This window comes from Diabrotica virgifera, chromosome 5, assembly GCF_917563875.1.
Source record: "Diabrotica virgifera virgifera chromosome 5, PGI_DIABVI_V3a".
Lineage (NCBI taxonomy): Eukaryota > Metazoa > Arthropoda > Insecta > Coleoptera > Chrysomelidae > Diabrotica > Diabrotica virgifera.
In genome coordinates this window covers 63,246,150-63,390,328 of record NC_065447.1, presented here as the reverse complement: position 1 = coordinate 63,390,328, position 144,179 = coordinate 63,246,150, and the positions used below count along the sequence as shown (strand labels likewise).

Sequence of the window (144,179 nt, the reverse complement as noted above, 5' to 3'; positions counted from 1 at the left end):
TTGGTAAATATGGACCCCCAAACATCCAAGACTGCCCATACATTTATAGAATTAAACATATTAAACAAATTCTTTTAACCAAAGGGATCAATGTACATTTTATCTGGATTAAAGCACACGCAGGATTTGAACATAATGTGTATGTCGACTTATTAGCCAAAGAAAGCGTTTCATCCGATACCAGTAGTCTACATAAAATAACACTGACTGATAGTATAATCTCTTTCAAGTCAACACTGCATCGGGAGTGGAGCTACCAGTGCAAGGAATACTCTTTTGTGAATCAAAATAGATACTCGTTAATTCAGCCCGATATTCCCAAATTTCCTTGGTACAAGTCTTGTAGAGCTTCTAGAAAGTACATAAATTCTATTATTAGAGTAAGATTCGGGCACGCGTGTTATCCAAAGCATTTATTTAAAATACCGGTTTTGGATAATGATAAATGTGAGCATTGTGAAGAAGAAAGTGATTTAGATCATATATTTTTTGGTTGTTCTGAAAATACAATTTACTCATCTAAATTAATAAATGATTTATTAAAATGTAAAGTAGCAACTCCTTGGAATATACAGTCGAACCCGCTTATTAGAATAGCCTTTGTGCTAGGCAAAAATATTCTTATAACCGGGATATTCTAATAACCGGTCATTGGTGGCTAGCCGAAATAAGTGTACCGAATATACGTAATAATAGTATTTACATACTATGCCAATATGTAGTTTTACATAACATGCCAATATGTATATCATATACATAATCAGTATATGTAAATGGTTTTAGGTCTTTTTATGTCAATAATACAGTAGTGTAACTACTACTTATCTATGTGTTAAATACTAAATTACATTATATTATGTATGTGAATGAATACAGTAATTAATATGAAATGTATGCAATATGTAGATATGTAAATATTTTCTTATTAAAATTCATATATAACAAAATTACTTATTTTTTCTTGAGAAATTATCGGTAATTATAGCTTCTTTGTTGTTAATCCGTGTGATCGTCCTTAATCCATTGGTTGAATCTAAGTTGTATTGGCGGCAAGAAATGGATTGTTACATTATTTAATCTCACGTCGCGTCAGGTTATAGTAAGATCTTTTCTGTTCGAATTTAACAGAGCCATAATTCACATCTTGCAAACAAGTAGGTACCCTCTGAATGAATTCTAAATAAACTGCTTCTAAAAATTTTATAACAGGCAACTAAGTGGGTGAAAATATGTACAGAACTTTGTGGACAAATAAAAATTACTTTATGACCCATGCATTTGTCGGCTAAAGATCGAATTGGTACTCGTAACAACAAAGTAATAAATATTTATTACCCTAATAATATATAATCCAGTACTACAGGCCCTTGACGACAAACTGTAATACCAAACATAATTTAAATTTTTAGTAAATTATAAAAAAAATATTTGTTGACCTGAAAAATATTCTAAAAAGCGGTATTATTTAATTAGAACATATTTCAATAAACGGATAAATTTATTAAAGAGTAAATGGAAATGTTTCGGGACCTCGAATTTATATTCCATAAACCGGGATATTCCAATAACAGGGATTCTAATAAGCGGGTTCGACTGTACTATATTTATTATCACTTGGCTCTGTAGATGTATACAACTCTTTAATTAACTTTTTAAAAGACAGCAAATTATCATTATTATCCCCTTAAATATTTTTAGTTAATACCTTTGGTAATTAGTTGTTAAGCTTAGTGTTACTTAATATCTTTTAGTTGTTACCTTTGTGTTAAACCTGTTTTGTATAACTTGTATTCCTTATGTGTCTGGCACTATGACGGTAAGTCTAAGCCAAATAAAAAAAATTAAACCGCGTATAACTCGACAACAATCAATTAAAAAAATCACAAGAGACTTGTTTTGTTCAAAATGACCCAAAGAATCTAAAAAAAATTATCCAAAGTGAAAAAATTGATTTTTTGAATTTGTTTAAAAAAAATTGTTTAAACAATTTTCCGACCGCGGTACCGCCTGGCACCCTGCGGATTCGGTATAAGGACGTCTATTTGAGTAAGTTTGTACAAAAAAATCGAATTCGGAATAATTTACCAAACGGGGGAGCATACAGCCTGGACTATATTATCTAGTAATAAAATACTTCTGATTAAAAGTTCCTTTTAAGTCTTCCCAACAAACTTCGTCAAGTAATGCCTGCAAGTAATATTATCAATTACAGATAAGACAATGTGGGTCGACGTGAATAGAATCCAAAGTATATAATATTCACTACCAAATTATACAAAGCTAGAAAAATAGACATTAAAAACTCATTGCTTAAACCTAAACAAAAACAAAAATGCACTAAGTACTTATTTTTGTATGAGTAAATCACAGTAGGCGCATTCTCACAGCCCGATTTTAGTTGATCAACTTTAGTGGATCAACTAAAATCGGTCAAGTTTTGGTTCACACATTTCAAACAAAATTGAACAATTAGTTTTAATAAAATGGCGCCAAGTATAGTTATACTTAAAAGTATAAATATTATTAGTAGTTTACTAATTCCGCAAGTCACGAAAATTATGTTAAGACGGAATAAAGAACATAAAAACATCGTTTCTGGATACGAAATTGGATTAAAAGGAGAAATGAATGTTGTGTTTCAGAAACTCTACTAAAATAACTTGCATTGCAAGATAGAGAAGGATATAAAAGTCTGAACATAATACTCTCTGACCACTTTAAACTCATTTTGTTCATTTAAAGGATACATTTTTACGCAGACTGACGAGACAATAGTGATTCAAGTCGACCAACAAATGTTCATACGCTTCAAACGTGATTCAACTTGTCTGAAAAATGTCGGTGACACACAACTGGAACGATAAAGTTTGACTCGACCAATATTTTGTCGATTAAAAGTTAACCGATTAAAATTGAAACATATGTTCTCACAGCTATTCTCATTCGATTTTAGTTGATCCACTAAAGTTGATCAACTAAAATCGAACCGTGAGAATGCGACTTTAACTGTAACTAAACTTGGAGATTTTTTTATTGCTTTTAAAACATCTTAATTCCAACTTTTCCCGACTTTACCTCTTTTTCTATATTTTGGGCTCCATTTTTATATTCTTTGCATTTATACATACATATATCTTTCATAAACGTGACATATAAGTTGTTGATTTTCTATTCTTTGGCGTGAGAGTTCTTCTATCTAGTATGCTTTCTGCGTAAATTCTCACTGGATCCGCTGTCCCCATTGTTGTTTAACCTGGAATTAGAATCTGTCAAGCTAAATTTTTAGCCTAAAATCAAACCAAGCATAGATGCTCGGGGAGCAAAAAAATGTTTTCGGCGATGACGTAGGTGCAGTAGAACAATCAACATTAGAGTTAAAATATTTTCTCGAGCTTTGAAAAAACTGCATGAAATATCGGTCTAAAAATAAATAAAGACAAAACGATATACATGGTGATTTCAAAACAAGAACGACGGCGTATAAAGCAAAATATTACTTTAAATAATCTTAAAATCGGGGGGTTAAAAAATTTAAATATCCAAGAACAACAATCACCGATGACAACAAACTATGATGCCTAATTGAAACGCGCAGGAAGCAGGTCTTTCTTTGAAATGCAAGATCTAATGAAGTAAAAACTTCTCTCATAAGGTGCAAAAATCCCGATATACAAACCCATAATACGACCAGCAGTTGCGTATGGAAGCGAAACATGGTAGCTAACAAAAAAAAAGAAGTAAATAATTGCTGGTGTGGGAATTTAAAATCCTTCGAAAAATATATGACTCCTGTAGAGATAGCGCGACAAATGAATTGAGGCCCAAGCACATCAACGAGTTAGAGCCTCTTCGGAAACGCAAATCTAGATAAAGGCCAATAGACAAAGGTGGGCGGAACATGTTGAACGTATTGACGACAATCGAATGACGGGACACTAGTTAGTGGCACTTGAATGAGACACTATTTAGTGGCACAGGATCAACAAACATGGAAGGCATTAGTAAACGTGGCAAAGAATCACGTAGAGTTATAACGCCACTGATGATGATGATTGTATAGTTGTGCTAGCAAATTAAGAGTCATTAATATTCAGCTCAGCGGGGTAGGTACTATTGATGGAAAGGGCAGTGTCTATCTCGGCCCAAGAAACAGGTAGGTCTTTTAAAAATGTCTCAAGTCGGCGCAAAGATTAAAACTGCCCGATATAAAATATACCAGCTCGGCTCATGGGAATTAATTGTTACTATCAAATAATTTTACATCTCAATGGAAAAAAATACATTTATAGTAAATACATATTTACCATGATACGTACATAGAAGCTAAATTAGGTATAATTTCAAGATAAAAACGTAATTGCTTTTGACTAGATGAGCAGTGGCGTAGCAGTCAATAGCAGCAAACAGTCAATATGTCTCAAATATCTAACTAAGCTTTATCATATGTATCAGTAGCGAAATCGATTCCACGGCCAACATTTCCAACGAAGAGAACTGTTTCTTAAATTCGCAAAGAATCCAATATTTTGTCTAATCTATAATTCATTCTGCGAAGCTCTTAGAGCAGCTGAAGATAGAGACCAATAAAAAAAATTGTTAAGAATATTAGAAGACATCACGATCCTCAGCAATGGGGAAACGACAAGAGTGAGAGAGATAACTCTAAGATAAAATTGTTATTATACCTACTAGTGGGGCACTAATACCTACCTGTTAATCCTCGAGCCGACCTAGGGGGTTTTTAAAATGTACCTGGGATATCATAAAGGACTAAAGGATTATATTGAGCCGAGATGGGAATACCCTGGGCAGTGTCTATCTCGGCCCAAGAAACAGGTAGGTCTTTTAAAAATGTCCCAAGTGTAATGTGTAATGTACTTAAATAAACAAGGGATTATTCCATAAAACAGGTAGATCCTTTGTTGATAGACTTTCACACCTTGAAGAATAGCACCCTGCTGAACTGAATAATGACTTTTTATTGAAGTTATACTTCTTTACAACTTAGAGTGAAATTTATTAATTCTGGGGGCATGCGCACACAGACAGTATTTAGTTCGTTGTTACTCTTTCAAGTTATGTATGTATCAGCGCAAATAAGTCAATAGAAGAATATATTAGTGTTTTTAGTAAATATATTATGTATTATAATTTTTGTGTCTTTGGATTTGTCATTTGGAGGTGTCACATGATGTACTTTACCATTTAAACAAATTAAAGTTATGCCTGTCACCTGAAGAGGGATCGCGTAAAGTTCGAAACGTTGATGCTATAATATACTATGGTTAGTGTAAAAATCGACCTATCCGAGCGTTTTGCTTATATTCTTAAAATAAACAAGTTAACAGGGAGGGGGCAACACTTATTCCACCGCACTGTATAGTTCTGCTGAGCAGGGTGCCATTGTCTGAGTTGTGAAATTATATAAACAAAGGTTTAATTTTATAATACAGGTAGATCCATTGATTATGGAATTTCTCAACTCTGACAATAGCACCCCGCTCAGCTGAGTATTAATGAATCTCTTAGATAGTTGGCCAGACTTTATCTGCATCATATATTTTATACAGTGCGTCCATAAAGTAACGCATAAATTCATTATTTCATAAACCGGCGACTTTAAAGAAAAATTCCAAAAGAGGTCGATTTTTATTTTTAATTTCCGATTTTTTTGGCATATATATCATAGTAGTGACGTCATCCATCTGGGCGTGATGACGTAATCGATGATTTTTTTAAATGAGAATAGGGTTCATGTGATAGCTCATTTGAAAACGTATTCAATTCTCTATTCACTAATCTAAAAATTAACATAATTATTTATACAGAGTGTTCAAAAAATATTTTTTTAATTAAAATAATTGAGGCAAAAAGAAGAATGTATGTAATTTATTTAATTCAAAATGCGTTTTCCTACTGTCAGTAAACAGGAAAAAAAAATATTTGACAAATAAACATTGATTTTCGCTTGAACGAAATGTTAAAACTGGCAAGAGGCAGGTGGGTGGCAGCTTTAACATTGAATGTAAGCGAAAAACAATATTTATTTGTCAAATAAACATTTTTTCCTGTTTATTGACAACATTAAAACGTATTTTGAATTAGATAAATTACATACATTCTTTTTTTTGTCTTAATTATTTTAATTAAAAAAATGTTTTTTTGAACACCTTGTATAAATAATTATGTTAATGTTTATATTAGGGAATAGATAATTGAATACCCTTTCAAATGAACTATCATATGACCCCTATTCTTATTTAAAAAAATCAGCTATTACGTCATCACGCCCAGATGGATGACCACTAGTATGATGTATATGCCAAAAAATCGAAAATTAAAAATAAAAGTCGACCTGTTTCGGGATTTTTCTTTAAAGTCGCCGGTTTACGAAATAATGAATTTATGCGTTACTTTATGGACGCACTGTATATATTTTAGTTTGCACTTTATCGATAATTATTTTTTTGCAGACTTTTTCAAAGCATGATTTCTATGTGGCTTATTCTCTTGAGGAATATTCAAAAACTTGTAAAAAACATGAGATGTAAGAGATCAAGTACAAAGAACAAATATATTAGCATAATGCCTTAATAACACTATATGTCTTAATCGACACATTAACTGTAAGATGAAATCAAGAATCTATAAGACCAATTAGAAACAAGGCCGGATACACCCAAACTACAGAGAACTCTGGAAACAACATAAATTATGACAATGCTAAAAGAATTACAGGCAACACGTTGAAAGACTGAATAAGGAGTAATGAGATAATCTACAGGGTATAAACGACATTAAATATAAAAAAGGATGGAATAACCTTATCAGTAGAATGTTGTACACACGACTTGGTAAAATACCAAGTGAAAAATCACCACGTGATGAAAGTATGAGCCAGCCGCACAAGAGTTGGAGTGACAATCTTCCATAGAGGCAATAGCCCACTAATGAACAAGAAAATTGCTTATATTAAGGAAAATGAAGAAGAAGAAAGTGTTTCCATAATATGATGCGAGCCCAATATAAAACTCCTTAATAAAGATGTTTAATCATTTTTATAGCCATAATAACAAACATCTTATTTAGACGCGTTTTTGGCGTAAATAATGAAGACTATCAAAATTGCTCTAATTATTTTTTTTTTCAGAGTCTAATTAGATATAAAGCCGAATTGTTTTTACTTATGTTTCTTATTTAATTTATTATAAAGCTAGGAGTAAAAATTTTGGATTTCATAACTTTCTCTAAATAAGAGTTAATGCTAAATCCAAATTCGTCATCTGTCTTTCTATACCTATACAGAGTTGGGATAAAGTATGGAACCAAGAAAATATCTTTGAAACGAAAAGAACAATATTTATGAAACTTTGCATGCAAGTACAGTGACGCAAAAGGCATCTGATGCCATATTTTTTGTTACTACTCCACTTCGGGTTTCACCGGAAATACCCTTAACTTATTTACTTTAAATGGGACACCCTGTATATTTTTGCAGATTTTAAAAGAACTTGTTATTTTTAATTCATGCATACCAAGTTTGGAAGAAAAAACTATTAAAACAAGAAATAAATCTCTTTAGAGTAAAAAATAGGTTAATTTATTTACGTTAGACCAATGATATTAAAAATAAAAAAAAATTTCAAATGTTGAAAATGTCTGCTGTTTACCTCCTGACTACGTGCAAGTCTATAAATAAATTCGTGAGTCACTTTTTGCAAGATTTCTCCACGTATTCACATTCATCAATTATTCTTTGTCACAAATCCTGCAAGCATGTTGGTCGCCTAACGTAAACATATGATTTTAGTTAACCCCAAAGAAAAAAAATCTGACGGGTTGAGGTCCGGAGAACGAGGTGGCCAATCTATGAATCTTCTACCGTCCAATCCATCGATTTGGAAAATTTACTTCCAAAAAATGAAAATTCACCATAACCGATTATCATTAATATTTCAATACGATATTTTTCACTTAAATGAACCATTTTTAATACAACTTATTTCTGTCAATCAGTTCAGTAACCGTTTTACCTACTATACTAAATTCAAATAAGTCATGCAGTGCATGTAAACAACAATTAGTCTACAGTAAGGCGGGTTGACATTACTAGTGAATAACGAACGTGACTCACGCTTACGTATTTTGCCCGTGCTATTGTTAGATATTTTATTATCTATTTTCAAACTCGAGCAGTACATTTGTATTTATGCAGTGCAAAGATATAAATGTGCTGCTCGAGTTTGAAAATAGATAATTAAATATCTAACACTAGCACCGGTAAAATACGTAAACGTGAGCCACGTTCGTTATTCACTAGTAATGTCAACCCGCCTTTATAGATGGTACTCGTTTATTTCCTACTACGTTGTATTAATACAAAAAATTATATACAGTCACTTTTTAACAAATTTTTCCTACCAAATTTGGTATGTATGAATTAAAAATAACAAGTTCTTTTAAAATCCGCAAAAATATACAGGTTCCATTTAACTTAAATAAGTTAAGGGTATTTCCGGTGAAACCGGAAGTGGAGTAGTAACAAAATATATGGTAACAGATGCCTTTTGCGTCACTGTACTTGCATGCAAAGTTTCATAAATATTGTTATTTTCGTTTCAAAGATATTTGCTTGGTTCCATACTTTATCCCAACCCAGTATATGGTTCAGTTATAACTGAAATAATTTTCTAAATACTTACAATATTTATTAATATTTAATACTTAAATAAATCCTGTTATGCTGAATTTTAAAAAGTACTTTTCTTACAGGATACCTCCTCTTCTAAGGGGTCCTCTTTGGAAATCAAGAAGCCTAAGGAAACACCTAGAGCGATAATATCTACTACAACTGAAGATGCCGTCAGCTTTGCTCCAGGAGAACCAGTTTCCTTGCAAATACCAGATAAAATATTTGGCTCATCGTTTACTTTAATTACCAATCTTTCTACTCGGATTGGAGATTACTTAATGGTAAGAGACTAAAAAATTATTGTAAGCATGAAAAATTAGAGACTTTTATTGTCATATCTTGTCTTACGAGGTTGTGAGAGCTGTGTACCAAATTCCGCCATGTACCTCTGTACTCTTGATAAATCGAGCAACTTTCTTATATATATAACATCGGTTTACAACATTCTTCGACGTCTTCCAATGTCCAATCTCCATCTCGTTGTCATTCCATAGATCGTCCTCGAGTTCTCTGTCCCTGATTTCTCTATCAACTCCTTCTCTCCAACTTCTTCTAGGCCTTCCTGGTCTACGCCTTCCTCTTGGTTGCCATTCGAGGATTTGTCTTGGTATTTTATTCTCCGACATTCTCCTTACGTGTCCGTACCAGCTGAGTTGTTTCGTCCTGATGTCGTCAACAATAGTATGCGTAACCCCCATGATTTCTCGGACTCTCTCGTTTGTTATTCTGTCGCGTCTAGATATTCCCGCCGAACGGCGCCAGAATTCCATTTCTGTTGCTCTAAGCATTTTCTCTGTTCTGTCTTTTAGGGGCCAAACTTCGCATCTATATGTTGTGATGCTTTTTAATATAGTGTTATATATTCTTTTTTATTTTCCTTAGAAATATTTTTATCCCACAGTACGCTGTTCAGTAAGGATATGCCTTTCCTTCCCTGTATATTTCGTTTCTTAATAGCTGCATCTAATTTTCCGTCTTGAGTGATCTTTACTCCCAGGTATTTGTAGTCTTCACATAATTTTATTTCTTTATTTTCCTCTACTCGGAGGCTATGTTGGTCTCCTCCGATACTCATGTATTCAGTTTTTTCCATATTCACTTCTAGACCCCACTCTGTAAACTCTTCTAATAGTTTTCGCATCATGTAACTAAGATCTTCAGAGTCCTGTGCGATGATCACTAGGTCATCCGCAAAGCACAGCGTGTACAAAGTTGAGTCCGTTAGTGGTATGCCCATATTCGTACATTTTTTCTTCTAATTGTTGAGTGCTGCTTCGAGGTATATTTTGAATAGTGTTGATGAGATACAGCATCCTTGCCTTAGTCCTTTAGTTACTGTGAATCCAGGTGTTATGAGATTTCCCGTTTTAATTCTTGTTTGTTGGTAGTACAACCTTTTTACGGCTTCAACCAATTCTATATTTACATTTGTTTTCTGCAGTGCCTCCCATAATTTAACCAGTGGGACACTATCATACGCTTTTCTAAGGTCTACAAACATCAGATGGACCTCTTGGTCACGAGCAACTTTCTTTTCAATTATCTGAGTAATGGAGAAAACATGATCTATTGTAGATCGACCTGCGCGAAAACCAGCCTGTTCTTCGGCTTCCATATTTTGGTATTCTTCTTCCATTCGATTTTTAATAAGTTTTCCATATATTCTGCTGGTACTACTAGTGACTGCAATTCCTCTATAATTTTCAGGTTTTGATTTATCTCCCTTTTTGTGGATAGTGCTCAAATGTGACTCTTTCCATTCTTCAGGTATTTCATGGTTATTCAAGCATGGCTGCAAAAGTTGTCTTAGCCGCTTAATTAGAACCTTAGGTCCATATTTGATGAGTTCCGGAGCTATATTTCTTGGGCCAGGTGATTTGCCATTCTTCAACTGTTTGCATATGGTTTCGACTTCTCTCTCATTTACTCTGATTGGTGATCCTATCAACCTGACGCCTTGTATACCGTTGGATTGTATCTGTTTGAAGGGCTCTCTTGTCTCTGTTAGTAAATCTTCAAAGTATCCTTCCCAAGTTTGTGGTGATATGGACTGAATAATGTCTTTCTTTCTGTCGTTTCTTAAATTTTTTAATAGTTTCCAACTTTCTGAACTTTGGCTTCCACGTATGTATGTATTTAGCATGGTACACTTTTTTGTCCAGGATTCGTTTTTCTTCTGAAGCTCGCTTGCATTCTTTTATAACTTTCTTATGTTTGAGGATATCTCAAGAGTGAAGAAAATAAAGACAGTCGATGGTGACATATGAGTTTGAAGAATCCTATGTCTCCTTTGCAAAATCCTATGTCTTTTGAAAATTTTTAAAAACAGACAGAAAACGTGGCTAGAATTACAAGTAATAATACTAAAGGAGAAAAAGTGGAGCACCTTTAAATATTGTTCTGAATGTTTCTGACATCTTTTTTTTTCTTTGCTGGGTCCGTCTGATCCAAGAAGACCTTAGTTATCACTGAAGCTGAATCACATTGTGTTTGCTGCTTATTGTAGTTTCCTACACTTTTGTATCCTGTAATCCTGTAGAAGTTTGTGCAGTCTAGCTATGTTCTAAATATACCAGGGTCTCTTCTTGGTTTCCCATATAGTTTTTGTCTTTTGTGGTGTCCAGCGACTTACACTCACATAATACATGTTTTACTGTTTCTGGTTTCTTATCACAGAGCCGGCATTAAGGTCTCCGCCTATTTTATTTAGGAATTTTCTTATGGTGCATACCCGGTAAACAATTCTGTTACTGTTCTCAGTTTGTTCTTGTACATATTATTATGGAGCAGTGTTCTTCTGTTCTTTTAGTACATGGCTCACTAATGAATATTTTCCCATATGTTTGATTGTTTTGACTTTCTCAGATCAAGTCGTCTATAGCCCTATGTACTGTCTTTGTATCTAGACAAGCTTAACCTTGTTCCGATCTCCCAGTTCATTCAGTTCTCTGATACAGTCCCACACCAGCCTGGACGTCACTTCCTGACATGGAAGTACCTTCAGTGTTGCTTGACTGTCAGACAGTATATCGATCTGCCCTTTTTCAAGTGCTTTTTAATGATTTTTCTTTGTACATTGCGGTATCGTATAAATCTGCGCTTGAAAAACCCTCCTAGCCAAGACATAGCTTTCGCTAATTCTTGGATTTTTGAAGCATATTTCTACCGTTACATCCTCTATAGCCTTAGATCCGTCTGTATACCAGATCTTACTTTGATGCGTGTGGTACTGTTTGTTTCTCCATATATTCCCGTTTAGTATGAATTCTAAAAATTGTATATTTTGTCATGTGATGTGAAAATTCGGAGGAGATAGAGATGGACAAAACATTTTGAGCAGGAGAACAAATGCAGAAATCAATGAGCTGTACGGAAACCCAGAAGTGAACCGGATTTTTAGATCAAAAAGGCTTAAATGGTTGAGACACATGGCAAGAATGTAAGATGGGGGCAAAGATATCTCTGTTAAGAGTGACGGAAAGAAAATGAGAGGACGACCTCGAAAGAAGTAGCTCCAAGCGTGTAAAGAAGATAAAAAAATGGGGATAAGATACTGCAGAGCGATCAGAATAGTTAGTCATATATACGTTTATTTATAAAGATTTTTTATTTGACGATTATATTTTTTACAATATTTATTGTTACAGAATTCTGCTGTGCGAGCCCAAAGACTTCTTGAGTCGATGAGACCATTCTTTAGAGCTATTGCAGGAGATAAGTCACTAGTGATTGAAGGGCCTTCAGATAAACCTATTTTCTCTGATGGTACGGCTACGTAAATAATCCATAGTTTGCAGTTAGGATTACTGGAACCTATGTTACTTTAAAAAATTGGTGGATTCTATATATTTCTTCTAGAAAATTGTTTCATTTGAATTGCTGTTGTTACTGTAAATATGTAGTTAAAAATAAATTCGTTAAAAAAACTTTATTGCAATTCTTATTTTCATCTAACAAATTTGCTATTTTATTTGCAAAAGAGTTCCTAATTTTTTTTATCTTCCAGGAAATGTACTGATCTGTTTAGTCTCATTTTTTCAAAAACGGTTATTGAAGTGCCTTCAGATAAACCTCCCTAAAGTAGAATCTCGCTAATCCGGTACCATTAAAAAACTGAGAGTGCTGGATTATTAAAATATGCGGACTTATGGACTATACATATACCTATAAAAATTCATAATACATAAGTGAAACGAAGCATTTGATAAACGTACAACGTATTAGTCTAGGCGCCAGAGGGGTCACCGTGTCCTTTTCAATTCTGATGGACAAACTCAACGGTTTCTTATGGATTTTTGGCTGCTGATTACGCATTTCGAGGGTGGATTTCGATCCGGGTCAAAAAATGTTATAAACGATTTAATGGTTTATAAATTGTTTATAAGGCTCTGGCTCATAAACTAAAAGAGATAAAAAAATGTTTCAAATAAAATTTGTTCCTTAATAAAAAACAAAGAAAAAAACGTTTACTAAACTTAAATCCAATAATTAGAACTTAAGATATTGTAAAATTAGTGCACAATGCAAATTGCAAATTGCAAAATAAGTATTTTTCGAAGCTTTATCGATTCTAACTCGGCTTCTACGCATGTAAATGAGCCTTAGAAGGTCTCGTTTTAAAGCTTAATTAATAGGGAAAGCTTAATTAATAACCCAGGAAACTACCCCTTTTTAGTTTAATTAATAGGCTTTCAAACAAAGTTTGTTAAATTACTTTATCTTCATATGTTTTAAAGTTATACCCGTTTGAAGTTAATATTTTCTTAAAAAAATTGTACATTAATTTGTTTATAAGGGTCTCAAGCAAATTTCAGCTATAAACATTTATACTTTAATTAACAATAATGATAGAAGAACTCAAAAGGAACAATTTGAGCTTACAAAAATGTTCGTAAGTTTATTTTTGGCCAAGATATCGATATTTTAATGGCGCGCTATGAGGCGCAAGATCGGCTCACAGTCAAGTATGTATTCTTCGACCCTTTATCGATCGTAACTCGGCTTCTACGCATGCAAATGAGCCAATATGTGATATCAATATAAAAATAGATCGAGTTCTTTTGCAGCATCATAATTGCATATAAAACGAGCATTTATGATGTGGCGGCATACACACAATTGACGGGCCTTGATGATGCTGCAAAAGAACTAGATCCACTTTATATGGATATCATATAGATAATTAGACTTTGAAGCCTCAAAAAGTTTTAGTTTTACTGCCTACAAGAACAGACTTGTACCACCATGTAACTGTTAAAACTTCTCTAAGAACTTATGCAGATGTAAAAAAGCTGATATTCCCTGTATATCTCTATGCAGATGCAAGAAAAAGAAAGTTTGTAAAAATAGTATTAATAAATAATATCAACTTACTTTTTAGTAATACTTCTGAAATATTAGTTTTTAATGTTTTTTCTCATTTAGTGCAAAAAATAAAAGACAAAGTAAATAGAATGAAAGGTGATACGAGGTACAGTCTGATGATTTAATTATAAGAATTATATGATAAAATTTTATTAGGATCTTCAAAACTGAAAAATGATAACGTATGTATACATAGAAACTATAATTGGCATCGAGAAGTTAGCGCGTGAACCTTTACGCGGTGAGCCGATCTTGCGCCTCATAGCGCGCCATTTAAATATCGATATCTTTTATAAACCTACGAACATTTTCTTAAGCTCAAACTGTTCCTTTTGAGTTCTTCTATCATTATTGTCAATTAAAGTATAAATGTTTCTAGCTCAAATTTGTTTGAAACTCTTATAAACAAATTAATGTACAATTTTTTAAAGAAAATTATAACTTCAAACGGGTATAACTTTAAAACAAATGAAGATAAAGTAATTTAACAAACTTTGTTTGAAAGCCTATTAATTAAACTTTAAAATAAGACCTTCTAAGGCGCATTTTTATGCGCAGAAGCCGAGTTACGATAGATAAAGCTTCGAAAAATACTTATTTTACAATTTGTAATTTGCATTGTGCACTAATTTTACAATATCTTGAGTTCTAATTGTTGCATTTAAGTTTAGTAAACGATTTTTTCTTCGCTGTTTATTAAGGAACAAATTTTATTCGAAACATTTTTTTATCTCTTTTAGTCTATGAACCAGAACCATATAAACAATTTATAAGCAATTAAATTGTTTATAACAATTATTTGACCACTCGGGTCGAAATCCACCCTCGAAATTCGTAGTCAGCAGCCAAAAATCCATAAGAAACCGTTGAGTTTGTCCATCAGAATTGAAAAGGACACGGTGACCTCTATTTGGCGCCTAGACTATAATATGTATCTATTACTGTTCACGTTCCATACAGATCACATTTAACCAATTACATAGTTCATAGTTTAAAAAATAATCCTTAATTGAAGTTTGTTTTTGTGCAATTTATGATCCTTGTTAAAATCCATTTCTAACGTGTTTCGAAGCATTAAAATAAGATCTTTATCGGATAGGCCATTATCTTCAGTCCATGTCTTGCAGGTATTGAAACAATAAATGCTCTATCTGGTTTTGGGTCAGTCCATTTCAAATCACTCAATTTTGGAGCAAAAAAATTTTAGACCTCCGATTTGTCTGAAAATTGGTATATAGCTTCTGCGGGACGTACAAATAAGATATTTAAAGTCAAAATATCTTCTTCTTCTTTTTTTCTCAAAATGTTATTTTATGCGATTTTACAGTGATTTGGTGTTTATTTATACAAATTTGCATTTTCTATCGTAAAGTATCAATGGAAAACGTAATATTTTAATAGAAGGGACTTAAAAATGTCATTATATGGCATTATAACAAGTTACTTTGATTCAAAACAAGCTTTTGATCAAATTTTATAGTGTAGAAAACGTTAAAATACCGTTTTTTACATTTTTCTCCATTCCCAAAATACATCATAATCGATTTGGCTGAAAATTTGCACACAGATAGACAAAACATAGGACTTTAAGTGGTGAGAAGGATTTGAATTATAGTGGAGTCAATGAAGGTGGGTATGAGTTATTACCTCAGATTTCGTTGAACCTCCATCGATTTTCATAAAAATTGGTGAGTGGTTAAAGGATACCTCAAGAAACAAAGGTGAAATAGTGCCAACTTGCGCTTTTTGCATTTTAGGGGTGAAATACACCCCTTTTTTAAAAATTATTTTTTAGATTTCTGAAAGTGCAGTCACTGTAAGTTTTCACTTCCTATTTCGTTGAACTTTCATCGATTTTCATGAAAATCGGTAAGTAGTTAGAGAATACCTCAAGCAATAAAAGTTATATAGCATCAACTTGCGGTTTTGCATTTTAGGGGTCCAATACACCCCTACTTTTTAAATTGTAAAAAATGCAGATTCCCGCATTATGGCGCAAGTAATCTTTAATTAAGAAAAATAAATATTTGTTTTATAATTATGTGCATGAATTACATTTTTTTTAATTTTTCAAACCTTATAGTAACCAAAAATCCGAAAATTAACAAGTCGAAAATCACGAAAACCTTAATCTTCTATATTTCTGAAAGTGTAGTCACTGAATGTTTTCACCCACGATTTCTTTGAACCTTCATCGATTTTCATGAAAATTGTTGATTAGTTAGAGGATACCTCAAAAAACAAGAGTGATATGGCACCAAGTTGCGCTTTCTGCATTTTAGGGGTGAAATCCACCTTTTTTTAATGATAAAAATGCAGATTTCAGCATTCTGGCTCAAGCAATCTCGTTTAATTAAGTAAAATAAATATTATTTTACATTTATGTGCATGATTTATATTTTTTATTAATTTTTCAAACCTTATAGCAACCAAAAATCATAAAATTAGCAAATCGACAATCACGAAAAAAATTATTCTTTTATATTTCCAAAAAGGCAGTCACTGAAGGTTTTCACCCCTGATTTCGTTTAACCTCCATCAATTTTCATGAAAATTGGTAAGTAGTTAGAGGATACCTCAAGAAACAAAAATGATGTGGTACCAACTTGCGCTTTTATCCTGGGGGTGGATGTTACCCCTTCTCATGGGTGAACACTATTTTATTAAAAATAACCCCATAATTAGATAGAGGAGTAAATTCTAAGCAAACTTTCTTTTATCAAGTTTATAAATTTTTTATTTAAATAATATTTCATAATTTAATAAAATATTATTGGTACAGTAAAACCTGTCAATAACGGCCACTAAAAATAGAAAACAATTGGCCGTTATAGAAATGTGGCCGCTAATGCTAAGTTTCCTTTTCCACAAATACATAAAATATAATTGAAAATTTATTTATTTTAGTAATTAAAGCAAATCTAATTAAATATAATTCTACAAACAAACGGAACATACTAAAACTAAATTCAATTTACTACAATATAAAACAATACTTATACGAAAAAACAACTACAAGAAAAACAGAATTTTTGTTTGTTTTACATTTTTTTAGATAAACGAAACATACTAAAACTAATTTAATATAGGTAATACATAATATAAAACAACATACTATAGCTACTACGAAAAATACGCTTATCACTAAAGTATCGTCGTGCTTTCATGCTATATTCAACAAAACCAACTTGGTACGGCCTTTAATTAGATATCGCAAATCACTTTGGCTGATTTTGTCTGCATATATATTATGTTTGAAGAATCCTTTTTTTTTTTGTGAGACTGGATATAGGACATTTCTCAAGTATGAATTCACATTCATGGTATATCGTTGCTATACAGGGATAATAATCTGTGCAATGTTATGGTACAGGCTACGTTAAATATGAAGTAAATGTGGAAGATATACACTGGTTATTCATTTCAATTTAATTTGATTGTTTTTTAATCGTTTACAATATTTAAAATAATTAAAGATATAAAGTTAGGGATTTCAAAAATAAATTCAGTTCTCACTGGCAGGGTGGGAAATAATAAAGTGCCATACAATAGCATTTCATTATAATGCTCATTACAGGCATTACAGGCTGCTCCGTTTGAGAAAACTCATACTCTCAAACTTTGAGAAAACACTCATTCAGTTTCGACCAACCTTGTATTAGCTAAAATTAAACGTTTTGCTAGATTAACAATTTTTAACAATAATAGACTATATTAAAAATCACTTTAACATAAATTGATTTTCTGATGTCAAATCACTACAATTATACAGGGGGTGAATATTGCTATGAAATTTGAAAAAAAAAAAACGTAATTATCTTTTAAACTACTTCGTATAACATCACAAAACCTGATATTTTAAGAAATAAAACATAAAGGAGAATCCAAAAAATGTAAAAATATACAGGGTGTTCCATTAAACAAAAGATAATTTTGTTTCACCCTATCAATAAGGGTGGCCCTGTATATTTGGAAATGTATTTAAATTCTGATATTATCTATGCCCCAATCTCACCTAAATAAACTTTTTTCATATCTCCTACAAAAAACGACTAATTGGACTTCCCACAACCTGTATACATACAAAATCTCCGCTATAAAATTTTTTCAAAGTAAATGTTATTGGTTTTTTTAAAATAACTCACTTAATTTTTGAAATATGAGATTTATCCAAAAACCATTACAGAGCTAAGTAAACGGTCTATAACACTGTATTAAACATAATTTTCTGAATCCTTTATTTTTTTTAAATACAAGGTGAAATGGCCCCGGTTACATGGTTCTCGCAGTAAAATTTAGGTTTTAAATGTTTCTATCTCGGTTATTTTTTTTTTTTCGTAAAAAAATATTAAAAAAAGAAAAAGCTTAAATAAAGTTAAAACTAAAATTTTGTTCTCTACCATTTTTCAAGTATATCGAGTATTTTTGGAGTTATTATCAAAAGAATATAAAATTCACGAAAATTTGAAAAATTCTAATTTTTTTTAATCGTATTTTTTTTCAAAAATATGCATTCTAAACCGGTCAAAATTGTTGAAGTTATTACTCATGTTTAAATAAATAAAGTTTTAAATGGGTTACTATAAATTTTAATTTTTGTGGAAATGACGTATGTTTCATTTTTCATTCTTCTCTAAAAAATCTGAAAGGGTCCTCTTATTTCCATCATAACTTGCTTAATTTTGATGCTATCGACTTCTTATATAGCTTTTTGATAGTTAACTTTAAGTACTTTATTAAAATGTTTAGTATCTATATTTAACAAAGTGCATCGTTTTCCTGTTATTTAAGCTTGAATACTAAGATTCGAGTACTCTCGGGAAAAAAATATACATTCAATTGCATATAACTCACTTTGTATATGTAATAAAGGATTTTTCGAATAAGGAGCTTATTTATTTTTATATTATCTTCGATTTTGGTAATAACAACTTTTTTAAAGAAACTTATGATTTTTGAGTTATTTATGAAAAACTGCTTTAAAACATGGATTTTTTTCAGGAAAAATCAAAGCATTTGATCTTTAATAACTCAAAAGCTATTGATTTATTGGAATAACTTTATATAACAAATTTTACTTATAATTTATCCCTCTATCGATTAGTAGTATTATTTTTAATAAAATAATTTCCACCCCCGAGAAGGGGTGGCATCCCCCTCAGGGTAAAAGCGCAAGTTGGCACCATGTCACCTTTGATTCTTGAGGTATCCTCTACATACTTACCAATTTTCATGAAAATCGATGGAGGTTCAACGAAATCGGAGGTGAAAACCTTCATTGACTCCACTATTATATTACAATACCAAAAAAGTTACATGCAATATTATAGTCAAAAATATAGGCGTCTACTGTAAGTACAATTAACTCGAAAATATCGACCTCACGACAAAAATTGTTAAAAAGAAATTGTAATAATTGTAAATACCATTTATTTGGAACAATTTCAGTTCCTACCATTTTTGTCGAAAAGTTAAAAATGGCGGAGATATTGAGCAAAACAGGTTCTCCTTTAAAATCAAGATGGCGGCTAACGTAACGGAGGAATTCATTCGTGATTTTAAATTTAGGCTACTATTGACTCCCCTAAAGATCAGAAAAATAAAATATTGGGCAGCTCAGCATTCAAGGTCAAATGCTATCCCGACTGGACTAATATATGCTTTTGAGTCTGATATTACTGCATGTAACTTTTTTGGTATTGTAATATAATTCAAATCCTTCTAACCACTTAAAGTCCTATCTTTTGGCTATCTGTGGGCAAATTTTCAGCCAAATCGATGATGATGTATTTTGGGAATGGAGGAAAATGGTACTTTAACGTTTTTTACACTATAAAATTTGATCAAAAACTTGTTTTGATTCAAAATAACTTGTTATAATGCCATATAATGATATTTTTGAGTCCTTTCTATTAAAATATTATGTTTTTCATTGATACTTTACGACAGAAAAAGCAAATTTGTTGAAATAAACACCATATCACTGTAAAATCGCATAAAATAATATTTTGAGAAAAAAAGAAGAAGAAGATTTTTTGACCTTAAATATCTTATTTTTACGTCCCGCAGAAGCTATATACCAATTTTCAGACAAATCGGAGATCCAAAATTTTTTGCCTGAGTGATTTGACATGGAATGTACCTTTTATTTTTACACTCGTTGGTGGTTGGTGGAACGACTAGCTAAAAAAACTAGAAGAAATAGAACAGGACGGGTGCAACAACAAATTAAAGCAGCTTTTATAAAAAAATCATTTAATACTAAAGGGACACTCAAAGTAAGAGGGATTAGAGATAATGAAGGAAAAATAGGTAAAATATGTCAAGAACGTTTCAACAAAACACTGAATCAAAGGAACATAAACGACGAGCAACGCAGCAGATGAAGAAAGCGAGAATATAGCGGAGGGGTAAGGGTAGTCCGAGGGAAGATGCCCAAACGCGAAAGAAATACAAAAATAATAGAGCAGGAAATGGTAAAGAAAAAGTGGAGAAGACTAAATAGTAGCAAAATTAATAAAGTATGGTGGTAAGCAGCTGCATGAACAATTACAGGAACTAGTGAAACAAATATGGGGCAAGGAAGACATTCCGGGAGAATGGAAGACAGGGATAATCACGCCAATACACAGAAAAGGGGACAAAGAGAAATGTTCCAACTACAAGGTTATTACATCCTTGATACATCCTACCAGATCGTAGCCAATCTAGTAAACCATCAACTAAAAGCACAGGCAGAGAATATAAAAGGAGATTATCAGAACGGTTTCCGTCCAAGATCAACGGTAAACGCAACGCACACAGTAGAACAGATAATACAGAAATATCGAGAAATAATCTTTGACTCCATAAATATAACCAAAATGGGACGGGCACTAAAGAAGATAGGAATCCCAAACAAACTGATAAAACTACAGCAGATCAGTGGCGACGCGTGACTTTTTCCAAAGTGTTACCAAACCCAGATGTAGAAAATCTTGTTTAAAAGAACCTAGCAAATATAAGTCAGTGGCGGATCTACGGGGAGGGAAAAGGGGAAATTTCCCCCTAACAAGGTCTAAAATTCAGGAAAAAAATTGTTGTAACATAAAAATATATTAGCTGACATAAAACTTAAACCACGGATAGACAAATTCAACCCAATAAACACGCTAGTTAGGAAAATTAAGGGAACTTAATGCATATGAGTTATTATTTATGTCTTTTATGTTGTTTTGGTTTATCTTTATTATGTTTTTTGGTTGGTGTTGCATTGGAAGTTCCCCCCTTAAGGCAAATTTCCGCTCCCAAGAGAAATGTTTAGATTCACCACTGAAGTTTGTGTTTATTTTATCTGGAAATATGTTAATACCAGAATCGTAGAAAGAGGGTTCTGTCATTAATCCATTTAAAAAGAGTTACTCAATGAAAATTAAAGAAAATGACGACATTCGATCTTGCAATTGGGTATTTCTTTGGCATGTTTTAATCCGTTTCATTGCTGAAAAAATTCTTTCAACGGATGTACTTGTAGCCGGAATTATTAAAAATAGTTTTGCCAATTTAAAGGGTTCCTGTAATGCAATATCAAATTCTGAAGACGTTAGATATTAATACAATTATTTTTTTAATTAATACAATTATCAATTTGATACAATATTTTAAATATAATCTGGATCATTATAAAGAACTGTCAATTCTGTTTTACTTTACTGTGTCAAATTTTTGTCCATATAGCTGTACAAATTGATGAAAGGCCCTATCTGAAAATTTTTTCTTTAAATTAGAAAACCTGTTTTTAAGTTGGATAATCATAGTGTCAAAAATTAAAAAAAGAGTCGTCAACGACACTCATCCATGTTTAATTGCGCACAGCGCGCTTGCGCCTTTGCCTTTCAGAATTTTTATATACGAGCCGTCTCCGACCGTCCGACCGATAGCCGATGGACCTTCATTTGTATCCACATTTAAAATTGGTAATATTAACCTGCAACCGGGTCGCATAAATTCGCCAATATTTTCGTGCGTTTAGTTGGCTTTTTAGTGAATTACTATTAACACTCATATTTCTATTGAAAAAAAAAATAAAATGGAATTATTTCACAGTAGTCATAAAATATTTATTTGCAAGATTTTTAACTGTTGCCAATGGTAACAGTGGTTACATGGACAGTGCAGCAGATGTACCTGCAGAACTACAAAGCAAAAATCAAATTTCATGGAACAACATCAGACAAAGTTAATGTCACTAGAGTTGTGAAGCAAGGAGATTCAATCTCTCCTATCCTCTTTAACCTAGTTTTGAAGCATGTCTTGAGAGAAGCCAAATTTAACGGAAAAGTTATAATACTGAATGGGACACAAATTATTATCGCTTATGATTTAACAGTTGTAGCAGAGAAAAGGAAAGATTTATTAAAGCCATAAAAAACTGAATGTAGAAACAAAAATGGAATTAGTAATTAATGAAAATAAAACCAAATATATGAAATTTCACGGGGAAGCTGAAAGGGGACTAATAATAACGGACAAATATAAATTTGAAGAAGTAATCAAGTTCAACTACCTAGGAGTAACAATCGGAAAAATCAGCCAAAACAGAATACAGGAGAGAATCCAGAAGGGTACTCAAACGTTTGGGAGGAATCCCAGCTAACATTGTTCGCATATAAAGCGTCAAACAAACGTCAACATTTTGGGAGAAGTTACGTCAAAAGTTACATCAAATTTTACCTAAAATATACGTATAGAAGTCACAGCGATGTTACCTAACAGTTTTACGTAATTTTTACGTAACCTTTTTACCGTCACAAAAACGTCACTTTCTAGTTGAATTTTAGGTAGGTATAAATAATATATAGGGCTTTTCATCGATGGTCATTTGTTTCGAGCTTCTGTCATGTGTCACATAATATTAATATATCTACGTCATACGTCTTTGGTTTGTATCATTGGTGTATGTCAATAACGTATGACGTAGATATATTAATATTATGTGACACATGACAGAAGCTCGAAACAAATGACTGTGAATGACAAGCCCTATAAGACCTTAAAATTATTGTGTAAATAAAACCACATACATGATGGTAACACATTTATTAAATATTTGAAATAAACATTTATTATATATTTGACTTTTATTTGAGAGGTAGCTACTTTATCTAATACATAAACATACCCTTAAAGTAATCTTCATTCTTAAAGTGTAAACTGCACACTTTCATATAACGACTAGGCTTCTTTCCCATTTTTAGAAGATATTTCCATTTCCATACATTTCTTTTTTCAACTAAACTGCCATTGAATAGAATTCTATCTTGTTTATGCTTTTTAGGGAAAGAATGAAACGACACATTACTATTACGCTTTATCCAAGAATCACATTGAGGCACACACCATTCATAATTCGATTTTTTGCCATAACTCAATAAAAACTAACACGATTTTAAGCACGGAAATGTAAGGTTATGTATTAATGTCTATTTGAAAGGTTCGAAATAAATACGCGATGGCGCTGCAATCTTAAACGAAATTGCCACGGTGGCAATGCCACCAAAAAGCCACGTTTTACGGACGAATAAATTCATACGTGTTAAATACCTACCAAAGAGCCACGTTTCAGAAACGAATAAATACATACGTATAATATACGTGTTAAAATTTCGTATCAGTAACGTCATTTTTGGATAGATGTTACGTAACAATACAACAAAACCTAAATTTAATGTTAAGGTAACGTTGTCTTGCTAGCTAGAATAAGCCATTACTCAGATACAAAAACATCAGCAGACAAACAAAAATCACAATGTATAAGACCCTGATCAGACCAGTTATCACGTATGCCATAAGAACCACGACGCTGACAAAAAAAAAGATGAAGAAGATCTAAAAATAGTAGAAGGAAAAATAATGAGATCAATAGGTATTGGTACCAAAAAGAATAAGCGACGAAGAAACAAAATTGAAGACCAATAAAGAAATTCAACAAGAAATGAGAGATGAGACCATAGCAAGATACATAAAAGCAAAACGTCTAGAATCAGCAGGCCACATATGGAGAAGATCACCCACAGATAAAAAGAATCACGAACTGGACACCCCTGGTCCCAAAAAAAAAGAGGAAGGTCAGGGATAAATGGTGGAACCAGATAGAGGAAGACATAATGATAGTAAAAATAAAATACTGGAAGACAAGATGCAGAAACAGGAAAGATTGGATATACATAGCCAATGCTGCAAAGATACATACAGATCTTTAAGAAATAAACCAAACAGAGATAATCCACCTGAGAAAAAGGATTACTATATACCACGGTATTGTCATAATCCACTAGGATTAAACGGCTGTGCTGATGGTGATAATAAGTAGTTGGTGGTAGTAGTTGTACCTAGTAGTTGGCTCCAATATTTCTTCTAGGCTTTTTTCATCTTCTTGTAAGTACTACTTCACATTTCTTCATCTATCATAAATGAATTTACAAAATGTAAATCTGTAAATTGTATCTTTACAAAAATGTAAATTAAAAATAATAAATGATACTTAATAGAAGGTGACACCCCCTGTCATAGAATAATAGAAAGTCCCATGTCATCAAGCTTTTTTACTATCTGCTAGTGATCCCATTGTAAAAAAGATGCGACCAAAATAAAAAACCGGGCTAATTTTTCGCTATTCGCTGGCGTGTTAGTAGTCCAGGGCGCATCTGTTTTGAGATGGACGTTGAGAGGTGACTTAAATTTGTTTGCAGAAATTCCTTGAAAATAAATCAAATAATAATATTTGAGTTATCCTCCCTCTCAAAAAGGTCCGGAACATTGTTTAAATAATCAAAATGTCAAAAATTGAAGGAAAAATTCGATTTTTTTCTTCGTTTTTTGATTATAACTTTAAAAGTATTCATTTCCGAGAAAAGTTGTACTGACATAAAAGTTGCGTAATTAAATTTGCTACAATATAAAATTGGTTAAAAATTTAAACAATAGTCACCATAGTTGCAAAATAGCAATAATTGCGAAAAAACCATACAAAAACAAGTATTCGCGTTTTATGTTTTTCAACCATTTATGCTACATTTAGGACCTTCATATTTCACCCAGAAAAACTTTATGATACAGTAAAATAATACTGTAAATTTCATTAAGATCGGTTTAATAGATTTTGCAAAATAAATTTTGCAATCCAGCTTTCGCAAAAATAGTTCATTTTTTCAAAATGTTACAGGACTGAAAATAAAGCAGATAGCAAGTTGAATTTTTTTTTTGCTTATAGAAGTGTACTGTACCTTTCATTTGCAATTTTCAAAATTAAAATCGATTAAATACCAAGGCGTCAGAAAATTTTTGAAATAAACAATATGTTTTGGTGCTACGCGCAGGACAACGGTGTTCGATTCACACAAATTGATTTCCACCAAAATTTCTTCCAATCTATATCTAATATATTATTTTCTTACTCTATATTTTGTTATATTTTAATATTTTAATTCCACAAAAATCAAACTAATTTTATTATTGTTTGTGAAATATTGTTTAAACAATTGCATATGTTTAAAAATAATAAACTTTTATTATTTAAGTTAAAATATATGAACAAAGAAAGTTTTTGCTAATAAAAGTGTTATTTCAAAAGATAGAGTATGAGTTTTTATTTTGCAATAAACAAATTTATTTATTTATATCGAAATGTAATAAAAATTAAAATATATCAATCATTATCAAAGGTCATTGGAATGCCCAATCAGAGCAAACTATCCGCTGTCCTGCGCGTAGCACCAATAATTAATGTTTATTTAAAAAAATTCCTAACGCCGTGGTGTTAATCGATTTTAATTTTGCAAAATTGCAAATGAAAGGTACAGTACACTTCTATAAGCAAAAAAATTTTTAACTTGCTATCTGCTTTATTTTCAGTCCTGTAACATTTTGAAAAAACGATTTTTTTTACGAAAGCTGGATTGCAAAATTTATTTTACAAAATCTATTGAACCGATCTTAATGAAATTTACAGTATTGTTTTACTGTATCATAAAGTTTCTCAGGGTGAAATATGAATGTCCTAAGTGTAGCATAAATGGTTGAAAAACGTAAAATGCGAATACTTGTTTTTGTATGTTTTTTTCACAATTATTGCTATTTTGCAACGTGGGTGATTATTTTTTAAATTCTTAACCAATTCTATATTGTAGAAAATTTAATTACGCAACTTTTATGTTAGTACAACTTTTCTCGGAAATGAATACTTTGAAAGTTATAATCAAAAAACGAAGAAAAAAATCGAATTTTTCCTTCAATTTTTGACATTTTGATTATTTAAACAATGTTCCGGACCTTTTTGAGAGGGAGGATAACTCAAATATTATTATTTGATTTCTTTTCAAGCAATTTCTGCAAAAAAATTTGAGTCACCTCTCAACGTCCAAATGTACTAATATTTTTACAGATGAGCCCTGGTCTATAGCTTGTAAGCTGGTTAACTAGCCTTGTGTCATCATGGTTGCTAGTTGACTGCGAATAGAGTGTCTGCGTATTTGTAGCTTTACCAAAAATGTCGACGGAATTAGTTCGCCCGGGCGCAGTTATTTTAGCCAATGTAGTCAAGAATGTTTTACAACAGAAGCTAAAGAAACACTTAAAGCAGAAAAGAAAATGGGTGATATCATGGATAGGAGAACGCGATAAATATGGTGCTTTATATGGTGCTTGCATGATAATAAAGGTTTATTGAGAGAATTAAAGGGCGAACATACTTTGGCTTATAGAAATAATGTTGAGAACAAAAGTTCAACATTTGATGATTTGATTCCATCTCGCTAGCTAGTTAGCTTCTGAGCGAGTATAAAGTTTTGTTTGTTATCGACATTCGTTAACTCACTCACTCGCTAGCTTTTAATCTCACCGACTAGCAGCTTGTAAACTAGCCCCGTGTCATTGACGCTTTACCTAATCCTGTTGAAAATAAAAATGCAAACTAGATTTTTTTAATATTTAGCACAATTTAGCACATTTTTAAATCGGAATTGATACATAAGCCATGGATTAAGGCATAGCAACTGCACATCAATTTTGCGCTCGTCAGGAAACAAATGCAGATCTGGAACTCCCCGAGGTCGGGAACCAGCGGAAGTGGAGGCCGTGTTAGCACGCAATGCAATAAAAAGGTCGCCGGGGAATCACCAAACCGGGTCATCAAGAAATTTCAAGATCTTGAAATTTCTTGAGTCAAGACAAGATATAAGGTGTCAAGAAAACGTCAAGAGAAGATTCTTTAAAATTTCTTGATTCTTTTTCAAGACAAGACAAGACGTTGTTATCAAGACAAGAATTCTTGTCTTGTCGATCCCTAATTGTAGGCCATAGTTTTTTCCATGATTGGATTAAGTTCGGTGAAACAGAGCTCCATGCGCGAGCGAGTGAGAACACAACATCCTTAAAATTAAATTTTTTGAGGCTCTGTGTTATTGCGGCATCCTGATTATAGATATATATAAGGATTTTACTTGTTGGATATTTTAATCCATCGGCTGCAACAAAGGTGTTCAGTTTACAGTTTACAATTTACCGAAATGTTTTTGCAACACATACTACAGACACATACTTATCTTTCCTACAACAAATACATAGCCACAAAAGCTTATTGCAGGGATGCTCTACATCTCCGACACTGTTCGATATTCCTAGAACAAATATTAAAACCATGGAAAAGGAAATGAGAAGGGATGGAAATTCCAATCCGGGGCAACTTCTTGTAATACACTTTAAGTTTTGCAGATGACCAAGTGGTAACGGCTCAAGATGAAGATCTGTCCTATATGCTCCGAAAATTAGAAGAGGAATACGCAAAAAATGAACTGGAAATAAACCTAGAAAAGACCGAATACTTAACAACAGGACAAGAACCAATGAGAAACTTGGAAATGGACGATGATAGCAGTGCCGGATTAAGGGGGGGCTATGGGACTATTAGCCTACGGCGGTAAATTTTGAGAGGCGGTACGTCGCTCCCACACGTTTTAATTCTATATGTGGATATTTCAAATTTATGGGGTTGATTTTTCGAAATAGCATGGTAATAAAACTTCGGCTCGTCACCGATAAGATCCGTGCCACTGTGGTAGCAGGTCGCACAAAAACACGTTTCATGTTTCCGGGAAATCGGCCAGCGCCACTGCGCCTGGCGGCAGCGTCGCAGCGTGTCCGGCTCCAACACGCCATGCCGTCAGTCGTCAGTCGTGTTAGCGCAGTTCTCGAGACTAGTCTTAAATTTTACTTATTTATTAGTGAAGTGTTTTCGTGACGTTTCTAAAAAATGAGAGGAAATGAAGGAGGTGCATTTTGGAAACGACAAAAGTTAGAAAAACAACAAAAATTAAAGGCAGTATTAATAAAAACCGAAGATTCAGCTTTTTTTACCAAATCCAGACAAGATAGTGTACCAACGAGCACTTCTTTTCCAGACGATCCAATTGCAACAGTTTCAGATGTTTTAGAAGGTAGGTTTATTTGACTGTTTTAGTTACTTTTTTAATAAAATAAAATTTGCAGGAGGATCTTCATCACGTCGAGATGTTCATCCACAGCAAATTCAGACCCACATTGTGATATCGAGTTACAACCTGAAAAGAGTTCTCCTGAACGTCAAATTCTAGTCGAAAGTGGTCAGTGGCGTAATTAACGCCAATGCAACCAATGCGGTGCATTGGGGCGCAGGCATTAGGGGGGCGTAAAAAACTGATATTCTGGAAAAATTTTAGCAAAAAATATGTTGAAGCAAAACTCCCTGTAGCTTCCCGAAAATAAAAAATGTAAAAAAATATTCGTGGTATTTTATTCCGTTAGCGTCATAACAGAAGGGCGACTGTGGCCGGGCACTCTGTGGATCCACAAAAATAGTTTCCGATGATTGACCGTGGGTTCTTATGTGGCGTGGACGTTGTATCACAGACGAGCAACTGTGGCCGGCCACAAATACCTCTAGTCTAGTTGACGGTATAGAAAATAACTTATATTTCAATAATAACTTTTAAATTTCATGTTTCAGGGTCTCTATTAGTCCCAATTACTGCAGCAGTGGAGCTATGTTTTTATTTTCACGGTAAAAGTAGATGGCGCATAAATCGTTTAATTTTCGAAATTTTTTTATGAAAATTATTTTACATGTACTTCTTTTTATAATAAATGCTCATGCAAATTTTCAAAACAATTGGTACAGATCTTTTTATTTTAGAAATTAACAAAAAAGTATGTGAATTTCGTACTTTTACACTAGGATAGCCCCTTAATTTTACTTTTAATTAATTTTTTGAATAATAATGTTTTTTAATAATTAACTTTAAAATTACTGTTATATTTCTTGGAATAATTGTTCTCTGATTGGATATTCCATATTCCATACTTCATTGCATACTCCAACAGAATTATCCTCTTACAATTAAATCAGAATAAACCCAAATTAAACATAATACAAGTTTATGCTCCGACTGCGGAAAAACCAGAGAGCGATATTGAAACTTTCTACGAAGACCTAGACAATATTTTAAAATCCATTAAAACGCAGGATGTTACAATTATAATGGGAGATTTTAACGCAAAGGTTGGAGACGAAAAAGTATAAGAATGTATAGGAGGATATGGTCTGGGCAACAGAAACGAAAGAGGTGACAGGCTTATCGAATTTTTCCAAAGCAATAATTTTGTCATAACTAATACATTGTTTAAAATGCCAAAGAGAAGACTATATACTTGGAAGTCACCAGCAGATCAAGAAGGGAGAATTGTAAGAAACCAAATAGATTATGTATTGATTAGACAAAGATACAAGAACGCAATTATATCTTCAAAAACCTATCCAGGTGCCGACATAGGATCAGATCACAACCCAGTAGTGACCAAAATTAGGCTCAAAATGAAAACAATAAAACGCAGAACAACAGATGTAAAAATCGATACAAGTAAACTAAGAAATCCACTCATAAAACAACGCCTGACAGATGAATTAATAACCGTTTAATGAATGTTAAAGAACAAATCCAGCAAAATACTGAAACAGAGACAAAATGGTTATTAATAAAGACAGAAATAGATAAATGTCAAAAAGAAATTCTTACACCAACCAGATACAAAAAGAAACAATGGATGATGGAGGAAATCTTAGATTTAATGGAAGAAAGACGTCAGCATAAAAACAAAGATAATCAGATGTACAAAAATGTGGATAAACAAATAAAATCCAAAATTAAGCAGGCTAAAGAACAGTGGTTAAAAGAACAATGCGCAGAAATAGAAGAACATCAGAAAAGACATGATAATTTTAACACACATAAAAAAATTAAGGAATTAACTCAGAACAACAGAAAAAGAAAACCGGGAATACTAAAAGATACAGATGGGAAACTTGTGTTAATAACTAACGAAAAATTAAAGAGATGGACAAAATAGATAAATGAATTGTTCAAAGACAATAGAACAAAGCAGATGAAAATTGAAGTAGAAGATGATACGATTTTGATGATATTAAAAGAAGAAATTAAATCGGCATTAAAAAACAGCAAAAATGGTAAAGCAGTAGGTCCAGACCAAATCCCAGTAGAAAGCCTAAAATGCATAAATGATGAAACCTTAGACATTATCGTAGACTTGTTTAACACAGTGTACAAAACAGGAAACATACCAAAACAATGGTTACTCTCAACCTTTTGTGCTATCCCTAAAAATACAAACGCTAAAGATTGCAATGAATACAGAACAATATCATTAATAAGTCACATTCTCAAATTATTCTTGAAAATAATACATGGTCGTATAAATAAAAAACTAGAAGAAAGAATAGATGATAGTCAGTTTGGGTTCAGAAACGGACTAGGAACCAGAAAGGCGTTATTTGCTTTTAATGTGTTAGCTCAAAGATGCATGGACATGAATGTGGATGTGCATGTTTGTTACGTTGATTTTGAGAAAGCTTTTGACAAAGTAAGACATGAAAAATTAGTCCAAATTCTAAAGACAAAAAACATAGACAAAAGGGACTTACGAATAATAACAAACCTTTACTGGAATCAAATAGCACAAATTGTAATAGATAACGAACCCAGTCCAGAAATTGAAATCAGGAGAGGAGTTCGGCAGGGATGTATTATGTAGCCATTACTCTTTAATGCATATAGTGAAGCCATTTTTGACGAAGCATTGCTATTTCAAAGTGAAGGAATAATAATTAACAGAAGATCTATGAACAACATAAGATATGCAGACGACACCGTGATTATATCAAGCTCTGCTGAACAACTCCAACTACTACTAAACAAAACAAACAATTTCTGTGAAGAATATGGACTAAAAATTAATATAAAAAAGACCAAATATAATAATGATATAACTAATGATAATAACTAAGAAAACAAACATACAAACAAGCATACATTTGGGAAATGTACCGATAGAATGGGTTGATAAATACAAATACCTAGGAACCTGGATTTCAGAGAAAAATGATCAAACAACAGAAATAAGGACCAGGATAGAAATAGCAAGAAATGCGTTTGTAAAAATGAAAACAGTTCTCTGCAACAAAGACCTTAGCTTAGAACTGAGAGTAAGAGCTTTGAGATGCTACGTGTTCTCGATACTACAATATGGACTTGAAAGCTGGACATTAAAGCAAGAACACATCAATAAGCTACAGTCATTTGAAATGTGGTGTTACAGAAGAATGCTTAGAATAGCATGGACACAGAGGAAAACGAACACGGAAGTACTGCGAGAAATGGGTAAAGAATGCGAAATAATAAACACAATAAAAATAAGAAAGTTACAATATCTGAGACACGTAATGAGGGGACCGCGATATGAAATGCTAAGACTGATAATACAGGGAAAGATAAGAGGCGGAAGGAGTATAGGAAGACAGAGAGTGTCATGGTTAAAGAATTTAAGGGACTGGTTTAGATGCAGTTCTATAGAACTCTTTAGAGCAGCGGTGGATAGAGTAAAGATAATGATGATGATATCCAACCTCCGATTAGGAGACGGCACTTGAAGAAGAAGAAGATTGGATATTGCTTGTACAATGTCGTGTGTACTGAAATAATATCCCCTGAAAGTACGGAGAAATATCGTTAGTGTTGTGTGGGGGGGGGGATAAGTCTGGGAATAGGGGCGCACGAGGAATACTTGCATTGGGGCGCAGGTCAGACTAGTTACGCCACTGAAAGTGGTGTTCATCGAGTTGATTTACAAGATCCAAAATTCTGGCCAAGAAATTGTGTAGATGAAGTGCTGAAAGAATTCAAAACACATGATCTTAATTCTTTAGACTTTGAATCTTCAAAAAGAAAAATAGGAAAACAAAACAGGTACTGCACTAAATCACTATTCTATAAAGTTTTAAAGAATGGTGAAAAAATTCGGCGTGATTGGTTAGTTTATTCCAAAAGCACAGGCTCTTTATTTTGCGTATATTGTCGACTCTTTTCAAGCGAAAATTGCACTTTTTACTTTTGTACTGGATTTGATGACTTGAAAAAGGCTAAAGAAAAATGTGACAGTCATGAAAGGTCAGTCGTTCATTTAGAACATCTTAAAAATTTAATTTCAAGAAATTCATCAAGTATGCGAAAAATCAACTCACAGTGCTATTTTTGTGATGGAGCTTTTGCATAAAAATAATATAATTGCAACCTTCCCAAACGCAGAAATAGCACTAAGAATCTTCTTATCGTTGATGGTTACTAACGCAACTGGTGAAAGATCATTTTCCACTTTAAAACGGGTCAAAAATTATTTGAGAAATACGATGACGGAAGAAACATTAAATTCGTTCGCTGTTTTAAATACATATTAATAATGATCTGCTTACAAAATTAGAGTTTAATAAAATCATCGACCTCTTTGCAAGTAGGAAGTCCAGGAAAATTTGTTTGTAAATAATTATGTTAATTTACTTTCTAAGTTGTGAGTTTGTGTCTTTGTGGCTTTTTTGTATATTTGTAATAAATTACCTAATAATATTAAAATAGTTTTAATGAATTGTTAACCTCAGACGCATCTATACCTACTGTAGAGTGACGGTATATTATGACTTAGCCCCCGGCGGTCCATGAACTAAATCCGGCACTGGATGATAGGGAAATTAACGGCATCGAAAAACTCAAATACTTATGATTCATACTCTCAAAGAATGAAACCACTGAGCAAGAGGTAACCAGCAGATTAGCACAGACAAAAACATGTATTAAATAAATGAAGGGGATATTGTGCGATAGACAGATTACCAGAAATACAAAGCAGAGAATATTATATAACACCTTGGTACGTAGTATAATGACCTATGAAGCAGAGAATTGGATAATAAACAAACAAAACAGGTCCAAAATTACAGCGACTGAAATGGAGTTCATGAGAAGAAGTTGCAGAGTAACATGAACAGATCGCATTAGAAATGAGGAGATAAAACGAAGAATGTCACTAGAACAAGACATCCTCAGCTACATCGAAGAAAAATGTTTAATTTGGTATGGACATGTGAAGAAAGAGCAGATCGTACAAGGTGGATATCCAAGATTTTGGATTGGAGCCCAATAGGAAAGAGAAGAAAAGGTAGTAGTCCAAGTAATGAAGCTTAAAATAGGACAAAACCTCGCAATTTTTACAGAATTGATAGATTTGCTTGAAAATTGAGAATAAGTAGTGGATAGTCCAAGGATCAAAACCTATATCATGCCAAAAGGCGCTTTTACCATGGGGCAGTAGCGTACTGATAGATCAGAAGGCTCTGGTTCCAGTTAGGATGCGGGCCCCCACCCAAAACATTAAATATAATTCATCTTATATCATAAAATATATTATCATAAAAACTCAAGCTAATTTATAGTCCATTTACTCACGGTTTTTGCTGTAAATTTTAAAGAACCGCTCGGATTGAGATGGAATTAGGCATACATTAAGCTAACATGTCAAACAAAAAAAGTGATACCTATTGTGCCGATGTGCCCTTCTGTCAGGGGTGTTTCACCCCTTCTCTGGTGAAAAACATACGTTCAAGATAAATCCGGAATTGGATAAACTGACTAATTCTAAGCAACCTTTAAATTTTGTACAGAGTTTTTTCACTAAGTTAATACTTTTCGAGTTATTTTTGAGTAAATATTATGTTCATTTTCCAAAAAAAAACACGTTTTGAGACGGTTTCTCGCAAATACCTCAAAAAGTAAGTATGTTATCGAAAAAAATATTCTTAGTAAAAATATATCTAGCTTATAAAAAAGTGAAAAATATGGTGTCTATACAAATTTTTTAAACAGAGTAGGTCATGAAATGTAGGTTCTTATTCGTCAAATTTAAATTGAATATTTCAACGTAAAATAACCAAAAATGAAGCACTTTTCGAGAAAAAGTCATCACAACTTTTTCAAAGTTTTTAAAAAAGCTATATTCTTGTTATTTTTTAGTTTCTAGCATCAATATTAACTATGTAACGCTCAAAATAAAATTGGACACTTTTTTGTTGGTAAAAAAATCGTAAAAATCACCCCCTAATTAGCATCCCAAATAAAATAATTAATCGTTACCGCTTCACAAGTTACTTGACTTATATATTGCTTATATGATATGTAAGTTTTACCGCTTCAAAGTGCTCATTTTTGAAAATAATTTGGTTTTAAATTAAAAAAAAATATATAATTTTGAAAAAAAAAATTTCAAAATAACTTATTAATTATTTATTGGTGATACCAAAAATCTCAACTAGTATAAAAAATATAGGTTTTGCTATTGTGAATATTTTGCGGACATTTTGTTTTCCTGAAGACAAAAATTGGTTATAAGATATGTCATATGTCTGTTCAAAATTTGCATACACTCGTGATTAGTGACCCGTTTAAGCCGATTTGACTACAGCCTTTTTAAAAATAAGCACCTTAAAGCAACGAATCTTACATATCTTATAAACGTGAAATATCTTTTAAAGTAATTTGTGAAGCGGTAACGATTAATATTTATCATTTCGGATGCTAATTAGAAGGTAATTTTCACGATTTTTTACCAACCAAAAAAAAGATACCAACATTATTTTGATCGAAAACTTACTTTTGATGTTAGAAATTAAAAAAAAAACAATATACTATTAAAACAGTAAATTAATATTAACCCTATCGTTTTCCATGCTGACATGGCTGATCACTTTACGCCAGCCGTTTTTATAAATAATGAAGCTCAAAAATGTTCTACATCCAAATCTCCAGTCATAATTAAAAACTTTAATATCGGAAAACTAACACAGTTTTTAAAAAATGAAAATTGGAATGAAATTTATATCAACAACATAGATTCTCAAATTGCATATGACACATTTATAAACTAGTTAAATAATTACATACGAACCTCTAGGGAGATAAAACGCTTAACCCGCGAGTAGTCGCGCGGTGAGATAGAATCTCAATTTTTATCCTTTTTCGCGATAACTTGATAAAAAATTTTGCAATTTTGAAAAAATTTCGTAAATACCTCGAGGAAGGGTGTAGTAATGAGTAGGAATATATTTTTTTTCTTCTTCTTTTTTTTGTGGAATTTATGGCTTTGGGGAGAGCCAATTAGCTTTAACCCGCTAGTAGTCGCGCCGTTAGATAGAATCTCACATTTCATCCTTTTTCATAATACAGTAAAACCTGTCAGTAACGGCCACTAAAAATGAAAGAACTATTGGCCGGTATAGAAAGGTGGCCGCTATTGCCAGTTTTTGTAGTCCATATATAATTAGTTTGGGAAATTTTTAAACTGGCCGTTAGGAGAGGTGACCGATGTTGGCAGCTGGCCGTTAACACAGGTTTTACTGTACAGTAAAATTTTTCAGTAACGGCCACTAAAAATGAAAGAACTCTTGGTCGATATAGAAAGGTGGACGGTATTGCCAGTTTTTGTAGTCTACATATAATTGATTTGGGAAATTTTTAAACTGGCCGTTAGGACAGGTGGCCGATGTTGGCAGGTGGCCGTTAACACAGGTTTTTTAATAAAATTGTTAGAAATATATATTTTATATATAAAAAGAAGATAAAAATAGTACAAAATAAAAATTTGTTTTAAATTCGTATTTTGAGATAGAACCTCCCACGCGACTATCGACGTTACAGAAGTGAGCGCGACTACTCCCGGGTTAAATAAAAAAATTTATAAAAAAAACCTTGGTTAACGGGGGGTTGATATCTTTTATCAAACGACGGGATTTTCTTAATAAGAAATTAGTGTATATGTTACAGTTCAAGTTGATTCTCAGTTAGAGTTGACTCCAACTAGTTGGAGTCAACTCCAACTGAAACGAGCAGTAAAAGTTGATTTTAAAAATTTAAATCAACTTTTACTAGTTGGAGTTGGCTCTTCCTGGATCGATTCAGTAAATGTTGATTATACGAGAATCTCAAGTGCATTTTTGATGAGTGTGCGTTTCTTTGTTTTGACCGTTTCAACTACTTATTAGTATAGGCTGTAACGTCGCCCCCGTTAGGTAAATTATTCTGATTTGATTTTTTGCACAAACTTACTCAAAGAAATATATCCGTATAACAATCCTTATGACAAATACACAGGGTGCCACGCGGTACTGCGGTCGAAAAATTCTTAAATCAATTTTTGTTAACCAAATTCACAAAAATAATTTTTATCTACTCTATCTCATATTATGTAAAGCAGCGGTTCTCAATCTGTGGTACATGTACCACTGGTGGTACATATCATTATTTGCGGTGGTACACAAAACACACAAAAACTTAAAATAGTAGTAAATAGTAAGTCTTAATTATACAATCTAAAAATATAGAAATATAATAAAAGAAACTTTAGATGGTACATGACTCAAAAAGATTGAGAACCGCTGATGTAAAGGTTTTACTGTGTGAAAATTGTAAATATAGATAGCAGTACATGAAGGGTTTAAAGTGTGCCTGAAGTAACAATGTATTTTAAATCGGTTTTACTTTTTCGCACTGTTTTTTAGCACACTTTCATATAATTAAACATCCTTAACTTTCGCCTTCGGGAGGAAATCAGACACGCCCTTGCAACGGCAACTGAAATGTTCACAAAACAGCGACCACGGAAGCAAAGATGGATGACAGAGGAAATATTGGATTTAATGGACGTCAAATAAAAAACAACAAATCTGTAGGAAAAGATGAAATACCAGCTGAGCTATTGAAGTTAATCAACGAGGAAAACTTAGACCTTCTTCTTGGACTATTCAATAATGTTTACAATACAGGGACTATCCCTAAAATATGGCTTGAATCAGTTTTCATACCACTGCCTAAAAAGAAGAACGCCAAATTATGCCAGGACTTCCGCCTTATAAGTCTATTAAACAACATTCTTAAGCTTTTCTTGCGTATCATACAGAACAATTTGGCTTCAGGGAAGGTATGGGGACACGAGAAGCAATATTCTGTCTTCAAACTCTGGCACAAAGATACAAAGATCAGCAAGCACACCTTTTTATCTGTTTCATAGATTTTGAGAAAGCGTTCGATAGGGTGAAGCACAAGACCTTGATAGAAAGAATGAACGACATCGGAGTCGACAAAAGAGATTCTAAAATTATAGAGGCTATTTATTGGAATCAGACAGCAATCATAAAGACCAATGGTAATACGTCAAGGCCAATTGAAATACAACGAGGTGTTAGACAGGGTTGTGTGCTATCACCCATACTTTTAACGTCTACTCTGAGGTAATATTTGAGAACTCTTTATCGCACTCTTCAGAAGGAATCAGGATAAACGGGCAGAGAGTAAATAACATCCGGTATGCAGATGACACAGTATTAATGACTGATTTAGACCATAGTCTGCAGATACTGTTGGATAGGGTTACTGAGAGTTGTGAAAAAATGGGGATGAAGATCAATACTGCGAAAACCAAAGTTATAAGAATATCAAGGAACAAAAATTTACCTCTTCCAATAAATATGTGAAACACCAACAGCTTGAATACGTAAGCCAGTACAAATATCTTGGTTGCTGGTTCAACAATCAACTTGATTATAAACAAGAAGTCAAGAGCGAGAATAGAAGTAGCCCGACAGGGGTTTATCAAAATGAAAAGCTTATTTTGTAACAGTAGCATTAATATCAGCCTTAGATGTCGTTTTTTGCATTGCTATGTGTGGTCAATACTTTTGTATGGAACGGAGGCCTGGACACAACACAACACTGATGAACAAGTTGGACGGCTTTGAACTCTGGCTTTATAGAAGAGACTTGAAAATACCTTGGACAACCCACACCACTAACGAATATGTTCTGAGGAGAATAGGTACAGATAGGGAACTGCTAAAAATCATTAAAGTCAGAAAAGTTAGCTACCTGGGACACATAATGAGAAAAAAAAGTACCGCCTCACGCAACTTATCATCCAGGGTAAGATTGAAGGAAAACGGGGTCCCGGTAGGCGCCAGATTTCATGGCTTAGAAATATCAGAGACTGGACCGGCCTTGCTTGAACATCTTTGTTTAGAGCCGCATTGGACAGAGACAGATTTGCCAGTGTAGTCGCTAACCTCCACTAAAGGAGAAAGCACCACAAGAAGAAGAACTTTCGCCTTGTCATGACGATGACATGTGAGCAATAAATTACAAAAAAAGTTTTGACAGTTTTGTGGTTTGACAGAAGTTTGAATTTTTGAATGTCAAAATGGTGCAATGGTGCATCTCACTCGCACTCACATTGATAGCTGCGTCAAAACGCTCCTAGCGCTCATTGTTAATAATTAAAAATAACCGCTTATTAATAAAATAATAACAAAAATTTCTTCAGTATCTTGTGGGGGGGTCGTTAAAATTCGTATGACAGTAATTACAGATGACTTTTGCATATTGTATACAGATAAATTTTGTACAATATTTTTAAATAATTGATGGATTCGACCGTTACTTGATGGAAGTTCATTTTATCTCACAATAAAACACTGAAAACTTTTGTTTTCTATACTTCCACAAAATTTATTATTTACAACTATGTGACTACAGCTGCTTCGGCAGAGAAAACGTACATCGGTCAAACTGGCAGAACTTTTGACAAACGGATAGCAGAACACAAAAGGGCTTTCAACAATAGAAAAACAGACACTTCTACATACGCACTTCACCTTCTAGATCATAATCATTCTTTCAATGAAGAGTTTCAAATTCTGCATATCCAAAATAAAGGCCTTAAGCTATCTTTTTTAGAATCTATGGAAATTAATAAACTGAAAAATACAGATATAATTCTGAATGACCAACTCGAGACAAACAGCTCCCCACTCCTCAACCTCTTCAGTTAGAGACTTAAAAAGGCAAACTCATTGTAAATTATATCACTTGAGAAAGGCACTCTGCCGAAACAGCTGTAGTCACATAGTTGTAAATAATAAATTTTGTGGAAGTATAGAAAACAAAAGTTTTCAGTGTTTTATTGTGACAATATTTTTAATAATTAAAGTAAATAAATTTTAATTTCACTCAAATAAATTATCGATTGCTGCCATTGACCACTTACATTCAATCTCGGTTAATTTTATTAATAATCGCGGCAGGTAAAGTAACATTCTTCTTTCAATACAACAAAATGTTACTTTACTGCCGAAAATGAGGGCAAATGAGTACAATAATGGATCATTTTAGTGACGTTTGGCGATAAACAATGATTTTAAACAAATTCGCAAAAATAATTTTTTACTTCGTACAAATTTTTTTTAGATCCTTTGGGCCTTTGTTCTCTAAAATTGACTGTTGTCGAGTTATTAGCGACTTCAATTTTGAAAAACGCTAAAATAAAAATTTTTTAGGTTTAATAACTCGGTCAAAGATAATTATTGTGAAAGTCGGGCGAGCGGCCGTGGAGTAACGGCATAATCGCTGGCCTCATACGCCAGTGCACGTGGGTTCGAGCCCTGCCAAAGACAAGCCATTTTCATTTCCAATAATGACACGAGCCGTCTCAACGTGCCTCGGAGAGCACGTTAAGCTGTTGGTCCCCCTGGGCTAGTGTACATCGACACTAGTTACTTGAAACAGGGTTAAAGATGTAATTTGCGCCGGAACTGTCCGAACGGCAAAAATGCCATACGATATTATATATTATCAAAGTCAGAAACTAAAAAAAATCAAAGATTAAAGCTACCTCTATAAGATCCTGAAGAAATTTTTGTCATTATTTCATTAATAAGATATTATTTTTAATTATCAACAATGAGCGCTAAGCGTGTATTGAGGCGGCCGTCAATGTGGGTGCGAGTGAGATCCACCATTGGACGGCCGGAATGGTGCATCTCTTTAGCACTCACCATTGACGGCCGCCTAATACGCGCTCATTGTTAATAATTAAAGATAAAGCTTAGTAATAAAATAGTGACAAAAATTTCTGCTAGATCTTGTAGAGGGGGCTATAAACTTTGATTTGGTCACTTTCTGACTTTCATAACAATGGATTTTAACCGAGTTATTAAGCCTTGAAAATGGCGATTTTCGCATTTTTCAAATTTTAAATCGCGTATAACTCGACAACAATCAATTTTAGAGAAAAATCACAAAATACCTTTTTTGGCTCAGAATAACCCAAATGATCTAAAAAAAAAATTGTTCGAAGTGAAAAAATTATTTTTGTGAATTTGTCTAAAAAAATTGTTTAAACAATTTATCGATCAAGGTACTGCCCGGCACCCAGTAGATTTGTTATAAGGACCTCTTTTTGAGTAAGTTTGTGCAAAAAATTCGAATCGGAGTAATTTACCTAACGGGGGCGACGATACAGTCTAGACTAATTTGAACATATTCAGTAACATTTAATTTCTAGAATCGGCTGTTTGTGTGAATCAGAATCAACTTTTACTAAATGGCATTGGGAAGAGTATACTTTTCCTAGTTGGAGTCTACTTTTACTAGTAAATGTTGAATATAAATCTTCATTTTATATTTATAATCAACTTTTACTGAAACCAGCCGTTAGAGTTGACTCGAACTGGTTGGAGTCAACTCCAACTGGATAATCAACTTGAACTGTAACATATATATTATATAGAGTTATATATTATTATATATAATATATAATATATATGTTACAGTTCAAGTTGATTATCCAGTTGGAGTTGACTCCAACTAGTTCGAGTCAACTCTAACGGCTGGTTTCAGTAAAAGTTGATTCTAAATATAAAATCAAGATTTATATTCAACATTTACTAGTAAAAGTAGACTCCAACTAGGAAAAGTATACTCTTCCCAATGCCATTTAGTAAAAGTTGATTCTGATTCACATAAACAGCCGATTCTAGAAATTAAATGTTACTGAATATGTTCAAATTAGTCTAGGCTGTATCGTCGCCCCCGTTAGGTAAATTACACTCCTATTCGAATTTTTTGCACAAACTTAGTCAAAAAGAGGTCCTTATACTTATAACAAATCTACTGGGTGCCAGGCAGTATCTTGATCGATAAATTGTTTAAACAATTTTTTTTAGACAAATTCACAAAAATATTTTTTTCACTTCGAACATTTTTTTTAGATCATTTGGGTTATTCTGAGCAAAAAAGGTATTTTGTGATTTTTCTCTAAAATTGATTGGTGTCGATTTATACGCGATTTAAAATTTGAAAAATGCAAAAATAGCCATTTTCAAGGCTTAATAACTCGGTTAAAATCCATTATTATGAAAGTCAGAAAGTAACCAAATCAAAGTTTATAGCCCCCTCTACAAGATCCAGTAAAAATTTTTGTCACTATTTTATTACTAAGCTTGATCTTTAATTATTAACAATGAGCGCTAAGTGCGTATTAGGCGGCCGTCAATGGTGAGTGCTAAAGAGATGCACCATTCCAGCCGTCCAATGGTGCATCTCACTCGCACTCACATTGACGGCCGCCTCAATACACGGTTAGCGATCATCTAGTTAGCACGGTTAGCGTTAGCTTTAATCTTTGATTTTTTTTAGTTTCTGACTTTCATAATATATAATATCGTATGGCATTTTTGCCTTTCGGACAGTTCCGGCGCCAATTACATATTTAACCCTGTTTCAAGTAACTAGTGTCGATGTACACTAGCCCAGGGGGACCAACAGCTTAACGTGCTCTCCGAGGCACGTTGAGACGGCTCGTGTCATTATTGGAAATTAAAATGGTTTGTCTTTAGCAGGTCTCGAACCCACGTGCACTGGCGTATGAGGCCAGCGGTTATGCCGTTACTCCACGGCTCCTCGCTCGACTTTCACAATAATTATCTTTAACCGAGTTATTAAACCTTGAAAATGGTTATTTTGGCGTTTTTCAAATTTTAAGTCGCTAATAACTCGACAACAGTCAATTTTAGAGAAAAAAAGGCCCAACGGATCTAAAAAAAAATTTGTACGAAGTGAAAAAATTACACACACCGGCAAAATTAGCCGAACACCTTAAAAATGGGACATGTTTGATGTCTCGAATTTCCTAAACTTGTTGTATGATTTGAGTGATTCTTTTAGTAAGTTATAGCCTTATTAGTTAAGAATATCGGTGTAATAATATTGTTGCTAGACAGGTACATGTCATTTTATACCGGGTGTTACAATCCTACTGTGTTTTTTTCTTAAAGTTCGGTAGACCCTGTGGAATATTCTAGTATATATAATATTTTAAAATTAAAACTTGATTATAGACTTAGGCTTTCTTAACATTTTCTTTTTTGATTTATTTGCTTATGTTGGAAAATAAAAAAGTTATGTGCTTTAACAACTAGCCATGTTTTTTATCAATAAATCCTCATAGTAGGGGAGGAAAGTATGCTAAATTTGCAGTTTGTAAAGATGTCTCCTATTTAAGATTTTACAGTAACCCCTCAGCCCACCTCCGTTGGTGTCGTGTTTGGTACCATTCGGTAGATTTTTGAAAAATATTGAATAGGTGTATTTTGCAGTTTTACGATCTGATGTTCATTTCGCGAAATATCGCAGGGTTCGTATTTAAAATTTTTAATTTACCCCCTCCACTCTCCGTGGGGTGTCACGAACTTCCACGGAGGTGGGGTGGGGGATTTAATTTAAAATCCCAAATAGAAGCTCCCAATTTTTATTGCAGATTTGGATTCTTTACGTAGAAATAAGCAACTTGTATTCGACACATTTTTTCTAATTATTATGGAGGCAGAAAAATGATTGTTTCAAATGGAAAATTAAATTAAAAAATGAAAAGTCCCCCACTTTATGGAAAATTTAACTTAACCTTTTTCTGATTTTAGCACATACTCTTCACAATCCAATAGGTTCCCATAAAGCTCGAGTAACTGCAAATTTAGTAAAATTTCCTCCCCTACTATGAGGATTTATTGATGAAAAACATGGATAGTTGTTAAGGCACATAAATTTTTTATTATCTCACATAAGTAAATGAATAAAAAAGAAAAATGTTAAGAAAGCCTAAATCTACAATCGAGTATTAATTTTAATATTTTACATGTCCTAGAATATTCGACAGGGTGTTCCAAACTTTAAGAAAAAAACAGAGCATGATTTGTACACTCGGTATAAAATGATATTTACCTGTCTAGCAACAATATTATTACAATGATATTCTTAAATAATGCTATAACATACTAAAAGAATCACTCAAATAGGATCAGTGGTTTAGGAAACTCGAGACATCAAACATGTCCCATTTTTAAGGTGTTCGGCTAATTTTGCCGGTGTGTGTATTTTTGCGAATTTGTTTAAAATCATTGTTTATCGCTAAACGTCATTAAAAAAATCATTCATTATTGTACTCATTTGCCCTCATTTTCGGCAGTAAAATAACACTGTGTTGTATTGAACGAAGAATGTTACTTTACCTGCCGCGATAATTAATCAAATTAACCGAGATTGAATGTAAGTGGTCAATGGCACCAATCGATTATTAATCTTAGTGAAATTAAAATTTATTTACTTTAATTATTAAAAATATTGTACAAAATTTATCTTATTATTAATAAAATTTATGTCAAAAGTAAAATTCTGTAGTGCTTCGCAATTATATTCATACAAAATAAATTAAAACTTTACAAATTTAGTAATTAGGTAGGTATACAATATTGATAACTATCGATTAAACATCAAAACCGGCCATCATGCAAAAGTCATCTGTGAATACTGTCATTACTGTCATACATACATTAAAATTAAAAAAATATCCTCAAAGTTGTAAGTAAGTGTTAATGTTTTTTATGATTGACGATACAATTTTGTACGCACTACCTCAATACTCCTACCTAACGGGGGCGACGTTACAGACTATACTAATAAGTAATTGAAACGCTCAAAACAAAGAAACGCACACTCATTAAAAATGCACTTGAGATTCTCGTATAATCAACATTTACTGAATCGATCCAGGAAGAGTCAACTCCAACTAGTAAAAGTTGATTTAAATTTTTAAAATCAACTTTTACAGCTCGTTTCAGTTGGAGTTGACTCCAACTAGTTGGATTCAACTCTAACTGAGAATCAACTTGAACTGTAACATATACACTATATTATAGTGTCTTGTTATCCTCACCGCTATTGTCTATATTTAGAATTCAATTTCAATTTTTAAGAATGAGCTACCTATATTATAAAAGTACAGTCTGAATGATGACGGTTCTATAAACACGAGTATCGAGCCTATTGTATTGGGATTATTTTTATGACATTTGCAACTTTTTAGTTTACCTACATCTTATTCATGAATCTTGCTACATAATATAAAAATACAACTGTTTGAGTTATCACGTATAGGCAGGCCCTGGCGGTTAGTCTTTAACAAGTGTTGAAACATGGGCTTTGGAAAGCAGGTAAAATGCGTAAGGAACCTTTACAACAGCGTTCCCTGTATTTCAATAAATTTTGTTTCAAATTTTTTGAGGAATAGGTATTCTTCATCAAACTTTGGATCAAACTTTGGGACAAACGACCATCTACAGGCAGTCAAGTTACTAATTGAATATAATAAACCCCTTGTCCTAGCATTCGTGGATTTTCATAAAGCCTTTGACACGATAGAGCTGGATAGCATTTTAGAAGCTCTAATCTGGAATATGCCTTTAAGATGCTCAACTGGGACAATAAAGGGATCAAAATAGATGGAGAAAAGTTAAATCATCTTCGTTTTGCAGATGACATAGTCCTTATAACTGATGACCTAGGAGAAGCAAAGAAAATGCTAAATGAGTTAGACGCTATCTACTGGAAAATAGGCCTGAAAATGAACTTTTCTAAAACTAAATTTATGACTAATCTGATTCCTAGCGGGCAGCTGATTATACGCGAACAATAAGTAGAACTAGTGGAAAAGTACATTTACTTGGGTCATGAAATTAGAATTGGCAGAGATAACCAAACATGCGAAATAAAAAGAAGATTAACTCTTGCTTGGGCAGCCTACGGAGCTCTGAGAGACATATTTAGGAGCAGTATACCGATCGGTTTAAAAAGACAAGTGTTTGACCAATGTGTGCTACCGGTAATGACATATGGAGCAGAGACACTGACTCTAACCAAGGCAACAGCGTCGAAAATGCGGGTTGCTCAAAGGCGCATGGAAAGATCCATGCTGGGCGTAACTCTACGGGATAAAATAAGAAATGAAGATCTCAGACAAACAACCGGTATCGCAGATGTTGTAGAACGTATCACCAGGCTCAAATGGAACTGGGCAGGACACGTCGCCAGGCTGAAAGATTCAAGATGGGCACGAAGGCTGATGGAGTGGAGACCAAGAGAAGATAAACGAAGTAGAGGAAGGCCGCCTACACGATGGACAGATGATATCAGGCGGATTAGTAAAAACTGGCAAAAATCAGCACAAAACCGTGAAGTGTGGAAACAATTGGGGGAGACCTATGTCCAGCAGTGGACGTAAATTGGTTGGATGATGATGATGATGATGAGGTATTCTTCGTTTTTATTTATAAGTACCTACACAAAAATTAAAATCTATTAAGCAGTTACATTTCCTATGTGTGTAGTTTTGTAGTTCAAAAGTAGCAAAGTAGCGGGCCCTGGTTCCGCGGAACCCGCGGAACCATGCTAAGTAGGCCACTGCCATGGGGGTGATTGCCACCCCATCTCGGAGGTGGAAATTTTTATTATATTTTGACCGCAAGAGTTGGTAAAAACATTCATTATCAGTAGGGAGCGGATTTTATGCTAAATGCATATTGCATGCATATTTCGCATATTTGAGAACTTTACTAAATTTTGCATATTTTTGAAAAAACATGCATATTGCGTGCCTATTTAAAAACATTTAAGTCCAAAAAAAATTAAAATTTTTTAATTCGACACAAAATATTTCCCCGTACGTACAGGCTGTTGCATCTATGTATTAATTCGAGAACTACCTGAAGAGAGACGGCTCATTCACTGCCTTTTCATTTTTTCCTAGAAAATAGCTATTGTTAAGAGAATTTACACCTTTAACCATAGTTTTACGATTTTCTAATGGAAATTGAAATGTTCATGCTTTAGATCATATCCCGTAAATCAGTAAAATTAGTTACCTTTAGTCGGTACAATGGGAATGATTAGTTTTTGTTTAATACTTCTGTTTGAAAATATTTCAATATGCCTAAAGAATCTTGCCTGGTTTATTCCTGGATCAGAACCTATCTCGAGCTTGATTACAGCAATGGAAACTTATTCTGCAAAGCATGTAGTAAAATGGTGAGTTCTAAAATTGCTTTCTTCCTCTTTTTTCTTTAATAAATGGCTAATATTTGGCTGCTTCCTCGTTAAAGTTTACTTACTTACTTACTTACTTACTTAGTCCTAAGCCTTTCTACCTTTAGGTGTAAGGCTGGTGGATTTGAATTTGGCATTACAGTCTCCATGTTTTCCGATCTTGTGTTAGGTTTCTTGCAGTTTCAATGTCAATCCTTTCTTCTTGACTTCTTTCCTGATTTCATCTACCCACATAACTCTTGGTCTTCCAGGAAACTTTTGTTTTTCCCCTTCACTCTCGTTTCGAACACTCGTTTTGTTAATCTCACGTTCGACATTCTACACACGTTCCCCAACCATCTAAGTTGTCCATCTACTATTTTTTCATTGATTGGTTCTAGTTTTAGGTTTTTGTCTGATTGTTTCGTTTTGTATTTTGTCTGTACTCTTCAGAACAGGAATCCCAGTATCACTGAGAATAGCAATGGACTCAACACGCATCCCTATAATTTGACGCATTGACTTGTAGTAAATTTTCTGGATTCGTCGGTATTTGTTGTTACTGTATTTGTATTATTTTTGTACATATCCTTTATTACTTCCATGTTGTGCCTGTCAACTCCCCCGTCTTTTAGTTTCTTCCATACACCCTTTCTTCGGATTCTGTCAAACGCCTTTTCCATATCGATATAGCATGTATGTATCTCTCAATTCTTATTGATTACCTTCACACTCACATGTCTTATTATGAATATTATAGGTCTTGCGTGCTTCTGTACTTCCTGAATCCACACTGTGTGTCTTCTCACTGTGAATAAATTGCATATGTAAAAAATAATGTTTTTATTTCAAAGATAATATACGATTGCCCCCCTATAAAAGAAACCGTTAGAATAGAATAGAACAGAAAATTTGTGGTTTCTCGAAATGCGCATTTTTTGAATTTTTGTGCATATCTTGCGCATATTTCGTAATTTTTTACTGCATATATATGCGCATATTTCATCAAAATTGATCGCATATAAATCCGCTCCCTAATTATCAGCAAAAAACGTTCTATACATTATTTTGAAAAAATTAATAGTTTTCGATTTATTCGCTATCGAAAGTGTTAGTTTTATATCGATAAAATCAATGTTTTTAATCAGTTTTCTACTAATAACTCAAAAAAATTTCGTTTTATTAAAACAACTTTACTTAACAAAAATATACCTTTTGAAAAAATAAACAAAACGTTTTTTTTTATTTTCTTTAAGACCAATAATATTAATTGAGCTATACTTTATTACATGTTGGCTCTTCTTCGTCAAATGCTAAATATTGTAATTTCAAAGTCAAAGGACGGGAAAACTATGCATATTTAGAGAATAACTTGTTAAAACGAATTTAAAGTATGTAAAAATACGTATCTCCAGAAATAAAAAAAATCTCTAGCTAAAAAAATTAAGTGACTTATAATGAAAAGAATGTCAGTCCCTATTTTTTTCAGCAAAAAGAGATCGTAAACGACCACCTAATCACCACCCTAATTAAAATTTGTCATTGACCTAATTTGGTTTTCTTGATTTATGTATTATTAATAGGTTCTAGAAGTTTAATCGGCTTAGAATGATTAGTTCTTAAAAATATGGAGTTAAAAGTGAATAACGAGTTTTTGCAGTTTGGTAAAAAATGCCCTTCTCTTCAGAATAGAAAGATTAGCATCAGAGATACGAAAAATATTTAAATACGAAATTGTAGCTTAATTAATTCCCAAGAATTTGCTTTGCAAAAATTTTTTTACGGCAAAAATTGAGTGAGCCATGACAATTAAAACTTGTAATATCATGCAAAAACCACCTTTACCAACCCTTTCAATTCCACCTCTTTTTGTAAATGAGAATTCTAAAAGAATTTAATATTAATAGCCTTATTCTTCTTCAGCCTTCAGTAATCCAACTTTGGACATAGGCCTCCCCCAATTCAATCCAGTGTTGTCTATTTTGCGCCACCTGTTTCCAGTTGTGTCCTCCAAACTTCTTTATGTCATCGGCCCATTTCATTTGTGGCCTTCCTCTACTTCTTCTTCCTAACCACGGTCTCCATTGTTGTGTTTCGTGATTCCATCTTTTATCCTTCAGTCGGGCATTGTGTCCTGCGAAGCTCCATTTTAATTTGGCAGCATGTTCTCCTGCGTCTTTTACTTTGGTTTTGCTTCTAATCCATGTATTTGTTTTTTTGTCTATGAGCCTCACCCCGAGCATTTATCTTTCCATCGCTCTCTGTGCCTTTACTATTTTATCCATATGGGCCTTGGTGAGTGTCTACGTCTGTGAACCATACGTAAGTATAGGGAGGATACACTGATCATAAACTCTGGTTCTCAAATATTGTTCCATTTTAGTGTTTTTCAAGATCCAACGCAGTTTTCCAAATCCTACCCACGCTAACCTTATTCTTCTAGTAATTTCGGCAGTTTGATTTTCTTTGTTAACTTTCATTATCTGTCCCAGATAGATGAATTATAAAAAAAAAGATATATAAAATGTATATTATATAAAAAAAGAAAAATCCACTTGGAAGCCTAATAATGTAAGTTAGCGGTGTTTTTAGTCATTGGACTTATTTATTCTTCTGTATTTTTGTATTATTAATATATTCTAGGGGTCTGACTAGCCTAGAATGATTAGTGTTAAAAAAACTGAAGTTTAAACGAATAACGAATGTTTGCAATTTGGTAAAAAATGCCATTTTCTTCAGAATAGAATGATTAGCATCAGAGACACGAAAAAATGTTTAAATATGAAATTGTAGGTAGGTTAATTTCCAAGAACTTGGTTTGATAAAATTTGTTCTACGGCAAAAATTGAGTGAACAGTAAATGAGTATACCATCGAAAAACATTGATTTTTTCGATATAAAACTAACACTTTCGATAGCGAATAAATCAAAAACTATTAATTTTATCAAAAAAATGTATAGAACATTTTTTTCTTAGAATGAATGTTTTTATTAACTTTTGCGGTCAAAATATAAAAAAAGAATTCCATCACCGAGATGGTAAAAGCGCCTGTCAGCATCATATCTAGATTTTGACCCATGGACTGTCTACTACTTATTCTCAAATTTTCAAGCAAATTGATCCATTCTGTAAAAATTGCGAGGTGAAAAGGTTTGGTTCCTGGACTATAGACTCCGAAGTTCATGGAGGGATGAAGTGGACGAGGCCATGGAAAGACGAGACCTTAGAGACGGAGAATGGCAGAACAGAAACGACTGGAGACGTTGATTGAAAGAAGGAAGGCGGCGACAGCTGTAAAAATCCTTACATATATAGGGTGAGTCAGATAAAGAGCCTATTAGAAATATCCCGAGAACTAAAGTAAAGAAAATTATGAAAATTGGAATATAGGGGTTTTGAGGTGTGAACTATTTAATGAAAATATTTTGGTCTCTTTGCTACTTCCAGTTATACCGGAAGTTGATTGTAGCTTCGATTTTTAAATGGGACACCCTATATATTTTTACGTTTTTGGATTCTCCTCGATTTCTTATTTCTTAAAATATACGGTTTTTTAATATTATACAGGGTAGATTAAAAGATAATTACATTTTTTTTATTAATTTCGTAGCAAAATTCACACCCTGTAGAATTGTAGTAGTTTTACATCAAAATCCCTTTATATGTTCAAATGATTTTTAATATGGTCTACTATTGTTACCAATTATTAGTATAGCTAAATTTTGAATTTTAGTATACAGCGTGGATCGAAACTCGGAATGTGTATTTTCTGAGTTTTCTTAAATGGAACACACTATATTTTAGTATTGTAATGAAATCGTATTTTATGGTACTTTTTAATTTCTTAAGCATTCCCTATACCCAACTGCTTTAATTTGTGCTTAATTGTTAATCGCACCAACAATCTTAACTACGTAGATATTTTGATAGCTCAACCATTATTGGCAATTTTAAGTATCAGTCTCGTTTAGTATGTATTTATTTCCGAAAAATTATTTGTTATTGAATATTTGTACGGCCAACCTAATAAAATTTCAGGTATTTTATGTTGCAATTAATGTTTGGCTTGAATCACCAATAACTCACAAATTGAAGCAGTTAGGTATAGGGATTGTTTAAGAAATTAAAAAGTATCCTTAAATAACATTTCATTACAATACTAAAATACAGGGTGTTTCATTTAAGAAAACTCAGAAAATACTCATTCTGAGTTTCGACCAACCCTGTATACAAAAAAGGAAAAATTTAACTATACCAATAATTCTTAACATAGTAAACTATATTAAAAATCATTTGAACATAAACAGAGTTTATTATGTCAAACTACTACAATTCTACAGGGTGTGAATTTTGCTACGAAATTAATAAAAAAAAAGGAATTCTCTTTTAACCTACCCTGTATAATATTACAAAAACTTATATTTTACGAAAGAAGAAATCAAGGAGAATCCAAAAATATAAAAATATACAGGGTGTCCCATTTAAAAAAACTAAGTTACAACCAACTTCCGGTATAACCGGAAGTAGCAAAGAGACCAAAATATTTTCGTTAAATAGTTCACACCTCAAAACCCCTGTATTCCGATTTTCATAATTTTCTTACCTTGAGTTCTCGAGATATTTCTAATAGGCCCTTTATCTGCCCCTCCTGTATAGAGATAGAAATAGAGATAGAACAAATACGTAATTTTGAAAATTATTTTCCTTTGAGAAATTCCATTAACCATCATTAAGTTCACACTATGTAAACTTTCAGCACAAAGAGTGACCAAAGAGGCAAGGAGAGATAGCGCATTATGCAAGTTATTGCTTTTTTGCATTAAAAATACAAAATGTCACACAAAGCGTTTGTTTTTAATTTTAATTTATAGTCAAGTATAGGATACTATAAGAAAATGAAACTTCTGCAAATCATTCTCAGCTGCATATTTTATGATATTCGCGTAACTAGCATAATTTATTTTATTACTCTTCTGTTGGTTATCACTGTATATTGTGTGTGATCTTTTATTGATAAATTTGTTTTATTTTTTATTTATACGGTGTGTTCATTTTTTATTATTTCTTCGTTCTTATTTGTATCTCCACCGAGGTTTTGATTTATTATATTGATATTAGTGTTGCGTATTAAATTCAAAGTGTACATAATCTGCAATTGGCCTCCATATTCTTCGAATATCTGACTATTGAATAATCATCGTATATTGTACATTAATTTAGGTCACAATTAATATGCAATTTTAGTGACGTATCAATTTAGGTATATAACATTATTACCAAAATTTTTATTACAAAAATGTAATATCCTGTTGAAGCATTTTCATTAATAAACTGTACAAGTAGTTTTAAGAAAAAAATCATATTTATAATTGTTTTCGAAATAATGTGGGAAATAACTACAATTTTAATGTTAAATTAGGTAATTGTAGAAGAAAGCTCATTAATAGCGACCTTGTGTTAATCGGCGGTTTGAAGATCTTCCATACTATAATTTTGTAAGTTTAGTTAACGTGAATCATCGAAAGGTGCTGTGGTTTTATGTGAAAAGTATTAATGTTGAAAATTTAAACAAATTATAAATATAGGTAAGTTGGTTATTATTTGGAATTGGTTTTTTAGAACTGTAAATTTGAGAACTATGTATATTTTAGTTGGAAAGCTCTTCTCTGTCTGCTGATGTCCAATATCTGGTTTTGTTTATGTTATTTCGTTAATCATATTTAACATGATAGATTCATCGATTTTCTAATCCTTTCTATACATATTTCCTATAGACATTTTCGTTTTGATTTTAATGTAAATATATAATGGTAGGGGAGCCCAAGCGGGGATTTTTGCAGTTACTCGAGAGCGTCAGATTATCATATGGGGAGAAACCTGGTACCCTGCAGATGTACCTCTACCATATATTGGCTCTTAACACAGGGAAGTTCGTTAAGGGGGAAGTGTTAAAAAAAATCTATCCTTAAAAATACTCAATATTGTCAGATTAAAATGTACGTTAAGTACATGTAAAGGAGTGTATATTTCGAAAATCTGACGATTTGAGCGGGGCGTAAATTCAAACCCCGCGATATTTCGCAAAGTGAACATCAGATCGAAAAACTACAAAATACACTTTCAAAATGTTTTTAAAAAATGTATCGAATGGTACCAAACACGACCCCCCACGGAGGTGGGGTGGGGGTTACTTTAAAATCTTAAATGGGACCCCAAATTTTTTATTGCAGATTTGAATTCTTTACGTAAAAATAAGCAACTTTTATTCGAGACATTTGTTAGAATTATGAATAGGTGGCGCTATAATCGGAAAAAACGATTGTTGGACATGGAAAATTAAATTAAAAAATGGAAAGTCCCCACTAAAATGGAAAATTTTACTTTACTTTTTTTGGTTTTAGGACCTAATAATCACAACCCAATAAGTCCCCATAACGCTCGAGTGACTGCAAATTTAGCATACTTTGCGCCCCATAATCGATGTTTTTGCAGTGTCCCTTGTATTATTTTTTAGGTATGTTCGAAGGTGCTTCTAGTAAATACCTGCAGGGTGACATTTACGCCACCTGTACCTTTCTTTTTTGTGTGTCATAATGCTTGTTTTTAAGCATTGGCTATCGTATTAACAAGCTGATGAAATGTTTCTCCGTCGGCAGCTAGATGAAACAATTCCTCGACCGTTCGACCTACCCATTGTCTAATGTTACGCAGCCTGAAGCAGAAAAAAGTTTAAAAATAATTTTTAATTTTTAGCAGAATGTTATGATACTCGTCCATCATCTCCTTTAGGTATCTACAAACCCATAACATTTTTGGAAGCGTGTTTTTGCCGAACAAAAAAAGTTAACAAAACGTTGTCAAAGGAGAATACTTATTTTTGATATCTGTGTTCGACAATTTGATCTATGTACTATTTCTGCTTGAGTTTTCAATGAGAAGGTTCGTTCTTACAAAAAATGAGTCATATAACGTCAGAACAAGCAGCCCAAATTGTAGCTGTAATTGGAGATGGACGATCGCAGCAATATCTTACTGATGGTATGGAAATCCACCAATCCAGCTTTTCAAGTGCTTTAAGAAGGTATAGAGAAAGTGGAGGATACACAAGAAGACCAGTTTCAGGACTTCCCAGGTGCACGAACCCCGCAGATGAACGTTATTTACATCTGCAGACTTTGAGTACACATCATGTTACAGCTAGACAACTGCTAAAGGATCTCTTCACAGCCCGTAAGGTTCGAATAAGTGCCAATTCGGTCAGAAACAGATTAAGGGAATTTAGAATCAGAAACAGAATGCCTGCTACTGCTCCACGGTTAACGAGGGCACACCGTATGGCGGAATGGGACGTTTCATCGCCGCCGGTTCATCGCCGCCGTTTCGATGCCGCCGGTTCATCGCCAGTCCATTTCATCGCCGTCCGTTTCATCTCCAGTTAGTCAGTTGATTTTGTATTATGGGAGATGACACGACACGACGTTAAATTTAGTTCAAAACTTTTGACAATGAAAAAGATAAAAAATATTATTATTTCCACTTCCCCTAAATTTTTGTACAGAAATTTTGGGTTCTTTTCGAATTTAAGAAACAGTTTCTCTTGTTTGGAAATGTTGACCGTGAAATTTAAAAGACTATCATTATAATATATTTTATATTATAAAAGTTTAAAAGTCTATTAATTTTCTAGAATTCCTAATTAATACTAAAAATAAATAATAAATGTAACTGTCGAAAATTCGGAAATATATCAGATAGCGATTAACTGACTGGCGATGAATCGGCCGGCGATGAATGGGCCGGCGATGAACTGGCGGCGATGAAACGTCCTAGAGCCCCGTATGGCACGTTTAAGTTTTGCACCAGAGCCTGTCTATTGGGATATTAACGACTGGACTAATATTCTTCTTACTGATAAGTCAAGATTGGCACTTTGTGGATCTAACAGTTCAAAGTATCTGTCGGAACCACAAAGTGCAAATCTGGACTCATCAGTAAGAGGCATATTAGTCCTTCTTCTTCTTCTTAAGGTGCCGAGACCGTTTGTCGATCGTTGGCTCTTATATTGCTCAGCATACTAACAATCATTGTCTTATTTACAGCCGCACGAAATAGTTCAGTGCTAGTTTTCCCAAACCATTGGAGTAGGTTTTTAAGCCAAGAAGTTGTACGGCGGCCCACATTTCTGTTTCCCATTATTTTACCTTGCATGACAAGGTGAAGTATGTCGTATATTAGTTCAGTCGTTATTATCCCAATCTACATGTTCTGGTGCAAAACTTAAACGTATTATACGGTGTGCACTCATTAACAGTGGAGCAGTAAAGGCATTCTGGCTCTGATTCCAAATTCTCTTAATCTGTTTCTAAACGAATTGGCACTTTACGAACCGAATATTACGGACCACGGGCTGTTGGAGGATCATTTAGCAGTTTGTTGTCTAGCTGTAACATGATGTGTACTCAAAGTCTGCAGATGTAAATAACGTTCATCTGCAGGGTTCGTGCACCTGGAAAGTCCTATGAAACTGGTCTTCTTGTGTATCCTCCACTTTCTGTATACCTTCTTAAAGCAATTGAAACGCTGCATAATGGATTCCCATAACATCAGCAAGATATTGCTGCGTCGTCCATCTCCAATTAAAGATAAAATTTGAGCTGCTTGTTCTGACGTTATATTACTTATTTTTTGTAAGAACGCACCTCCTCATTGAAAATTCAAGCAGACAGTACACAGATCAAATTGTCGAACACAAATGTCAAAAATAAGTATTCTCCTTTAACAACATTTTCTTTACTGTTTTTTTTTTGGCAAAAACACGCTTCAACTTGAAATGTTATGGCTTTGTAGATACTTAAAGGAGACGATAGACGAGTATTAAAACATTCTGCTAAAAATTAAATTTTCTGTTTCAAAAATTATGCTATACTTTTTGCGTTTAGTGTATTATGTTCCACGAATATTTCGTGGAAAATTTCTTGAGAAACTTTATTTAAATTGCATGGAGTGCATCTAGTGATATTTTGAGAGTTTTCTGATATTTACAGACTGTCTGATCTGAGACCTGTGATTGTAGAGCACACTAGAGTATGGTCTAATATCGGCACCTGGGTAATTCTGTACATATTTTAAGCAGTTTTTAAATCACTCATTGACTGTTTTATACCTAATCAATTTGATTTCTTACAATTTTTATTACAATCAATTGTGTCTTAATCCCATAACTACAAATACGATATTTAACTTAAACATACCATAAGAAAACAGTTCCTACCCTTATTTATTGATATTTATTTATTTTTATTTATAAAATTTTCGAAAATAAGTTTCTAAAAAAAACTTTAAAATGTTTCGGAATGAATCTTGCAGCAAAAGTAAATCATTCTTAAAATTTACATACAACAATTACAAGAAATACCGTTATGTTCACTGCAACACATGGTGTATTCAAAATCAACGTTATTTGGCTTCTAAAATACAAATATGCGAGAACAGACACCTATAGGTGTCTACATCTGATAAATTCTGATAGACAGGAATAATCAATGAGTTTTAAAAGACATAAAGAACTAGTTGGTAGGGGAAATTGTGTCACGATTTCTAATTACTTGGACGTTGGTTAAGAACTTTTACCTTGGTTTGAAAACGCAGCGCGCGCTCTTTTTAACCTTTACTACTTACGATTTCAATCCGGTTCAAGTGTTTATGTGCACCCAGCTTGGTAACTAGCGGTAAGAAAGTTGTTTGTTGTTTGTTTATCTAATGTGGGTGCAAAGGTTCCAGTTAAACGGTAACGTAATAGGTGTGTTCTCTCGTAGCATGGACACGACATATTCTGTCATTTAAGGAAAAATAGAACATTTATATAGTGTGAGCCAAAACTAAGTAAGGTATGCGGCAAAATAAACAGTACTGAAATTCGTATGCCTCAAATTTTGTAAGTGTCAGGCACCGAAACGTACTGAGTGGTTTCCGAACGCCGTTATAACGTATGTAAATGTCTTGATATGTAATGTTAAATCCTTCAGAATGGTTCTCAGTTTTGCAGAAAATTTTTTTATGGTGGAGTACTACTTTTGGTCATAGGGAAAAGGTCACGAAAACGGTCCAAGCTTAAAATCAACAATGGTTTCAGCAGTACGGGACAACCTGTCACACTGCCAGGGAGTCTCATCGAATACTGCGCGATCATTTTGGGAGTTGCCACTCACCAGAACTAACGCCACCATATGCGTACATATGAGGAATGCTGAATGAGTCAGACACATCCACCGTCTGCCATTTCGGAATTGTGGATTAGAATTAAAGATTTGTTCGTGCCAAGGGTCGTGGCGGATCTAGAAATTTATCTTGGGGGGGTAAATTTGCTTTAGGGGGAAACTTCCAATGAAAAACCAACCAAAAGACATAAAAAAGATAAACTCAGGTTACATAAAAGACATCAATAATAACTTATAGGCATTAAATTCCCTTAATTTTCCTACCTAGAGTGTTTATTGGGTTGAATTTGTATTTCTGTGGTTTCGGTTTCATCTCAGCAAATATATTTTTATGTTTGAACAATTTTTTCTATTTAATTTTGGACCTTGTTAGGGGGGAAATTTCCTCATTTTCCCTCCCCGTAGATTCGCCACTGGCCAGAGGACAGCTTTAACATCTGTTTTATCGGGAACGTGCGTCGTCGTGAATAATGTTTGCAAGGATATATCATGTATACTAGATATACAAATAAATAATCATAAATATTTCAGTACTGTTTATTTTGCCGCATACTGCACTACCTAATTTTATTAATTTATGTAATGTCAAAATACGTATTACTTACTTACCTACTTACTTACTCAGTGGCGTTACAACCCTTCGTGGGTTTTAGCACACTCGACAACATGCCTCCTTTCCTCTCTGTCTTAAGCAATATCCATCTAATTTTCCATGCTAATAGCTTTAAGGGCTCCTGCTATATTATCTCACCACCGGAGTCGAGTCCAAGAACGAATATTTTATCCAAGAAAATTGTTTTCCACCTACCTTCCTCCGTTTTCCTTAATACATGGCCCAATTAAGATGATCTACTCTACTCACAATACTTTCTGTCCTTTATATATTACTGTTACAAGTTCTTTATAGTATATTAAGTATGGAGAACGGTAAGGGTTTTATACCGATCGAAGACAATTGTTTGGAGGAGGAGCGGAGCGACGACTCCAATTATTGTCTGAGATCGGTTACCCTTAACGTTCGACATGCTTATAACGTTTTTTGCACGATCGATACCATTATAAATAAATTAAAATTAAGAGATTTTTTAACTCGACGGTAAGTGAATTACTTACCGTCGAGTTGGAGTACTTACCGTCGAGTTGGATTACTTGCCGTCGAGTTGCTAGTAAATGTCACCTACTGACGTAAAATCTGTCACGGTAAATAGTCAAAAATGATCAATCGTGCAAAAAAATACTTTTATTCAACTCAACAGAAATTACAATACTTTTAAATGGTTACTTCAAATTATCAAACTTCAAATACTGGAATACAACTAAATTATAAAATGTCAAACACCAGACATTTCTGGGTTACTCCATGACATCCAGAACATTCTCGTACGTAACTACTTCTTCTTTCACGTCGAGGGACTTTTTCTATGTAGGATCAATCTACGGAACTGTCATAACACTGCTCCCTCCTTTATAGTTATTCGCCTCGAATAACTGGTCTATCAGGGTCTGGTTGAAGCCAACAGGGTGGATCAGTTCCATGATATGAGGCGAATCTCTCGATATGAACTACCTTGGGTTTACTTCTAGCTGAAAACTGGATGCGGTAGATAATATCGTTTATCTTCTGCAGGACGGTGTACGGGCCTTCCCAGCTTCGCTGAAGTTTCGGACAAAGTCCTTTCTTACGTGTGGGATTGTATAACCATACTGGGCCACCTCTTTCGAATTTTGTCCCCGTAGCATGCATATCTAGCCTGGACTTGGCTTTATCACTTTGAAGCTTCAAACTTTTACGGGCAAATCAAATTCGTAGACCTTTTCTAATTTTTCTCTTAAATTTTCGATATACGTCAGGAATGAACGTTCTTCTTCGCAGGGAGGCAATCTCCGAAAATAAGATCTTGAGGAAGCTTAATTTCTCTACCGGTGATCATCATAGTTGGAGAATAACCAGTTGTTTCATGTTCAGAACTTCTGTAGGCTAACAGGAATAGAGGAATTAAAGCATCTCAATCTTTTTGATTATCAGCAACAAACATAGAAAGATATTGACAAATAGTTCAATTGTGTCTTTCGATCATTCCGTCTGATTGTGGACGGAGAGGCGTAGTGCGAGCTTTCTTAATACCCAAGATTTTCATTAATTCTTGCCATAATTCTGATTCAAAATTTCGTCCTTGATCAGAATGCAATTCTAAAGGAACTCCATGTCTTGATACGACGTGTGTTATAAATGCTTCGGCTACTGTAGTCGCTTTTTGATTAGGAAGGGGTGCAATTTCAGGCCATTTTGAAAAATAATCCATTGCAACCATTAAGTACTAGTTACCTCTCTCTGTGGTTGGAAGTGGACCGAGAATATCAACTGCAAGTCGTTCAAAAGGCTCTCTGGAAAGATATTGTGCCATTTTACCACGACCTCTTGTTCTAGGGCCTTTCCTCTTTTTCTTCCTCTTCTTGTCTACGTCTCTCCTCTTTTTCTTTCTCTTCTTGTCTACGCCTCTCCTCTTTCTCCACCCTGCGCTTCTCCTTTTCCTCTTCCATTTTCAAAAACCATGCTGGTGGTCCGGACGTATCCATTTCTTTTTCTAATTTAGAGGATCTTGTATTTACCATAAACAATTATTCTCACAATCTTCTTTAGACCGGGCAGTATCGTCGCCCCCGCTAGCAAAATTATTCCGATTCGATATTTTTTGCACAAACTTACTCAAAAAGAGGTCCTTATAACATATCCACAGGGTGCCGGGCGGTGCCGTGGTCGAAAAATTGTTTAAACAATTTTTTTTAAACAAATTCACAAAAATAATTGTTTTATTTCAAACAATTTTTTTAGATAATTTGGGTCGTTCTCAGCAAAAAAGGTCTCTTGTCATTTTTCTCTAAAATTTACTGTTGTCGAGTTAAATGCGATTAAAAATTTGAAAAATGCGAAAATGGCCATTTTCGAGGCTTCATAACTCGATTAAAAACTATTATTATGAAATTAAAAAAGTGAGTAAATCAAGCTTCATACACCTTCTTCAACGTTCTGAAGATATTTTTGTCATTATTTTATTACAAAGCTGTTATTTTTAGTTATTAACAATTAGCGCTAAAGTCCAACTGTATCGTCGCCCCCGTTAGCGAAACTATTTCGATGAGATTTTTTTGCACAAACTTACTCAAAAAGAGGTCCTTATAACATATCCACAGGGTGCCGGGCGGTGCCGTGGTCGAAAAATTGTTTAAACAATTTTTTTTTAAACAAATTCACAAAAATAATTTTTTTATTTCAAACAACTTTTTTAGATAATTTGGGTCGTTCTCAGCAAAAAAGGTCTCTTGTCATTTTTCTCTAAAATTTACTGTTGTCGAGTTAAATGCGATTAAAAATTTGAAAAATGCGAAAATGGCCATTTTCGAGGCTTCATAACTCGATTAAAAACTATTATTATGAAATTCAAAAAGTGAGTAAATCAAGCTTCATACACCTTCTTCAACGTTCTGAAGATATTTTTGTCATTATTAACAATTAGCGCTAAAGTCCAACTGTATCGTCGCCCCGTTAGCGAAACTATTTCGATGAGATTTTTTTGCACAAACTTACTCAAAAAGAGGTCCTTATAACATATCCACAGGGTGCCGGGCGGTGCAGTGGTCGAAAAATTGTTTCAAAAAAATATTTTTTCATTTAGAACAATTTTTTTAGATAATTTTGGTCGTTCTGAGCAAAAAAGGTCTCTTGTCATTTTTCTCTAAAATTGACTATTACCGAGTTATATGCGATTAAAAATTTGAAAAATGGGAAAATGGCCATTTTCAAGGCTCCATAACTCAATTAAAAATTATTATTATGGAATTCAAAAAGTGACCAAATCAAACTTCAAATACCTTCTTCAAGTTCCTGAAGAGATTTTTGTCATTATTTTATTACAAAGCTGTTATTTTTAGATAGATTCGTTGGGTCAATATGAGCAAAAAGTTCTTCTGTGATTTTTCTCTAAAATTTTTTGTTGTCAAGTTATACACAATTTAAAATTTAAAAAACGCGAAAATTTCCATTTTCAATGCTTAATATCGGTTAAAAATTATTACTATGAAAGTTAGAAAGTGACCAAATCAAAGTTTAAAGCCCCCCCTACAAGATTCTGAGGAAATTTTTGTCATTATTTTATTACTAAGCTGTTATTTTTAATTAATAACAATGAGCGCTAACAGCGCTAATGACACAAATTTCTTTAGGATCATGTAGGGGGGGGGGGACTTTAAACTTTGATTTAGTCGTTTTCAGACTTTCATAATAATAATAATTTTTAACCTAGTTATTAAGTCTGAAAAATGGGCATTTTCGCGTTTTTCAAATTTTAAATCGCATATACCTCGACAACTATGAAGTGTAGAGAAAAACCACAAGAAAACGTTTTTGCTAGAATGACCCAAAGAATCTAAAAATTATTGTCCGAAATAAAAAAATTCATTTTTTTTTACTTATTTAAAAAAATTGTTTAAACAATTTTTCGACCACGGCACCGCCCGGCACCCTGTGGATATATTATAAGGACCCCTTTTTGAGTAAGTTTGTGCAAAAAATCTAATCGAAATAGTTTCGCTAACGGGGGCGACGATACAGTTGGACTAAGCGCTAATTGTTAATAACTAAAAATAACAGCTTTGCAATAAAATAATGACAAAAATCTCTTCAGGACGTTAAAGAAGGTGTTTGAAGCTTGATTTCGTCACTTTTTGAATTTGATAATAATAATTTTTAATCGAGTGATGAAGCCTTGAAAATGGCCATTTTCGCATTTTTTTAAATTATTAATCTCACATAACTCGACAACAGTCAATTTTAGAGAAAAATAACAAGAGACCTTTTTTACTCAGAATGACCCAAATTATCTAAAAAAAATTGTTTGAAATGAAAAAATTATTTTTGCGAATTTGTTTAAAAAAAATTGTTTTAACAATTTTTCGACCACGGCACCGCCTGGCACCCTGTGGATATGTTATAAGGACCTCTTTTTGAGTAAGTTTGTGCAAAAAAATCCAATCGGAATAATTTCGCTAGCGGGGGCGACGATACTGCCCGGTCTACTTTAATATCTCTTGAATCCCACCGCTGTCGACAATGTTGAATGTTCTGGATGTCATGGAATAACCCAGAAATGTCTGGTGACGTCTAGAACGTCAGGAATCTATATAAACATAATATGTGTTTGACATTTTATAGTTGAGTTCTATTCCAGTATTTGAAGTTTGATACAGTCGAACCCGCTTATTGGAATAGCCTCCGTGCCAAGCAAAAATATTCGTATAATCGGCTTATTCTAATAACCGATCATTGGTAACTAGCAAAAAGGTTTCAGTACCACAAATTTTTATTCCTTAAACCGGGATATTCTTATAACCGGTATTCTAATAAGCGGGTTCGACTGTATTTTCAGATTGAGTTAACCATTTAAAAGTATTGTAATTTCTGTTGAGTTGAATAAAAGTATTTCAAAGAAGTTGTAACATTACTTATCGACTTGAAACTTTTTTCACTGTGTTCAGGATGACGTCAGGAAAATAGCCTACAATAGAAAAATGGGTAGAAATGCATAATTGCATTTACAGTGCATAAGATTCAACCAAAAGTGCATAAACATGTCAAAAGTATTATATTCAGGGACAGATTTTGCTACTTGGTGGTTTTTGGGGTCGCTGAACACAAATACGCTAATCAGAACCTACCCCCGGAGCACCTGGTGTCCAGGGCCACTGCTAAGGCACAAATTGATTTAAACAAGTTACTCGGGGGGTTGCACCTGGTGTCCAAAAACCGTCGAAACTCCAGAATATGACGTACCTTATCAGTGACCCTGGGCATTAGGTAGTCTGGAGGGTCGGTTCTGATGGTGTATTCGTGTTAAGTGACCCCAAAACCCCCTAGTAATTTATTTGCGTGCATTTATTGCTGAAAACCCTTGAAACTCCAGAAGATGATGTGCATTAGCAGTGACCGTGGGTACCAGGTGCTCCGGATGCCAATTCTCATGGCTTATTCGTATTTAGAAAGATACAACATATTTCAATTAATTATTCAAGGGAAAATCCAGGGCAAGAGAAGTGGAGAAATGAGAAGTATCTTATGGTTGCGTAACTTGAGGAAATGGTACGGATGCACATCAATCAAAGTATTCAGAGCAGCAGCATCTAAGATCAGAATAACCATGATGATTGCCAACCTCCATCGCGGAGATGGCACGTAAAGAAGAAAATTCGTATTTAGCAACCCCAAAAACCCCGCGAATAATCTGTTTGCATCAATTTAGTGCCAAAAATCCTCGAAACTCCAGAAGATGACGTGTGCTAGCAGTGACCCTAGGCACCCAGTGCTCCGGGTGTCGGTCCTGATGGTGTATTCGTGTTCAGCAACCCCAGAAATCTATCAAGTAACCTGTTTGCATTAATTTAGTACAAAAAATCCTCGAAACACTAGAATATGTGTTTGGCAGTGACACTAAAGTACTCTGGAGATTGGTTCTGATGGCGTATTCGTGTTCAGTGCATAGATATATTAACAATAGATCAGGTTAGTTATAGGCCGCTCAATATCAAGTACCAGGGTCTAGCTATCTTTATCTGTCGTACGAGTGTGAGCATATCTACCAAGAGGTGGAAGTAACGGAACGCTGGAAGTGATTTTATCATCACAGAGTACAGCGGTAGCGGACATCATAGGCTAGAGAGAGAAAGCTAAGTGCCGGTAGAGAGAGATAGATAGATCACCGACCCGAACTGCTCCGCGTTACGCTATTTTTAGTACCTTGCCTAATCTATGTATTATTATATCTATGGTTCAGTGACCCCAAAAACCTTCCGAATAACAAAATCTGACCTTAATATACTGATTTTGACGTTTATGCACTTTAAAAGGCAATTATGTGTTTCCACCCATGAACTGTCAACACGGATGGAATGGGCATGAAGCGAATTTAATGCGGCCAGGATGAGAGATGAGCAATAGCCAGGAAAAGAGGGAAGATAATCGCCATCTTTTGTAAACAAAAAAATTGATAGTGATAGTCAGGGTTGCCAGATTGGGGTATTTTCCTACAATTTTGGAGAAATTTAAAAGCGTCTATGGGATTTTTTCTAAGCAGAAATGGTTGGGTGATATTTTGGGGGGAGAGTTATGGAAGATTTTAAGGAGTCATGGGAAATTAAATTTGCGAATGTGCATAGACCTGTATATTATACTCATATAATTGAAGAAGATAGGACCTATGAATTATTTCCAGGGCCCTCTGTTGATAAGTAGTATAATTTTGGTTTAGGGATGGCGGTTTTTGACAAAACACCGGTTTTCGGTTATACCGGTTTTTTTTGCTTACTGTTTAACCTGGCGGTTATAACCGGCCAAAAAAAACCGGTTTTTGGAAAAACCGGTTTTTGGAAAAACCGGTTTTTGGTTTTATTAATCCAATAGGTTACAAAGTTACATTTACAATACACTTTAGTTTGCGATACTTCATTCGACTCGATATCAATATGATCAAAATTAATAATACTATCGAAAGAACATGTATTACTTTTAACACGTTTGTATATTTGTTGAATAGGTACATTTTAACTCATTTAATATTCCTGTAAGTATAAGTGTATCGTTTTGAAAACGTAGCGAAATTCTTGGAGATTCGTATTCGTAATCAGTAATTCGATATTCATAGTCAGAGTATTATTTTTGCTAATCAGAAAAAGTCATTCACCCACTTTCAATGTCAAGAATTAAGTGTGAAAAATAGATGATGTTTGCGTCTAATTCAACCAGATCACTTCTTATGTAAATATTATGATTACAAATACCTTTTCAAGGAAATATTATAATAAAACTTAATAATTGTTTTTGGCTGATGTGAGATTGCACTTTCAGTTTGCTTCTGTATTTTATAAAATAAAATAAAATTTTAATTATGGTTTTGTTTGGAATAATTACTTGAGAATAATAATTATGATTGGGATCCAAAATATTACCTAACCTAATTCTAATCACCGTAAAAACCTAATAACCGGTTTTTACTATAAAAAGAAAAAACCGGTTATAACCGGGACAGAAAAACAACCGGTAAAACCGGTTATTGCGAAGTAAAAAACCGGTTTTAGGTTTAAACCGGTAGGTTTTTCCCATCCCTATTTTGGTTTACTGTTCTCTACATTTGACTACTAATTTATTAACATGCGGAAAACATTTTAATTTGGGGCATTTGAGCTTAATTTGAGGGAATTAGTTTCTAAGTGGGGGATTTATAAAATCACATCTGGCAATTCTGGTGGTAGTTGTAGATTGTAGGAATATCCAACCAATGAAGAAGTCAAATTTTCCCTTGCAAGCTCTGTCTCTCTCTAGACCTCTCTCTTGTATGTTGGCCGCAATCTCGCTTCACTATTTAAATGGGACGGGGCCATTCCATCCGTGTTGACAGTTCATTGATTTCCACCCATTTTTTTATTGTGTACATTTTTTCCTTAATATAAGTCATCCTGAACACAATGCAAAAAGTATCAAGTAGATAGGTGATGTATTTAAAAATTGATTTTAAACCTGGTCTGTATTATGTACATGGTATTTTCTTTCAATAAAAAAATAAATATACGCTGTAGATTGATATTTTTATTTTTTTTTCAGAATGGCAGTTATGAAGGGTCACTTATTAATCCAGGCATTTTTCCTATGTGTGTTAGCGATATATGTCACAAAGGGTCTACAATCAGATGAGCTTACACAATACGAGGTTTGAGTCTATACTATTGTAGGTACATATTTGTTCTAACCGATTTTCTTACCGTAGACCAGGAACAGTCCTCCACTTGCAAGAGCTGAAAGAGCTACTAAAACGACACCAAGGCCAGGTTTTTTCAACACATTGTTTTCCGTCCTGTATGAAGTAAGAACCTTTTTTCTACGACCGTTTAATAACATGCTCATTATTCGCTAACTTTTCATAGATAATAGCACCCATTACTGTTACCGTGAGTAATAATTAAATAATAACTCACGGGCTGAAGTTACGCACGGGTCATTAATCACGGGCTGAAGTTAGATTCAAGTGGCGCATGCCACTTTTAATATTAATCGTATGTAAACTGCAAATAAAGTTACTTAAACTTGTTTATTTAATACAATAATTATTATTGTAATTTATATCAATAATTAACGTCGAAAAATTTTTAAAGGAATTTTTAACTGTAACAATGTCATTATATATGTTTACGTTTATATCTTGTTTACTAAAAATTTTGACGTTTATCATTTATTTTAGTGACAGTGACATTAGTGCATTTTGTTTATGTTCATTGGAATTTATAACTAATATTGTGGTTATTTTTCAAGTTATATTGTGTTAAATATGTTATAACATATTAGTATAGTTATATGATTATATTTATATATAGTTAAATGTAAATATACATTTTAACTATATATATGAAGTACATCAACCGACAACAGCCATTTCCTGTTTATTAGATTCACTGACAGTAGGTACAAATTTAAACTTATAACTTTTCGGAAACGAATAGAACTTATATTGACTATTTCTAGTTCTATTTTTACAATAAATAAGAATTTGGTAATAGTAGGCAACTAATTATTCAGCCACGTACTAGGGGTAAATATCATTTAGGTATTTTTGTAAATTATTATAATTTAAATCTCGAGTAGTTGATAATTAAATTTTTTACTAATTAAAATAAAAAAGGTCGTAGAAAAAGTATAGTATTCTACTCGCATGTAATGGCTATTACTCACTCTGATGAATTACGACACTCGCCTACGGCTCGTGTCGCAAACTTCATCATCGTGAGTAATAGCCATCATTACATGCTCGTTGAATAATATACTACTATTATTAGTTATTCTATTATTTGAAATACTTAATGAAAAATAAAAAGACCAATTTTGCCTATCCTACCCAGCTAATAAGTAGATTGGCACTATGCGTATCTATGGTTCTTATAGTCGGAAAAATTTGTGGCAAAAATTTAATGTTCGTTTTAACAAATTGTGTGTTCAATATATGATAAGATTTAATGATTTAATGTGTTGTGAACTTATGACTGGAAGCACACATTGGTCGAACGTCTGTCTTCTTTTTCAGATAATTTGGCATGTTGCTCTTGAAGATGTCTGATAGAGCTTCATATGCGGCCAATGCCAAGGTAATTCTTCTTTGCAGTTCGGCAGTTTCAGTTTGATTATCCCTGGCAATTTCGATTTCATGACCTAAGTATTTATATTTTTTTGAACCAATGCTATTTCGTTGCAATCTAGTTTTGGATTTTCGCTTGGTACCTACCAGATTTTTCATGTATTGTGTTTTTTTTTAATTTATGTTCAAATTTTTTTATAATTATTTACATTTAGATACTCATATGATATTCTGGCCATTAATAATAAGTTGGGCATTATTATTTGGCTTCTTGATATAGATTCATCATCATCATTGGCTCCACAACCCATGGTGGGTGTTCCAGAATCATTTTCCATTCCTTCCTATCCCTCGCCTTGGTTTTCCAATTTCGCACTCCTAACACTCGCAAGTCGTCTTCTACCTGGTCCTTAAATCGTGCTCTGGGCCTGCCTCTTCTCCTCATTTCATCCGGTCTCTGGCCATAAATATGTTTCGATGCCTCATTCATTCTCTCTAAGTGGCCTAGCCACCGTAGCCTGTTTATTTTGATAGATCTACCAATACTAGGCTCACTACAAAGGTGGTTAAGTTCAAAATAATAGCGTCTTCTTCTTCTTCCTTCTTGTATGTAGGCTTTAAAGCCTGTTTCTTCTTCAATATTATCCTCCTAAATTGTTTAGGTTATCGCACCACCTTTTTCTTGGTCTGCCAATACTTCTTCGTCCATTTGGTGACTTATCTCGTGCTATTCGTACTATCCTATCCTCTGCCATTCTACTAATGTGTTCGTTCCACTCCTGTTTCCGTTTTGTCACCCATCCATTTATGTCTTCTATATTGCATGATCTTCTTATGTTTTCGCTCCTCTCCCTATCCAACAGACTTTTCCCTGATATTCGTCGGAGTATTTTCATCTCTGTTGTTTCTAGTAGTCGTCTCGTTTTAGATGTGTCAGGCCTTGTCTCCGCCGTGTATGTTAATATAGGTCTAATTGCTGCTTTATAGATTCTTGCTTTTGTGTCTTGTCTTAAGTGTTTGTTCTTCCAGATTGTGTCATTAAGAGATCCCGCCGCTTTACTTGCTTTTAAGCTTTGTTGTCGTACTTCCTCTTCAACATCTCCGTAACTGGTTATATCAATTCCCAGATATCTAAACCTTGCTTCCTGCTTTATTATTTTCCCATCAATTTCGATTTTACATCGTAGTGGGTATTTAGATGTTGTCATACATTTGGTTTTTTCTGCTGATATTATCATATTGTATTTCTTGGCTGTTGTATTAAAGATGTGTGTTAATCTTTGGAGATCGTCTTCTGTCTCGGCGATTAATGCGGCGTCGTCTGCATAACACAATACTTTGATTTCTTTATTCCCCATTCTGTAACCACGACCTTTACGTACTGCTTCTATTATTTCGTCCATTATTATATTAAAGAGCAGTGGGCTTAATGAGTCACCTTGTCTGACTCCACTTTGTACTGGTATAAACTGCGTTAGTTTTCCATTTATCTTTGCCTGTATTCGATTATGAAAGTAGATGTTTTCGATGGTTTGTATAATATTGATTGGTATGTTTCTTCCATACAGTAAATGTAAGACGTCTTCGACTTGGATGCGATCGAAAGCCTTTGTCAGGTCTATAAAACATAGATATGCTGGTTTATTGTACTCAATGGCCTTTTCTGTGATTTGTCTCAGTACAAATACGGCGTCTACGCAGGATCTTCCGGATCTGAATCCTTGTTGTTCATCTGATAAAGTTGTTAGTTTATTGATTTTGTTGGTTAGGACTTTTGTGGTTAGCTTAAGTGCGGTGTTTAGTAGATTTATACCTCTATAATTGTTGGGGTCTTCTTTGTCTCCTTTTTTGAACATTGGTATCATTATGCTGTTTCTCCAAAAAAATAATAGCGTCTACGCCATAATCCGTTTTCCTCCACGCCTTTATAGATATGTCTGAGGATTTTATGTTCAAAACAGCCTAACGGTTCTTCATCACTTTTTGTTATCGTCTGTTTCTGACGCGTAAATGAGGAAGGGCTTGATTAGGGTTCTGATATCCAGTTCCGGATTAACCATTAGGCAAAGTAGGCAGTTGCCTAGGGGCCTCGTGCCCAAAGGGGGCCTCGCAGAGCCCAAAATTAAAAAATTATAATTGGAGTAAAATAAAAACTTAAAAATAAATCATATTAAGAAATTCAAATATCACGCAATACCATAAAATTGATGGTGGACGTATCAAACTACTATACGCTCTGAGCTTCGCTGGTGGCGCTCCTAGCGGATTACTGGAATTATCTTTCACCGGTAATTTTTAAATTTATTATTTAATTGTTATCGCTTAACATTTACAACGCAAAAAATTAATCAAATTGTAATCGATTTTTTTAAGATTTTGCTAATCATTTTGACGTTCTATTGATAAAATATGAATTTCTTACTTCGGATACTTTCACAATTATCGTGTAGATGGCGCTAAGATTTTTAGATTAAATTATAATTACATATTACGGAACATTAAAAAAACTTAAATTCAGTATTTAAAACGTAAATATATTTAAGGTAAAAATATATACCACAGCTTTGACCAACTAATATTTTTTATAATTAATGTTTTTAATTTTACATTAATCACTTTGACATTTATGTCAAATTTCCGGTAAACGTTTACAGACTTGCCACTACTGGCGCTCGAGAATTTGTAAATATCCCCTCTACGTACGAGCTCACAGCGGATACAATGCATACTTTAGTTCACATAGAAAGCCTATGTTGTGAGAATTAGTTGCTAATGTAGAAGGAACGGTACTGCCTGTCAGTCTGCAATGTTTCCCTCCCTACCCTCTCTTCCACTATCCATGCCTTCCACTATCCATGCTCTAAATTTATCATTTAGCCTCTTATTTCTTCTTGGTTTGGTTTTGTTCTTTGGAAGAAAATGACTGTTGTCGTGTAATTAGGTGCAGTATAGTTGATCAAATAATAAGTAAGTTACCCACCGTTGGGAAGTTATGATTAAATGCTCAAATTAAACCCCACTCAGAGTGCAAGGGCTAATGCAACAAGAGCTTTGTCTAAAGGTTACAACGCCTTCAAATCTGCTCTTCATACTCTTGCTGATGACACTAATCAGAAAGCTGAAACAGTTTATGAGGCTAAGTGTTTGTTAAAATAAATGTCAAAAAAAGAAACATTCATATTAAATGTGTTTTTGGCAACAAATTTTAGAACGAATCAACGCTGTCAGTAAATAATAACAGACAGAGGGAAGAGATTGGAAATTCACTTTTGGAGTTCTCAAAATCCCAAAGAGATAATTATTGTTTCCTACGAGCAGAAGGCCTGCGATCTACAATACCTACTCTTAATAATCCGACCAGACTAAACGAAAGCCAGCAGGAAAACTATATTTTGATGATGCTAATCCAGTGAAGTTTTTCTACAGGATGAAGAAAAGTTAAAGGTTGAGACGTATTTACCAATTTTGGATAAGTTATTTACTGAACTAAGTCGTCGGCTCACAGCGTACGAGTCAGTAAACTCAGTGTTTTGGTGTTTTGTGTGTTTTTTTCAAAACTAAGTGATACTCAAATAAAGGAGTGGCCTTCAAATCTACATGAAAACTATCCTGATGATACTCATTCTGAAATTGAAGATGAACTAGTGCAGTTAAAATATTTTATAGCCCAGCTCCACGACTTGCAGGGAAAACAATTTATTCCTGCTTTACAAGTAATTTTGGGTTATAATTTATGAGAACAAACTCGAATCGACGCGCGACGTTTCCAAATGTGCCAGTATATCACGACCAAATTCACTTTATATGTATTTGAGGTTTGGATGCTGACTGTCGTCGACGTTCGGTTTTTCCAAATTTCTTGAATTCCATTTTAATAACGTCTCACCAAGTAAAATAATTGCACGGTACCAAAATAAAATTTCGAAAATTTGGAAAAACTGAACGTCAACAACAGTGCGCATCCAAATCTCAAATTAAAAGTGAATTTTGGTCGTGCTCTAGCTTTTAAGACTTATCTACGCTAATGATTACAAAGGCAACAGGCGAACGGTCATTTTCAAAAATGGAAATTTTAAAAACCTCCATTTTAAAACCGTTACCATGGGATACCGCTCGACGATTGAGAGATTATCCGTGGTTTTGAAAGGAGAAGGCGGGGGCTTCTAAGGGGCCTCATAGCTTGGGTTGCCTAGGGGCCTCATGATTCTTGATCCGGGACTGCTGATATCAATATTTTTGTTCTTTTTGTGACTATGTTTGATGTTAAAAGTTTCTTTAATCCATAGTACGCTCTATTTGCTAAATATATACGTTTGTTAGTTTCTGCAGTTACTGTATTACTTTGGTTGATTTGTGAGCCTAGATATACGAACTCTCTTACTCCTTCAAAAGTATAGGTTCCAACCGATAGATCTTCAGGTTCTGCTACTTGATTATTATTTGAGACCTTCATATAACTAGTTTTATTAGTATTAACTTGTAGCCCCATTCTTTTTGCTGCTGCTTCTTAATATAGATTAGAAATTTGATTTTATCTAAATTCATATTTAAGATTTAAGCCCTAATGTAAACTTGCCGTATAAACGTTTTGGAGTATTCTCTGCAAATCTCCAATTTTTTTCTGCCATTAACACTATATGTTATCTGCATACCTCAAGTGTTATTATTATGAATTACGTTTACTATAACGTCAGCTGTTTCGTTGACCAGTACCTCTTGCATAATAACTTCCAAGTAGTATTCCAGAAAGCCACTGCGCATCCGCTAGGAAATTATTCCGATTCGGATTTTTTGCACAATCGTACTCAAAAAGGACCCCTTTTAACAAATTTGCATGTTACCAGGTCCAAAAGTGGGTCAAAATTTTTTTAAACGTTTTTTTTGTTTTTTCCTAAAATTATTTTTTTTGCATCCAACGAAGTTTTTTTAGGATTTTGGATCATTTCAAACAGAAAAGGTCTTTAGTGACTTTTCTCTAAAGTTGATAGTTTTTCACATATAAGCGATTAAAAGTTAAAAAATTACGAAATCGGCCATTTTTAACCCTCAGAAACTATGTGAAAAACTGAAAATTTCGATGTTGCCAAGGTAAGAAGATATTCTTTAAACATCGGTTGATGAAATCGCGAAGAGTTTTTTGCAATACAATATCGAAAACCCCTTTGTTTTTTAATTACCAATCAAGCGGGCGCTTGATTGGCAACCGATGCATATGTATATGTAACATGAGTAAATATATGTGCGGAAAAATATTTCGATTCAATTATTTTTCACCATCTTGCTTGAAATATCCCCTCTTAACAAATTTGTATGTTGCCAGGATCAAAAAGTCAAAAAAAAATTTAAACGTTTGTTTTTTGTTTTTCCTAAAACTAATTTTTTTGCATCGGACAAATTTTTTTAGGTTTTTTGGATCATTCCAAATAGAAAATATCTTAAGTGACTTTTCTGTAAAATGTGATAGTTTTCGAGATATAAGCGATTGAAAATTTAAAAATTGCAAAATCGGCCATTTTTAACCCTCAAAAACTATGGAAAACACCAAAAATTTCAATGATACCAAGGTACGTAGATATTCTAAAAATATCGATTGATTAAGTCCCGAAGAGCTTTTTGCCATACAATATCGAAAACCCCTTTGTTTTTTAATTGCTAGTCAAGCGGTCGCACACTATTTTTATACGTTGCATGTATACAACATTGACTGCGTTCACCAGATGCAAACACGTTCACAAATGTTTGCGCTTTGATTTTAAACTTGTTGACAGCGAGCTGAACGGTTGGTTGTTTAGGTTAAAATTTGACATTTTGCTTGCTTGGTTTGAACGTAACCTAAAATAAATTTTCTCAATAAATACGTTTTTGAATTTATTTTTTTTTATTAAAGGAAAAAAGAAAATTTATTTAATAGATAATAACGTAGCAGAATGTCTTCAGTAGCCTTTATTTTATATATATAAAACCCTTATCAATATATTCTACAATATATACAATTTGAATTCCCGCCATATTTTTTCAATATTCAACACGTTTGCAAAGTTCAACTTAAATATTTTATGTTTGCAAAAATGGCGACCACTTTCCAAACATGTTTGACGTTAGCAAGTCGTTCAGAAGCATAAAGCGCAAACTGATTGCCAACGTTTGCATCTGGTGAACGCGCCCATTGTATGTAATATGCGTAAATATACACATAGTTTTAAAAGTTATGCATCACCCCTCGTATTCACGATGTTTACGCTTTTATAAATCCGTATCTTTTTCGCATAGGAATGGGCCTTTTTTATAAAAAATATACCATTTTTGGTTTTTTATATTATTTGATTACCCATTTAATTGACCTGGTTTTGCCAAGGTGTAAACATTTGAAAAATTTATTCTGGTGAAATTTTTGAAAACGTGATTAAAAATGAATCGTACTTTAATTACTGAGTTGGACCATATAAGAATTATCGATTTAGTTGAAGAAGGCAATTCACAGCGGTTCGTGGCGGAAAGAGTGGGTGTTTCTCAGAGTGATGTCTCACGGATATGGAATAGGTTCCTGGAGACAAACTCGATACGGAATAGAGCTCGGTCTGGTAGACCTCGAGTTACCAATGATCGACAGAATAGATATATCAGAACTTCCATTTGTAGAAATTCTTCTATGTCTGTGCCAGCCCTCTAAAGAGAAGTCAGGCATGCTACAGGAGTCAGAGTATCGTTGGCTACAATAAGAAGAAGAATTTTAGACAGGTTTGAGGAGTCGTCGACCAATAAGAGTTCCTCAGCTACAACCTAGACATGTTTTGGACCGCCTCCAGTGGGCTCAAGAACACATACAGCTCCCCCAACAATTTTGGAATTTTGTTATTTTTTTAGACGAGACCAGAATCTGTTTAAATAGTGATAACCGGCGAATTTGTGTCTGGCGAGAGCCAACAAGAGCTGCACAACTAGCCACACACAAATTCGCCGGTTATCACTATTTAAACAGATTCTGGTCTCGTCTGGAAAAAACACAAAATTCCAAAATTGTTGGGGGAGCTGTATATGTTCTTGAGACCACTGGAGGCGGTCCAAAACATGTCTAGGTTGTAGCTGAGGAACTCTTATTGGTCGACGACTCCTCAAACCTGAGTCTAAAATTCTTCTTCTTATTGTAGCCAACGATACTCTGACTCCTGTAGCATGCCTGAATTCTCTTTGGAGGCCTGGCACAGACATACAAGAATTTCTACAGATGGAAATTCTGATATATCTATTCTGTCGATCATTGGTAACTCGGGGTCTACCAGACCGAGCTCTATTCCGTATCTAGTTTGTCTCCAGGAACCTATTCCATATCCGTGAGACATCCCTCTGAGAAACACCCACTCTTTCCGCCACGAACCGCTGTGAATTGCCTTCTTTAACTAAATCGATAATTCTTATATGGTCCAACTCAGTAATTAAAGTACGATTCATTTTTAATCACGTTTTCAAAAATTTCACCAGAATAAATTTTTCAAATGTTTACACCTTGGCAAAACCAAGTCAATTAAATGGGTAATCAAATACCTAAAATAAAAAACCAAAAATGGTATATTTAAAAAAAAGGCCCATTAAATATGTGATAAAGATACGGATTTATAAAAGTGTAAACATCGTGAATACGAGGGGTGATTCATAACTTTTGAAATTATGTGTATGTGCGGAAAAATATTCTGATTCAATTTTTTTTCACCATCTTGCTTAAAAAGGTTCCCTATTAACAAATTTGCATGTTGCAGGGTCAAAAATGAGTCAAAAAAATTTTAAACAATTTCTTTAAACTTAAAATGTTCTCCGATTACATAGGTATTATACACATGCAACGGTTGAAAATAGTGTCGCTCTCGCTTGATTAGCAATTAAAAAATTAAAGGGGTTTTCGATACTGTATTGCAAAAAGCTCTTCGGGATTTCATCAATCGATATTCTTAGGATATCTACGTACCTTGGTATCATTGAAATTTTTGGTGTTTCACATAGTTTTTGAGGGTTAAAAATGGCCGATTTTGCAATTTTTAAAATTTCAATCGCTTATATCTCGAAAACTATCACATTTACAGAAAAGTCACTTAAGCTATTTTCTATTTGGAATGATTCAAAAAACCTAAAAAAATTTGTCCGATCCAAAAAAATTAGTTTTAGGAAAAAACAAAAAACAAACGTTTAAAAATTTTTTTGACTTTTTGATCTTGGCAACATACAAATTTTTTAAGAGGGAATATTTTCAAGCAAGATGGTGAAAAAAAATTGAATCGACATATTTTTCCGCACATATTTATATTTACGCATGTTACATTTCATGCAACGGTTGCCAATCAAGCGCCCGCTTGATTGGCAATTAAAAAACAAAGGGGTTTTCGATACTGGATTGCAAAAAACTCTTCGGGATTTGATCAATCGATGTTCAAAGGATATCTTCTTACCTTGGCAACATCGAAATTTTCAGTTTTTCACATAGTTTTTGAGGGTTAAAAATGGCCTATTTCGCAATTTTTAAATTTTTATTCGCTTATATGTCAAAAACTATCAACTTTAGAGAAAAGTCACCAAAGACCTTTTCTGTTTGAAATGATCCAAAAAACCTAAAAAAGCTTTGTTCGATGCAAAAAAAATAATTTTAGGAAAAAACAAAAAAAAAAGTTTAAAAAAATGTTGACCCACTTTTGGACCTGGCAACATGCAAATTTGTTAATAAAAGGGGTTCTTTTTTAGTAAGATTGTGCCAAAAATCCGAATCGGAATATTTTTCCTAGCGGATGCGTCGTGGCTTTCTGGACTATTATATAGGATAGGTATATTATATAGGATAGGTATAAGTTGAAGTTATTGCTATTTGTTAAATAAATCACAGGATTATACAATTACGATCACTAAAAGGGGAAATAATGAAATTATAATTATTCATTATTTAAATGATTCTTGGTAAACATAACGTCTATTCACAATAAATTTCAAGGCGATATCACTCTCTCAAGTGACTCCACCAAGAACATTTTCTTAAACAATCTAATCTAGTTTATCTCTTCGTCGATAAAATATTCTAATTCGTGTCATAGTTGATAATAAATACCTAGAAAGTTCTTTTACTAGTATTTCAGGGTTAATTTCTGTTAAAAGTATGATCGAGTTTGTTTTATCTATATATTAAAAAAATAGTAAGAAGTAGTATTTAACGTTTTTTAACACAAACGTATTACACAAGTGTTGAATATAAATATGGTGGAAATAGGTTCAAAGATGGCCGAAATTGAAAGGTAGACGCGTCTGCCGAGTTATAAAAGAAGAAAAGGGTGGAAATTATTTACAAAAAATGGGAAGATTAGACATTTTAAAAGAAAAATCTGTTACCCACATACGTTGCCGTGATGTAAAATCAAGGAAAATTTCAAACATCAAATAAAATTTTATATAAAAATGTAACTGTAACTACCTATACCTAGAGATTTAACATGTTGGAAAAAAACGGGAAAAATTGGGAAAAAAACAGGTTTTTCCCGTTTTTTTTTCCAGACCATTGGAAAAATTGGAAAAAATGGGAAAATTTAAATATTTTTTCATTGAGACTTAAAACGCGAAAAAATATCAACTTTAAACCGCGAGTAGTCGCGCGGTGAGATAGAATCTCAATTTTTATCCTTTTTCGCGATAACTTGATGAAAAATTTTGCAATTTTGAAAAAATTTCGTAAGTGCCTCGAGGAAGGGTGTAGTAATGCGTAGGAATTTTTTTTTCTTCTTCTTCTTTTTGTGGAATTTATGGCTTTGGGGAGAGCTAATTAGCTTTAACCCGCGAGTAGTCGCGCCGTTAGATAGAATCTCATATTTCATCCTTTTTCGTAATATGTACAGTAAAATTTGTTAGTAACGGCCACTAAAAATGAAAGAACTATTGGCCGATATAGAAAGGTGGACGGTATTGCCAGTTTTTGTAGTCTACATATAATTGGTTTGGGAAATTTTTAAACTGGCCGTTATGACAGGTGGCCGATGTTGGCAGGTGGCCGTTAACACAGGTTTGTTTAATAAAATTGTTAGAAATATATATTTTCAATATAAAAAGTAGATAAAAATAGTACAAAAGAAAAATTTGTTTTAAATTCGTATTTTGAGATAGAATCTCACACGCGACTATCGATGTTACATAAGTGAGCGCGACTACTCCTGGGTTAAACTCGTTTAAATATATTTTGCAAAGATAATAATAATAGTATCTAAGATATAACTACAAACATGTATATAGGGTCAAAAATTATAATTATTACCTATCTAATAATTCAAAGTATCAAAACCGAAACTTTAAACGTAGAAACCACATTATTTAACCAAAGTGATGAGTGGTATATTTTCATCTGAATCTTCAGACCAAGCAACTGATTCAGACTCGAACCCCGCCTCATCATCCTGGATGGATAAAACAACACGATTTTTGTCAGTCTCTTCTAAAAGTGGATCTGGTCTAGCATCGTATATATAGCAACTTCTGAATTTTACCCTGTGATAATATATTTCGCTTGCTTGTATGTATGAGGCCGTATAAAGACCAGTTTCTTTCTGAAGAGGTGGAAGATCCATTTAAAATTCGGGAGGCAATTGGCATAAGTGGCTGCGATGTAACAAATCTTGCCACCATATAACGGGATGAGTACTATTCGCACTATCCCATAAAGAATTTCGACAAAAAGAATCCACTTTTTGTTCTAAATTGGGACAGATTTGTCACCACCTTCCCTACATCTAGATTTAGTGAATGAGCCATTTCAGAAATATAAGTCTACAGCTTCCATTAGTTATTCTTCATTCAATTAGTCTCTTTTAAAGCGAGCACCAAAAAGATTAGCTGCAAAGTGAATCGGCTTAGAACAAAATTCGTAGCGTTCTTCAACATATTTTAGCAAGCTTTCGATAAGAGAACTAGTCTGGTCAACTTGTTGGGGAATATTTCATATTGTGTCTGTTAGGTATAGACTTAAAGACAAAAGGCACTTCTGATAATATAGATCTATCCGATTCTACTAATTTGTTTCGTATGTTGTAACAAATTTCAATTTTCCGTATTTTTCCTGTTTTTTTCCGAAAAAAAAACAGATCTTTTTCCTGCACTCAATTTTTCCGAAAATTTTAAATCTCTACCTATACCTACCTATTATCTATATACCTACCATTTAAAGGGTTTTCACCAGATATTTTTGGTGGCTCAAATCTGTAAACAGCACTGATTTTGAAATTGCTATTCCAGAAACGATCCGTGATGTAGCCCCAAAAATCATTTTTTAATATAAATATACATACCTTTTATAAGGGATTTTTAATTTAGTCCGGTCGCTAAACTCAGACACAACTGGCTAGTGATTTTAGTAAATAATTTGGCCAATTTGGTAAAATTGGCAAAAAATTACTAAATAGTTAATAATAACTAAATAGTTAGTAATTTTGCCAATTTTGGCAAAATTGGCAAAAAATAAACAAAAAAATTACCTACTAAAATCACTAGCCAGTTGTGTCTGAACTTAGCGAACCGACTATACCTAATTTGTTGAGATTGATGGTAGGTACCTACAGTTGAGTCCCTGAATATTTATCCGTGCGTCATCATTTAAAGCATACGAAATAAGTCGATGATAAGTCGGAAATTTAAATTTACTAAACGCAATAGCAAGTGACAGTAAGTGACTTGCTGTTGCGTTTAGTAAATTCTACGATTCCTCAAGGGAAAAGCAATTGCTGGGACGCTTCAGTTCATCAAAAAATGACGGATTAACATTATTTTCGAGAATTTACCATTTTTAATGATTTTAAAATTTGACGAAAATACAGCAGAAACTCGACAATAGCCCATGAAAAAATTATAGTAAGTATAGTTTGTTGAAAAACGACGTTAATTAGAGTTTATACGATTCCTCACGAGAAAAGCACGCTCCAGTTCATAAAAAATGACGTATTAACGTTATTTTTAATTTTTGGTATTATTTTAAGTATTAGGTACCTAAAATTTGTTTAATATTTAAATAATATGTTTATTAATATAATTAAAATGTTTAAAATATATTTGTTTCGTTGAAATCATAAAAATAGAAGTATAACTTCTTACGTGCGTACAAGGTACACACACTCTTTTTATAAATATGCTTGAAATAAATATATTGCGCATTTTAGCAATTATTTATTCAATTTTTTTTATATAAATATATAGTGAATATCCTATAGTCTCTAGACTCAAAATCAAGCGTATGCATGAAAATAAACATAGAACCCCATTTTAATAATTATATTCAGACCTTTTACAGGTGAAAAAGACAAATAAAGAAAGCTTGAGTCCAATTTTGAAGTCGAAAGCTTTACTATTCATTATTTTTTGATGAGGTTGTGCACGTGCACCTTCTACGGTTGGTGTTTTCGTGAACATTATTGTTATGGGCTATTCCACGAATATACGACTATCTTGGGTTATCGCGACAACGAATATTTTAGTGTGCAACATAAGAAGTGCGAAAGTAAATGGCTCTAATAATTGTTCCAATAAACAACAATGTATTTTGCAATTTACTTTCGTTCTTCATAATTTGCACAATAAAATATTCGTTGTCGAGATAATCCACAACAGTCGTATGTTCGTGGAATAGGGAATATACGCTGTGAGCTCGTACGTAGAGGGAATATTTAAAAATTCGCGAGCGCCAGTAGTGACAAGTCTGTAAACGTTTACTGGAAATTTGACATAAATGTCAAAGTGATTAATTTAAAATTAAAAATAAAAACATTAATTATAAAAAATATTAGTTGGTCAAAGCTGTGGTATATATTTTTACCTTAAATATACACTTACGTTTTAAATACTGAATTTAAGTTTTTTTAATGTTCCCTAATATGTAATTATAAATTAATCTATTAATCTTAGCGCCATCTACACGATAATTGTGAAAGTATCCGAAGTAACCCAAGTAGCAATTTTTCGACGCATTGGTTGTCAGTAGTACAAACAAATGCACTGTATATAACGTTGCCCGAGAGCATTTTCAGTTGTTTCGGCCAACGACCCCTAACCCGACTGACATTACGATGTTACAACGTTAAGTAATATCTTTAGTTATATGGGCAACTAAGTTATTACTATTGTGACAACTACATATCACAGTCAAGTTTTTTCAACAATCGCAACTACTTAAAAACGTTATAATGCTAAACTAATTTACGCCCATGGGTTTTCTGGCCGACTAGGTAGTTGTCTCTCACGACCACAGGGCCTTTACGTATAGTTCTATAGATATGTGACACGTTTACGGCAACTTCAGGAGCAAAAAAAGAATTTACTTTATAACCTTACTTTTTTCTTATTATTTTATATTTTATTTTGCTGGAAATTTTCGATTTATTTAACAACCTGTTTATTTGTTTTTTATTAGCTGGTTTCTCCATTGTCCATTGTTTTATCAGTAAATTTGATAAAGCTAATCTTTGTATCAGCTTTGCTAGACAGGGTTGCCAGGCCAGTTCTTACTCTTTCAGTACTATATCCGTTGCAAGATAATTTGGCTGAAACTCCGACAAAATATGTACTTTTTGTACATATTTTGTCTGAATTCCATCCGAATTATCTTGCAGCGGATAGTAGTTTTCCTTTCAAAAAATCAATAGAAATCAGTAGATTCTTTTTAGGCCCTGTAAATACAGTAAAATCTGTGTTAACGGTTACCTGTAATAATCGCCCGATTTCATAATCAACTTAAAGTAAACATTAAGTAAAGTTCACTTTAAAGTTGACATTTACCCATATATGAATTGTGATAAAGGTAGAGGTACCAACTTACTTAAAATTTAAAAAACTGATTATGAAACCGAGCGTTACAATCATTTTGAAAATTCTCCAAACCAATTATATGAAGATTTCCTTATTTAGATCTGGTATTTACCAGTTTCAGTTCTAGACAAGGCGAAAACGGCGGGTTCGAAGGGAAAAATATTCCCATGACATTTTTTTGCATAATCACATTCGTGAGACATCCCAGAATAAGGTTCAAGAAGTCGCCCAAGTGAAAAGTGGGCCAATTTTTTTTAACAATTTTTTTTTAATCAAATTGCAAGAATCAATATTTTTGGCCCGAGCAGTTTTTTCTTTAATTTTTTGGACCATTCTGGACAAAAAAGGTCTCTAATAATTTTTCTCTAAAGTTGATAGTTTTCGACTTATAAGCAATTTAAAATTGAAAAAAACGAAAAATGGCGATTTTCAAGGCTTAATAACTCGGTTAAAAGTTATTATTATGAAAGTCAATATATGACTAAATCAAAGTTTGAAGCCCCCCCTACAAGATCCTGAAGAAATTTTCGTCATTATTTTATTACTAAGCTGTTATTTTTAAGTAATAATAATAAGCGCCATTCACGTGTGCCAGGGGCGTCATTTGGGCGTCCAGGGGGGGGCATTTGCCCCCCCCCCCTGGCCCTAAAAAATGACTGAAATTTACAAAAAATACATCAATAGTCATCATAATATCATATATAATGTATTGTATATATAGTGCTTGCCCCCCCCAAACAAAATTTCAAATGACGCTCCTGACGTGTGCGGGGCTGTAAATGCTGAATGCGAGAGAGAAGCTATTCCAGCAGTCCTCGCACTCACATTTACAGCAGCGTCAATACGATACAACCACTCATTGTTATTAATTAAAAATAACAGCTTAGTAGTAAATTAATGAAACAGATTTCTTCGGGATCATGTAACGGTGACTTTAAACTTTGATTTAGTCACTTTCTGACTTTCAAAATAATAATTTTTGACCGACTTATTAAGCCTTAAAAATGGCCATTTTCGCGTTTTTCAAATTTTAACTTGCTTCTAACTCGAAAAAGATCAACTTTAGAGAAAAATTATGAGAGACCTTTTTTGCCCAGAATGGTCCAAAAAATCAAAAAAAAATTAGTCCGGGCCAAAATATTTATTTTTGCAATTTGATTAAAAAAAAATTGTTAAAAAAAATTTGCCCACTTTTCTCGTGGGAGACTTCTTGAACCTTATTCTGGGATGTCTCACGAATGTGATTATGCAAAAATATCTCATGGGAATATTTTCCCAACGAACCCGCCGTTTTCGCCTTGTCTATTCTCTGTCCATCTATTATCATCATCTACGTCCTGAATCTTATTTTCGGTAATGACATTGGGAAATTGTAACAAAATGTCTGAAAATTAATTTAGAAATGGGGTGAATACTATTAAAAAGCAAATTTTATTTTAGTGATAACAAAATATTGAAATATACCAAACATCTAATAAAAAATATTGCCTACTAGAATTTTTTAAATAATATCAAAAATATACCAAAACAGTAGATATCTACTAAATGTGGCAACGCTGTTAAGGAGAATGATGCACTTCATTGCACTGGTCACATGACCTCTGTCACCCAATAAGTGAGTGCGTTCTAAAGTGGTTGGGATAGTCGGTCCAGGCCGTGTTTGGTCGGCGATTGGACTTCTCGGTTGTTTCATCCGTCTATGGTTGGTAATAAGGTATATTTTAAGTAATATTGGTAATGTTGTTTAATGCACCATTTTGGTTTTTTTGAGATGTAAAGAAAATAAAAACACAAAATATAAAAAATGCAGGCATTTTCTAATACCTTTAAAAGCACCATCAATACATTAAATTTATACAAAACATCTTTAACATAAATTCTGGCTTTTATATTAAAATTAGATTTTTTAAATCTACATATTTTTTGTTAAAAAGGTGATAAAAAATGAGCGCGTGTGTTTTTTAAAGGTGGAATATCCATATTTGACGGTAATCTGAGATGCGTTTATAAATTTCACATCAGGTAATTTTGTTTAAGTCCTTATTTATGTAATTATATAAATTTAAATACCTGATATGATGTCAAAATAGTTTACTTTTTATATAGGTAAAAAAACATAACCAGTCCGACTCTTTGAGCAACCATTGCACGCAGGCACTTTTTATAGTCGCTTCAGTTGTCTTATGCAACGCTTAAGGTTGCCTAGGCAACGTCAAGACAACTCAAAAATCGTCCACCAAATTAGTGCAGAATTGGGTCGTCTTCTAGGCAATAACAACGTTGTGACAAAACGTTGCCACGCGGTAGACAACGTTGTCGCGTCGACAAATTGCTACTTGAGAAGAAATTAATATTTCATCAATAGAACGTCAAAATGATCAGCAAAATCTTAAAAATATCGATTACAATTTAATTACTTTTTTGCGTTGTAAATATTAAGCGATAACAAATAAATAATAAATTAAAAATTACCGGTGAAAGTTCCATTACTAATCCGCTAGGAGCGACACCAGCGAAGCTCAGAGCGTATAGGTACTATTCTCGTTAGCTCAACTAGTTTTATATCTGATTCTTGACTTAATAAACTGAAGGAGTTTTGCATCTCATTTTGACATCCTTTTCAGCAACTAAGCTTTGTTTTTAAATCAAGAGGAGTAAACTAAAAAGACAGATTCACACCCAAGAAAATCACCAGAAATATGACCAAATACTCTTTTTTCCAAATCTTCTTTTTTGGTTGATCATGTCGGCCTTCGACGGTAATCCATAAATATTATATTATACTATAGTTAATTGTTTAACAAAGAGGAGTAAACTAAAAAGACAGATTCACACCCAAGAAAGTTACTCGAAAAGTCACCAAATTCATCTTCTTTTTTCGTTGATCATATCAGCTTTCGATGATAATCCATACATATTATATTATACTAACACATCGCTAAAGAGTTCTAAAAACAACTGTTTTTATATAAAAGTAGACTAAAAATCTAAATATTAAAGGAATAATGGAGAAAACACAAAAAATCGCCGATACACTTAATTAACCTATAAAATGACAGAAGTGCCCAAATTTCATAAATGTCATTAGTGTCAAAATTTAACAACAGTCGAGTAAATTTGCCTGCGGTTGGTCCAGTTAGAAACAAGCATTACCCAAGTAGCAATTTGTCGACGCGACAACGTTGTCTACCGCGTGGCAACGTTTTGTTACAACGTTGTTATTGCCTAGAAAACGACCCAATTCTGCACTAATTTGGTGGACGATTTTTGAGTTGTCTTGACGTTGCCTAGGCAACCTTAAGCGTTGCATAAGACAACTGAAGCGACTATAAAAAGTGCCTGCGTGCAATAATGGTTGCTCAAAGAGTCGGACTGGTTATGTTTTTTTACCTATATAAAAAGTAAACTATTTTGACATCATATCAGGTATTTAAATTTATATAATTACATAAATAAGGACTTAAACAAAATTACCTGATGTGAAATTTATAAACGCATCTCAGATTACCGTCAAATATGGATATTCCACCTTTAAAAAACACACGCGCTCATTTTTTATCACCTTTTTAACAAACAATATGTAAATTTAAAAAATCTAATTTTAATATAAAAGCCAGAATTTATGTTAAAGATGTTTTGTATAAATTTAATGTATTGATGGTGCTTTTAAAGGTATTAGAAAATGCCTGCATTTTTTATATTTTGTGTTTTTATTTTCTTTACATCCCAAAAAAACCAAAATGGTGCATTAAACAACATTACCAATATTACTTAAAATATACCTTATTACCAACCATAGACGGATGAGACAACCGAGAAGTCCAATCGCCGACCAAACACGGCCTGGACCGACTATCCCAACCACTTTAGAACGCACTCTCTTATTGGGTGACAGAGGTCATGTGACCAGTGCAATGAAGTGCATCATTCTCCTTAACAGCGTTGCCACATTTAGTAGATATCTACTGTTTTGGTATATTTTTGATATTATTTAAAAAATTCTAGTAGGCAATGTTTTTTATTAGATGTTTGGTATATTTCAATATTTTGTTATCACTAAAATAAAATTTGCTTTTTAATAGTATTCACCCCATTTCTAAATTAATTTTCAGACATTTTGTTACAATTTCCCAATGTCATTACCGAAAATAAGATTCAGGACGTAGATGATGATAATAGATGGACAGAGAATAGAAAGGCGGAAACGGCGGGTTCGTTGGGAAAATATTCCCATGAGATATTTTTGCATAATCACATTCGTGAGATATCCCAAAATAAGGTTCAAGTAGTCGCCCACGAGAGAAGTGGGTAAATTTTTTTTAACAATTTTTTTTAATCAAATTGCAAAAATAAATATTTTGGCCCGGACTAATTTTTTTTAGATTTTTTGGACCATTCTGGACAAAAAAGGTCTCTTATAATTTTTCTATAAAGTTGATCTTTTTCGAGTTAGAAGCAAGTTAAAATTTGAAAAACGCGAAAATGGCCATTTTTAAGGCTTAATAAGTCGGTCAAAAATTATTATTTTGAAAGTCAGAAAGTGACTAAATCAAAGTTTAAAGTCGCCGTTACATGATCCCGAAGAAATCTGTTTCATTAATTTACTACTAAGCTGTTATTTTTAATTAATAACAATGAGTGGTTGTATCGTATTGACGCTGCTGTAAATGTGAGTGCGAGGACTGCTGGAATAGCTTCTCTCTCGCACTCAGCATTTATAGCATATTACAGCCCCGCACACGTGAATGGCGCTTATTATTATTACTTAAAAATAACAGCTTAGTAATAAAATAATGACAAAAATTTCTTCAGGATCTTGTAGGGGGGGCTTCAAACTTTGATTTAGTCATATATTGACTTTCATAATAATAACTTTTAACCGAGTTATTAAGCCTTGAAAATCGCCATTTTTCGTTTTTTTCAATTTTAAATTGCTTATAAGTCGAAAACGATCAACTTTAGAGAAAAATTATTAGAGACCTTTTTTGTCCAGAATGGTCCAAAAAATTAAAGAAAAAATTGCTCGGGCCAAAAATATTGATTCTTGCAATTTGATTAAAAAAAGAATGTGTGTGTACTTTGTACGCACGTAAGAAGTTATACTTCTATTATATGATTTAAACGAAATTAATATACTTTTTATTTATATTTTGTTTAAATATTAAACTAATTTATACTTAGTACTTCTCAAACATTTTTATTAGAACAGTGCCAAAAATTAAAATAATAAAAGAATAAAACACACACAAACACATTAAACAAGCCACAAATGATGTCTGAACATTAATTGTCGAAAATTTTTTTAACTAAATACGTATTTTCTGAAAATACAATTATATAATAAATATACTTACAATCATAAAATGTATTTAAAAAAAAACAAAAAAGAAAGTTTCTATTGGGACTCGAACCAGCGCTGATAAGAGCGGTTGGTATTGGAATTCATTCGCCTTCTCCGCTTACACACGGACACTATGTGTCATTATTTACGAAGATCTACTAACTAAACGGATTAAACTTGTGATATTTTTGATATTTTGAAAATTGATCAAATTATTTTAATTTTGAATTGAAATGATTTAGAATTGAAAAAGTACAACAAAACATAGAGTAAAAAAACAATATATTAGGTGAATATTGATAGAAATTTTGATGGTAATCAAATTATATAAATAAAAGTATTACATACTATGTATTTTGGCAGATCAAATAGGTAGGTTTATACCCATGATACATTAACAATTATTACGTACCTGTTGCTTTTAAAAACTATTTAAAAGTCACTACAATATTATAAACTTTTTTGTTTCTGTCCTCACAACAATAAAACTAATATATTATACATTTGTTTACCTTTACCTTTACCTCCGAACCACAGCTGCCATATCGGATAATTTTTGACATGTCATTTGAACATCCAATCAGAACAAAGTTATAATGCGCATGCGCCGGGCTGATAGGTTTTAACATATAAAAAAATCACCCTCTATCGCCGGTAAAGAAGTATAACTTCAAAAAAATTGTTAAAATAAATTGGCCCACTTTTCACTTGGGCGACTTCTTGAACCTTATTCTGGGATGTCTCACGAATGTGATTATGCAAAAAAATTTCATAGGAATATTTTTCCCTTCGAACCCGCCGTTTTCGCCTTGTCTAGAAATGAAACTGGTAAATACCAGATCTAAATAAGGAAATCTTCATATAATTGGTTTGGAGAATTTTCAAAATGATTGTAACGCTCGGTTTCATAATCAGTTTTTTAAATTTTAAGTAAGTTGGTACCTCTACCTTTATCACAATTCATATATGGGTAAATGTCAACTTTAAAGTGAACTTTACTTAATTTTTACTTTAAGTTGATTATCAAATCGGGCGATTTGACAAGTAACCGTTAACACAGATTTTACTGTATTTACAGGGCCTAAAAAGATTCTACTGATTTCTATTGATTTTTTGAAAGCAAAACTACTATCCGCTGCAAGATAATTCGGATGGAATTCAGACAAAATATGTACAAAAAGTACATATTTTGTCGGAGTTTCAGAAAATTATCTTGCAACGGATATAGTACTGCATGAAAGAGTAAGAACTGGCCTGGCAACCCTGTCTAGCAAAGCTGATACAAAGATTAGAGCTTATCAAATCTACTGATAAAACAATGGACAATGGAGAAACCAGCTAATAAAAAACAAATAAACAGGTTGTTAAATAAATCGGAAATTTCCAGCAAAATAAAATATAAAATAATAAGAAAAAAGTAAGGTTATAAAGTAAATTCTTTTTTTGCTCCTGAAGTTGCCGTAAACGTGTCACATATCTATAGAACTATACGTAAAGGCCCTGTGGTCGTGAGAGACAACTACCTAGTCGGCCAGAAAACCCATGGGCGTAAATTAGTTTAGCATTATAACGTTTTTAAGTAGTTGCGATTGTTGAAAAAACTTGACTGTGATATGTAGTTGTCACAATAGTAATAACTTAGTTGCCCATATAACTAAAGATATTACTTAGGGGAAGGACGGGGAAGATGACGCAGCGTCTAAGATGACGCACCTCTGTATTTTATCAAGTACTTCACTAAATTCAGTTTTTATACCCGTGGCGCCCTCCTTTAGAAACTACTATTACTTTAAAACTTCATCGGTCAGCTTTCGTACTGTTTAGTATCTGTGAGGCAGAGTAACGCGATACACGTTGATTTCTTGTTATTTTTGACACTGCGAATATTAATGGTAAGTTGTTTAAAAATGGTTCCATTGGATTTTCTTCATATTCATGGGAGTAGGTGATATTTATTTTCAGTTAGCGAGGATTTATCTGTTAAATATTTGATGATGGATAATTTTGATAACCATTTTTTGTAGGTTATGCTGAACAGGCTAAGTTGACGCAGACTGCGTCATCTTTGCTGTTATAGTGCGTCATCTTTGCCTTTTCAGTTCATTACCTTAAATAACAATGGAGTATAGAATATTTATTATTTAGTGTCTATTTTGCATTTTGAGGCATCTTTTTCTTTTTTAGAAATGGGAAAATATATACGAAAAACACAGAGAGGATCATTTTCTGCAGCAGCTCTTAATGCAGCATTGAATGCAATTTGTAGAGATGGTCGTAAAATTCGGGAAGTGGCAAGGGCATTTTCAATACCAGAAGCTACATTGAGGAGAAAACTTAAGGTTAAAAATTTATTAAAGGAAGTCAAATCAGAGTCTCTTGGTAGAGCCCCATTGTTTTCGGCACATCATGAAAAGGAGATACTAGATCATGTTCTCAAGCTGGCCAATTTATTTTTTGGTATCACTTGCATAGAGCTGAGAACCATGGCATTTGCTTATGCAGAACGCAATGAAATTAAACACAATTTTAATAAGAATAAACAAATGGCTGGAAAAGACTGGTATCTAGGATTTATAAAACGAAATCCTCAAATTTCCTTGAGAAAGCCAGAAGCTACAAGCATTAATAGAATAACAGCCTTCAATAAAATAGAAGTAGACCGCTTTTTTAAAAATTTGGAAACAGTGCAAGAAAAATATAAATTTCTGCCAGATCGCATTTACAATGTTGATGAAACCGGTATATCTACGGTTCCTAAAGAATCATGTAAAAGACTTGGACCCAAAGGAGTAAAGCAGTTTGGAATCATTTCTTCGTGGGAACGAGGGAAGAATGTCACGGTAATAATGGCGTTCAGTGCCTCCGGTAACTACATACCTCCATTATTTATATTTCCCAGGAAGAGGATGAGCCCACAGCTTCAGAAAAATGGACCAAGCGGTGCGATTTACAACTGCACGGATAATGGATGGAGTAATACGTCTATGTTTTTATTATGGCTGAAGCATTTCCAAAAAAAAGTCCTGTCTAGTCCAGATAATCCCGTGCTGTTAGTATTAGATAATCACTCGAGCCATATTTCACTGGATATTTATAATTACTGCAAAGAGAATGGGATTATAATGGTTAGTATTCCACCCCACACATCCCACAAATTACAACCTCTTGATGTGTCATTTTTTTCTGCATTAAAATATGCGTATGGTCGCCATTGCCATTCCTTTCTAAAATCTAAGATCAGCAACTCAGAGTTTGAAGATAAAATTACTCCATATGATGTCGCCGAGATTTTTAAGTTAGCATATGATCAGGTGGCAAATATTGATAAGGCCGTTTCTGGTTTCGGAACGTGCGGAATTTTTCCGTTAAACTCTGATAAGTTCACAGAAGATGACTTTTTTTCTGCTGATAATTTAAACAATGATAGCTTGGATAGAGATGTTTCTCCTGAACCTGCACCTCAGGGAACACCTCCACTAATAACAACACCATCTATAAGAGAACCAGAATTACCACGTCCATCAACCAGCCGACAGTCTCCTGAAAGTCGTCACACAACCCCCACAAAACAAAATGAAATAACCAAACGTCCACATATTTCTCTTTCACTTATTTCTCCAGTTCCTTTGCCCAATAAAAAAATTAAAAGAAAATATGGACGACAAAAGCAACATTCTGAAATTCTAACAAGCACCCCTTTAAAAGAATTCTTAGAAGAAAAAGAGAATAAAAAAAAGAAAAACTGGCGAAGTCGGAAGAAGGAAAGAAAAAAGTAACCAGACAAGTATTGGTTAATGATGCAGGATTAAAACTAAATAAAAATAAAGGGAAAGCCAAAGTACAAAAAATAATCAAACAAAAAATAAACAAAAAAATCTTGGAGGATAGCGATACTGAAGAAAGCGATTGTGATGAAGAAGGTCTTTGCAATGACGATGAGTTGGATGACATAATCAACGAGGGAGGTGAAACTGATATCTGCATATTATATGGAGACTTCGGCAAAAAGACGGAAACATGGTTCAGATGCACAAGTTGTGGACAATGGGTGCATAAAGAATGCAGTGGAGCCAAAAGTCCCGAAAACTACATTTGTGACTTTTGTTAATATGTTAAAAAAGCTTTGTTTACATTTTCTTACTTTCAGTATTAAAAAATAAATTTTCTTTTCATATCACTTGCGCTTTTAATATAGATACCTACATGCGTCATCTTCACCATCACTGTGCGTCATCTTTCCCTCGGTGGAAGGTAAGATGGCGCAAAAGCGTTTTTTTTTTAAAGCCGCATAAAAAATACTTCCTTTTATTGAATTTAAAAATAATCCTAGAAATTGGTTATAGAAATGTCCAAATTACAGGCTCGTAGCATTCAAAGTTAGCTTAAATATTTTTTACCCTTAAATAAAATGTATTTTGCTTAGGTGCGTCATCTTCGACGTCCTTCCCCTAACGTTGTAACATCGTAATGTCAGTCGGGTTAGGGGTCGTTGGCCGAAACAACTGAAAATGCTCTCGGGCAACGTTATATACAGTGCATTTGTTTGTACTGACAACCAATGCGTCGAAAAATTTCTACTTGGGTACGGCGTGGTAAATTTGAATCACTCCTCTTGGTTAAAAAACAAACTATAATGCGTCGCTAAAAAGTTCTATAAACAACTGTATTTTATATAAAAGCAGACTAAAAATCTACAAATTAAACGAATAACCTATGAAATTAACTTGATTAACCTATGAAATGCCAATAATGTCAAAATTTTATAAATGTCATTAGTGTCAAAATTTGATAACAGTGGAGTAGACTTGCCTCAGGTTGGACCAATTACAAACAAGCTTTACGGCGCGGGAAATTTGAATTACTCCTCTTGGATTAAAAATAGGCTAGTATTTTATTGTTGTATTGGATACATCTCAACTGATTAAATTATTTTGCTTGCTTTACCCGATGTTTGTCTATTTTTTATCTTTGCTTCACCTTCGGATTTGTATACGCTTCTGCTTTAGCTTTAACTTATGCTACTTTGGCTTCCTTTTTCGAGACCTTATAGTAACTATAAGGTCTGTTATGAGGACCTGTACAGTTTTATCTTCTCCATTTTTTTGGACTATGTTGACTACGACCACTACCAGATTTCTTTAATCTCAAACTTCTTACGTGAAACTTAATCTCGTTCTTCTTCTTTAAGTACTCTGTCCGATTATCGAATTGGATCGTATTGGCAATAATAATTTGTTTACGGCAGCTCTAAACAAATAAGTAGATGTCTCTTGATACGACTGCCGAGGATTTCAGAAGCATGATTTTATTCTTTGGCCTGGGCTTCTTCTCCCTGCGATCTTGCCCTTTATTATGAGGTGTAGAGGGTTATACCTATCTGCTCATGTATCATTACATGACAAAATTATTGTAACTTTAGAATTTTTATTGTTTTTGTTATTTCTGTAGCCTTTTTCATTCGGTGTAAAACTATTTCATTTCTTACACGCTCAATCCACAATAATATTCGTCGGTAGATTTAAGTCTCAAAGGAAGGCCTCCAATTTTTTCATTAGTAGTAGGTATTAACTGATTTTAAGGTTTAATGTAATATCTCTTTTGTGAGAATCTTCTTCTTAGCAAATAAAAGGCAGCTCTGGCTTTCGATGTGTAGGTATTATTATTTGTTTGTTTACATCCCAGTTATCGTTAACGTTGACAGTATTTGGCAAGTTGGCAATATGTTGGCAAGTTGGCACATATGTTGGCAGTAATGTTAGCAGTAGCCAGTCTGTCGGTATATGGACTATTTCGTATATTTTATTGAAGGGATTTAGAAGAGAGTACCTATTTACCTTTATCGTCGAATAAATTCATCTGCACCGATTACTTTCCTATGTTTTACCTCTTAGTCCAGCCTGTATCGTCGCCTCCGTTAGGTAAATTATTCCGATTCGATTTTTTTGCTCAAACTTACTCAAAAAGAGGTCCTTATACAACAAATCCACAGGGTGCCGGGAGGTGGCGCGGTCGGAAAATTGTTTAAACAATATTTTTAAGCAAATTCAAAATATCAATTTTTTCACTTCGTACAATTTTTTTAGATTCTTTGGGTCATTGTGAACAAAAAAGGTCTCTTGTGATTTTTCTCTAAAACTGATTTTCGTCGAGTTATACGCGATTTAAAATTTGAAAAACACGAAAATGGCCATTTTCAAGTCTCAATAACTCGGTTAAAAATTTTTACTATGAAAGTTATAGAAAGTGACCAAATCAAATTTTAAAGCCTCCCCTACAAGATCCTGAAGAAATTTTTGTCATTATTTTATTACTAAGCTGTTATTTCTAATTATTAACAATGAGCACTAGGCGCGTATTAAGCGGCCGTCAATGTTGAGTGCGAAAGAGATTCACCATTCCGGCAGTCCAATGGTGAAACTTACTCGCACTCACATTGACGGCCGCCCCAATATACTTTTAGAGCTCATTATTAAGAATTAAAAATAACAGTTTAGTAATAAATTAATGACACAAATTTCTTTAGGATCATGTAGGGGGAGCTTTAAACTTTGATTTAGTCACTTTCTGACTTTCATAATAATAATTTTTAACCGAGTTATTAAATCATGAAAATGGCCATTTTCGCGATTTTCAAATTTTAAATGGCATATAACTCGGCAACTATCAATTTTACAGAAAAATCACAAGAGACCTTTTTTGCGCAGGATAACCCAAAGAATATAATACAAATTCCGAAAAATTCCAAAAAAATTGTGCGAAATGAAAAAATTGAGTTTTTGAACTTGTTTTAAAAAATTGTTTAAACAATTTTCCGATTGCGGCATCTCCCGGCACCCTGTGGATTTGTTATAAGGACCTCTTTTTGAGTAAATTTATGCAAAAAAACGAATCGGAATAATTTACCTAACAGGGGCGACGATACAACCTGGACTACATAGCTCTTTTCATTTCATCGAAGGTTATGTTTTGGCCAATTAATTTCATTGTTTTAAAAATAACGTGTGGCATCTATTTTAAACTAATGTTAAATTAGTATGGTAGGGGAGCCCAAGCGGGGATTTTTGCAGTTACTCGAGCGCGTCAGATTAGCATATGGGGAGAAACCTGGTACCCTGCAGATGTACCTTTACCATATATTGGCTCTTAACACAGGGGAGTTCGTTAGAAGATAAGGTAAGTTAAGTACATGCTAAAGAGTGTATACCGTAATTTCGGGTGACTTTGGCCCGCCAGGGTGACTTTGGCTCATTTTGGGAAAAATATATTTTAGCAACTAGGGCAATTGTACAATAAATTATCAAGTAAATTTCATTATACCGCACCATCAGTACCATATGAACTGTTTGAAAATTTTAATAAATTATGCTAATACTTGTTATGTTACGAAAAAAACGAATTTCTAAAATTTGGTCATTCCACATAAGATTTTTTGACTGCAAAAATTGGTTGGCAACCAATAATACTTCCAAGAGTAAGATTAATTGCATAGTGGCATATTGAAAATCTGTGAATTCTTAACCTCCGTGCATCGTTATTTCAGTCTAAACATAGACAGTAAGACGGTCGGATATTATTTTGCAAGGTGCTACAAAATTTAACGGTTTTCGGGTGACTTTGTCCCAGTTTGTTGATTGTTGGATTTTGGTCATTGGTTGCTTCTATATTAAATTAAAGTAAGTAAATGCTGATTTTAAATTTGCTTTTAGCCTTGTAACAACTGCAGGGTTTATTAACTTGCAGATACTTCGTCTAATTCTTCATTTAGTGAGAGCTATAGGGATAATGAAGATCTACATAAGCTTTCCATTGGAGTTGGAGACTTCGTAATTGTATCTGACTACTTTGACAGCTTTCCAGGAAAATTCGATGGATTTGTAAGAGGTAGTAATAACTGTTACGGTTGGGTGCAAGTAATGGTACTGGGTGAAAGAAGTTTATGGCAATGGCCCGAAGTCTCCGTAAGAAAATCCTACCACTTGGCTAATGTTGATTTCACTGAGCCATTGGAACTTGTAGATAACCGATATTTCTTTCCAGATTTAAAAAAAAGCTTGTAAATCGTTTTATTGTTCATTTTTTGTTAAGAAATGATGTTTTTTGTTAACCTAGGGTCCTATGTAAAGTTTCATGTTAGTTTTAGTTTTTCATTGTTTGAAATTTAAATAAATTTTTTTCACCTAACAAAATGTTTGTTTCTGATTCATCTGGTAGGGTCACTTTAGCCCGAACAATAATAATCACAGAGAATAAATATAAAATGTAGCTTGAGACAAAGTCACCCGACACTAGCGGGTGACTTTGCACACCATATTTTTATTTTTTTTATAATACAGGAAGCGCTTCTTTGTGTTTTCGTGTAATTTTTCCAAAAGAGTAGTTATAGACTCAAATACACATAAATAAAGAAACATACTTTTATGTATTCAAAAAACTGAAATCTACATTTAAACTTCGAAACTGAGTCAAAGTCACCCGAAATTACGGTATTTCAAAAATCTGACGATTTGAGCCGGGCGTAAGGAAATGGGTGAGTCCCAAAATTTTCACAAGAAAAAAGCGAATATTTCGCAAAATGAATGACAGATCAAAAAACTAAAAAATATGTGCCCAATATTTTTTAAAAATCTATCGAATGATACCAAACACGATTTCCCACTGAGAGGGGTGGGGGTAAATTTAATATTTTAAATACGAATCTCGCGATATTTCGCGAAATGAACATCAGATCGAAAAACTGTAAAATACACTTATTCAATATTTTTGAAAAATCTATCGAATGGCACCAAACACGACCCCCCATGGATGTGGGGTGGGGGTTACTTTAAAATCTTAAATAGGAGCCCTCATTTTTTATTGCAGATTTTTATTCCTTACGTAAAAATAAGTAACTTTTATTCGAAACATTTTTTTGAATTATGGATAGATGGCGTTATAATCGGAAAAAACGATTGTTGGAAATGGAAAATTAAATTAAAAAATGGCAAGCGCCCACTAAAATGGAAAACTTTACTTAACTTTTTTTGGTTTTAGGACCTACTCTTCACAACCCAATAGGTCCCCAAAGCGCTCGAGTGACTGCACATTTAGCATACTTTGCTCCCCTACCATATGAAATGATGAAAAATTTGAATTAAAATTTAAATGGGTTGATCCCTTCCCAAATATTTTATCGCGAATTATTTAAATTATCTATTTTTCAGCAATGGGATGATACAAGAAAGACCTCGGGAGCAGTTAGCAAAGCGGTTAACGATAATTTCCTTCCAGAAGGGGTAAGATATTTGAATAAATAATTCCCGAATTGTTATCACATACTTACTTCTTTTTCTAGAAAAATGGTGCTACACCACCTCCTACCGTTGTTAATGGAACGACAACAGAAGAAACACGAATAACGAGAACAGAATTACAAAAAATTTTACTCAGAAATCTAAGAGGAATACAGAAATTGTTCCAGGTCGAATTAAACGATGCATTAAAAGTAAGTTAGAAACAAGTAACGTCTTCTTCTTCTTCTTCTTTTTATGTAGATATGACTCTGTCTGTTTTTTAATGTGCCTCCAATAAGTTGTCATTTCATCTTTTTCGTGGTCTTCCCACTGATCATCTTCCTATCGGGGAACCGTCTCTCGCCGTCTTTACTACTCTATTTGTTGTCATTCGGCTTATGTGGTCGTTCCATTCTACTCTTCTGTTTTTCACCCAGTTATTAATGTTGTCCACGTGGCATCTCCGTCGTATCTGCAGTTCTAGCTCTATTCCACAGTGTCTTACCATCCATTTTTCTCAGTGTTTTCATCTCTGCTGTTTCTAGCATTCGTTTTGTCCTTTCTGTATCAGGTCGTGTTTCTAACGAGTAGGCGAGAGTTGGATAAAACGGGATAGTCGAATAAAACGGGATACCTAGCCCAGAGACCCAACAAGTGCTGCTATCAATCGGACAACGACGAAAATTTGTTCTTAGTCGTCATTTTAACATTCTCAGTTCGATTTACCTCGATGCCACTATTTGATGAAAAGTTGTTGTGTTTAGAATTGTTTGACTCTATTTTTTGGTACTTTGCACTTTAAGTGCATTGTTTTCTACATTATATAGCCTAGATATATAAAAATATAATTCCTTCCGGTGACTATTACATTTAATTAAGCACTCATTAACAAATATTATCATGTGTCGTCTATCTAATTTTACTTTCACGTTTAGGCAGGAGCCATTTTTGTTTTGAAAAATGTCTGAGTTGGACAAAACGGGACACTCATAAGTTGGATAAAATGAAGATACAGTTTCTTATGTCCCTTTTTATCCACCTATTTATTTGTTGGCCTATTAATTTTTTAAATAGCGATATGAAGCGTGCTCTCATACCGCAGAAACGAACAACAAATTTTTATGTGACTTTTGTTCTGATATACCTACGTACCTATTAGTCCTAAATAAAAGGTCATATTTCCCATTTTGCAATAAAACATAAAAAAAGCCTATTTTTAAGTTTCTGACTACCGAAGATATTGTTTTTTAAAGAGTAAATTTTGCTTTACAGTTGTATGTCTACTTAATTATACTTTTTAGATAATTTTATACAAAAAATTAAATATTGTGAACCTATCCCTTTTTATCCAACCATGGTATGCTAAAACGGGATGTGTAGGACTTTATAAATATATTTTTTTACTATTTTCCAGTGATTAAAAATAGCTAAAAATATGTTTTTGTATGCTTCGATAAATGTTATACCTATAAAAAATAATAATATAATAATTTCTTAAACATATTTTCCGTAGTAAAAATAAACAAGAATGGTATCCCGTTTTGTCCAACTCTCCCCTATGTCATTATTAGTCTGATGGCTGTTTTGTAAATTCTGCCTTTCACTTCTTTTCCGATATTTTTATAACAAGTAACGTACTATATAATATTAACAGTTTATTAATTGATACAATAACCCAAGATTGTAGGTGTTCATAGTCAGTAGCTTATAATGTTACAGTATTTTCCTAACTTAAACGTCGTGGTCTGGAAATTTTTCTTTCTCATGTTTCGTCTGCCACTGTGGGGACCTTACCAAACGCAATGATAAACACAATTTTAGTCTTCTATCAGGGTGGACTCCTACGTACTTGACGTATTTTTCTAGAGATTCCAGTAACGATATTGCCCTATAACGATAGCTTACTGGTCTTCTTCCGTCCTTCCTCGGTTTTAGTAGAGAGATGATTTTTGCAGGTTTTCAGTTTTTCAGAAAATCATCTTTTGGGCAAAATCTGCAAAAGATGCAGTATAATTCCACTATTATTTTTTTCGTGTGTTTCTTAAGTGCAATATTGTGAATGTCTTGTCTTCCATTATTCCTGAGGCTCTGTTTCCTTTTAATTTTCTTATAATTTTTGCGGCATCTGCTGGACTTAGGTACTCTTCTTCCTCTATTTAAAATTAATGTTTTCTCTTATTCTGCCATATTCGTTGTTAACCATTTCTACACTGACCGGCACGAAAAACGGGCACCCCACAAAATGGGTCATTTATGTTGACAAAAGTTAGTTATTTTAACAACTAGCCATGGTCTTCATCAGGGTGTTTCTAAATAAGTGCGACAAACTTTTTAAAGGGTAATTCTGCATTAAAAATAATGACAGTTTGCTTTGTAATCCTATGTCCGCAAATGCTTCGTTTCCGAGATACGGGATGTTGAATTTGTTCTTACAAACTGACGATTTATTTATTACTTTAAAACCGGTTGAGATATGCAACTGAAATTTGGTGGGTTTTAAGACGTAGTTATTGCACATTTTTTGACATAAAATTAGGAATTTTATATTTACCATTGGCATGCATACGGGTAATATGATCAGTTATATTACCCGTATGCGCGCCAATGGTGAAAATAAAATTCTTAATTGCATGTCAAAAAATGCGCAATAATTATCTCTAAAAACCTACCAAATTTCATTTGCATATCTCAACCAGTTTTAGGGCAATAAATAAATCGCCAGTTTGTAGGAAAAAATTCAACATCCCGTATCTCGGAAACCAAGCATTTGCGGACATATGTTTATAAAGCAAACGGTCATTCTTTTTTCATGCAGAATTACCCCTTAAAGTTTGTCGCACTTATTTAGAAACACCCTGTACTGATGCAGAACATGGTTAGTTGTTAAAGTACCTAACTTTTGTATTATCCAACATAAGCGAATGAATCAAAAAACAGAATGTTAAGAAATCCTAAGGCTATAGTTGGGTCTTAATTTCAGTATTTTATAAAGGCTAGAATATTCCACAGGGTGTTGCGAACTTTAAGAAAAAAGAATAGTTTGATTCATACACCTGGTATACAATGAACAATTACCTGTTTAGCAACAATATTATTACAGCGATATTATTAAATAATAAGGCTATACCATATTAAAAAAATTACTTAAATCTGACAACAGGTTTAGGAGATACGAGACATCAAAAATGGCCCATTTTTTGGGGTGTCCGTTTTTCGTGCCGGTCAGTGTAGTTTGTTTATCTTTCTTATTTTCATTTTGCCTATTGGTATGTTTCTGTCGTTCTACTTGCGCTTCCAAAAAATTAAATTCTTATTCTCTCGTATTCGTTCTTAACCATCTGTACGGTTTGTTCGTTTGACATATTTTGATTTTGCCTATGTATTTCTGCCATTCCTTTTGCCATTGCAAAAAATTAATTTCTTCTTATTCCCTCGTATTCATTTAAACTCCTACATATTTCTTCCGTTTGTTCGTCCGACATATTTAGATTTTGCCTATGTGTTTCTGCAATTTTTCTTGCGATATCTTCTACTTTTGAGTTTCGTAATGAGATCCTTTGTCGTTGAATATTTGCGGTCTCTTCTGAAAATAAATTCATCTTTTATCATTTTCATCAGAATCCTAATATTCTTCACAGCCTGAGATAACACATGGTGTCTAGGAAATAATGAAGCTAAATCATATGACAAACGCGGCAGCTTTACAAATGATATATTGTAAAGTTGCATAACTCCGAAAATTCGTTCAATTTAAAAATAACCAAATTCCTAAGAATATAAACGAACTCGTTACAAGCGATCTTAAACGATTTAAATTAATCACAAATATGCAGGATAAAATTAAACAACGCAATCTCAATAGTAGGTACTTATAGAATCACTAGTTTAGGCAAAATAAAGTAATTTTAGTAGTTAACAAGTTCAGCTCCTCTTTATTTTGTGAAATACTTCAATCTTAGAATTAATCAATATTTTTTTATTTTTAGGAATCAAGGAAAACTTACCAAGACTTTAACAAAAATGTATCAAGAGAAATGCTAAAATTCCTTTAGAGAAGCTAGATTAAGAAGTCTGGTATTGTGGTGATAGATCTTAGTCAATATTTTATAAAACAAATTGTATATATACCAAATAATAAGTAATTAAAGTTTAAAATACATATTTTCACAAAGGGTTTGTAAAGAAATCAACATTTATTTTCCCACGCCCCATATCTACTTCGGCCTATGATATTTAATATTGAATTTAGGTCTTCTATTTTTTAAAACAATACATCTTATCGAGCAAAGTTTTATATAATACCTATATTTATTATTTCTGTATTGTTTTGGCAAAGGTTGATACTTATGTGCGTTAAACCAAATTTTTCAGGAGAGCGTTTTGAAATTTTGAATCATGTTTTGCCAACCCAAAAACGAAAAGTAATCAGATAAGAAATCAAGACATTCAACAACAGTGGTTGCACTTACACTATTCATTGTTAAGAGGTAATATTTTGAATATAATATTTTTAAACATAAATTAACAATTTTATGCAAAAAAATTTTTAAGTACAAGTTGTTCTGCTGTAGAACGTTGGACTTTTCTGTTTAGGAACTATTCGACTTCCAAAATGCAAAATCCTTACATAGAAAAAAGGTCGTGGAAACTTTGATGAAAAAGAGGCGGATATTGAAAGATGTAAACTAAGATCAGTAAAATAGTTTGATAACAAACCAGTTACTTTGGGTTCTTCGTTTTCTACAGCTCATCCTAACCACCACACAAAGATTTGATAAAAAAACAAGCAAAATGAAATGGTAACTTTCCAGAAATGATTTCAATGTACAATAAGCTTATAGGCTGAGTAGATGACTGGTATAGGCTGACTGGATATCATGTCATACTATTGCATATCAATAAGATCTAAAAAAAATACTATTTACGGTTCTTCTTTCACTTAATAGATGTATGTGTTGTAGATAGTTGGCTTCTATATAAAAGATATCATAAGACTTTTTTCTGGTTAGTTTTCAGGCCTTGGTTTATAACTGATAGCCATGTAATTACTATTACCAGCTCAGGGCTGTAATGTGTAGATGTGTGTTAAGTAAATGTCTTTTTACTTAGTAAATCGACTCCATTGTCTTTACAAAGAGACGTGTATGCCAACTCACGACCTTTGGATTCAAAGATAGGCTCTTTTACCACTGAGTCACAAAGGGGTTATTGTGAGACTTACTCTTTTAGAAAAAATGAAATCGATTATTTGCTATTTCAGTCAGAAATAGCCAATGTTGGAAAGGCCGAAAGAAGGAAGGTAAAAAGGAGGATGACAGAATTCAGCAGCAATTTGAAGAAAAGAGACCATACAAAACCAATTCCACCAGCGATAAAAAAAAAGAGATAATGTCGGACATTTTAAAATTATCTCAAAAGTCAACAGCGGTGTTAATCTCTAATCTGTCATAATCTAGCATCAGTTTACTGTGAAAATGTCAAACTTATTTGGGCTTATCAAAACAAAGAGATTGTTTTAGTAAATTTCAGGTTTTTAATTCTGTATGCCGGAGGTAAAGGGCACTATGTCACAAAGGACCCCGCAGAAACCTTATGGGAAATGGCTCTCTGTCAAATGCTCTGAAGCTTTGGGTTCTGGTAGTCCTGGATGTGTAGAACAAAAGACTCAATGGGCGAGTAGCTCCAAAAAATCATGGTTTTAATATATAAGCTTCTGAAGTTATAGGTACAGTGAGGACGTTTGAGTTGGAATAAATTCATTTTCTCGAGAATGGATGACTCTGGAGATAAATTACGAATGAGGTCGATTTTTATTTTTAGATTATAATTTTCTGGCATAAGTATATATCAGACTAGTGACGTCATCCATCTGGGCGTGATGACGCAATCGATGATTTTTTTTAAATAATAATAGGGGTCGTGTGATAGCTCATTTGAAAGGTTATTCAATTCTCTATTCACTAACATAAACATTTACATAATTATTTATGCAGGGTGCCCAAAAAATTTTTGAATTAAATTAATTGAGACAAAAAGAAGAATGTATATAATTTATTTGATTCGAAATACTATTTACTGCTGTCAGAAAAAAGAATTTTAAAAATAAACATTGCATTTCGCTTAAATTAAATGTTCAAACTGCTAAGAGGCAGGTGGGTGTCAGCTTTAATATTGAATTTAAGCGAAAAACAATATTAATTTATCAAATAAACACTTTTTTCCTATCTTCGCACAACAGTAAAATGTATTTCGAATTAATTAAATTATATACATTCTTCTTTTTCTCTCAATTAATTTAATTTAAAAAAAATATTGGGCACCCTGTCTAAATATTTATGTTAATGTTTATATTATTGAATAGAGAATTGAATAACCTTTCAAATGAGCTATCACACGACCCCTATTCTTATTTAAAAAAATCATCGATTGCGCCATCACGCCTAGATGGATGACGTCACTAGTATGATATATATGTCAAAAAATTACAATTTAAAAATCGACCAAATTTGTAATTTATCTCAAGAGTCGCCCATTCTCGAGAAAATGAATTTATTTCAACTCAAACGTCCTCACTGTACCTAAACTTCAGAGGCTTATATTTAAAACCATGATTTTTTGGAGCTATGAGCCCATTGAGTCTTTTGTTCTACACATCAAGGACTACCAGAACCCAAAGTTTCAGAGCATTTGACAGAGACCCATTTACCATAAGGTTTCTGCAGCGTCCTTTGTAATTTTACAGGAGAAGCGTTTTAAGTTTATTTTTGTGTTTCTTTATTCACATTTTATGTATGTTAATACACATTATGTCACAATCCCTTGTCTAATTTATTCTTCAGGTTAACTTTTAAAATTGTATTATTTAAAACAAATATTGTGATACTAAACTCGATTTTTATTTTTAATAAAAAAGTTAAACCACAATCTAGTGGACATAGTGCTGTTTACCTCTTCAAGATCTTTTGGGTCATGGTACTAGATGTTTAATAAAAAAGCTTTATACACTGTTAAACTTTAATTTGTTTCTCCTTCATGACAAACATTACAGCGTAAAGTGTAATACTTTACCCTGCTTGTTTAATACTGGATTTATTTTGTAACTTCCTTCAACCATGAGGGCACCATGTCCACATGGTGCCCTCTGCCTCTAAACAAAATGTGACATGATACTTTTTATAAAGTGATTATCAGTAGTAATTGCACAAGAGCTCTGAAATTATTGAATTTTTCCCGAGTGACACTTTGACAGTTTTAATTTCATGTGCCGAAGGCGAGTGGAATGATGTCAAAGTGTCACGAGAGGAAAAATTCTATATTAATTTTAGAGATCGAGTGCAATTTGTTGCGATTATTTCATGAATAAAACTGTTCAAAACCAAAATTTTATTGTAATTTATTTATGTAAGTACCATTAAACACACAGTTTTTATAAATATTTGACGATTGAAAGTCATCACTTTTATAATTTTTAAAACATTAATTGTCATTAATGTCACTGAATGTATTTTTTCGTAGCAACGAAGGGCATCTGACGTAATATACTTAACGACGGGAGACTATCAAAAATTATCGATTTAATTCAGATTTCTGTAGCTTTCTATTGGTCAGAATCTCCTATGAATGAAATAATCTTTGTTATTTTATAAAGTAAGACATAGTACTTTATACCTCTGTGTGGAGAATTAAAAGTTCATTATAACTGCAGTATAATCCCAATATTGACAAAAATGGACATAGTGCCCTTTACCTCCGGCATACAGAATTATTTTTTGCTCAGTTGTGATCATATTATCATAATAATTGATACATAGCCATAATTTTGTCAAAAATAAATAATATTTAAAAAATTCACCCCAGCATATTATTTTGTATAGCCCATTCTACCGAATTCAGCAAAATATAAAATTTGGTTTTTTCATATTTCAATACTTCGTCATCAAGAGGTTAAAAAATGGTTTGTCTTATTTAGAAGAGATCTTAATAAATTCTGCTGCTAAGGTGCACTAGTAAAGTGCAAAAACATATCTTGTAATAAAAGATTATTTAACTTAAAATTTGTATTTTTATAAAACAATTACAAATAAATTAAAATTAAACATTACTAAAATTGATCTATTACTGTATGTACCGGGTGTCCCAATAAGAATGGCTCTCGGCCATATCTCAGGAACCGTTTATAGTACAGCTTTGAGAAAAAAATATTTACAGCAAAAGTTGCCTCGGGAAAAGCCTGGAAATTATTTTCATAATTGTAGGTCCACCGCTAGAGGGCGTAATTGAATATCAAAAATCAAAATTTTACAAAATTTACCTAATGAAAGGGCACTGGAAATTCAATCATCGTATTCTTCATAAAATTCTACGCATATTTGATTTCACAAGTTTAACTCTATTTTTGCAAATAAGAGGTGGGGGTGAGTGGGAACCTTCTTATGAAAAAATGGCTGTAAGTCCGGTTCTGCTAAATCGAATTTTGCATACTTGGTCTTGTTGAAAACAGCTCTTTTCCGTCAATGTAAGTGTCTTATTTTCGAAATAGCCTAATAAGTATGTAATATGCAAGCTAGGAGGCGTTATTTAATTATTTTCAGAGATCTAGTTTTCTTTGGAAAATATTAAATACAAGTATGCATTTTTAATCCTGTATTACAAAATTAGACTAAATTAGCAACATAATACCGAAAACCGCATGTCGATACCTTTTTGCTATCTCGAGATATCTTAAGAAATGTGTAAATTTTAAACATAACTGTTACTGTCACTGATAAACGAGGTTAAGGAAAAGTAGTGTACGATGGAAAAAACAAATAAACATTTTCCAGATGTAAACGTATATAATTAATTAAAACAACAATAAGACAAACAACACTATAAAATATAACAAAGAAATAAAAGCAACTACTTACTTAGTAACGAACTTAATAGTCAAATTGTTACCCATCATTTTCGATGCAAGCATTTACTTTTTCAAGAGTAGATTGAACAGTAGTCTCAATTTCTGCTTTCGCAATGCTTTGAATGGCGTTTTGTATTCTCTAGATTCTAGATCATATTTTCGTAGTGGGCCTAGCGGCAAAATCAAGGTCTTTAATCCGTTCCCATAAATAAAAGTCTAAAACAGTTAAATATGTTGCTATCCAATCTACTCTTGAAAGAGTAAATGCTTGCATTGCAAATGATGGGCAACAATTTGAACATTTAGGCAGTCACTAAGACTAAGTAAGTAGTTGCTTTTATTTCTTTGTTATATTTTATAGTGTTGTTTGTCTTATTGTTGTTTTAATTAATTATATACGTTTACATCTGGAAAATGTTTATTTGTTTTTTCCATCGCACACTACTTTTCCTTAACCTCGTTTATCAGTGACAGTAACAGTTATGTTTAAAATTTACACATTTCTTAAGATATCTCGAGATAGCAAAAAGGTATCGACATGCGGTTTTCGGTATTATGTTGCTAATTTAGTCTAATTTTGTAATACAGGATTAAAAATGCATACTTGTATTTAATATTTTCCAAAGAAAACTAGATCTCTGAAAATAATTAAATAACGCCTCCTAACTTGCATATTACTCATTAGGATATTTCGAAAATAAGACACTTACATTGACGAGCTGTTTTCAGCAAGACCAAGTATGCAAAATTCGATTTAGCAGAACCGGACTTACAGCCATTTTTTCATAAGAAGGTTCCCACTCACCCCCACCTCTTATTTGCAAAGGTAGTGTTCGATATTGTAATTATAGTTTTAGTAGACCACTCTGTAAAACCTAACAACTGTGATCAGAGTAACACATTTCTTATTATTGTAAAAAGTACATTCGCCAAATGAGTATTAAATGAGCCTTCTTTGTAGAAAGATGTGTTTTATTTTAGTAAATTATAGTTTGTAATATTCACCCTCAAATTAGGGCTAAAATATATTACAAAGTGGCGACGAGGTTTATAGACATTTGTTCTACTATTACGAACGAGACTAGTGACTTTTTGTCGTAGTTAACGCATTTTTTATATTAAAAATGCCGGACGTGCCAAAAACGCCATCGTATGTTCCGTTTACCGGTACCATTCAAGAGTTCGTGCCCGCTAACTCCGATTGGACAGTGTATAAGAAACGATTAAGTAATTACCTTGCTGCAAATGATATTAGTGACGAAAATCGGAAACGCGCTATTCTCTTAAGTTTATTAAATGAAGAGGCGTATAAATTGTTGTTCAATATGTGTATTCCAGACGAGCCAGAGATAAAAACGTTTAAAGAGTTGGTTGATTTGATGGATGAACATTTTAAACCGATTAAATCAGTGTTTAGTAACAGGGAAAAATTTTTTATAGCACGCAAAATGGCCAACGACAGTGCCAAAGAATGGGCAGCACGTCTACGTAGTTTGGTGGCGCTCGTGAAATCGAACAGGCGTTAGTGAATCAATTTATCATAGGCTATGATAGTGGCACAGTAAAAGATCGTCTCTACGAGGAGAAATCCACGGTAAAGTTTTCCGAGGTGGTGGAAATAGCTTCCGCAAAATCTGTAAGTTTTTCAAATTTACAAGTTGTAAACAAGGAACCAGAAATCCATTTCGCTGGCGGAAGCTCTTCCAAATTTAAACAGTCAGCGCATGTTCGCGCATCTACATCTCAGGAAAGCAACTTCGACGCAGGAGGGAGGAGCCAATTTTCAACAGCTGGAACTTCCACCAAAACTAAATGTTTGGTATGCGGACGTAAAAACCAAAATTCAGATAAGTGTACCTATCGAGAATGTTTTTGTCACATTTGCAATATAAAAGGGCATCTAGCACCAATGTGTTCAAATAAAAATAATAAATCTAATAAAACAGGTAATAAAAACAATTTTCTAGATTCTGAAGAATATTGTTTATATAGTTTACAATATAATACGAATCCTGTGTTAACAGATTTATTAATTGATAATGAGTTGTTTACATTTACGTTGGATACTGGCGCTAGCTATAGTGTTATTTCAGAAAGCTTTTACAATTTAAATTTTAGCAATAAAATTTTGCAGGCAACCTCCAAAATTTTTAATCTTTATAATGGGGACAAATTAAAACCTTTAGTTGTCGTTAATTGTGAGGTTAAATATAAAGAGAAAAATGCTATGTTAAATTTGTATGTTATTAGTAAAGGAGGACCTCCATTGCTAGGTAGAGATTTCTATAATTTGTTCGATCTTACCATTTTTAACGTAAACGATTTAGCATTTCCGTCAGATTTGAATGATATATTAAATAAATTTCAAAATTTATTTTCGCCTGGTTTGGGTAAATTTACCAAAGGTGTAATTTCAATAAAATTAAAATCTGATTCTGTAAGTCCTAAATTTTTTAGAGCTCGTCCTTTACCATTCGTGATGAGGGAAAAGGTAGAAAATGAGCTAAACAGGTTACTACAACTAGGTGTAATTGAAGCTGTAGATTTTTCAAACTGGGGTACGCCTATTATTCCTGTATTAAAAAAAAATGGGTCTGTTCGAATTTGTGGTGATTTTAAAGTCACCGTAAATCCTTTAATAGAAATTGATTCATATCCTTTACCTAAAATTGAAGACTTGTTTACAAAATTAAACGGGGGGTTACATTTTACAAAATTGGATTTATCTAATGCTTACCAGCAGATATGTTTAGATGAAGAATCGAAAGAGCTTCTAACGATTTCTACACATAAAGGTTTATTTCGTTATACTAGAGCACCATTCGGGATTGCAAGTTTACCTTCTAAATTTCAAAAAAATTTAGAATCACTTTTACAGGGTCTTGATGGTGTGGTATGTTTTCTAGACGATATTCTCGTCACTGGTAAAAATAGGGAAGAGCATTTATCAACGCTGGAGACAGTTCTTTTTAGGTTAGAAAATGCAGGTTTAAAATTATCTGTAGATAAGTGCGAATTTTTTAAAGAAAAAATTACATATTTAGGCTACGATATTGACAAAGATGGTTTACATACCTCTGAATCTAAAATCGAGGCAATTGTCAAGGCGCTGACGCCTACTAATGTGAACAGTTTACAGTCATTTTTAGGGTTAATAAATTATTACGGCAAATTTGTTAAAAACCTATCTACCGTGCTAAATCCTCTTTATAATTTATTAAAACAAAAGGTATCATGGAATTGGTCAGTTGACTGCCAAAATGCATTTCTAAAAGTTAAACAAATTTTAGTGTCAGCACCGGTTTTAGTACATTATAATCCCGAACTACCCCTAAAATTAATAACTGATGCTAGTGAGCAGGGGGTTGGAGCGTTAATCTCTCATGTAATGCAGGATGGTACGGATAAAGTAATTGCATACGCCTCACGTACACTATTAGACAGGGAGAAAAAATTTTGTACATTAGAAAAAGAAGCATTAGCGGTTGTATTTGGGTTATGTAAATTTCATAACTATTTATATGGAAGAAAGTTCACGTTAGTCACGGATAATAAACCATTGTCATATATTTTTCATCCAAATAAAAAAATACCGGAATATTCAGCTAATAAATTGCGAAGGTGGGCCATAATTCTATCTAGTTATCAATATGATGTACAAGTAGTAAAAAGTGAAAATAATCCAGCGGATATGTTGTCACGTTTTCCGCAATGTATTGAAAATAATTCAGTTGAAAATGTTGAATTTAATTATGTTGAGTATTTTTCAGAAAATTGTAATTTTCCTATTAAATTGGAAGAAGTTAGGGAGGCAACCAAAAATGATAAGGTTTTATCTGCGGTTCGCAAATTTGTTGATGTGGGTTGGTCTATAAACAAAAAATTTGCAAAAGATATTAAATTTAAGTCATTTTATAAAATTAGGAATGAATTATCTATCGAGTCAGATTGTTTAATTTGGAATAATCGAATTATAATTCCGTCTAAATTACAACAAAAAATTTTACAAAGTTTACATTCATCACACATGGGCGTAGTTAAGATGAAAAGCTTAGCGCGATCTTATTTTTGGTGGCCTGGATTAGGAAAACAAATTGAAGAAATATGTAGAACTTGTGAAAACTGTTTAAAATTTAAGAATGTACCTGAAAAAACCGAAATTCAATCGTCGCCTTGGCCGGAACGACCTTGGGAAAGACTTCACTTGGATTTTATGGGTCCATTTTTGAATAAAAACTTTTTAAAAATGAATAACCACTTTCAATTTCAAAAACTTTTTAATAATATTAGATGCTCATAGTAAGTGGATAGAAGTATTTCCCATGAGTTCAATAACTTCTGCCATGACTATAGACGTTCTACGGTCATGTTTTGCACGTTTTGGGTTGCCGTGTCAAATAGTAACCGATAATGGTAGTTCTTTTTGTTCGGATGAGTTTCAAAATTTTTTAAAAAATAATAATATTGTTCATATTACTACTCCCCCATATCATCCTTCATCTAATGGCGCTGCAGAAAATGCTGTGAAAACAGTAAAAAATGCTTTAAAAAATTTTTTAGGTGATAAAAAAAATGTACACCTTAATTTAGCATTAAATAATTTTCTCTTCGATTATCGCTCCACTCCTCATTGCACAACTAAGGTAAGTCCTGCAAAATTAATGTTAAATAGGAACTTAAGGACAAGATTTGGCATTTTATTACCAGGTGATCGAAAAAATTTAAGAACTCATGTAACTACAATACAAAATAAACAAAAAATGTATTCTAGCGGTAAGAGATTTTTAGTGTTTCAGCCTGGTGAACAAGTGACTGTGCGCGACTATCGTAAAAAAAATACGGTTGAGTGGATAAAAGCCGTAGTTTTAAGGAAAATCGGAAAAGTAACATATATTGTTAAAATTCCTGAACTAAATGATGTTAACTGGAAACGTCATTTGAACCAAATTAAAAAATTTCATATAGTGCAATCTTCACTACTGAGTGGTTTAAATGAAGTTTCTCCTATTGTAGATACTGATGTAAATATTGTAAATAAAGAGAATTTAAGTAAAGAAAGTACTGAACGGCCTAAATGAGTGGTCAAACCCATAGATCGTTTAACGTATGAGTAATTTCTTTTTTATTATTTGGTAAATACTTATATTTGTTTTACTAGTAAAAAATAATTTTTTTTAAGGGGGAGATGTTGGATATTGTAATTATAGTTTTAGTAGACCACTCTGTAAAACCTATAACAACTGTTATCAGAGTAACACATTTCTTATTATTGTAAAAAGTACATTCGCCAAATGAGTATTAAGTGAGCCATCTTTGTAGAAAGATGTGTTTTATTTTAGTAAATTATAGTTTGTAATATTCACCCTCAAATTAGGGCTAAAATATATTACAGGTAGACTTAAACTTGTGAAATCAAATATGCGCAGAATTTTATGAAGAATGCGATGATTGGATTTCCAGTGCCCTTTCATTAGGGAAATTTTGTAAAATTTTGATTTTTGATATTCAATTGCGCCCTCTAGCGGTGGACCTACAATTATGAAAATAATTTCCAAGCTTTTCCCGAGGCAACTTTGGCTATAAATATTTTTTTTTCTCAAAGCTGTACTATAAACGGTTCCTGAGATATGGCCGAGAGCCATTCTTATTGGGACACCCGGTACATACAAATAAAACTTGTGAACGGTATAGTTATCGATGAAATAATGAAAATACACATAAACCTCACGACCAAGTAAAGGTGTTATTCTCACTAGTATACTTTAAGCATTCAACATTCGTTACATAGTCCTTATCTGGAGCACAAAAATGTTTTAAAATATCTGACGATAAACCACAATCTGACAGGTTTTCTGTACCAAATACAACAGTTCCCGTCCGTTCAATGACTGATCTTCTTTCCGTGTTTTTAACTTGGCTAAAACATTCAGTACTTCGCAAGTTGTTGTATGTAGCTGTCAAGCTGTGTTCAGGTCTCGATACAGCAAATAAATTGTGGGTCATGCTTGGCAGAATAGGCCCAGAAAGTTCTAATGAGTAATAATTTGAATCGTCTATGTATACTTTGCTTTCTTTAACTTTTAAAGAATTAAGTGAGGCTCCATGGAATGCCACAGGTGCTAAAAGTGTTGGTGGTACACCAGCGAGATGACCTGTTAAAGCAGTGGAACTTTTACAGTTTAAGAAAAAATTATAAAACCCATTTACTTCCCCTCCTTCTATCATGACTAAACTTTGATCACTGTTATCAACTTCACATTCTATTTTGCTGATCATTTTTTCCTAAAACAAAAATTTATTAAAAACGTCAAAGTATTACAAGATTTTCTAGAAAAAGTAGAACAATTTAAATAACTAAATTAATATTATCAAATCGTATAAAACAGAAAAACTAGATCGCCGTTTATAAAAGAAAATATAGAAAATAAACTGGAACCAGACATGGCAGAAATGCTAGTGAGGGTCAATCTATACATAAATAACCACCAAATATATCAAGAAATCAAAAACAAAGATGAGCATCACGATTCCAAATTCAAAATATGGAACTCCAAACAAAAATTAAAAGCTATTAAATGTCTTAGTACAAGCTTAAAACTGACAAAGTAGTCACTCATCAGGACAAATAACTGACATAGATTTCGAAGATTTTTTTCTCAGTTCAAGACCCGTGGTACTGCAGCCAATCGCCATATTTTACATTGTACGCATTTCAATAATCAATTATTTTAAAAGTATATGTATTGTATGAAAAAAATGGTAAATACTCTCAATCTTTATTGGTGTTAAATAAGGATTTTTATAAAAACTCTTACACTGGACCTGAGGATGAGACATATATTTGTAAGTCTTGAAATCGGTCGCATTATTTAACACCAATAAATATTATAAGTATTGACCCTTTTATCATATACTATACGTCGTGGACTCACACCTGCAACCATTTCATCACTCTTTTAAAAGTCTTCGCGGCTTCGGCAGGGTTACTATGTATCAGCTCTCTGAAGATACCTTATGTGACCTTTTATTTCGCCCCCTATACCATGCTCTGGCTATAATCCCATAGAGTTCGCCAGCTCTCTGGGGTATCGCTTAGGCAACATTCCCCGGTGACATCCATCCCATGGATATGGTGGTATTGAACCTCGGCTTGGGAAGCAGAGTAATCGCAGTTCTCAGTTCATCCAAGATCTTTTTTGGATTATACATATTCACACCTGTTTTCTTGTCTTATGGTACAAATACCCATACCATGTTCCCTATTAGCCATTGGAACATACTGTGTCGGATATGAGAACTTCCCCATCTAGTCTGTCCTGTGTTGACTGGAGGCGAACTCAAACTCACAGTCTCAGGTTGATACGGTTGCTTGCAATAAGGTTTCGTACTCCCAATAAGATATAAGTCCATTTAATTCAAATCATAAGTGTTGTACCTATGCATTTGTAATAAAAAGTTTTTGTAATGTCCAAATAACAAATATACGCTTATTTATTCTAGACATAACACAATATCATTAAAATCACAGAAAAAAGTCAGGGGCGAAAAATTATTTCTTCGGTTATTTCAACTATTTAAGAATGTATGTCCAAACCCGCCAAGTCACATTTTTGTGAAATTTCGTTTGATACGGGAATTTGTTCTTTGTGTGTATATACATAAGTTCAAACATAATTTAGGTGCAAATCCCACCTTAAATCGGAGTAATTTAAAGGAGAAAATACGCTTAAGCTGCAAAACCCGCCTTGTCCAAAAAAATTTAGTTGCAAAGACTGCCAAGTCCGGTCTGACCAATGGCATAACGTTTGGACAGACACGTGATTTACCCGTTCCCTCGAAATTTTTATGAGTTTATCTTATTTTCAATTTTATAACAATACGGTCAGGTGGGGTAATTGTAAAAAAGGTGTAATTGTAAACATCATTGGTGACACTGTCAAATTAATTTTTTTACCTATATACTGTTGGCAGCATTGCTTTCTTTGTACTGTCTACCATCATTGGCAAGTTTGAGGTTGTGTTCTGATTGTTTATGCGGCCTACATGTGCATTTTATATTTTACTGGTTTTGCAAATTGAAAATCGTTTTAGCATTGGTGTGAGAAAATTGTTGTGTCTTGGATTTTATATAGAGGTAAGTAAAAATATTATTAGTTATTGATGGCAAAAGGTATTGAAAATAATGTGAGATATTTGTCTTTGTAAATTCGAAGGTCATTAAGAAAATATTAGGATGTTTACATTTACCCCTGATTTTTGTATTTTGGGTTAATTGTAAACATCATATATGGGGTAAAGGTAAACAACAGTATTCAGTAATTTTTTGTGTATTTTATTAGTATGTCACTTTGATTATGAGCATTTTATATTTATTCCAGGTCTAATATGCCAAGAACTTACATAAGGAAAAAAACAACCTCCCACTTATTCTTTGGAAGACATAGAACGAGCCGTAAATGACATTCAAAATGGCAACACCACCTATCGCCAAGCAAAAGAGAGATACGGAATTCCTATCTCAGTAATCTTTCATCGGATAAAGGGTCGCAAGGTCTACCTGTACAGAATTGGTGTTGGCCGACCAACTGTACTTAGTCCTGAAGCTGAAAAGCAAATTACAACATGCTTGATAGCTCGGGCACCAATTGGATTTCCTTGCAATAAGGAAGAACTGAAACAATTGGTGTCTGAATACGTTAAAGCAAATGACATACCAAATCCATTTCATGATAATTTACCAGGAGAGGACTGGTACCAAGGTTTCATGAAAAGAAACAATAGCACTGGGTGCTTTAAAATATTTAACGCACTGCAGTTAAAAGTGAAATGTCAAATTTTGAAAGCAAACGTCAAAATGTTTATATTTCATTTATTAACATTAATATTAATAGTACATTTTGCGCAATTAAAGAATTTGCTTTTGTAGAAAAAATATTGTATGATATACGTGTTAAAAATGCATTTTTAAGGCACGGATGTGAATTGCAGAATTCGCTTCGCTCATTCTGCAAACCTTCACATGCTTGCCTTAAAATTGTACTTTTAACACTTATATCATAAATAACTATTATGTAATAAGAGTCTAATTTTTTAAATAATTTATTAAGTGAAGTTTAAAAAAACACGTTGTTCCGAATTTTTTGGGGATTTCAAGTCCAAAGTTGCTAAATTTTGTTGCAAATCCCGCCATGTCCATAAATAAAATCAATTTTATACTGAAACTGCAGCTCAAATATTTTTTATTTTGTATTCTTCTAATAGGAACATTATACTGGAATACAAGTTAATAAAATAGAAACCTCAAAATATCGCATGAGTCCTCTGTAATGGTTTTTCACATCTCCTGAAAATGTTGATACAAGTGACTTGGCGGATTTTGCTTATATACCCCTCGTATCAAAAATGCCTTTCTGCAATTTGTTTCTACATTATTATATGCATGAGACCTGTATGAGGCAAGGAACAGAATAAAATATTTTTGGTAATTTTTTTTAGGTTTGAAGGTGCAGCTATAAAATGGTAGGTAAACTTACTGAACTTTCCATCAGTGGAAAATACATTTCTCAGGTCAAAATTTTTTTTATATCACCATGAATAAAATAATATTTGCAGGATGAACTGAGTATGTATTGAATCGTCACACAAATACCACTGATACCATACTTGAGGAATCCATGTTTCAGATGAACTCAGATATGATGACATCAGAACTAATCTTCACTGAGATGATTATTACAATTATAACTTCCTAGAGTACAAAAGTCACAAACATTCTTCTTCTTCAGGTTCCTTATCCTATCGGAGGTTGGAAATCATCATCGCTATTTTAATTTTATTGGCCGCACTTCTGAATAATTCTAATGAGCTGCAACCGAACCACTCTCTCAAATTTCTTAGCCAGGATATTTTGCGTCGTCCTGGGTTTCTCTTCCCTTATATCTTCCCTTGCATAATTAACCTAAGTAATACGTACTTCTAGCCCTCATTATATGACCCAGATATTGAATCTTTCTAATTTTAACAGTTTTTATGACTTCACATTCTTTCTTCATTCTTTGTAACACCTCTATATCTACATTTTGTGGTTTTTTGAGAATATCATTGATTTCGTTTTCTTGAGATTCATTTGCAGTCCGCACCTTTCACATGCATTGTATACATGTTGTATTATGTACTGTAAATCTTCCATGTCACTTGCAAATATGACCGTATCGTCCGCATATCTAATATTATTAATGCTATTTCCGTTAACCAAAATACCTTCCACAATATCCAATAAAGTTTCTTGAAATATCATTTCACTGTAGACGTTGAATAAGAGTGGTGAAAGTATGCACCCTTGTCGAACTCCTCTAAGTATACTTACTTCCTCTGTCAGTTCTCCTTCGACTCTTACTCTTGCTTTCTGATTTTGATACAGATTCGATATAATTTCTAGATCTCTACTATCTATGTTTTTGGTCTTAAGAATACTTAAAAGCTTTTCATGTTGAACTCTGTCAAAGCTTTTTTAAAATCTATGAAGCAAGCATATATGTCCTTATTCATATCCAGACATCGTTGTGTCAGAACATTGACTCCAAATAATGCTTCTCTAGTTCCTAGACCCTTTCTAAAACCCATCTGTGAATCACTTATTTCTTGTTCTAATTTCACGTGGATTCTGTTATGTATGATTTTAAGGAAGGTTTTCAATGTGTGGCTCATTAATGCAATTGTCCCATAGTCATTGCAATCTTTAGCATTTGTGATTTTTGGAATCGTTACAAAAGTTGAGAGAAGCCATTCTTTGGGTATGTGTCCCGTCTTGTATATGGAGTTAAAAAGGTCTACCAAGACATCAATATTATCTTCAATAGTGCAATTGGCATTTCTTCGGGTCCTGGAGCTTTTCTACCTTTTGTGTGTTTTATGGCATAAACAACTTCCTCTTTCATTATTTCTGGTCCCGTGGTTTCTCCGTCAACTTCTAATTGTTCTACTTTTTGGTCATAAAATAGGTGTTCAATGTATTCTTTCCATCTACGTAATTTGTCTTGCGTTTCAGTTATAGTGGTACCATCTGCATTTGTTAATATCCCGATTGGTTTGTTGCGATTTCCTGAAATCATTTCTTTAACCTTCTTATGGGTGTTGAAAGTGCCATACCTTGCCTCACATTCCTCAATTTCTTGACATTTAATGGACATCCATGTTTCCTTAGCTTGTTTTATTTTCTATTTTATTTGTTTATTAATTTCTTGATATTTAATTTTATTTTACAAACATTTAATTTTACAAACATTAATGGGGACTTAATATGGTTCAATGATGGATCTAAAAGTGCCCATGGTAATGGATAAGGAGTCTTTGGACAAACATGTAATTAAAACAAATCTTACAGGGTAGGTCAATATACACTGTGTACGAGTTTGAAGTTTTTGCCTTGATAGTGTTGCATTGATGCAATCCGAAATGGAGACTCCAAAGCAAAGAGAATCAACATTTATACAGATAGCCAACCAGCTATTCTGGCTGTTAAGAACCCATTCAAGAAATCGAAACTGGTGAGGAACTTCAAAGATTTCCTCAACAATCTGGCCAAAGAAAATAAAATGGCTTTAATATGGGTGCTGGGTCATGAAAGGGGTGAATGGAAACAATAATACACATGAAATATTGCTGGTAGGAAACTGATGTAACTAAAGAGTAAAGAAGTAAAAGTACCTACTTGGGAATTGATTACGAACAGATGAAGCCTTGGTTCAGCTTACTTCTCCACAAAATGTTCTACACAAATGCAACATCTAGTTTGGTATCATTATTCACTATCAGAACTTGTCATTGCATTGGCCAAATGCGTTTCCAACATTAAAAACTGAAAGGCAATGAAATAATCAAGAAGCCATGTGTATTGAACCATGTGATTTGAACCGAACAATGTAGGTAAATAAAGAATACCTACCCAAAAGAAGGTAAATCTATCTAAAAATTAAATAGTTCAACTGCAGAGGTAAGCTGGTGTCAAATGGACAAATTAATTTTAATATAAGAACAATGAAGGAAAAGAATATCTACATCTAAAAATGGATATGTTGGGCTTGATACATACAAAAGGTACTTATGTTGGTTTATCCTAAGAACAGTGTAGAAGTGTTTTGCAGTAAACTGTTTTGTTACTGTTAAAAATCTGTTCACTACACAGTATCAAAATGGTTTAGTTCACTATTCTAATGATAAATGAATATACCTATAGAAATCAGAGAACAAAGTTATGTCTTCACTGTCCATTTTAGTTATTTCAATTTATTCAAATCTTACCTGACTATAATTAATTCGTTTGATCTCTTTATCATCTATCCCCATGCTTTTCATCCAAGTTTCATCAGGAATATCTTCATTTTCGATTTGATCCTCTGTTTCTTGTGTTTGCTTACTGTCTGATGTTGTTTTATTCTCAAACTCCTGATCAGGTGTCCTTGTCTTTTTTAGTGGCATAGTAAACTCAACTTCCTCTTGTTTGAGCAAGTTCCTAAATCCTTTTGTTGTTGGAGTGATGAGAACATGTAAATCTAGAAAAGTGGGAAAATGAACATTTTTCATAGCATATTCTAAAATCTGCAAATATGTTATACGGGATGAAATAATATGCTCAATAATACGAGAAAATGACTTTTTTGTTTTTTAATTATAAATATTCAATCAGGTACTTAATACGGTAACAAAAATAAAAATTATATGCTCACTTAATCAGAATTGCTAGAATAAATCTAACTGCACCAGAAACAGAAGTAACAATGTATGACAAAAAAAAATGAGGATGTCATTCCATTTACCATCCATTTCTAAATGTAGGTCTCTCCCAATTGCTTGCATCTTTCTCTATCTTGCGCCGGTCTACTACACTGTTTGTCTGACACTGCTCTAATGTTATCTACCCATCTCTTTTGAGGTTTTCCCATGCTTCTTGTCATCCTCCTTGGTCTCCATTTTAGACCTGCCCAGCACCATTTTATTTTGTAATTCTTCCACGATATTCCTGATCTTCATTCTATGCCTTTTCTCGTGTTTCCAATCTGGTGTCTCAGTGATATTTGTGTTTCTAGTATTTTAGCAGATTTTCTGGTAAGGGCTATGGTCTCCAAAAAGGAGGTACCTATCTACAAACTAGTAGTATGCATGTGTAATATACCTTTTTCTTTAAGTGTATAGGAATGGAGCTGTTCTTTTAATTTCAGCATCTTGATTTGAATTTCTTATTTTGATGAAGACAAGAAATATATGAGAAGAACTGGCTAAAATAATCAAGAAATAAAAAATAGATACCTAATTGATTACAATGAACAGGATAATCTACTGCATTGGCTGAGGCCCAGGACCAAAGGTGTTAAGGTTAGGCACTTAAAGAGAAAATGTAGACGTACAAAATGGTATTATAATACAACTAGGCCAGGGTAGTAAGATAAAAATATACCCTGTTTGTAACACTTCAACAGCCAGGATACTAAAGCGTCTTTTCGATGGGTAATTAGTGATGTAAAAAAACGTGTTTTTTTTTAATTCTAAAAAAAACGGAAAAAAAAACAATAAAAAACGTGTTTTTTTTGTTTTTAATTGTTTTTTATTAGTTTCTCAACGTAATATTAACAATATCAATATTAGGAGTTGTTTGTAAGCCTAAAAATCACCCAATATTTTAATATTATATCCAAAACATCTAGAAACTCAGTGTTTGACGTTCCTTTTTAAAAAATATTGGAAACATTAAACCCTTACTGCGTTTATCTATTATTTTTTTACGTCGTTGCTTTTGGGGAATCACCGAAATTTAGTAGGACGCTCGTATTCGGTGGCGCTGAGAAAACCGGGGAATTACCGATTTGCTTTTGCAGGTGTTCTGTTGTTATTTTGTGATTTACTTGCCTTGTGCCGGAAATATTTGTGTTTAGTGCTTATTTAAATGTGTTTAAATAAATTAATTATTGTTAATATATGTTCTGTGTTTTATGATAATAAATTATTTGTTACCTACTGTAGTGACATTAGTGACAAAAACTGAATGTTTATAATGTCTTCGAATTCGAGTTCTTGTTCTTCGCGGGAATCACGGGGAAGGAAAAGTTGCAAAGTAAGTTCCCCGTTTAAAATGCTAAAAACACAGAAAAAAAACTCCTCAAGTAGAGTGTACTTTTTGTACACTTCAACTATCAAAAAATGGGACACGTTTGTTGGAACATATTAAAAAATGCCTAAAATGTCCAGAGGAAGTTAAAATAAAGTATGGAGTGACGGAGAGAAAACAACGAAACATTGGACTATTACAAACAATACATGAAAAAAGGGAGGAAAAAGTTAAAGGTATGTACCAAAGCTCTAAAAATATTTCCAAATTTCCCTCTTCTTTATTTAGTAGAAATTCCTAAAGATAACCTTACTTTACAGACTTATTTTTAAATTTAATAAATTTGGGAATTTTATTTACAGAACAACCGAAATCACAATCTAAAGAGGTGTCCGCATTCATGGATAAAATGACACCTGAACAAAAAGTAAAAGCCGATGAACTGCTTAGCCGGGCTATCTATTCAAGTCAAGCACCACTGGCTTTAGTAGAAAATATACAGTGGCAGAAGTTGTTTAAATTTCTCAGACCTGCTTATCAGATACCAACCCGACACCTTGTATCACGCCCACTATTAGACAGTGAGTACCTACGTGTAAAGGCTATGGTTTCGGAAAACATTGGTAAGATTTAAGTTTGACCATATTTATTAAAATTTATTGTTTCGGCCCTTACTCTGTGAAATTCTGCGTAATAACAATAAATTAAATATTTTTTAGAAAATCCACAAATTACATTAGTTTTAATAATAATCTAATAAGGTTCCAACCGGTTTCGATGCCATTGCATCATTACCAAGGAGTGTTGTACAAAATGATGTAATTTGGCATCGACTCCGGTTGGAACCGTATTAATTCATTAAAACTAATGTAATTTGGGGAATTTTGGAATTTTTAAAAAAATATTTAATTTACTGTTATTATATTTATTAAAACATTGACAATATATAGGCGAGCCGCTGTAAAATTACCACTGAACAACGTACTACGGACGAAGTTTAACAGGAAAGACCTTGAACAGCAACCAGATGCGGTACAGTGTTGTACCACGCCGTCCGTCGTATATATTTCAGTAATTTTAGAACGGCCCGACTTTAATATAAGTAAACCTACATTATGCTAGTAGGTTAAAAATAATTATCTCTTTACTTTAAGCTGGAGCACATTCTGTTGGACTAATGGTGGATGGATGGTCCAATATTAGGAACGAGGCTGTCCTAAACTTTGTTGTAACAACTCCAAAGCCATTCCTTTTTAAAATTATGCCCACAGGCATTGCACCTCATACTGCAGAATATATGGCAAAAACCCTTGGTGCAGTAATACGTGAAATCGGTCCCCGAAAGGTATTTGGTATAGTCACAGACAATGCAGCAAACATGAAAGCTGCTTGGGCCTTGATTGAAAATGATTTTGATAATAACATTTTTACCTATGGATGCTTTGCTCATTCTCTTAATTTAATATTTACCGATCTCAAAAATTTAACAAGTCTGAAATCGTTTACTGCCGAGGCTGTTGCCCTTACAAAGGCCATCCGACAAAGCCACATATTATCTGCGTGGGTAAAGGAAAAACAAAACGAATTAAAAATAAGTTGCAGTCTTAAACTCCCAGTGCCTACCAGATGGGGATCATTAGACCGGGTACAAGGATACATTATGCTTCTGGAGCCAATTGCTAACACAATTACCTCTGTAGAAGGTGACACACCAACGATTTCAAAATGTCTGCATTTATTTAAAAAAATGGTTAACACCTCATTAGAAAATGTCACTAAAAGTCCATTGTTATTAAAAGAGGAAGCAGATACAAGGGCAATTTTTGAAAATCGGAAGAAGTTTGCTATTTATAGTGTTCATTTTGTAGCTAACCTTTTGGATCCAAAATATCGTGGCTGCGAACTTAGCTCAGATGAGATGGTAAATTTTTTTAGGTTATAGTGGGTTTTATTTATATTTATATTAATTTTTTTATTTAATGTAGACTGATGCGACAGAAGTCATATACAAGGTAGCACAGAAGATGCCAGATGTCGATGAAGCAGCCGTCTTAGCTGACGTTGTCAATTTTATTGCAAAAGAAGGACTATTCAAAAAGGCTTTTCTATGGAATGAGGACACAATTGCAGCTATCAGCCCTATTGCCTGGTGGAGTGGTCTTTGCTCAAATACCGCACTCTCAAGTTGGCGATTCGTTTTCTAGAGTTGCCAGCGACATCACCAGCATGTGAAAGATCCTTTTCTTCATATTCGGGAATTCACACCAACAAGAGAAACAGGCTGACCAATACTCGAGCGTCAAAAATCGTGTATGTGGCTCATAATTTAAAATTAATGGCTGAACTACAGCCAAGTGAATCATCCAGTTCAGAATCAATTGCTGGCCCTAGCTTCACAGTCAATCCTGCATTAGAATCTGAACCGGAACCAATGATAATATCCAATTCAGATCAGTCGGAGTCTGTCTTTGAAAGTGATGAAGAGGAAGCTTCAGAGTCTGAAGAAAATGCAGATAGCGACGGGACGGATCAGTGTTCATTTAAGGGATTCGGTTAATTAATTGAACCTTTTCAATCATTAAGACGTTGTTTTTTTTATTTGATAAATTTTTATTACTTATTTTTGCTTTGATTTTGCAAGTTAACGAATAAACTCTTCTTATTTTGTTTATACCCATGGTCTTCTTATTTAAAGGATTTATACGAAATTAATTATGAAACGAAATAATACTTATTTTGTTATAAAATTATACAGAATATTATATTTATTATATGTTTTTGTCATTAAATAAACTGTACCCACTTAAAAAATCAAAATAAAAAAAAAACGAAAAAAAAACAAAAAAAACGAAGGCTTCGTTTTTTTTGCAATAAAAAACGGTTTTTTTTTTAAAAAACGGTACCGTTTTTTATTGGTTACATCACTATGGGTAATATCTATAAGAACAAATTGTAACTATTTCCTGCGTAGGATCTGGCGGCCATTTTTATTTATAAACAATTTAGTGTCAAAAAACGGTCTTTTTTCCTTTTTTTTTTTCAAATCAATGGAAAACATTAAGACTTATAGTTTTCTTAGCACAAACATCTTCGAGAGAATGGAAAAAGCTTTGAAATGGCGTATTAAAAAGTTTGATATATTCATTTATTGTTAATATACTTGCGAAAAAAGGGTGAAATGGCAAAAAAATTAATTTCGCAATACCTATTATAAAAATAAGTGTACAGCTTTCAAATTTTTGTCAAATGAGGACTCTTTGGTGCTTAATACGTGATAAAAATTGCAAAGCGATTCATTCAATTGTTTAAATTTTATTCAAATTGTTTATCTCAGAGAGCTTGCAATAACATAAGTCAGAAAAAAATGATTTTAGAACCATTCTACAAGTGTAAAATGAAAAAGCATGAGTTAAACTTTCAAATTGGTTTAAAAAAAGTAAATAAAAATGCACCTATTAGTAATAAATAATTATGCAAAAGTATCGTCAATTCTTCCTTATAAACTTTTTGAATAACTTTTTTCAAAAAAATCTATTTTTTTACTGTTTTAGATGCACAACTACCAAGTAATGTTATGTAAGTATAATCACAATTGATGAAAAATTGTAATACAGTAGACTCTCATAAGTTTGGCCACCTCGGGACTGGACCCTAGCCGAACTTAAAAGTGGGCGAACTAACTGATGCCTACCTAAAAAATGCCCATTTATTGTTTGTAAGGATCTAGCAAACACAAAACACTTGCACACTATGTAAAATACAACACAGAGGGATACTTTGACATATATTTAACACATATTAAAAGACAGAAGGTTACAAAACACTACAAAATAATACTTACAGAACTGTAAGTAGGCCTAATAAAATAGATAGAGCTGCATTGTCCTCAGGTTCGTTAACAGGAATGTTGTTTGGCTCATCTGCTGTTGTGTTTGCTTGGTCAATCTTATCTTCTATATTTGACCAAACTTCCTATTGGGATACTTCCTCTTGAAGCACTCAATCGCCCCTTAGCCCATCGGCTGTTGAAGACCAGGAACAGCAGTTTAATTTATTTTTCATCGTCATACTGAATATCTTCCTGGTGAGTAAGCGTGTTGTCAGGAAGTACAAGTGCTTTGATGAGCAGTTTTAATTTTGTCAAATGTTTTTTCACTTTGGGAACAAATTCGTAAATGATCTATTCTCTGAACAAATGTGTCCATCCACGCTTATTTCTGCGACCGATAATACACTGGGAGAGTTTCCACATTTATGTTGAGAGCATAAATGCTCTTGGTTTTGCTGCTGTACCAATGACAAATAGGGGTCATTGTGGATCCCGAATCATTTGAACACAAGGCGACCGTTATCACCTCTTTGCTGACTTTAAACCCTGCAGCAGATGTTTCTTACGGGGTGGCAAAGGTTTTTCTGGGCAGAAGTTTAAAATTTAGCCCAGTTTCGTCAACATTGTCTATTTGCTCTGGGCTCAAGTTTAGGTCACCGATGATTTTTAAAAATCCTGCAGAAAAATTGGTGGCAGCTACAGGCAGAGAGCCGGCCGGACTAAGCGGAGACCGAACTTATGGGAATCTACTGTAAATATATATAATTTGTGATATAAAAAAATAAAAAGTTTATAAGAAAAAATTGACCATACTTTTGCATAATTTGGCTCATGCTCTTTCATGTGATACCTGTAGAATGGTTCTAACTTTATTTTTTCTGACTTAAGTTAATGCAAAAAAAACTCTCTGGGATAAACAATTTGAATAAAATTTAAACAATTGAATGAATCGCTTTGAAATTTTTGTCACATATTAAGCACCAAAGAACCCTCATTTGACAAAAATTTCAAAGCTGTAGGTACATTTTTAAAATAGTTACGTATTGTGAAATTATTTTTTTTTGAAATTTCGATCAATAAATGAGTATATTAAACTTTATAATATGCCATTTTAAAGCTTTTTCCATTCTCTCGAAGATGTTTGTAATAAGAAAACTATAAGTCTTAATGTTTTCCATTTATTTGAAAAAAAAAAGGAAAAAAGACCATTTTTTGACACTAAATTGTTTATAAATAAAAATGGCCACCAGATCCTATGCAGGAAATAGTTACAATTTGTTCTTATAGGTATTACTTACCTGTCGAAAAAATGCTTCAGTCAGTACCCTGGCTGTTGAAGTGTCATGGAAAAAACCTTATTACCCTGGACTAAACATGAATAATGCAATATATTAATAGTTAAAAATGATACCTCTACAACTCATACATGAGAATATTAAGTATACTTTACCTGTAAATCCACTAATACCCGCTGCCCTGAAAAGCACTGTGAAAGAGTTTGCACAGGCATAAAAATATGGACATTGCCTAGTCCTTATCAATTGAAACAAAGATCTCAAACTATCTGACCAAGCTTGTTGTAAGCTTTCTCTTACAGAGGAATTCAAAGGTGCAGCACTTTGTACTTTGGAAGATATACGAGGAAAAAGAGACATCCAGGGTAAATGGGGATGCATCCAATACAAACAACACTGATGAAACTTTGCATTTGGTGATGAATCTAAATTATTGCCAGGATCATTGTTTAAACATCTTGCAAATGCTGTAATGCCACTGGCTTCTTCACTCACTTTAAGCTTCTGACTCCATGGAAATGGTTTGGAGGAGATTAATCGTAATTTGTCTTTTAGAGCCCAATCAATTGGCAACCAATTCTCTCCTTGGGCTTTAACCACTTCTATAGATCCTTTGCCATCTGCATTTATTTTATTTAATATATCACTAAAGGATGTAAAGGAACCATTAGGAGAACTTAAAGGTTTTTGGTTGAAAAGTTTGAACAAGGTTTGATCTGTGGACTCATCTAAGCCAAAGTTTTGTTCTGTTTTTATTTTTTTGTTTTGACTATTTGTTACAAAAGGGTTAGTACGTTTTTGAGCTGCAAATATATTTTCAAACGATTGAGAGGATCCAGTCGTATTCAACTCTTGTTTTGAATTAGTTCCCTTGATTCTAGCCTGTAATGCCTTTTTCTTTTGTTTCAGTTTATGTAATTTCATTACATCTGTAGGATGGAGCCATTTCGGAATGTTAGTTGTCTCGGGGTTTTCAGTCATTATAAAGGTACGATTATACAAAATTCTTCCTACATGTAGCACATTTTAAAATAATTTTATTCTGTTAACTTTCCCAGAAAACTCTGGGTATTTTTGAGGTAGCGAAAACCATAGTTTAGATACCAGTGAACTTTCGACCTGTTTTATTCCATTTTTTCATATTGAATATTGATAAAATTATGTTGAATAAAATAATTAAAAATTTAATACATTCAAATACACAAAACAATACACTTCCAGGTCCAGTGGTGGTCCAGCTGACTAGACTAGGTGACAGCCGACAGGCTCATCTATGGTGACAGATGAAGAGAAGGGCGCCACAAGACCATTCACATATCATTTGTTGACAGCCCGTTGACAGATTTACTTCAAGAAAGAAGAATAAGAAGATGTGTAAGAGTGCGGCATAACCTCACTTTTAGATATTTAAATTTTTAAATTTTGGTTAATAGATTTTCATTATTTGTATAAAGTACTTTAGTTTGTTTTATTTCATTAGTTATATTAGTTAATATTCTGTTCCATATCAATACAATGTCGAAAGCTATCACATTTGTAACTGGCAATTCAAAAAAGTTGGAAGAGGTTATTCAAATTTTAGGATCAGATTTTCCAAGGAAATTAGTTAGTAAAAAGTTAGACTTACCTGAGTTACAAGGTGACATTAATGAGATATCTATTCTTAAAGCTAAAGAAGCTTACAGACAAATATCAGGACCTGTAATTGTTGAAGATACAGCTTTGTGTTTTAATGCCCTGAAAGGCTTACCAGGTCCTTATGTAAAATGGTTTTTGGAAAAGTTGGGTCCTGAAGGTCTTCACCAAATGCTGTTTGGATTTGAAGATAAGTCAGCAGAGGCTGTGTGTACATTTGCGTATCATCCAGGAGGTGAAAATGACAAAGTGATTTTATTTCAAGGTAAAACTGCTGGTACCATAGTGAGTCCAAAAGGACCAAGAGATTTTGGTTGGGATCCATGCTTTCAACCAGATGGGTATGACATTACTTATGCAGAAATGCTGAAGACAGAAAAAAACAAGATTTCACATAGGTTTAAAGGTCTTGATATGTTAAGAGATTATTTTATTAAAGAAAGTGTTGAAGTAATGTAGTATTGGATTAGGTAAGAACACTTTAATGATTGTATTATATAAGTAATAGTTAATTAAAAACTTCAATGAAAACTTAGTTATTAATCTCAGTTCCCAATAACTGGACAATTTTTACATCAGTATTTGAGATATATAGTCATGTGCGCTCCATGATAATTTTCAGTGGGGGCATCTTAATCTATGCATACATACTATTAACCAATATAAAATATAGAACTTCTGATTTTATTCTAAGAAATTGAAATTCTACTTATAATTTAATTTTAAATTCGGCTTTAATAACAAAAGTGGGGGCAGCTCCCTGTTATGCCTGATTTCCAGAAGTTGCAGAAGGATTAAACTGAATAAACAATTTGGTGTTAATAACATGACAAAAAATTGCTCCTATAATTATAATTGAAGCTATTAGTGCATGAAGGTGTCAAGTCATTTTTTTTAACAATTTTGAGATATCAAGGGTTAACACCTTCTTGCTCGGACTATTTTAGACAAAATTTGACCTGACGGGTTTTTAACATTGGATTTTAGGGTCTCTAGCGACATCTATGCACCAAAGTCTTTACTAATGCAAGAAAATGAGTTAACACTTTCATGCATACCATTATTGGCATTTTTGAAAAAAATGAGTATAACACCTGAGTAAACACCTTCATGCTCTAATAGCACAGTGCTTTTCAGATAAAACTATTCACCTTTAATAACTTTGGAACCAATGATTTTTAGGAAAAGCGCAAAAACATGTCAAATAATAATTGAAGGGGGAGACTTTATGCCATATTTACGCTTGCCGGGAAAGGCACCCTCTCACCCCATGTACCATCCCTTAATTTTTTTTTTAAATTACTACCTCCTTTTTTTATTTGATATTTGGATTCTACTCGTACTGATTTCAAAAATGTATAACACAAGATGCTTATAGTGATTAGTTTATCAGAAAAATAAATACAAAGTAAGAAAATGGTGCGGATACCATTAATAATTTTGCGCAATGCTTTCAAAATATTTACAGAGCAAATGATGATGATTTAATACAGCCCACCTTAAAATATGAAAAAACAGTGAGTCTAAATTCTTGTAATGTACCTATCGGTTGAAATCATATTTGAAACATTAGCCAATTTAGACATTTTTAAATGCTCTGGACTAGATGTAATTCCACCCATACTATTAAAAAAATGTAGATGTACTTTAACCCATCCCTTATATTTTCTGTTTTCTCATTCACTTGATTCAGGTATTTGTCCAAGTTTGTGGAAATCTAGTTTTATTGTTCCTATTCATAAATCAGGTGACAGGAGTAATATTGCTAACTACAGACCAATAAGCATTCTTTCTTCTATTCCTAAAATTCTAGAGAGTATAATATGCGACCCTATTAAAACACCTTTATGCAATGTACTAATTGAAGAGAAACATGGTTTTCTTTCAGGTAGATCAACTTCTACAAATCTTTTACTTTTCACGCAATACATATCTGATGCTTTGGAAAGGAGACTACAGGTGGATGCTATTTATACAGAATTCTCCAAAGCATTTGACACTGTGAATCATAAATTGTTGTGTAACAAGCTTAAAGCTATTGGAGTTACGGGCAATCTGTATAACTGGTTATGTAGTTACCTAACTAGCAAAATACAACTTGTTAAAATTAAACATTTTCAATGTAGTGAAATTTCCCTAACATCTGGTGTTCCACTTAGGGCCTTTCCTTTTTAATATAATTGTTAATGACATTAAATCTCAAATAACTCTAAATTTCTGCTATTTGCTGATGATTTAAAAATCTATAGAATCATCGAATCCATCTCAGATTGTGAAAAACTTCAAAATGATATTAACAAAATTATGGCATGGTGCAGTTGGAACCAAATGAGCATTAATGTTGGAAAATGTCACTTTATTAGTTTCTGTAGAAGAATTAACAACCTCTTTTATAATTACAAATTAGCTGAAGAACCACTGAAGGCTGTATCAACTGTAAGAGATCTAGGTGTTCAATTAGATTCCAAACTAAATTTTTGCGCTCATTTTGATTATGTGAATAACCAGGTATTTAAAATGTTAGGCTTCATTATTAGAACTTCTAGCTGTTTGCATAACATTAATTTCATCAGATTGATTTACATTTCCCTAGTTAGATCTGTTCTTGAGTATTGCTCAGTTGTTTGGTCACCCACTTATGAAATCCATATAGCCAAGCTTGAAAAAATCCAAAATAAATTCATTAGGTACTTAAGTTTTAAATTACACAAACCTTTAAGTGACCCTTCCTACTCAGAGATTAGAAATAAATTAAACCTTCCTAGGCTATCTTCCAGACGGATGTATGCTGATGTTTTGTTTCTTCATAAACTACTGAATTTAAAAATTAATTGCAATGATCTACTGTCTCTAATTGACTTTAATGTTCCCTCTAGAGTTACTAGAACATCCCAAAATTTTGCAATTAAATTTCATTGCTGCAACTTTGGTAGGCATTCTCCGCTGAGTAGAATCATTCTAAATGGAAATAGAATAGACCTTGATTTGTGGCTGTGCGCTTCGGAAAATGTTTGTAGACAGTGTTTAAAAAAAATCTTTGTAATCTTATATAATTTATATTTGTTATTTACTTTGTATTATTTTAATATTTGTTTTTTCTATATAGCTGCATCGCCAATTTTTGTCATACATATTATTTACTATATCTTTATATTTATTGTATCACTAAATAATTATAATATTATATATTAAATTGGGTGGTATCCCATTAATAAATTAAAAACTGGATTGAAAAAAAAAATTTTAACAATTTTATTACATTTAGAATGAACATTTCACTACCAAAAATTTTTACAATAAAATTATACAGAATGACTGCCATTCACCTCCATACAATAGTAAGTATATAGCTAATAAATGGCAGGAATTTTGAAGAGTAAATTATTAAAATTGTCAAAAAAACATTTTTTTCAGTCCAGTTTTCTTGCTTTTGTATTTATTTTTCTCATAAACTAATCACTATAAGCATCATGTGTTATACATTTTTGAAATCAGCACAACGAGGAGAATCTAAATATCAAATAAAAGAAGGTGGTAGTTATTTAAAAAAATTTAAAGGATGGTACTGGGGTGCGAGGGTGCCTTTTCCATCAAGCTTAAATATGGCATAATGTCTCACCCTTCAATTATTATTTGACATATTTTTGCGCATTTCCTAAAAATCAGTGGTTCAAAAGTTATTTAAGGTGGATAGTTTTATCTGAAGAGCACTGTATATGATTATAATTGTTTATTTTTTAGAATTATTATTGTAATTTGCTCCTTAATTAGGGGTATTTTAGGCCTAAATCAAGTAAGATTACGAAAATTGATAGCTTATTCTTCCATCAGCCATATTGCTTGGATATTGGCTAGAATATTATAAAATAATTTGATTTCTTTATTTCACAATTTACACTTGAGTCCACGATTCTTTACCCGTGCTTCATTAATACCTGGCGAGATGAAACACATACTTTTATCTATACTTTATTTCACGTTAAGAATTAGAACATTGCGAAGATATCCCCATGCATTTCTTATGAACGATACAAGCGCGCCGATGCCACACCGTACTCATTAAAATGAATCGTATATCGGCAGTGGAGTAGCCACCTGTGCCCAAGAGGTTTGTCAACACTTATCTCCATAAGCGTAACATTCTATTCTTAACGTGAAATAAAGTATAGCATCATTCTCTTCCACGCATGAAACTAATGACAAACCAGCTACCACCTGTTATTAAGTAAAAACACACATTATTTTTATGAACGCTCTAGACTCAGTACATTGAAAAGAGATGGGTACAAAACAAGGCGTTTCGGGATGTTTTCAGATTTTGAGTACAATTTGTGACGTTTCTGGTTTGTTTATTTTGTGGCTGTCAATCTGTTGAATTTTGCCGAATTTTTGCTTTTTGAAGTTTTTTTAGAGTACCTACACAGACTGTTTTTTTCACAACTAATTTTATATTGCAGTTTGAAATTTTATGGTAAGTGTATTTACAACATTTGTTACATTTATTATACAACATACAAAGCTAACCTCATTCTCACAGTTAGGGAGTGTTTAAGTTTCCGCCAAAGTGAATAAAATGACAAAAAGAAAATACACTCACCGGCACAAAATTCCGCCACCAAAATTTTTGATTAAGTTTGACAATTTATAACTTTATTATTTGTACTCCGATTTTCAAGATTCTTGCACCAGTTTGTAGGTACATGTATTGATATCGTTCGGTATTATTCCGGTAACACAAAAATTTTGTTTGCATGGGATTATATGGGGGTGAATGGAGGCGTTGTATTTTCTCCTAACTTTAAAACATTCTGTGGAAAAATGGAAGAGCCGATTTTGTTTCATAGTCCTGTCATATTATCCCGGAGGCAAAACTAAAATTTTGTTTTTTGAATTATCCAAATATCTTTTTTATTGTAAGAGCTGTACCATTTTTTGTAAATAAAAACACTGATTGACTCAGAAAATCGAGGTTGTATTGATAATATTAGAATGGTCCGCATGCAGCCCAGATCTCAATCCTATTGAGTATTTATGGGATGAATTAAAAAAAACTATTCGCCGTCATCCTAGGCCTCAAGAAAATTTGGTACTGTTATGGCACTGGTAGAGGAATATCGGGCTATTCCCCAGGCAAGGATAACACATCTGTATTCGATGCCAAACAGATTGCGAGCAGTCGGTACTGCAAGAGGTGGACATACCCGCTATTGAATTGTTTTGTTTTGTTGTTAATTTTGTTTTGTTTTGTTAAGTTTAGTGCATTTGATATTTTTAATTAAAAAAACCTTCAAAGCAGTGTTTTTATTTACAGCTCTTACAAGAAAAGAGATATTCCGACAATTCAAAAACAAAACCTTAGTGATACCTCCAGGATAATACAAAAAAAGTTTGAAAAAATCAGCCCCCCAATTTTTCCACAGAATTTTTTAAAGTTAGGAGAAAATACAACGCTTCCATTCACCCCGTATAATGCCATCTAAGCAAAAAAAAATTTGTTACCGGAATAATAAAAAACGACATCAATACATGTACCTACAAACCGATGCAAAAATCTTGAAAATCGGAGTACAAATAATAAAAATATAGATTGTCAAACTTAATAAAAAATTTTGGGTGGCGGAATTTTGTGCCGGTGAGTGTATGTTATTGAATTTTTTTATAAATTGTTTATTGATTTATTAATCAATGTTATTAAAAGAATGTATTAAGCTACTTCAAATGTAGCTGTAATTATGCACCAAAATTTTAAAGCAAAACCTACATTTGACATTCTATTTAGGCAGTGGATAGGTAGCCGGTACCGGTAACTTCTTCTATAGCCGGTAGCAGGTCTTTATTGGTCAGCAATTAAGTGGGCGAACTACCGGTCAATGATTTGGTTGCCAGTACGGGTAACTGATGTGATAGAGCTAGTATTACTTAAGAAAATTATACAAAACAGCTGCTTGTACATTATATATTTTCAATGATTGTGCGAAATAAGTGCATTTTATTTCTCCTTCCTTCCTTATACTTGTTGTAGATCTGTCGATCTGTTAATTCCGACGTTGAAGTATTTCTTGAGAGGTAGACTGCCAGCTATCTCTCCATCTTTTTGGTGGTCTCCCCGGTGGACGCTTGCCTGCTGGTTTTCCTTCTAGAGCAATTATTGGTAGTCTGTGCTCTTCCATTCTTTTTTCATGACTGAACCATTCTCTTCGTCTTTACCTGCCCCATCTGACTACATCTTGCACGCCACATTGTTCCCTGATGATATTGTTTCATATTCTATCTCTTCTTGTCTTCCCTGCTATTGCTCTTAGTGTCTTTATTTCGGCTATTCGTAGCATGCTTTTGGTTTTATTGGTGTCTTCTCTTGATTCAATGCCATAAGTCATAACAGGTCTGATGCAAGTTTTATAAATTCTAACTTTGCTGTCCATTCTCATATATGGGTTATTCCAGACCACATCGCTCAAACATCCGGACAAGACAGCGGTCTTGTTAATTTGTCCTCTTAGATCTCTGGCTGGGTCATGGTAACTTGATAAAACTCTACACCTAGATATTTGAACTGGTTTAGCTGTTCTATTGGTTTTCCCTCTACCACTAGTTTGCATCTAATTGGGTCTTTCGCAATGGTAATGCATTTTGTTTTCTGCGTGGATATGTTCATGTTGAGTCGTTGACAGGCTTGATAGAATCGATAAAGTTGTCTTTGTAGGTCATCCTCGTCCTCTGCAATCAGGGCTGCATCATCCGCATAGCACACTATACTGATCCTACTGTGGCCGAGTCTGTACCCTAGTTGTAGCGATTAATTATTATTTAATTATTTTTAAACAGCGTGTTTAGAATTCTTATTATTGCAACTTTTAGAATTCCCTCTTGTCTTCATTGCAGCATCCATCTGGCTTGCAATTTTTAGAAGCCATGGAGGTGTTACTAGGAAAATGGTCCTATAATTTTTTCAATTAAATATCTTTCAAAAACAGTTTTAAATATTTTTATTAGGTTGAAAAACTTTGACTTTTATTTAGCAGATGTCGCTAGGCACCTAGTTCATAACGTCAGTTGCAGTGCGAGGACTAGCTCTCGGAAGATCGTCACTTGGGCAGAGATAGCAAATCTATGCCTCTCTGATGATGCCTCTAATAATGAGGCGAAAATCGTCGATTTAGAGTGCTGGTTTGTGCTCTCTGAACTATGTGAAGATTAAGACAGTTTTGCCTTCGCATTACTACTGAATAAAAATGATATACATTTTTATTTTTCCAAATTTTTATTTAAAAAACTGTAAGTCACAAGTCAGCTTTAGAAAATGATTTCATGGACGTAGTTAAAATAATAAATTCCGCCATTTTTACGGCACACACTACTTTAATTATGTTTTTTCGAATATCTAAAACCTAAATCTCTATTTACAGTAGCTATCTAAATCGCTATTTAGAATAATGAAAGACGACATTCCCACTATTGAAGTTAGTACATTCCCACTATTGATTTACGGCACTTACAAGAGAAACTAGACTTATTAATTTAATTACATTAACTTAATCAGAAAAATAAATGACTTATAATTTCATTTATCAGAAGTCACAAATACACCAAGTAGCAAGATGGCCGAACATCTGAAGATATTGAATGTTTTTTGTGTGGTTCCTGTTATCGATTTCAAAAATTATATTTTTAATCATGAAAAGGCTTACAAGGCATATGCAATTTTTTATTTCGTATTTATAGCGATGATACAAGTATACTGCTTTATCAAGTTGTTTATTTTTGGTGAAGTTTCAAATTATCGTACATTTTACAAATCCACATTCTTGGTAGAAGGTATCAGAAGTATTACTTATTTCGTGGATATGTTAATAACAACCATAGGTTCGGCATTTTGGAATAGAAATACCTGGCTTCTATTTTTAAGAAATTTTAATGATATAAGGAATAGTTTGTCGTTAAATAATGAAAGTTTTTTCTGCCAAAGGTTTTCTTCAATCTTTGTATACAATCTTACATTGTTTTTTGTTATATCAATAACATCAAACATCCTATGGGTTTATAATATTGGTATTGACCTACAAGGAAAATACTTGATTATGTATTATCTGTTCTTAGGTCAAGTAATGAAATTGACCATAGTATTTTATTATGTTTATGCAATTTACATATTTTATCGAAAACTTAACACTTCTCTTGAAGTCGCTTGTGTGCTGAAACAGTTTGATGTTATATCTGTTATTGAGAGACGACATACACAGCTGTACAAATTAACGAAAAATATAAATACTTTGTTTGGAATGCAGATTTTGTATGTATTAATGTCAAGTTGTACTGCGTCTATTAACTACATAAATTATTCTGAAAATTTTGATTGGGTACATGTAGATGTCATACCAGAGTATTCAAAGATTTTTCCCAATTTTACGGTATCTGTTACATTAATGGTGAGTACCTCTAATACCTTCTTAAGTTCCATATCTATGATCAAACGTTCGCTATCATTTATCATCATGTTTATAAGTTCTTGGAATATTATTCTACCAGCTATTGCACGAAATACTTCTTCAGTGATCATATCGCACCATTGTCTAATATTGCGTAACCAAGATAGCTTTTTTGCACCGTATCCATTTTTTACTTCCATTTTCCGCTGTATGATAAGGTGAAATAAATGGTATTCCTGTCCTCTAATTATGTCCAAAATGTACCTCAACCTTGCACAATAAACGGGCACGTTTTAGAACAGATCAATAGATTTAAGTACCTGGGATGTTAAATCGATATTAACCTAAGTCCTGATCTAGAAATAAGATCGAGAATAGGATAGGCCAGAAAGTATTTCGAAAAACTCTCGAAATTCAACTAAGTTTACCAAAATACTACGTCTGGTCTACTCTTTTCTAAGCATTTGAAATGTGGACCCTAGGACCCTTAAAACATCAACCGTAAATAAATTGGAGGCCTTTGAAATGTGTATATATCAGAAAATCTGTATTTCAAACATGTGATGTAGTGTACATGGATTCTTCTTCTTCTTATGCAATCCACTAATGGATGTTCGCGATTACGTTTGTCCATTTTCTCTATCCTTTGCAGTATGTATTAGGTCTCCTATGTTTCATAGCCCTGTCCATTGTTTGACATTACGAAGCCATGACATTTTCTTCCTGCCCACTCCCCTTCTTCCTTCGATCTTTCCTTCAATTAAGGTTTGCAGAAACTGGTATCTTTCGTTTCTAATTAGGTGCCCCAGGTATGCCGTTTTTCTCTGTTTAATTGTGTATAGCAGTTGTCGTTCTGTACCAATTCTTCTCAGGATTTCTTCATTTGTTATTCGTGCGGTCCAGGGAACTTTAAGGATTCGTCGATAAATCCACATCTCAAATGCCTCTAGTGCTTATTCATTGTGTTTATTTTTAAAGTCCATCCTTCCATGCCATATAGGAGCACCGACCATATATAGCATTTCATGAATCTTATTCTTAGGTTCAGGTCAAAGTCAGAGTTCGTAAAGACGTTTGTGAATTTCATGAATGCACTCCTGGCCCTTTCTATCCGACATTTAATTTCCATATCCGACATCCAGTCTTCACATAGCCAGGTTCCCAGGTACTTAAATTTTCTTACGCGCTCTACATCTTGATTGTTATATGCTAGTCTTGCATTTTGATATTGACATAATTGGCTGATTATAAGGAACTTCATCTTTTTTATGTTGATGCTAAGTCCTATGTTCTCGCTATGTTCTCCAATTTTATTAAGAAGGTTTTGGAGGTCTTCTATATTGTCTGCTATTAAGACCGAGTCATCCGCATATCGTATATTATTGGCCCAGGTACTTTGATGCCGCTTTCGCATTCCTCGAGAGCTTCCTGGAAGATACTTTCTAAATATAAATTGAATAGTAGTGGGGAGAGAATGCATCACTGTCTTACACCTCTGAGAATTTTTTGAGCTTGCGTTGTTTCATTATCCACCTTGACGATCTTGCCGCTTTTCACGGCAGCGGCCGTGAAAGGTAGTAGTAGCAGGTACTTGTAGAGGATTATCGCTGTTAGCTGCTGTGGAATACTAAAGGAGAATTTATTTATGATAATTGATAGAATAGCAAACTCGCTTGCAATATACAACCATACTGATTCTAACGTTTGAAATGGAGCGTAGATACATTGTGTAATAATACTTAAAAAGTTAGTTACTTAATCCTCTCGAATTTATAGTAGTGTATTCAATTGAATAATGATAATGAAGTACGAAATAATTATAGAAAATAATGCTGATAAAAGATGCTGTTTAATTTGAAAAAATCCAGCAGCTGAAAAAGATGGTAATAATTTCTCAGCGATCTCAACAGTATCAAGCAATTCTTCTCGTAGAAGACACTTCTCCAAAAGTGTCAGCTTTAAGTAACATGTGGAAATTATCTTCTTTGGTGTTTTCTCTACATTGTTACACGAGACGATTACGGTTATTGTTGATACCTAAAACAAAAAAACTGTTTAGTTGTTGGCTAGGTGTAACATAGGTAGGTAGACATATCTTTTAGGATAGAAGATAGGAGAAGAACAGATAAAAGAGGAGTAGATAGGAGAATGAAAAAAGAGGTATAATTATATTTTATGAGAAATATTAGCTTTAAGTAAATAATTATCTCATCCACAATCTGCCTCCCTTTTAAAAAATGACGTCGACAATCTTTGTTTGTGGATATTCTTCTGGTTAAGCAGTAATTAATGATAGATTGTATATATTTTGCTCTTTGTTCCTCGTTCCTCTCCTCTTCTCCTCTCCTCCTTTTTTGCTCGTCAGAATCTCACTTATAACTCTTTCTCTCTATCTCTCCTCTGCTACATAACGTAAAATACATTTTGTGCTATGTAGCAGACTTCTATTCCTAGAACCATTAAACATTTATGTAAAATTGTAAATATTTTTTCTTAATTATTATTACGAAAACAAAATCAGAGTCTCACACATATAGACCTACGTTGGCCCAGATGGGTGGAACGGATTGGGGATTACGACAGTAGCGGACTACTTTTAACTTTATAAGTAAGAATAACATTCGCCACTGTAAACCAAATTGTATTACTAATAGGGATCGAAATTTATTGCAGTAGAATTTTAATAGTTTCGAATTTTAAGCATGAAGAGGGGAAGACAGGAGACTCTTTTGGTTAGTGTGGTAGTCGATTTTGAGATTCTGGGGAAAGACATTGTATTTGGCAATAATCGAAGGGACGAAGTTTAAGACGTATTTATATATTGACAATAATTTTGATGCTTACTGTATTATATACCGAAAAAAGGAAATAAAATTCAAAATGTTTTTACCTTTCTTTGAAGGACGAAATTATCTGCTATGCAAAAGAAAACCAGAAAAAAAACTGAGGCTTAAAACTAGATAATGAAACTTACCCGTATATCTAACGGCCTAAACACTAACACAATTTGTGCGAATATTGCTCATTTGCGTGGTAATGATGGAAAAAGGCAGAGTAAAACTTTGTACTGGTACAAACGAATACATTGGAACGGCTTATAGGCCAGGGTAACAAGACAAAAATATACCCTGTTCGTGACACTTCAGCAGCCAGGGTACTGAAGCGTTTTTCGACAGGTAATAAGTACCTATAGGAACAAATTATAACTATTTCCTGCGTAGGATCTGGCGGCCATTTTTATTTGTAAACAATTAACTGTCAAAAAATAGCATTTTCCCTTTTTTTTCAAATCAACGGAAAACAGTGAAACTTATGATATTTTTAGTACAAATATCCTCGAAATTATGGAAAAAGCTTTAAAATCACGTATTACAAAGTTTGATATACTCATTTATTGTTAATACAATTGCGAATAAAGTTCGGAATTGCAAAAATAGTTATTTTCCTAACAAGTGCAGAAATTCATTCTTTTCCGCACGCGACTGCAGTTTGCCGAAAGACGCGAAGCGGGAGTTCGGCAAGCAGTCGAGTGCGGAAAAGAGACTTTCTGCAAGAGTTAAAAACAATATTTTTTCTAAGAGTCTTTAAAAAATTACCAAATCTTAATCAATTAATTTAATTAATATGAAAATACATACACAAATTAATTCTTTGACAAGGTTGTCAAAACCAAACTTTCAATATAATTAGTTAGCATAACGACGATCTTGGTTTCCATGACGATGATTCAAAACGACTGTTATTGTCTACCGATTTGACTTTCGAATATTATGTCAAAATAATTTTATTTCATCGAATTTTCGCGTTAATTTCATTAAAACAGGAACACAATAAGATATATTTGAAATAAATTAGTAAATAATATCTAAATATTAGTTATTGCATGTATTATAATTACTTTAAGGCCATATTAACATATCTAAATTAACACGCGTGCGCAAAAATAAAAACCGCGTGCGGAAAAGTAACACGCGTGCGGAAAAGTGAAACTTTCTAAACTAAAATGCGTGCGCGAAAGTAGACATTTTTGCACGCTCGTAGAAAAAAATATTTTCTCAATAAGTGTTGTAAAAATTAGTGTACAGCTTTGAAATTTTTGTCAAATGAGGGTTCTTTGGTGCTTAATATGTGATAAAAATTTCAAAGCGATTCATTCAATTGTTTAAATTTTATTCAAATTGTTTATCCCAGAGAGCATTTTTTTTTGCAATAACATAAGTCAGCAAAACTTGTCCTTAGAACCATTCCACAGGTGTCAAATGAAAGAGCATGAGCTACATTTTCAACATGGTTTAAAAAAGTGAATAAAAAATGCATTTATTAGTAATAAATAATTATGCAAAAGTATCGTCAATATTTCTTTATAAACTTTTTGAATAACTTTTTCCAAAAAAATTATAACTTTTTTACCCTGTTTTAAGTGTACAACTACCAAGTAATGTTATCTATATCATAATTAATAAAAAACTGTAATAAATATGTATAATTTCTTATATAACAAAATAAAAAGTTTATAAGGAAAGATTTACGATACTTTTGCATAATTATTTATTACTAATAAATGCATTTTTTATTCACTTTTTTTAAACCAAGTTGAAAATATAGCTCATGCTCTTTCATTTGACACCTGTGGAATGGTTCTAACGTCATTTTCTTCTGACTTATGTTATTGCAAAAAAAAATGCTTTATGGGATAAAGAATTTGAATAAAATTTAAACAATTGAATGAATCGCTTTGAAATTGTTATCACATTAAGCACCAAAGAACCCTTATTTGACAAAAATTTCAAAGCTGTACACTAATTTTTACAACAGTTATTGCGAAATAATTTTTTTTGCAATTTCGACCTTTTTTCGCAATTATGTTAAAAATAAATGAGTATATCAAACTTTGTAACGTCATTTTAAAGCTTTTTCCATGCTCTCGAAGATATTTGTACTAAAAAACCATAAGATTCCCTGTTTTCCATTGATTTGAAAAAAAAGTGAAAATGCCATTTTTGACACTTAATTGTTTATAAATGAAAATGGCCGCCAGATCCTACGCAGGAAATAGTTACAATTTGCTCTTATAGGTATTACCTGTCGAAAAAACGCTTCAGTACCCTGGCTGTTTAAGTGTCATGGAAAAAAACTTATTACGCTGGACTAGTAAAAGAATCGAACAAATTAATTTGACGATAGTCTGGTCGCTTGTAGAAATATAGTACCTACGAGGGAAAAATACCAAGCGGAGCTTGGTGTAGCGTTCAATCGGTTGAAACGTTACGCTCGCTCGTTTAACACACTAAGAATTTTGAACGTGCGATGGCTTGAAACGTTCGGTGACGGGAGAAAGGTACCATAGGATTGCTTGAGCCACTATGTGCATTTCAACCATTGTACGTTCAAAATTCTTAGTGTGTGAAACCGCGCTTACAGTTGACGATGATGAACTCTAAAAAATTTAATTTTATTTGTCATTATTGTTATTTATATTTCCCATCAGTAAAAAGCTAATGGAGAAGTATGTCCAGCAATGAACGCATACGAGTTGATGATGATGAACTCTAAAAAATTTAATTTTATTTGCCATTTAGGCCAGGAACCGAAGCTTTTCACCTCGCAATTTTTACAGAATGGATCGATTTGCTTGAAAATTTGAGAATAAGTAGTGGATAGTCCAACGATCAAAATCTATATGATTCCGAAAGGCGCTTTTACCATGGGGGTGTTTGCCACCCCATCTCGGGGGTGACAATTTTTTATTATATTTTTACCGTAAAAGTTGATAAAATCATTCATTTTAAGCAAAAAATGTTCTATACATTTTTTTGATAAAATTAATAGTTTTCGATTTATTAGCTATCGAATAGTTTTCGATATACACTCAATTTTTGCCCTAGAAATTTTTTTTCAAACCAAGTTCTTGGGAATTAAATAACCTACAATTTTATATGGAAACATTTCTTCGTATCTCTGATACTAATCTTTCTATTCTGAAGAAAATGGCATTTTTACCAAACTACAAAAATTTCTTTATTTGCTTTAAACTCCAGTTTTTTAAAAACTAATCATTCTAAGGAAGTCAAACTTATAGAATCTATTTATAATACATAAATAAATAAGAATGAATAATAAGCTATTGATTATGTTCAAAATAAGAGAGCAAAAAGGAACTACCACGTTAACGGGATTTTATTATCTCATAGGGTCAATGGACCTCTAAATTTAAAAAAAACCGCGGAGTGCTACCACATAAATGATTGCGTTTTTGAGAAAGGGCTGAATTAGTCCCTAGGCACAGGGTGAATTAGGGTGAGTTCTATGCACTTTTTTGGTACAAACACGTCTACAGGAAAATTGTTCCAGGTTAAATTTACTATCAAAATATCACATTTTAAAGTCAAAAATATTTTTTTTACAAAAATATATTCAAAAGAAAAGCAAGAAAAAAACACGAAAGTTGTTGTTGCTGTTTTTTGCCCCATAACTTTTTTCCACGGGGATATAGGTATAGGCATTGCCTCAGCGAAAAATAACTCCCATCCTTCCTCTTTAAAATGAAGTTTGCTAAAAGTCTCTAGGATTTTTGGTTTCCAAAAGAGGATTTTTCTAAGTTCGCCGCTCACAGCATCTTTGGGCCATTTTCCCCATTATTTCGCAAACATTGTTCTGTAACTTTTTTCCGCATTTCTAGATATATGCAATGGTACATTTAGTAGAAAGAGAAGTCAATTAACTTTAAAATGGTTTAGAGTATAAGGCTATACGGCTCTTTTTGATCAAGTTATGCTTTTTTAAGGTTTTATACTTTTAACGATTTTTGATATTTTTAATGATTATTATTTAAGTTATACTTCGTTACGATCGAGAGTGAAATTTTATAATGCCGGGCGCATGCGCACACAGACAGTATGTAGTTCGTTGCTAATCTTTCAAGATATGTATGTATCAGCGCTGTCAGCTCAAATAAGTCATTAAAAGGATATATTAGTGTTTTTAGTAAATGTATTATTTATTATAATTTTTGTGTCTTTGGATTTGTCTTCCTCGGGAATAAGATATTTTATAATGATAGTAAGTATATTTAAAGTATTTTTGTATACGTCAATTGGTCTATTAAATGTGTCAGTATGTATGAGAAATCTTGTAACCTGTTAAAGCAAAGGGGATATAGCTCAGCGGTCGAGCGTGTGACCGGAGATCGAGAGGTCCCGGGTTCAAATCCCGGACGATTCATTTCTTTTTTTTTTTATTTTTGGTATGGTTTTAACAAAAAATTTAAAAAGTGGTAGGTAAGAAAGTTAGTTTCTAAAAAAAATATTTAAATAAAATACAAATAACCTGTTAAGTATATTTATTTCTTTAAAATTATATAACAGAAGTATAACTTACTTTTTTTAATTTCTCATTATGACTTTTTTTCATGTACGTTTAGGTATATACATTGTGGAATCAAAAAAGCCTATTTTCTTTTCTTTAAAATGGTGTATTGCAAAAAATTCTACGACTATTTTTAAACAAGATATCCGTAGGATATCCAAGGGTGTCCGTAATTTGAGAAAAATTTTTATTTTTTTTTTATTTTTTTCAATTAGAAGACTATAATGGCATATAACAACATAATTTTTAATTTCAATTAACTTTTCTTAATAACGCTTTTCGATATTGTGAATTATAAAGGTACTTTACTCTTGAGCGAAATTCATATTTTTTAACATACCTCGTACACTATTGATAAAATTTTTATATCTTATGATTGCATCTTAGGTTTTAGACTATGCAGAGCATTTTATGAACAATAATTTTTTCCATAAAGTTAATAATAAAAAAGTTTTCCATATGGTCCCAACTTTTGACTTTGAAAGGGTTGGTAAAGGTGGTTTTTGCATGTTATTATAAGTTTTTATTGTCAATAGATCACTCAATTTTTGACGTAGAAAAATTTTTGTAAATAAGGTTCTTGGGAATTAAATAAGCTACAATTTCATATCTAAATATTTTTTCGTATCTCTGATGTTCATTTTGGTATTCTGAAGAAGAAGCCATTTTTTTTCAAACTACAAAAATTCGTTATTCGCTTTTAACTCCATTTTTTTAAACTAATGATTCTAAGCCGGTCAAACTTCTAGAACCTATTAATACATAATACATAAGTAAAAAAGACCAAATAAGGTTAATGACTAATTTTAATTTGGGTGGTGATTAGGGGGTTGCTTGCGATCACTTTTTCGCTGAAAAAAATGGGGACTGACATTCTATTACTTATAAGTCACTTAATTTTTGAGCTAGAGACTTTTTTTTATTTCTGGTGATAGATATTTTTAAATGCTTTAAATTAGTTTGAACAAGTTGTCCTCGAACAATGTATAGTTTTCCCGTCTTTTGACTTTGAAACTACAATATTTAGCATTTGACGAAGAAGAGCCAACATAATTAATAAAGTATAGCTCGATTACTATTGGTCCTAAAGAAAATTAAAAAAAAACGGTTTTGTTTATTTTTTCAAAAGCTACATTTTTGTTAGGTAAAGATGTTTTGATAAAACGAAAACTTTTGGAGTTATTAGCAGAAAACTTATTAAAAACATAGATTTTTCGATATAAAACTAACACTTTCGATAGTGAATAAATCGAAAACTATCAATTTTATCAATAAAATGTATGGAACGTTTTTTGCTTAGAATGAACGGTTTTACCAACTTTTGCGATTAAAGTATAATAAAAAATTTACACCCCCGAGATGGGGTGACAACCGCCTCCATGGTAAAAGCGCCTTTCAGAATCATATAGATTTTGATCCTTGGACTATCCACTACTTATTCTCAAATTTTCAAGCAAATCGATCCATTCTGTAAAAATTGCGAGGTTTGCCCTATTTTAAGCTTCATTACTTGGACTAATTACTATTATTTATTTTTCGCAAAAAACATATAGTCCTGTCGCCAGGGAGGGTACAACGGCCTCCTTAGTTCAGATGGACTTACCCAAGTTTTTTTTATATATTTTGACCCGCAGAATACGAATTTTTTGGGTAACAGTTGATCCGTATGTCGATAAGATTGTTATAGACAAAGAACTTGAGGAATTACATAACAGCGATTTCTCGCAAAACAAAACATCTTTTTGTATTTTTTGGGTTATTCTAAGCAAAAAATGTTCCGACAAGTTTTTTCGTAGGATGCATAGTTTTCGAGATAAACGGGGTTAAACTTTCAAAAAATCGAAAAATTGCAATTTTTGAACCCGAATAACTTCTGATTAAAAAATAAAATAACAATTCTGCTTACCGCATTTGAAAGTTAAAGTCAAATTATATCGGTTTTGATTATTTGCATTGCTAAAAATTTATTAGTTTATTGTTAAACAAAGCTATAAACACCTAGTGCGTGAGTGATGTTTTCAATGATTTCTCATTTAAAATCGAACGAGTAGGTAGAGTAGCTACAAGTGCAAGCGAGGCAATTTCTACGTAGCATGCGTTAAAACGCATGTATTAGGCACGGGAAACACCATGTTTTTATAGCTTTGTTTAACAATAAAAAAATTAATTTTTAGCAATGCAAATAATCAAAATCGATATAATTTGACCTAAACTTTCAAATGCGGTAAGCAGAATTGCTACTTTATTTTTTAATCAAAAGTTATTCGGGTTCAAAATTTGCAATTTTTCAATTTTTTGAAAGTTTAACCGCGGTTATCTCGAAAACTATGCATTCTACGAAAAATTTTTTGGAATATTTTTTGCTTAAAATGACCCAAAAAATACAAAAAAATGTTTTGTTTTGCGAAAAATCGCAGTTATATAATTCCACAAGTTCTTTGTTTATAACAATCTTATCGACATCCGGATCACCTGTTACCCAAAAAATTCGTGTTCTACGGGTCAAAATACATAAAAAAAACTTGGGTAAGTCTATCTGAATAAAGGAGGCCGTTGTACCCCCCTGGCGACAGGACTAATAATACTAAAATGTCTTTCTTACAGTTCAAACAACATACCAAGTAAATTATTGCCATTCCAGCGTTTACTATGCAAACAGTAATATTAAAATATTCATCCTTTGTGTTGGTAAACTGAATAATGGCCATCAAATTTGTAAAGCACTCAAAAAGGCTTATGGTTGTTTGGAAAAATATTAACCATCCAAAAATGACATTGTAGAGTTGAATTATGTTTTCCAAGGACCATAATAATTTTCTCATCTTCACTAATGTTTTAGATCTCTGGTTTATCTCTAAGCTTATAAGTATGAACTGGTCTATATCGTTAGTGGCTTTGTCAATAACATCTGCAACATACTTATATCTTAAATGGAGATATTTGGTAATACTAACTGCACTGAAGGAAATACATAAGTGGTAGTACATAACGATTCTGTACAAAATGTAGCCATATTCGTCACTGATTTCTTCCTTGTTGTGCCAAATAAATAGCGAAGTTGCGTGTAGAACAGCATACATAACATTAAAGATACCAAATTTTATTATTTCAAAATATTTATAACA

General features: G+C 33.1%; 4 protein-coding genes and 1 long non-coding RNA gene across 8 annotated transcripts; 4 read left to right on the top strand and 1 right to left on the bottom strand.

Annotated features, from left to right (window-relative positions):
- Positions 1-52,132: 52,132 nt before the first annotated feature.
- On the top strand, positions 52,133-99,678 carry LOC114325156 (uncharacterized). 4 transcript variants are annotated; one of them, XM_028273116.2, is made up of 6 exons: positions 52,133-52,287; positions 65,567-65,672; positions 65,730-65,825; positions 95,439-95,510; positions 95,570-95,719; positions 99,494-99,678. In XM_028273116.2, exons 2-6 carry the CDS (start codon positions 65,568-65,570, stop codon positions 99,557-99,559), a joined length of 489 nt encoding a protein of 162 aa, XP_028128917.1. In that variant the 5' UTR covers positions 52,133-52,287; position 65,567; the 3' UTR covers positions 99,560-99,678. The 4 variants fall into 4 exon arrangements, with proteins under 4 accessions (XP_028128917.1, XP_028128916.1, XP_028128918.1 ...); XM_028273115.2 differs by lacking the exon at positions 52,133-52,287 and adding an exon at positions 56,306-56,430; XM_028273117.2 differs by lacking the exon at positions 52,133-52,287 and adding an exon at positions 56,379-56,501.
- Positions 93,358-94,424, top strand: LOC126884194 (uncharacterized). The gene is made up of 2 exons (XR_007697873.1): positions 93,358-93,911; positions 93,979-94,424. It is a non-coding gene; the product is annotated as an uncharacterized LOC126884194 (long non-coding RNA).
- Positions 99,679-109,695: 10,017 nt separating the features above from the next.
- On the bottom strand, positions 109,696-124,855 carry LOC114325153 (protein downstream neighbor of son homolog). Its single transcript, XM_028273111.2, has 3 exons — positions 123,784-124,855; positions 116,704-116,954; positions 109,696-110,685 (listed from the first exon to the last, which is right to left on the bottom strand). Exons 1-3 carry the CDS (start codon positions 124,607-124,609, stop codon positions 110,128-110,130), a joined length of 1,635 nt encoding a protein of 544 aa, XP_028128912.1. The 5' UTR covers positions 124,610-124,855; the 3' UTR covers positions 109,696-110,127.
- Positions 119,802-121,177, top strand: LOC114325154 (uncharacterized). The gene is made up of 2 exons (XM_050650058.1): positions 119,802-120,425; positions 120,490-121,177. Exons 1-2 carry the CDS (start codon positions 119,802-119,804, stop codon positions 120,706-120,708), a joined length of 843 nt encoding a protein of 280 aa, XP_050506015.1. The 3' UTR covers positions 120,709-121,177.
- A 121-nt stretch (positions 124,856-124,976) lies between the features above and the next one.
- LOC114325155 (inosine triphosphate pyrophosphatase) lies at positions 124,977-125,794 on the top strand. The gene has a single exon (XM_028273113.1). It carries the CDS (start codon positions 125,144-125,146, stop codon positions 125,720-125,722), a length of 579 nt encoding a protein of 192 aa, XP_028128914.1. The 5' UTR covers positions 124,977-125,143; the 3' UTR covers positions 125,723-125,794.
- Positions 125,795-144,179: the final 18,385 nt, after the last annotated feature.

Coding starts and splice junctions, on each gene's coding strand:
- LOC114325156 (XM_028273116.2), top strand. CDS start 65,568: ATGGCAGTTATGAAGGGTCACTTATTAATCCAGGCATTTTTCCTATGT. Junction 65,673..65,729: donor ATGAGCTTACACAATACGAG/GTTTGAGTCTAT, acceptor TTCTTACCGTAG/ACCAGGAACAGTCCTCCACT. Junction 95,511..95,569: donor ATAATTTCCTTCCAGAAGGG/GTAAGATATTTG, acceptor TTCTTTTTCTAG/AAAAATGGTGCTACACCACC.
- LOC114325154 (XM_050650058.1), top strand. CDS start 119,802: ATGGCAAAAACCCTTGGTGCAGTAATACGTGAAATCGGTCCCCGAAAG. Junction 120,426..120,489: donor AACTTAGCTCAGATGAGATG/GTAAATTTTTTT, acceptor TATTTAATGTAG/ACTGATGCGACAGAAGTCAT.
- LOC114325153 (XM_028273111.2), bottom strand. CDS start 124,609: ATGACTGAAAACCCCGAGACAACTAACATTCCGAAATGGCTCCATCCT. Junction 116,955..123,783: donor GGGTATTAGTGGATTTACAG/GTAAAGTATACT, acceptor CCACTTTTCTAG/ATTTACATGTTCTCATCACT. Junction 110,686..116,703: donor AACGAATTAATTATAGTCAG/GTAAGATTTGAA, acceptor TTTTTGTTTTAG/GAAAAAATGATCAGCAAAAT.
- LOC114325155 (XM_028273113.1), top strand. CDS start 125,144: ATGTCGAAAGCTATCACATTTGTAACTGGCAATTCAAAAAAGTTGGAA.